This window comes from Lynx canadensis, chromosome C1 (genome assembly GCF_007474595.2).
Source record: "Lynx canadensis isolate LIC74 chromosome C1, mLynCan4.pri.v2, whole genome shotgun sequence".
Taxonomy (NCBI): Eukaryota; Metazoa; Chordata; class Mammalia; order Carnivora; family Felidae; genus Lynx; species Lynx canadensis.
The window spans coordinates 101,406,976-101,551,154 of NC_044310.1; the positions used below are offsets into that span (position 1 = coordinate 101,406,976).

Consider the following 144,179-nt stretch of genomic DNA (forward strand, 5'->3'; position numbering starts at 1 on the left):
TCTAAGGGTTATTCTACCATCCCCCCATCTCCTTCTTAATGTCTCCTGGTTCTGATGCGATCTACCAGTTAATGTAGTGGGAGAAAAAGGATGGTTTTGTGTGCACCAGCAGGTCCCATTAAAGTTCATGCTTCTATGGTACAACTCTTCGCAAAGCAGCATTTTCTAAGATAATGACCTGGAATGAATAAATCCCCTACTGCTGGTTCTTCTTTAATTATTTCCCTAAACAGAAAGGACTATGTCACTGAAAGTATAAAATGCACCTAAAAAAATATTCTTTGGTAAAATGCAACAGAATCAAGGTGTGACATCCCCAAGAACAGCCAAGTCACAAAAGAGCTAGTCATGCTAGAGGCCAAGTTAAATAACTCATAATTTTGGATCTCTGGGTCCTGCTAGCACTCTTGAGTGTAGGCTTATGAAATGCCTGAACAGGCAACACGGCCCCTGTTGAATCTTGCTTGACTTGGCCCTTGCATGGGTAACTCTTCTGTGATTTGGCTTTCCTCACACATCTCACACCTTCCCACAAGTGACCTTTTCACTCTGTGCTTGGCTTTTCTATGGTGGGTTAAGTGTCTGCACACATTTGCGTCATCATGTTCGTGGTGTGAAGATGACGTGGTCATGCATGGTATTGCTCTCCAGATATGCAAGAGGGGTTGAAGTTCTGCTTTGGTTCCTGCAATCTTTTCTGGGATAATTATGGATTAAGAGGATATGACAAGATGATGTATGCCTTACGTTTTCTCCATGACACTGCCTCTTGTAGCTCTTTGAGCTGCCCAGCACTTTATATCAAAATGAACTTCCACATATCCAGTAGTGCCCATTCCCTTGGACTCTAAATCTTAGACCATGTGTTATTATTTTCTACCATTCCAGAGCCATTTCCTTTGATACGAAATTTCCCAGAATTCCACAGGCCTACTGCATCATGTGGCACTGGGCACTGCATTTCCTTGGAACATTACTGTAGGCCAACCTGATGACAATCACGGGTCCTCCACTTATCCTATGTCTATGCTCAGCACAAGAACTCTTACTTTTAGCCACCCATCATCATCTCCAAGAAGTCTTCCTCCAACTCTGGACTGACCCAACTGCTTCTCTTTTGTGTTCCCATAGCATCCATGTTTATTTCTATCATAGCATTTCCTCACTACAACAACTGTTTCTGTTTATGGCCTGTCTCCATACTGGACTGTGAGCTCCTAAATTGTATGGGCTAGCTCTCATTTATCTATGCATTACTAACACCTGGCACCATGTCCTGCACAAAATAGTTGTTCATGCTGATGAGCCATTATTGAAGGTTTGGTTGAATGAGTTTGGGTTAATACTATTTCCAGGCCTGTGAATTACTTCTACTTCAGAAAGTCGTTTTGTTGTCAGTATTAGTTTCCCATGGTATATGTCAAGTATGGCTTGCGCTGACATTCAAATAGGAGAACACACATCCAACTGAAGTTGTCACTACAGAAAGACTAATTAGTTTAGCACTCAAAGGGTAATTTGATTTATTAGGTCTTGTGGATGGGCCATGTTGACAGAGATGACTGACTTTCCCCATACTTTCACCTTGTAAGAGACAAGGAATTTAGCAGCCACTTTGGGTTGTCCTTTACTTTGGTGTACAGCTCAATATTCTCTGACAGTATCTTCTTTAAATCCTCCCTAAAGGCTCTGCTGATCTTCACAGACATTATCAAACCAAAATGCCTGATAGGACTTATGAACCTCTAACCCTCTGTATCAACTTTCCAGCCACACTACTACCATAAAAGCATGCTTCAGTCTTAGATACAGATTGGGAGCTGCCAAGATCATCTTTGCCGATCTCAGCAACTTCAGTTTGCTTGAGGATAGCTCTGTTCAGCTACATAATAAAGGATGTCCTTGAGTGCTTAAGTCTCAAGGAGTCTCACATCCTAAAGCTTTGAGTAGAAAAATGAGTCTTTCCGATTCTGGACTTACTGACTTTTGCCCTGATTATTTTACTAGGGCCTCAATCTTTCTAATTCTGAATGGTTAAGGAAGTCTTTCCCTGGCCATGTTTCAGGAGAATGAGCCCAATTTAAGGTGGGGCCTGGAGACCTTAATGAGAAGATGTATGTAACCCATATCGCAAAGAAACAAAACCAACATTTAGGAAAAAGGCTCCATTGATGGAGCATTAAATCCTCCACAGACAAGCAGACTCTGGTAATGGGATATGGAACCTGTGGCAGGTTGCCTAGGTGTTTCTGGGAACCATTTCTGGATGATGGGATTGCTAATCAAGTTCCCTGAAAAGAAGACTGACTGGCAAGGGGACAAGATGGTTGTTGGCTTGTTGTCCTGGGGGCCTCACTCTGTGAGTGTTCTGAGGGGCATCACTGGCAGCATTCTGAGGCCAAAATCTGGTGCTGTCACAGGGTTAGACAAAGCCTACTTCCAGAAACCCAGTTTGGGAGTCACGTAGGAGGATTTTACTGGCTCCTTTGGGATTGCCCAGAACATTATATGACAAGGCTTTCCATGATCCTACTTTGGGGCAGAAATTGTCATCTGAAGACCTGCAAACCACAAGCTGAGTAGAAGATGATCCTGACACTCTAGAGATGGCTTACATATCCACGTTCATTTTGTGTTCGCCTCAGCCTATTGATAGTGATGCCTGGGGCATTCGCTTGAGTCCCTACTACTCTTGCTGAACCCCCACAGATATCTCCCTGATTGACTGGAGCCAATTTTGTGGATGGACCAGCCCTTGTGGTTCTTCTTATGATTGCATGGTGCACCTCAGCAACAACCATCAGGGCACACTGAATAAACCTCCAGGTTCTGGAAGGTACATGGCATGCCAGAGCCCCACAGTGAGGTCATGGGAGACATGGACCTGACCTGGGGCGCCGCCTTTGCTGGGGCTGCAGGTGGAGTGCGTAGGGTTTCACAGGTTCACTCTTTCTTGGTGAATTTAAAACATAAGAGCAGGAACTGGTACACCCGAAAAGAAAAGGGTCACTCGAGTGGGCTTTTCTAAAACGGGGAACTTTGTGGGCATGGGCGGGACGGCCTTTATTTTAGTCGTGTAGCTAGCAATACGTTTGGAGATGGATGTCTGGATGTCTTTGAAATGGATGCCTCACTAATCAAAAGCTTACCACCTGGGCACTTACATTACAATAATAAAAAAAGCTAATTCTAAGGCACCTAACACCACAGTGTCATGCTTGAGATCTTTCTGGATGAAACACAGTAAGAATGGATTCCTTCTATACTTTAAGTTTTCTTAGGGCGGGGAATATGACTTACCTATAGCATTCTCAGCATTGCCCAAGTAAATAAATATAAAAACAAAAATCCTGCTGTAAATTAGCTAACTTCTAGTAATTAATAGTGCAAACTCTAAATGGGACAGCCTGAGTATGACCTTGTGTAAGATTTTTAGCATCTGTAATTTTTCTCTCATCTATTATATTAGCATAATAATAATAATAATAATGCTGGCAGGTAATAATAAGCACTTGATAAATGTTTCTTGTTCTATAGTTATTACCACATGGGAGAAGCTCATTCTGCATTGCATAAATCCTCAAGATGTTTTAAGAGAATGGGAAAGAACGCCTACTGAAAGATACCTCTTACGGATAACTGACCTCTAGTGGGGTAAAGTCAACTGCTCCAAATAGTTTTGCCAAACATTCAAGAAGCTGGGACTAGAAGTTAGACTTACCTTTACCAGTCTGGGGTTACAGGAAGAGCAGATCTTCGAAAGTGAGTCCAGATCACTCAGGGGCTTACAGGCACTCCCTGATACCTACCAAATCCATTTCCTTTTCTTCCTAGATTCTCAACTAGACTGTATTTCCCACCTTCTCCTGCAGGTACGTGTGGCCAAACTACACGTGAGTTCAAACTACAAAATCAGGAGGAAGTCATGGAGTCAGTTCCAGGCCTGATTTATAAACATCTTCCATGTTCAAGTTTCCATTCTTTCTCCATCCGCTACTTGAATGGAGAGGAACCAAGCTTGTGTGTTGAAGATAGTGGAGCCTGGAAGGAGCCTGGTTCCTGGAATCACTGCTTGGAAGAGAGCCACCTAATCAGGAAGCCCAGGTAGGATTGCAAGGTGAAGGAGAAATAAACAATAATGTGTTGCTATTTGAGAGTTTGGCTGTTACATCATCCAGAGACAACTTAGGAGAGGCTTTCCCTGCCCATGGGTGGAGGAAGGATGGGCAGTGTGGCAAGAAGGGAAAAACTTCACAAATTCTCTTCACGGAGTCCAGAAATTTCTCCTAGAATGAGAACTGCTGGAGGGTTGACCTGGCAGTCCTCTGGCAGTCCCCTTTGTCCACTTCAGCTTCACTGGGTGAAAATACTAAAAAGGACTCAAAACCTCTTTGGTTTTTTGTGCCTCTGCAGGGCCTGCAGTAAAGTCTAATAAAAGCAGAAAGTGTGAGTAGGAAGCATCTGAAGTGGGAAATGCTGTTAGGCTGGCCCATAAAAGATGAGTGCTATGAGCAGTAAAATGAGCTAAGAAGGAAAACATGATGAATGTTTTCTCGGCCTTAAACAGCAAGATCCCCTTTCACAGTCCCACGTGGCGCTGCATGGCTGGCTGTGGGATCAAGGGGCTCTGTGCAGAGCTCGACGCCGGGACTGTGGCAGTAAGCTTGGCCTAGGGGCGCTGGCGGGTTTCGGGGGGGTTGTAGCCTGACTCCTCTGTGGCCTCCCAGCCCCCACTGGTTCTTTCCAGGATAAAGACTCCCACTGAGACCCTGGAGGAAATCCTGAATTGCCCACGTTACAGTCAGGACAGCTCACATACAAAAAGGAAATCCAGACTCATGGTACCAGGAGCAGGAGGGAGAACATTTGACTTAAGACATTTGAGAGTTGACTTAAGAAGGTGAACATCCTCTCCCCACTGCCAACCGCCATAACTCATTGTCCCATATAGAAAATACTTGTCGTTAATGTGCCGCTTCCCACCCTCTCCTCAGTTTACACGGTTGCCGGTTCTGCAAACAATTCAAATTCCGCCTTCTCCGTGAACACTCCTCTCTTTACTACAGTCCCTTTGAATCTCATTCTCAGAAAAACATAGTGGTGGAAAGACCTGGGCTGGAGCCCTGTCTTTGTTACTCACAAGCTCTTGTGATTTTGTGCACACTGCTAACCTCTATGAGTTTTTATTTCCCCATCTATAAAATAAGGATTGAAATACAAATTCTGTACAGTAGTTGCAAGGATTATAGGATAAACTTGCCCGATGCATAACATGTAATAAAAACTCAATAAAAATGTGTTTCCTTCTAAACTTCTCTAGAATACACGGTCTTTACAACAAATGCAATACTTTCACTGTTCACTGTTTCACATGCATATTATCTTGACTCCTCAACTAAGCTGAAATCTTTGTGAAGGTAGACATTTTCTACATCTCCATATTACATAGAACGGTTGTGAGAAAATTATAGAATGCCAAGCCATATTTAATACTTTTTAATTATCTGTTATTCACCATTTACCTGACTGTTATTAATTAATTGATCCTTTGTTTAGTCATGAAAATAGGACATTACTGGGGCCATGTGGAAGATAGATTTAGATTTGAGGAGTCTCTAAATGACCCCCATCCCAGAAGGCCAGCATCCAGGCTTCAGCAAATAAGGAATGATACTACAGAGCCCAGGGAAGAATGAAATACCCAGCCTCAGCTGACGGAAGACTAGCAGAGCACATCTTCCAGTAAGGATACGGCTGCCCTCGGTGTAAGTTGGAGAAGCAAATTCTGAGGCAACTTCCGCATTTGTACTTGCTCAAATGTCATCTCCTTAGAGCAGCCTTCGTAGAAAACCCTATTTAAAGGAGTCTCCATCCTCATTCTCCAATTACTCTCTAACATTCCTATTATTTGTAATTACCTCAAAATGATAGTTGGAGCCTGGAATTACATTGTTCGTTTGCTAGCGTATCCCATAGTAGTCTCTCACCAGACCACGAACTCCTCAATGGCAGGAACGTGTCCAATTATTCACCTCTACACCCTCATGTCCAGGGCAGTGCTTGACACAGAATAGGCATGAAATACATGCTTATTGAAATTGATCCAGATGAATGAATGAAGCTGTCACAGGCATAGCCTTCTCTGGAAATCAGATCTCCAATTGACAATCATAAACACAAAAGCTTTGTGAAAATTTATCTTTGTGGCTGGGTTTCCTTAGGAGGACAACTCTCCTTTAGTTTACTGAATGCACATTGGTACAGCAGAGCTTCTCCGAAATCCTCCAAGTACTAAGCAATAAATCAAACATTTAGCATCAGCCAAGAAACTGTGCCCTTTCATCTCAACCTTTATACCCCCACTAATGATAAAAGATTTCATAGAAGAGGGTATTAGTCTATAGGCTACAAGAAGGTTCTGAATGTCTTGTTTTATTAAATTACTAAATTTGAATTGAGATGCTATCATTTTTCCTCCAGAAGTTACTTATTTTATTGACTTTTAAGTTATTTGATTCTTTTTCTTATATATCTATTTATTTTTGACAGAGAGAGACAGAGCATGAGCGGGGGGGGGGGGGGGGCAGAGAGAGAGGGAGACACAGAATCCGAAGCAGACTCCAGGCTCTGAACTGTCAGCAGATACTGACAGAGCCCGATGCGGGGCTCGAAACCACAAACTGCGAGATCATGACCTGAGCCGAAGTCTGACGCTCAACCAACTGAGCCACCCAGGCACCCCAAAGTTATTTGATTCTTAACCCATCATTCCTTCCATAAAAATTCTGAGCATCGTTCAAAGCTCAACCCGTGAAAACAGTTCCAATGTCACCTTCTTACACTGAGCATCTCCTCTGAATTTTTGGTCTTTTATATCATTTGCCCCACAAGGTGCATGACTGCCTCAATAGTGAATGCTTTGAAGAAAGAAACTATGACATGCCTTTTTTTCTTTTCAGCACTCCATTATGTACAGGGGATCCTGGCAGGCTAGTATCAAAATTAAATTTACATTAATCTGCCATGGAATACGAGATGAAGAATAAATCTTTGTTAATATGGGCCCATTCATTTGGCGTCAATGCTAATTCAGCCATGCAACCATTTTGCACTGTCCTTGAAAAATGGGTTTGGTTGACCAATTCAGCAGTAAGAATGGCTATGTATTGAGATTCTATACTAGGTCACAAACTTTCCTGGGATGCAAAGAGGAACAAGACAGCCTTTCCTCCAGAAACATGAATGAGGGCAGAATAGCTTTCTACTACCTCTATGTATGTAATCAGTGTGCCAATTATAATGAATTCTCACCATTACCTAAAGAGAATGGGGTAAGGCATATTCTTGACAAATTCTTTATCCAGTTTGTTAAAATAAATGTTTTTATTACTTTCTCATTTATAGATAGAAACATATGCCATAATTGAGATGTAATTGATTTGGACCATTCTAATTAATACAAATTACAGGAATTTTTCTGTAATTAACACTCATAAGTGATTATTGAAATTATTATTCTGTTCAATGAAAGTATGGAAATTTCTATGTAAAGTTTGCTTCTTGGCATATTATGATTATCTGTTACCTAAAACCTCAAACACTATTAGGCCAGTGCATAATATTTGGTATGCTGTTAAATCAAAGAAATAACTGTAAGCTTTATATGTAGTTGTTTTCTATCTACCATCATGAAGCCAAGGATTGACTGCAAGATTTCCAAGTAAATAATGCCTATTTAAATCTTGAGATATGTCATACCCACAATCCATTGAGATTGGGGATCTAGCCCAATGGAGATCCAGCCATTATCTCAGCTATTTTGGCAACCACGTGATAGCTAATGGAATTAACTTGGCATGCCAGTCTTTGAAGTTATTTATAAAACTGACGCAATGATTGGAGAAGTTTTTACTCCCCCAAACCAAGCTCCATTTCCAGTGAATGGGTGTGCTCATGGACAACCTGACCCCCGAAATCGAGCCCCGATGAAATGGGTCAGTGGACTCCCAACGTCGCTGTCAACCGGAAATGATCCAGGATGGAGGGAGAGCAGGGGGCTCTGCTGTTTGGCTCTGCTGCTTCCCATCCATGTTGAATCACTGGCGGGTCACAACTTTAAGAATCCTCATCTCCCATTTGCAAAAACAATACTTCCCACCCTGTCCTTGGACACTGTGAGGCTCAAATGAGAGAATATGGGAGTGTTTATAAGTGAACAGCCTGAGGCACTTTATTAGTCTCTTATCAGTCATTTGGTGCATGAGAACTCAAAATCACGCCTCTGGTCTTGCGGTGGTGCGTTTAAGGGGGGGGGGGGTATAAACTTATGATTAAACAGCCTCAGAGTCACTCTCCCCTCACTCCCTTTGGATAGAATTTCTTTCCTGATTGCCCAAGTGCTTCATGGGACTGCTGGGGCCCTGCAGGACTCGGAGGTCAAATCGCCAGCTCAATCACTTGCTACCTGAGGGCCTTAATCAAGTACTGAAACTTTTTAAAGCTTGTTTCCAGATCTATGAAATGATGATAAACTAATATCTCACAGAACAGTGGGAGGATGAGAGGAGATAGTCATAGAATGGTATCACGCCGGGCACATAGCCAGGGTAAGGATCGCTGTTAGACTGGCACCTGCAGCTAATGTGAGAGGCGAACATCCCACAGAGTTAGACCTGGTTTCAAGTCCTGGCTCCCTCTCTGACACTCTGTGATCCTGGATAATCCGCTCAACCTCTCTGGAGCGCAGTTACTAATCATAAAATGAGCATGGTAATATCTACTTCATGAGGTCTACACAGAGATCACGTAAAGTGGTATAGATGACCGTGCTGTGCTTATTACAAAGCATAATGGAAACGCATAGACTTTTTACTTTTTCCATACAAACACACAGGAAACAATTGCAAAGATTTTATTTAGCGGCTTTCTGTGCTTGGCACTTAGAAACAGTTCCGTGCATAAGGGCAAATTTTTTATACACCTTTACTTCATACATATTTTACATACCCTTTTTATTGCCCCCTTTTTTAATATTCATAATATTGGATTCCCCACTAGGCACATAAATACATTTATCTACAACACCTCAAAACCAAAAATCTTAATAATATCTGTATTACTTGGTATTATTTGCATTTCCACACCACTTAAAAAGTCTAGCTTGCACCAAACTTTGTTTTCTTAACATTAAAGGATTTGAGGGGAAAGGGAAAGATGAAGGAAAAAAACCCAAACTTCAAAATGCAATAAACTATTTGATAAAAATGGAGACCTAAGGGCATGTGGAAGGATGCAGAAAGGCCCGTTTGTAATTCCCTGGAACGTGACTGGATTTCTCCTGCCCCGGGGGCTGCGGGGCAGACAATCCAGGTCAGGTGTCTGGATCTGGCATGCAGATGGCCAGGCCTCGATTTGTCGCCTCTGCTCTTGGTATCATCTGTCGGGATTATAACACCCTTCCTTCTTCACACTCCTGTTCCCCCTCCCCCGCCAGGCTTCACGCTCTGGAATGGGCACTTCCCAGGCAGCGCACCCCTCTTCTAGATCATGCTGGTCAGAGCTGTGGGATCCAAGTGCATTCCTTGCCCGGGTCCTCTCTCCAGTGCCCTGACTCTGCACAGTGTCCCAGAGAGACTTACTCCTCGGTAACGCCATGATTCTATCACCTGTAGGGGGGAGGGGGAGAAACGACCCCAAACCAATCTCCTCGGTGCATTGTCACTCTCACCATTGCTCACACTTCCTCTCTCAGTCTCGCTCTCCGCCTCTCTCTTGCCCACTACTCCTTCTCCTCTTTTCTTATTCGGCTACTCTTACTCCCTTTTCACAGGTACCACTGGGAACGTCAGCGATCGAACAGAGTGAGGAGAGCCAAAGTTCAAAAGCCATCTTTTTCAGGAAGCCAAGTCCAGTTGTAGTGGTGGTGTCTGTCCACCCTTGTGGATAGGAGGGGGTTCCAGGATACACGGTTCATTCCAGAAACAGGGTAAGCTGCAGGGGAGAAAGGTTGGCAGCTACTGCTGACCCAGTCCATCTAGCGTTGTACATAGACCGATTCTTGGTGAAAGCACCCACCTGGGCCCCCCTCCACAGAGTTCTCCCAGTTCCAAGTCTGTGTGTGTGTGTGTGTATCGCTGTAGGTAAGTTTGTGTGCGAATATGTATGTGTGTGTGTGCATGCATGCACGCATGTATGTATGTGTGTACGTATAGGTAGGTCTGTATTTGTGTGGGGGTAACTTTTTATGGCTGCTACATGCTAGCATCTCCCTTAACATTATTATAAAATGATAATTCAGTTTCTTCAAAGGCCACTCTAGAGTAGACAATGCTTTATAAAACTAAGGTTTGGGAAGGCAGGAGAATGGCCACTGAGTTGGAGATGATTCCACACGGTTAAGTATCCTTCAGTGGCTTAAAGGTCTCTTGTTCTTCTTCGGGATGTGCTTTCCTCCTCCAGAAAAAAAAAAAAAAAAAAAAGAAAAGAAAATACACAGTTCCCGTTTTTCAAAGGCGTTGGGCTCCCAAAGAGGAGGATCTGCCCGTGGAGACTCTGGGGCCCCGGCTCCCTTCTGTTCGGCCTGGCCATTAAACCATGTGCACGGACATCTGGGAGGAGGAGCCTGGGACCGCCCCGTACTGCCGGCCGTCACAGGTGTTAGTCGCCTGCTGGTTGTTGGGCGAAGGGCTAATCATGTGCATGCTGTGCTCCATCCCCGTGGGCAGGTACTGCCTCTCTCCAAAGGCCCCGTTGGAAGGAGAAGAACAGAGTAAAGTGCTTTGAGAGGCGCTCAGTTTTTCCGGGCTTGCGGCTAGCCTCGGAGAAGTGGGGAAATTGTATCCGTACAGATTGTAAGGGTTGTGGAGAGAGAAGGCGTTATAGGAGCTCTGCTGCATGTGGCTGCCCCCGAACATGTGTGGTGAGGAGGAGCTCGAGGCTGCATTGCCGGCCTGCATGACATACTGGAACTGGGAAGTGGGGAAGGACCCCAGCTGGCCACCGTAGGCTTCCATCTTGCTGTTGCTAGGCAACGAGGGAGGAGTCGGTATTCCTGAGATCAGGGATGGAGTCCTCTGAGGCATGAAGGTTTCGGAGGGCTGAGTGGCTGAAGCAGTGCCACTCTGGAGCCTGTTGTAGCCACTGTCACTCAGCCCCGGGTAGCTCTGCAAGGCAGCCATGTTGCTTCGGGCACATGGTGGATAATCAGAGAGGTTTAGATTGCACAGCTGGCTCTCTCGACAGCCCACGTTGAAAGTGTTGGGGGCCAGGTGAAATGTTGGAGGAGAACAGGATGGAGACAAAAGGTGAGAAGAAGCTGAAGGCGATGGTGTCCCAGTGCTGGAGGTGGTCGGGGAAGTGCCTGTGCTGCCCCCTGAAAAATAAAAGGTAAATACCATTGAGACAGAGGCCCGTCCAGGCCAGAGGCAAGCCATGCAGGAGGTACCCTCAAATGTCCCAGACGGGCTGATTTTTACAGAACCACAGCTTTCTCTTAACTCAGCAGACCTAAGTGATTCTATCTGTGCACACATACATAGGCATACACACACACACTCTCCAAAAAAGACAGAGATGACACAAAAGAACACTAAACTTTTGTTTGTGTGTAAATGCCTTCAAAGTCTTCTTTAAAAAAAAAAAAAAAAAACTCTTCCAATATTCACTTTGCCACTTCTCACTTGAGGCACGAAGAAGAAACAAATTCACTTTCCAGTAAGACCTCTGGTACTCAGCATTAAAATCCCCCCACAAAACTTCTTCCGTTCTCAGTGGAAAGGCATGAAATATATGTTTTCACCAGGGACTGTTGCAGACTTTGCCATATTTAGTCTTCCAGGTAAAAACACAGCATACCAAATCTCAGGACCATACCCACAGAGGAAATGGGGCACTGGGTCAAGGTTGAGGACTGAGAGGGGCCCAGGTAGTGGGAAGGGAGGCACTGGCCTGAAGTTCTGTCATATGAGAGGTATTATGAGTACAACCGGAAGAGCTAAGCAGAGCTAACCTGTAACTAAATCATCATAATCTAGAGGGTCTGCCAATCTCCCTCTGTAAGACCCTGTCCAGTCTCAGAGACTGGAACAAGGACTGTAAATGTAGTCTGTGGATTTGGGATATTTGTGAGGGCAGGGGTTCAGACAGTCACAAAGTCAGGAGACCTGCGCCCTCACAGCTCTGCCACACGAACCCCCCCCCACCCCCCCAGCTGACCCTGAGCACATCACTTATCTTCTCTGGGTTTGTTTCTTTATCCAGAAGATGAGAAATTGAATTGGATAAGTTAGGAGAAGCTACAAGCTTTAAGTGACAGGATCCCACCTCAGACCAACTAAACAGCAATCAAATGATTCTAATGTGCAGCCGGGGGTGAAAAGCAATGATAAAACCCAAATTCCTTATTTCAAAGTACCCAGAATAGCAATCCTTAAACTTTAAGGGCCATGAGAATCACCTGGAAGGCTTGTTAAAATAGATTGCTGACTGTCCCCAACCACCACCCCGAGTTTCTGATTCTACACGTCTGGGGCAGGGCCTGAGAACATGCATTTCTGAGATTGATGCTGTTTACTGGCATAGAGACCACACTTTGGGGTAGAGGAACTCCAGCTCCCTTTCATCTCCTAAAGTCCCCGTATCTGTGTTTGAAAGAGTTGCTTCTCTGACATGTGGATATTAGAACTGGATTGGCGGCTGATGCACCAACAGATGAAGGGCCAGTTCAACCCCACCTACTTCAAATGTGTTCTCAGAAGCCAAAAAAAAAATGGCCTTTCCAAGGAAGCCAAAAAAAAAAAAAAAAGGACTTTCCAAGCTTCTCCTTTCCCAGGGCTAGGAAGCAGCAGGGTAGCAACCGCTTTTTGCCTCGCCCACTGGCAAAGACAGTGGGGACTGCTGGGGCCGCTGGACCTGTCATCTGAATTCCAGAACGGGAGGCTGCTTTGTCCTCCACAGAGACCCTCCGATGATGGACTCCCTCCTTCAGGGCAAGGTTGGGAATTTCCCAGAGTTCTTTAAAAGCACAGCTTCCCCCCACCCCCACCCCATGAGCCTGGTTACCTTCAGGTCATCCACAACTCATGTGAGGAACCTGAGCTGCTATAAAAGGGTAAAGGACATTTTCAGTGGAAAGGAACAGGAATAAGGTTTCTATCCGTGAGAGAAATGTGAAGAAAACCAGCAGGATTCCAGGGATATTGAGATACAGAGGAACCATCCACAGTGTGCCAGGGAGGAGGATCCAGATGTGCACACCGAGACGCAGATATACCTCAAAGAGAAACCCGAAGTTAATTTTTAGCCTCAGCCTACGTGCACAGATATGGTAGTAGTATTGAAGTACAAACTTAGCTCCTGTCAACAGCTGTGTCAGAGTTAAATTTTTACAAAACCCAACTAGTATCACTTCTTCCTTGGTCACAAAAATTTCCCCCACGAAACTTCCAAGGTAGAACTACAAACAGGAGCTGATTTTAGTTAGAGTCATTTCAGGAAATTCTCCTTCTTTGTTTCTTCTTCATGCCTTAAATTCCTTTAAGAGGGTTCGCGGAAAGATTTTTATTCCACAAACTGAGAGAAGGCCAACATTGTCAACACCCCTGGGAGAAGGAAGCCAGCAGCTGACGGTCATAGGAACAGCACCCAGACAAATTCTAGGTCTGCCGGCCTCCACCCGGGTCATGACCACAGGCAACGTGTCCTGCCTCTTCGTTCTCCTCATCTCTGAAAGACGGTCTCAAACTGATGAGGCTTCACTTTCTATCCTTGCAGAATTATATTTGCGTCTGAGGATGAAACTTACACAAAAGTGTGCATGGCCAACAAGGACTTTTCAAGGAATCCTTTTAATATAAAGGAGTTTGGGGAGGGGACAGCTGAGAAGGAGGAGGAAGAACATCTCCCACTTCTTGTTTTTTGGACCACTGCGTGGCCTCGGCGACAAGGGCCGGCCGGGGAAGGTCAGAGATTCGTTTTCTGCAAGCGGCATTCTGCACACATCTTCCTCCTCTTCCACCCTAAACACTGTGAGCTTCGGTGAAAGCAGCGCTGTGGCACAAGTGGAGAAACTTGACTCCAGCTGTAAAGAGGTTTGTGTTTTATGGGATATGTATCTGGTCTCCTCTCTTTGAAGGTCCGTTCTTGCTCTCCCAGATCTGGTGTTTATGGGGTCCCCGAAGAGACCCCCTGTTCGGCACACTGTACCGTCCTGTTGTGGGTTCGCTCTGTCAGGCACTGGCCCTCGCCCTGCAGCAGGAAGCGCAAGATGCAACAGATGACTTTTTACAACTCTAAATGGTTTTCTCAGATGGCCCGAGATGGAACGAATGGTACTGATTTAAGGCCTCAATTGGTTTCACTACAAAAAAATAAGAAGGGAGCTATTAACAAGTCACAGGGATTTCTGCTGAGCAGATGAGAGGTACATGTTAAAAAGTTTGTAGTCAGCTTGCTTTGGCTTTTAGATGACACTCCCTGGAAATGAGACTTGGTGGCCTGCTGAGTTTCAGGGGGCGGGAGCCCCCACATGAACCAGTGTTTGAAGCTGGGGAGCAAGCCTGTCCAAGAGAAGGTCACATTGCTTCCATTCACTTTGAAGAAGTGCTCTTGTGCACTTAAAGTACTCAATACAAACGACAGCTAGTTTTCAAAGTCCACATAGAGAAGACTGTGGCACTCATTTTGCACAGAAGCAAACGAGATACCGAGAAATCTTTACTCTCGCATGATCTAACAGCTTGTCGGCTGTTAAACAAGATCGGAAGTGCCAGCCAAGCGCTAAATAAGCATAAGGAGGCAGGCTGCCCTCCCTGTGCATCTCAACACTCGGCTGCCTGAGGCCTCTCATCACAGAAGAGCTAGGGCAGAGTGGAAAGCCAGGCGACACTGATACAAAGGGGGCAGAGCTGCCTCTCAGAGAAAAGCACACCTCCCTTTCTTGTATAACATTCTCGCCTCACCCCTCTGCCACAGCCAGGTCCTGAATGCTCTCAGGGTCTTGATTGAAGCTTTATTAATAGAGGAGTGTGGGCTGTAGCATTTGGATTGCCCAGCTGTCTTACTGATTACGGGACCTTGCAAGTTAGCCTCTCTCTATACAAATGGAATTTCGGGTATCTACCTTTGTAGGGATGTTCTGAGAAACAGATGAAATAACATATAATACAAAGTGCACAAAGGCATTAAATATTTATTTCCATTTCTTTTCCCTTCTGTCAGTGAAGAAGGAGTGAAAGAAGGAGCAAGGAATCACAGGGCATTTGAGTTCTGATGGGGAGACTCTCAGGTGTTGGCTTCTGTCCACGGAGCTGAGCATGTCTGGCCTCCCTGCACTCTGGTGAGCATATGTCACAGCTAGATGCCCGGATGTAACAGGCTGGAGGAGCCTCCGTGGTTGCGAATGACAGAGCACTGGGCCCGTGACCACTATGGGCCCACTAAGCCTGTACTCCCAAAGGCTAAACCAGCTCTGTTTCCTCTCTGAACGATCTTTCCCTCTCGCCTCACCCCTGCCTAGAATGGAAATTCCATGCTCTGTGTCTCTATTCTCAGATCAAGCAAGCGGAATTGAACACAAATAGGTAGGTTGGTGTCTTTCCCACTGTCCCCAGAGGCCTTAATCCATGTCTGAGAGGTGATTAAAATGTAATGCCCTAAGTAGCTGAAAACTCTGGTATTCCAGGACCAATCCCCCACCCGCCCCACCTCCCTGCATCTTGTTTTACCCATGGACCCAAGTGAGGAGATACTCATTGAAATTCATATTCAACATTAACTTGTTCCAATATTCAAGGCTCAGAGCCAAAATAACCAAAAAGAATACATGTTTAGCAGTGATTCCATAACGAGGACAATAACCTAGAATATACTTGTGTACCATGAAGACAAGTACAATGTGACCATGAAAATCCTGAATACCAAACCTGCTGACTTTTGCATCTTTAGATTGATCACTTCCAGACTGTAATATGGAGGCGTTCACATACAGTTTCCTTTTGGGTTTATTTTGTTGTGCTTTCCCCCCACCCAAAAAATTGAAAAACAGTAAAAACAAGACCCCATCTGGGCTAGTAAAGAATAAATTTCCATGTAATTACTTGGTTGCGTAAGCCAGACTCTTCTCTCATATAACTTGGTGGCATGTGTCCCTTGGAGAATGTGGGATCACTGTGTCCCTGAGTAGCCGCCTTTGAGGCGTTCAAACAGGGAAAAGGTAAGATGTCAGCACCCTGTGGACTGATCCCAGGGAATAAACCCAAAAGCCATAAAGTTAAGGATAACAACTCCATTCCTCCCTACTATGGAATTACCCTTAGTTGAAATGATGGCCCTTCTTAGAATGCAAATGTGAAACATTATAGTGCTAATGAGAATTGTGTGGTTTCAATCTTAGAAAGACTCTTAACGCATCCTTCTCCATAAAGCTTAAAGATATACATAGATCCAGACCTCTTCCTTTTTTTTAAATGTTTATTTTTGAGAGAGAGAGAGAGAGAGAGAGAGAGTGAGACAGAGGATCAGAAGCAGGGTCTGCGCTGACAGCAGAGAGCCCCATGTCAGGCTCTAACCCACAAACCGTGAGATCATGACCTGAGCCAAAGTCAGATGCTTACCTGGTGCCCCTAATCTAGCTTGTAATATATTCACCCAATTCTCATTTTTCACATTGGTCTTTTGGGTTCTGAGTCTCTCTGTTTCCTGAATGGCCCTGTCTCACACCTACCACCGTGCCTAGCTGGGCTGGCCCTGTTTTTTCACATTCCATGAACTGGTCTGTTTTCTCTGCTCCTTGTTTGACTGCCTTCCCTGCGGCCATGTACACACCAATTGTGATTGCCATTGAGGGCCAATCTGCCTGTCTCCTGGCCACAGTACCCAGCTTCCCACTGAGAAAACCCCCATCCCCCGCTCTCAGCTCTCCACCCCTACCTCCAGGGAAGGCATGTGACTAAGAGCTGGATGGTCCACGCATCATATTCCCCACCCCTGACCACAGTAATTGGTTCGGGGGTGACGCAATTTGAGTCAATGAGACTCAGAGATTTTGCTAGAAACCTTCAGAGGGGCACATGACCCTTTCCCTCAAATTGAAACTTAAGATGTAGGTCTACTGCTGCTCACAGCTATGTTACCATCATGGGGGTCTGAGGATGAAGTCAGGTGGGAGCCTGGAGCAGGTGGTGGCAAGGGAGATTAGAGGTGTGGACGGATTCCAGAACTTGGAGATGGGGGCTACCTACGGTGGGGAAGAAGGCAGGGAAACACCCAGGATGATGCATATATATAGTGGTGTTCTTCCCCCAGGAGAGGGCGCCAAGTCTGTAAGGTAAATCGTGTGCTAGATTTCTGGACACGTTGAGCATCAGGGACTTTGGGACAAAACAAAATGTATGTCGCCACTGTTTTAGTGGACTGAGTTCAGACACCCTGTCAATCCCTGTCACGAGCTCCTCACAAGCTGTCCCTTGAACTGTCCCCTTTCCCTGTGTTTTACTGGTTTGAATTTCTCAGTTTCTGATCCCTTTCCAGGACCAACCTCTAATTGTTATAAATCAAGCTGATGAAAATCCCAGCACCAACAGAGATGCTCATATCCTTTTAACTGCCTGACAAACATTAAAAGACCCAATAGTGTTGAGGTCTTTTCTGGTGAGGTCTGCTACCATTTGAGGAAGAGGGAGTGTTCCATAAATGGCAGGTCTCCTTATTTCCACAGATGGAGATGGACTGCCAGCTCTGGTGTCACTGGTCCAAGATGGTTCCTTCCTGGTACAAGAGTTGTCAGCCCCTTGGACACGGATGGTGCTCACACAAGCTCTTTCAGTTTGGGCCGTACAAACAGCTCCACTGTATATATCATCAGAACAACAGGACTGCACTTGGCCATAACTGACCTGGGCTCTTCTTTTTTCTTCTCTACCTGTGTTGCCTCAGTCAACGTCCCCAAGCATCACCTACTTGGTTAGTTCATTTTGTCCCTGCCACTATCAGTGTTCATGCAGAAGCCCCTCCTGAAATAGAATCCTATCTCCAGACTCTCCAAACATGTGAACTCCCTTGCTGATTCTAAATGAAGACATCTGAAGGTAAGACCATACACTTGACTTCATAAAAATAGAATATCGACCTATTTAGAATTAATGCTCAAGGTGTTGGCAAGAAAACATCAATTGGAAGTGTAAACTAAAAAACAATGTTGTGGACAATCAAAGCTCTAGTAAGAATGAAGAAATCAAATGTGGTCTAATGGAAAGGGAACTGCCCTGTCAAGATGGAGACGCACTTCGGAATCCTCAGCTCACTTCTGCCACCATTTACCTGCAGATATGTGAGCAGACTTTGCTCGGTGCCTCGGTTTCTCTTTGTGTAAAAGGCAGAGGATAATGAATCCCATGCATGCTTCTCCATAGGAGAAAACAACTATATAGAATACCCATTCAATATATTTTTTTAAACAGAAGGATTTGGGTTTTTGCAAAACTGTGGCTAATTCAACTAAGGGCTTTCCTTGCAATGTTATCAACAAATGGGACTTCATGAAAGAGAAATAAAAATGACAGCAAGGACGGGATGAAAAAAGCATCTGTAACCTCATTCAGACAGAAGAGTCTAGCTTCCAGCAACAGCAGCAGAAGCAGCAGTAGAAAACAGTCTTAGGGCCATGTATTTGACATGCCAGATATTCATATGTCTGAAGCAGTAAGGTTATATGGACACTGGGTAAGTCAGTCATTATGTGGAGCTTAGGTTTTGTGTCAACACTGCCAATACTCTCTTCACCAAAAGGGAATTACTACAAGATCAGTCTGCCACCGAAGTTCCCTCTAGAAGGTCATCACTTTCTACTCCTTCTAAGACACGAGACAGTTCAACACAGGTGGCTATGTCTCTTTTCTTCGTTTCATGCGTGATACTGTCCAGAGCTACCGGAATTCTTAGTTCTTAAGGGAGGAGGGAGTGAATGTTGTTTCTTTTATGTCCTTTGTTAATGTGAAGAAACCAAGCCACATATTTTTTAATAATGAGAATCTGGATCAAGTTCAATGTATAGTTCAAAAATGGATTCCAATTAAACAATTGAATAGAATTTTGGCTCTCCCTCCAGCCCCATCCCACTACCATATGTATCTAGTAATTCCAAGTTCATCCCCCACCAATAAAAAATGGACTCCCTAATTAAATGTGACATTTTACTTCAAAAGTCCAGTTTCTCTTAAACCATTGTTTCCCAAGTGTCAACAATAAATTTATCATATGGATAAATTTTCGATAGAAACACCGTGAAACCGGCCATGTTACACACCTAAGCAACTCACGCCAGTTCCCTCTGCCTGTGCCTGCCTAACGGCCCCACGTGCTGCTGAAATACAGGTTGCCAACCCCAGTCATCACTCCACATCCACATCTACACACATATTAGGTAGTTGTGCTCCAAGCACATGTATCAGACAGTGACCCTGCCTACCTGAGCCACAGTGCCACCAAGTGACTTCACTTGGCATTGTTCATTAGGTACTTCCAGGGTGCCAGGCCCTGTGACAGTTCTTGAGAACACAGCAGTGAACACAATGTCCCCACCCATGCCTGCTTCTCAAGAACTGGAAATACCCCTGCCAACATTCTCACACCAGCCTCCATGATACAAACTCTTGCTTAGCTAGAGCTTGCAAAATCGACATAAAGCAAGGGCAAAGAAGCAAGGAGCCACCTCAGAAATAAACAGGATCAAGTAAGTATCTTTGCATGAGAATGACACATGTTCCTTTATGAAGCATGTTTACATAAATGATCTTGTAAAAAAATTACCCCTCTTTGGTGGGTGAGGAAAACAGATTCACTAGAAGTACCTTGCCCAAGGTTATAGAGAGGTAGTGGCCATCCAAGATGGAGACCCAGATTTCCCAACTGTCAGAATACCTCTGCCTCCTAAGGGCCACAAGAGCCTAGAAGCAATAGCAACACCCTGAAGATGTATTGACCCTTCTTTTCTCACAGGATTATGAGGAGAAGGCTGCTTCATGCAGAGGGCTTCCATTTCTCCTCCATTTATTAAAAAAAAAAAAAAAGAGAGAGAGAGAAATTCTGGATCACTTGCCTCACCAGATCCCTGTGAAGGTGAATGGTCTAATCATGTTTTAAATAACTAATCATCAGAAAGGCAGTATCTCTTGTCCCTGATGCATCTGCCTCTCAGGTATCCATGTACAGGGACAGAGAGGGACAGAGATGGTGGCAATGACGACCACTGCCACCACCACCACGAGAGCTAGCATGTCGTGAGCGCTTCCCCTGTTTCCATTGTCTCATTTAATCCTCACAAAAATTCTCCACTTTGCACATGAGAAAACTAAGTATCAGAAAGGATTAGGGACTTGGTCAAGGTCCCAAAGCTAGGAAGAGCCTAACCCAAGCGGTCTGACTCCAGACCCTATGTTTTCAATCGCTTTATCTTACAATCTGAGAGAGTGCAATAATATAGGTTACAAAACCTAATTTAGCGTGCAAACCACCAGAAGCTCCCCTGGGAGGGGAATGTAATATAATGTATCATCAAGTCCTAGAAGGGTCTCCCATATGGCAGAGCCACAATTTCAAAACTCAGGGCTCTATTAACGGCAGCCATGTGACAGAACAGAATAAGCTTTGTCTGTAATTTTGGCCCGTGCCACTCTGGGACGGGAGGAGGTTGGAGAGGGAGGCTTATAAAGCATCTGACACTCTGGAAGCTTCCCCAGGTGAACGGGGGCTGTGCTGGGAAGAGCCACCGATGGGACTGAAGAAAGGAGTTGAGGTCAGCCCACGAATCACCTGTGAGCAGGCCACAGGCTTCCCGACCTGAGCTGCCAGAGAGGGCAGACCCTGGAAGAAAGGACAAAGCAGTGCAAGGAAAAAGTCCACCCAGCCCACCAACCTGAGGCAGGTGTTGTTCCACGTAAGCAAGAACAGGAGGGAACACAAGTCGCGAGACTCCGACGGGCTTGTGGCAGCCCCCCACCCCCCTTGCTGTCAGACCTGAGCAATTCACTGCCATTGTGCGGGCCGAGTTTGTTCTCATCTACAAAACTAGATTAAGAAAACTGATAAGGCTGCCATGAGGAATAAATGATGTTATTACGAAGATCTCTTCGAGTACCAAGGGCTATGTGAACGTTCAGGGGTAGAAGTAATAATTTCACCACCATCATAATCGTGAACCTAACCCTGCTTTTAGGAAGAGTGAAAGCGTGCTGCCTCTGGAACTGGCTTGTTTGAGCAAGTGGTTATGCTTTGGTTATTTAGGGCGCTACCAAGTACTCTTCGTTCTAGAAGAACGGGTGTAACTCATGGCTTGGCTTGGGGCCAGATGTGCTATATTCAGTTCTGCTCCCACTCTCCTCGGCACTATCACCAGGCAGAGGCCGTGCCCCACGACTTTACCTTGTTGCTTTTGCATGGTGGTGAAATCCTCAAAGGTGAGTGTGCGCACAGGGGGTCTCCAGAACGCGTAAGTCTCCATGATGGCTTCCAGTCCGGTCCTGCCAAGGAGAAAAGTCAGCAAAGGGAGTTGTAAATAATGCCAAGAAATGCACTGACTTTTTAAAGATCTGTGGTGATTTGTCTGAGAAGTGGTATAGACATAGGCACTGAGAGATATCACCACTGGGGGCAATTCGTCTGGAAGAGCGCAAGGTATAGATGACACTGAAGTGCAAAAGGAAGAAGAAATTAGCCCAATTCAGATTATTTGCGAGTAAGTCGTAACTATGATGGACTTTTCCTCTGAGCTTTCTTCAAAGGATGTCTGGTCTGCATGGAAAAAAAAAACCCACCTTAATTGTTAAAGGTCAAGGTCACTAATATCACGAATGGAGTTGAACAGAGAGTAGCGCTGCCGGTTTCTCTAGCACAGGACGATGTCGTCATCATTACCACAGTGACACAGACACAGACTGCCCCAGCTCTATCAGTGAATATGTGGAGTCAATGAAATTGTCAAATACCTGTGGCTTTACAGGCTTCTTAAATCAACAGAGGCAAGCAGGGCAGATACACTTGAGTTTCCGTTGCCTTAAAAAACACCCACCTGAAGGCAAAGAAAGGGTTTGGTCCCAGAAACTATACCTCAAGCAAAAAGGCCAAGACCTTTCTGTAAATATTTACCTGTATTTTATCATCTAATAATCAAGCTGGTCGTTGAGGGTCACTTACTTGAGACAGTCAGACCACAGGAAACATCCAGGATTTTACGAATACATTAAGGCTTCTCTGTTTCATTGATACTGGAGGTTCCATTAATTGAAATATGCACACAGTGCCTACTTTACCCGTCAATAAATTCTCTCTCTGTCATATATATGAGGTGCTGATGGGCACAATTTCAACATAACTGTCCAAGTTATCTCAGACATATTCTTGCTGATACTCCAAGTCCTCGGAACAGAGTCCTGGCTGGGGCTTCGTTTAAAGCTTTGAACATAGCTTCTGATTATTCACTTTTCTTTAAAATTAACTGCTTCACTTCTAAGTGGAGGGAAGGGAAGTTCAGGGACTACAGGGAAGGCAGGACAAGGAGGGTAGAGAAAACGAGGTGACATAGTCCTTTCATTACAAAGTTACTGGAAGGTAACATGGCGTCCCTTCCCAGAAAAGACAAGCTTTCCCTCCTGAGATGAAAACACGCTGCCTGTCCTGCTCCCTAGGCAATACATTTCCAGAGTTGTCTTCAGTCCTGCAGACCAAGAACAAAGTGAGAAGTTTTAAGTGAGAACAAATATCCTTTCCTTATAAATGACTATAAGATCCCCTGAGGTTCTTCTCAGATGAGCTGCTGATACACTGATTGGCTCTTTATGTTGGAAAATCTCCTCTCTGAACAGCCCTTACTTGCACAGTTAACTTTCTAAAGTCTTCCCTGGAATCTTGGAGGCTTTAAATACACCAATGTTGGCAAATTGAACTCTGTATTTTTAGAAGAGGTTGAGAAGAGAGGGTGTTGCATGGTGTTTATTAGCTGTTAATCTGTTAAAAGTAGGAATAGAAGACGTGTCCACATACTCACCTACATCAATGCTGAATACAGTACATGAAACTATTTGTGGAGAGAAAGAGTCCAGGCAATTAGGGAGTTCACAATAATAAGGGGATAGGCAGATAAAGGCATGCCGAGCTTTGATGATTGTAAGAAAGAGATAGGCCGGGCCTAGATCTCACTGCCTTGCTCTGGAATGCTGGCCACCCACCAGAACATCTTAGGATTCCCTTTAATGGCACGGCAGGCTCCCTGCAAATGGCAAGGCCTTTGTTGCTCCACCTCCGATTCCATTCTTCCCAGGAACATGTACTAACGAGGGGCAAAATATTAGCTCAAGGACAAAGAACAGTCCCTTCTCATTTCCTAATAAAGTGACAGAAGACTGAAGTAACAATAATACACTGTTATACTTGCCAATATTGTATTTATTAAAGAAATATAAAAAGCTTTGATTTCATTTTCACAACAGGCAAAAAGAATGTGGCAAAGGTATTCATGATTTTATTTAAGCAGTCAACTCTCTATAGGATAGTGGCCATTTGCCCATCTGTCCAAGTCTAAAATCCAACTGAAAGACTGAGTCATGGAATCAATAGGTTTAAAAATTGGGAAAGTTGGGGTGCCTGGGTGACTCAGTCGGTTAAGCATCTGACTTCAGCTCAGCTCATGATCTCGCAGTTTGTGACTTCGAGCCCCACGTCGGGCTCTGTGCTGACAGCTCAGAGCCTGGAGCCTTCTTTGGATTCTCCGTCTCACTCTCTCTCTGCCCCGTCCATGCTCGTGCTCTGTCTCTCTTTCTCTCTCAGAAATAAATAAACATTAAAAAAAAATTTTTTTAATAAAAAAACAAAAGGGAAATTCCTGGGTATCACCTACTTCTACTTCCTGTGATGCCAGCTTGGATGGTTATTCAGCCTTTGTTGGAGTATTTCCCAAGGAAAATACTCAGTTTTCTAACAGACATTAGAAAGTTCTTTCTGACCTTGGGCTGAAATCTCTGATGTAACTTTTACCCTCTGGTTCCTTTACCAATGAGGAAATGGTGACAGTGCCAGACGGTTTCCACATCCCCTTCAGGAAGACTTTCCTTAGCCGTTAAGAATGTAATGTACGAGATTCCACATATGGACACAGCCATGGTCTATCCAGTCCAGGGGTCGGTCACAAGATTCATTTTGGTGGTGGGGTGGTGGGGGAGGGGTCACGACTACTGAAAAATAATGACTAAGACCACACATTCCTCACCACACTTGGCCGTGGCTCCATCCTTCACAGAATTATCCTGGATACTCCCTGAACCTATTTATATATGCAAAGCATGTCTCTTTTTAGAAAAATTAATCCTATTTGTTTACTATATGCCACATCTTATTTGTCCTCAAACTCCATTAAGCTTCACTGGATAGATCTAATTGTTGGAAAGTACTAGTTCTATGTATCAGGCTCGGGTGATGGGCCACGGCAAGATAAGTTCCAGGTAATCCAGCCCTCTCCATTACTAGCATGTCTGCTTTGGATCCCATGTTTCTCTGTGTCCCAGTGCTTAAGGTGATGCCTATTGCCTGGTTAGATCTCAATTTACATGCACTGAATTCATTAAAAAGGAGTGAATTTTCACCCTGTGTTTTATTACTGAGCCATCATTTCATGAACTGTAGCCAGTGTAAAACTTAGAAAAACAACTTGATGGAAAATCAGGACTCTGAAGACAAAAGGACTCCTTTGGTATTGGAGAAGTGGGACTTGTTTCCATAGCTGTTTGTGCCTTTCTTGACTCAGGTCCCAGAGGGGTTTCACTTTTCCTTTGGTTTCTTCTGTTCCAGTCACAGAATTTCTGACCTGCAAGTCTGAGTCCCCTATCAGAGGCCCGTCATTTCTACCCTCATCTTCTCTTACAAGAGTCTTTGCCAACTACCCATTAACATCTTCGGCCACTTGGACATCTATTCAAAGTTTATCGTGAGCAGCACATTGTTTACTTATTCATCACCATTGAACGCTGGGTTTGTAAAATTTTATCTTAAGGTTCTTAAAAGTGAATTCATTGTCTAACAGATTAAAAAAAAAAAAAGGCAGTCTTAGGTAACCTCACGTCATTAACATGTTCCACATGGTGGGCCTCTCTGGGTCCGTTGCACACCAGAGACCTGATGTCACGTCTGAGGTTTCCAATCAGAGATGATCATATTGGCAAGTGCCTCCTTCTTGCTTACTTTTCCTTGTTTGCTCCAGTGACAAGAGAGGCCATATCTAACCCTTTTTGTTCAGTGCTTTGGCTGGAATCATCTCTCTGATTTCCAGGCCTCTTCTCTTTAGACTTTTCAGTCTGCTCACTGGCCAAACCAACAGAATGTGCTCAAGAGGAGGGAGAAAAGGAAGGAAAGGAAGCAAGCCAAAGATCTCTTTTACAAATTGATGCTGCCTCAAGATCAACTGATTTGAAAAAAAAAAAAAAAAAAAGCCAGACTGCAAAGAATTATTCTTCCAAATTCTCATTAAAAATAAAATGTGGGATTGCCCCACTTTGGAGTTCAGCAAATATTTGATAATTATAACAACAATTATAACTACATTCATGAATCTATTAGGTAGCACGTTGATGTATACTTTGTTTTTTTATTTGTGTTGAGAGACAGGGTTGCTTTTTATGATTCTTCTATTTATTTTCTCTGTAGTTCTGACTTTTAACTCTTCCCCAAGTTATTTGCTGGTGATTCCGGCAACAAAGGGAACCTATACTAGGGATTGATAAGGCCATCGGCCATCTGTCAATAACAGACAGTCAAGAAATACAGAGATGGGGTTTTGAAGTCACAAAGAAGTTTTCCAACCAGTAAATGTGCCATGTTCAGGAGATTTAAAAACAAAAAAGAGCAGAGGGTCTTTACTGTAATTTGGGAGTGTCCTGTTTAACAAAAAGAGAAAAACGTGTAGGGGTGCCTGGGTGGCTCAGTTGGCTAAGCGTCCGACTCTTGATTTTGGCTCAGGTCATGAGCTCACGGTTCACGGTTCCAGCCCGACACTGGCAGCATGGAGCCTGTTTAGGATTCTCTCTCTCCCTCTCTCTGTCTGCCCCTTCCCTGCTTACACATACCATCTCAAAATAAATAAATAAACTTAGAAGAAAGAGAGAACAACATGTAAATGACTAATTCTGACCTGTGTGATCAGTGCTACACTGACGATACATAGAAGATGCCATGGAGCCCTGAACAAGAAGTACTTCCTACACCTGGGAAACTCCAGGATCACTCCATGATAGGCCAGTGACTTCAGCTTTATATTAAAGGTTACTCAGCAGTTTCCCACACAGACAAGAGGCAGAAAGACCTTTCCTAGGAGAGCTAACAGTGTGCGCAAAGCCTTGGAGGTATGGAAGGGAAGGCACGTTCTGGGAACTGAAAATAGTTCAGGGTGACTGGAGCTCCAGGTGCAAGATGAGATGATGGGGCAGATACTGTGGATATTTATGCCATGTTAGGTGCTTGGATTTTATCCCATGGGCGGTACTGCACCTCTGATCTTTCCTCTCTCTTCCCGTTCCAGCATTTGAAAAGACACAGAACCAGAATACACTGTTCTTTCAGATCTAATTACCATATCTCAACTTTCTAATCCTTTTTCTTAGACTGTCCTTCATCCACTGAGGTGAGGGCAAACCTTCCACACCTTCTTCTTTCCTGGATCTGGAATTGGCTCCTACGTATTTGTTGTCCAGGAATATTTTAAAAGGCCCCCCAACAGAGGTCTGCAAATTGGAAACAACACCAACAACAAGCCATCATTCAAAACTTGGCTTTAGATGGTACAACAAGTATATCTACACGCTGATTGGCTGTCACTGATGTGCCTTACAGTGGTTTGGAAGAACAGGTGTCCAATGGGCACATGCTTGGAGTTGAGTCAAAACTGTTCCTTCCCAAGGGATTCCCAGCTCGGGAACCCTGCCCCCCACCCCACATGGAGTCTGAATGGGTAGCAATGGGACTCTCGAAGGAGTTTTCATTGCCTCAGGAAGTACAGTAACAATCCCTGATGACACAAAGCAGGCTAACTAAAAGAGTAAGTTTCTTTGCATTTGCCTGGAATGGTCAAACTTTAATTTGGTAACACACGAGATGCAGATTAGCACAGTGGTTAAGAAGGACCAAAAGCGGGGCCCTTGGGGGACTCAGTTGGTTGAGCGGCCAACTTCGGCTCAGGTCATGATCTCACGGTCTGTGGGTTCGAGCCCCGCGTTGGGCTCTGTGCTGACAGCTCAGAGCCTGGAGCCTGCTTCAGATTCTGTGTCTCCCTCTCTCTCTGCTCCTCCCCGGCTTGCACTCTGTCTCTCTCTGTCTCTCAAAAATGAATAAACGTTAAAAACAATTTTTTTTTTAAAGAAGACCAAGAGCTTTGGAGCCAGACTGCCTGGGCCCAAACTGCAACCCGGCTGCTTATCAGTGCAATCTTGACCAGGCCATACAACCTTCTCATGCCTCAGCCTCACTCTCAATAAAACGGAAATAATGATACTACTCCCTCCTCATTGTTACTTAATAAATGTAGATTGATTAAAGACAAAATACATCCGAACAAGAGAAAAAAACATAATGAAAGCTTGAGGACCATCAGTCTAACTCAAGCAAACAAAATCCCACCGTCAGCTCAGGTTGTGACCTATAACAGGAGAAAACACTCTTATTTCCCTGGAATTCAAAACTGTGTCAGCCCTCTGGTTCTGGATTGAATGTGGAGGGACCTGCATGTTACCTAATTCCATCTCTCATTCTCTCCTCAAGGAACTGAAAACGTGTCCCTCAAGCCTCTGTAGGCCTCATTATCTTGCAGATATTTCAGACTCCAATATGTTAGCCATTAAAAAGACGTCACTCTGTTAGATGACACCATCCCTGGGCGAGAGCCATAGATAATAAAACAACTGCCAACTTTCCCTGGCAAACCAATGGAGCCAAGAGGACAATGGTGGAAAAGGTTCATGACAGAGGAGAGAGAACAAATAACAAGGCAGAGAAAAATGTTAAATACTGGCTGGAAGACCAAAAGCCAGGGGACGTGATAAACAGCCATGGCCTGGAAGAAGAGGGGGAGTCTGGCAGGACGCTGCCACCAGAGTCTAGTACAGGGCCAGCTACCTTGACCTGTAGATGCAGCAGTTCCCAAGAGGGAGTCTAGTGCCGATTACTTACTTTAGATCTGCTAAATGGCACCCGTGCCAGGGATAACAAAAGAGTCTGAAAAATCTACAGGGGCTAGTAAGAGTGCCAGGAATGAGCAGGATGAGACTGGCTGGAAAAACACAGTCAATGGCTTTAGGGAGAACAAATAAAAATATAGAAATTGAAAGTGAGGGAGACACTTGGAAGTCATGCTGGTTGAAAGAAGGCAAGTGGTCAGTGCATTGGCTCTAAGTTTGCTATGTGAGCCTTCATGAGTGACAGGGACCCGGAGAGGGACAAGAGCAAAGCTGTCTGCTGACTGGCAAGCTGTGCCTAATAGAGGACGGTGACATCACCCTCTGGATGCTGCCATTGGCTGGATTTGCAAATTCTGAAAGCTAGTACCTCACTCTACTCAGCTTTACCATCCGTCAAATGGGAAACACTCTAACAATACCAATCAACTTGGAGATAAAAAGGGAAAACCTGGACCACCGATACTACGTGAGATGATTATTACTAATGTTATCGTATACTTATGATTCAAATTCCTGGAAATGAATATACAAGGTTGAACGGTATGAAACTGCCGATATTTTACCTCTTTGACCCACAAATATAGTAATTTCATATGTTCAGCTTAAGAGGTAGGCCAGGGTGTGGACAAGACTGGAAACACTTGGTTGTAACAGAATTCTTCTAACAGACTTTGACGGAGACCCACCCTGCACACTTCTTCCCCAACTCACAAAGAAAAATGGTTTCTTTCAGACCTAAGCACTGATGACCTGGCCCTGGGGCTAGTGTCTGGCTGACTCTTCCTTTTCCTTCCTTTTCATTTCCATTCACTGGAGGCATTCTGATTCCACTCTGGGTTTTGTGAGAAAGGGCTGGGCCTTCACAAGGTTTCCTGTCTGTGCTCAAGAAGGTGATTCTTCACTCTATGAACATTGTCTTGGGACAGCAGCTGCTGAAGACGGGGGTCACAGGAAAATCTTTTACTCCCAAATATCCACCCCCGCCCCATCAATGGAGATTCCTTCCTTTGTGTTAAGTATTAGCCTCATTAAGCATCCTCCTCCTGCAAGCAAATATATCCATTCCCGTAATGCAGTTAATGGCTCCATTTTTAGATCACTCTCCCCTGAAATATTATGTAAAGGGACACTAGGCACCAAGAAGGACAGCCACCAGCCACGTTCCCAGCAAACAGCAGTGCTGGCTGAGAATCAGCCTAGACACACATTGCCTCATACACCTCATCCTGAAGTGCCTCTTGTTTTTTCAGCGAGGAACAACCTACAGTTACTTGTATGAACCAAGTGCCCCATGATATGAGGCCTGCCTCCAGCTCCTTTCTGATAGTTCCTAAGTGGGATTTGAGTGTCATGGTAGAAGCCTCCACAGGTGGCCTCCAGAGAAAAAGATACCCTTCTAAAAAGGTCCTGGTCCACCAGTTCCCTGGACCGCAGAAGGGCCACTCCACTGGGGACCTACAGCAGTGGAACCAACAGCAGTGGCTTCTGAGGCACCACATGAGCTGCGAGTATCTGGATGAAACCACATCACGTGGGATAGTCGCCCTTGCAGTTGTCTTAGATGCAACGGAGGCTGGGAGTAAGGTAAAACCCAAGGTCAAAGACAGGATGAAGGCTACTGAGAGAACCCAGAGTCATGCACTCCATGCTACTATTAAGACAAGTTCATAGAACCTTTCACTCTCCAGACAGATCATAATTTTAATCCTCTCCTTTTTATGTATGTGTTTGCTTTGGAGGAAGTCCCTGGGAATTGTATAAAATTTCCCAAGCTGACTTGGGCTTTCTGTAAAATCTTGGCAGCCACTCCTAGCAGAGACAAGGCCTTCACATTAGATGTGGACTGAGAGACCCAGAGACTCTTCGTTCCTTCTGTTCCTCTGCTATCCCTTTCAAGTGCAAGGTCTTTGCAGGTGTAATGCTCCCCCTAGCTGAGCACAGTGGGCTTGTCAGGCTTGTGGACAGATGTATCTCCCCAGGCTGCTTCTTGACCATGGGACACACTGCAAACACTTGGTTCTCTTCAGCTCCGTGACCTTTGTCTTCTCTTTGGAATACACTATCCACTGGAGTGCCCAACCATAAAGATGTAATGTTACCTCTCCGTTCGCTACTGAGCAACCTTTCTCAACTAAATTTCACTCTGCCTGGACTCAGTCTCTGGGACTCCTTCTTTCCTGCACTCACAGACTCTGAAACTAGCAAAAAGCATGTTCCCACTGTTCAGAGCCAGCTGTGACGGCCTGAAGGGTGTGTGTGTCTAATCTAGGATGAGGCTAAATCAGTGTCCACAGCATCAGTCCATCTCAGATGGACCTGATCTCAGATTTGAATCAACATTGCCCCCAGTCTTGAGACTAAGCCTATTTATAGATTCACTCTTCCTTCCCTTCTTAGTTCGTGTCCAAAACTAGTTCTCCACTATTGTTGCATTTGATTCACCCTTGGTTGGGCTAAGGTTTTCTCACTCCAGAGTTCCTGGTTTTTAATTTCTCTGCCACTCATCAAATCTTTTTGCTGTTTTGTAAGTAAATGAACAATTATCATTTTACTCTGTGTACCTGATGCTGTAGGAAATAGCTTAAGACTACCTGACATAGGTACAGTCTTCAAGAAACTCTTTTTCTTTTAATTTTTTTAATGTTTATTTATTTTTGAGAGAGAGAGAGAGAGAGAGAGAGAGAGAGAGAGACCACAACCAGTGGAGGGGCAGAGAGAGAGGGAGAGACACAGAATCTGAAGCAGGCTCCAGGCTCTGAGCTGTCAGCACAAAGCCTGACACGGGGCTCGAACCCACAAACTGTGAGATCATATCATGGGCCAAAGTTGGACACTTAACCTACTGAGCCATCCAGGCGCCCCATGGAACTCACATTCTAACACTGGGCAGAGCCCAGGAACACAGACCACAAGACATAAGCTAATCAAGCTGAGGGGATCTGTTTTCCCTAGGAACAGGAAGGTGTTACTATCTCCTCCTGGAAGGAGAAATCTCCCAGAGCTAACTCTGGATATCGTGCCTGGGACTAGGCCTGATTAAAAGCAAATATACATGGATCTCCTCCAACCTCCCTAAAGCCAGATTTGGGCCACATAATTTCTGAGAAATCTAGGAGGAACAATTTAGAAGTAAACACAATTGCCCTCCCATTGCAGAGACAATGCCTGGAAGCAAAATCTGTGAGTGTCTCCATCCAAAGGACCACCTGTCTACCACTCTTCTCAACATGAACACACACACACACACACACACACACACACACACTTCTGGTGGAGACTTCTAATCAGGGGCACAATCACATGGCAATGCAAAGTAGCAGCGCCATAAGTACAGCTTGAGGAGTGGTGACCTTGTCACACAGAAGCATGTGAATGGCACTTCCTAAGGAAGCAGGGAGGACTGTGACAGGCTCTGGTGATGATGACACCACAGGGATGACACCCTGCCTCACTGGGGCTTCTGGTGGGGTTCTGAAAGGCCCAATTAATGTCACCTCTTGTCCTCATTTGAACTCAGAATAAAGTCCAAGAAAGTCCTGGGAGCCTGAAGCAATGGAGACTGAAATACCAGCTTTATTACTGACAAAGGTGTCTGGATACTAAGGCGTAGGTGTGGAGGCTGAACGAGCGGGCTAGAACTGCCCTGAAGAGGGACCACTCCCCAGAATGGCAGGCTGCCTCTTCTGGACTTACCATCAATGGCAAGAGCCCAGAATGTACACTCGCTCTAGGGAAGCAGGTCCTAAAGAGTCCCCTCTCCCAGGCTCAGCAATCAGATGGGGCACTGCGGTGCCCAGTGAGGGGAAGGAAAGAGTGATAGGGCTGGGAGTCAGGAGTACTCTCCATGGATTTCTCTTTATATTAAAATATGAGGTGGGGCGCCTGGATGGCTCAGTCGGTTAAGCATCCGACCCTTGATCTCAGCCCAGGTCATGATCTCATGGTTTGTGGATTCAAGCCCCATGTCAGGCTCTGCACTGACAGCACGGAGCCTGCTTGGGATTCTCTCTCTCTCTCTCTCTCTCTCTCTCTCTCTCTCTGCTCCTACCCAGCTCAGGTTCTCTCTCTCTTTCTCTCTCTCAAAATACATAAACATTTAAAAACTATATATCAGTAATGGAAATAAGTGTCCTCACCCGAGCCTCCTCAGTTCTTCTCTGTGCTCAGGACACTGCGGTCGCCTGGCCGCACTCAGAGGGTGCTGCAGAGAGAGGCTGGCAGGGTGGGAGAGAGTCTGGAGAGGCATTTGAAGAGAGGGCAGCGGGTGGCTGTGTCTTCCCCATCTGCCCTCTACACCCCTCCCTTCCTGAGCCTTTGGATCGCGCTGGGATAGATTGAGATCGACAAACCTAAACGTGTTTTGGTTTGAGGTTTGGCAAATTCTGTAACTGCAAAGTATTCCACAAATGTTTTGTGTTCTGCAAAACCAAAAAACATTGGCCAAGCACTTTCCCCCCTTAATTTTTAAGCCCATGTGTTTTTAAAGGAAATGTAATCCGTATGTTTTGGGTACGTTTATATGCAACTCATCAAACCATGCTCCTCTGTATGAGTCATTTGATGTCTAAAAGGCATGAGGAAGATCATAGATTTATAAGAACTCTGTTAGCACAAGCAGGGCAGTAGGTGAGGCACTGGCTGGAAGGTGATGAACTGGATTCTGGTGTTGGCACAGAGCCCCCAGATCCCAGAGGATTTACAAATAATCCCCTCTATCCTCATCAGTCTTTCTCATCTGCAACTTGACATTAATAATTCTTGTCCTTATCAGATCCTGCAGGCAGGTAGTGAGATTTCAAGCCTGATTATCAGGTAATTTTGACCTTTTTAAAAGAGAAAATACAAGGGCCACTGTACTAGCCCCCAGAGGTCTATTTTAATCTAGCTTCCCAGAGCACTGGAGGATAAAAATGGCTTCTATATCTAATGATTCATCTTTGCCCTATTGTGAGACAGGGGACTTCAGGGTCATCATGTCATGGTTTCACTTGCTAGGGAAGATCAACCTGACTTCCTGTCCTCTACTAGGGAATTCCTTATTTACAGGGGGGCACAGCAAGCAAATGACAAAGCCACGGGGAAGTCTACAAAGACAGACAGAGAACACACATTATTGGCCATTAGAGGAAGAGTTCTAGTCTCTAAATCTGTCGAAGGTAACATAAGTTAAGTTTAAACTCTTAGCATGATAGAGCACAGAGTGCACAGGTGGACCTGGGAGTTAGTGCTCCAGCTTTCCTGTGTGACACTAGCTCCCTGAGCCTCAGTTTCCCACAATATACACAAAATATAGGTCATTTTAAAGATTAGAAAACATGTAAGTAAAAGATCTTGGACACAGTAAGTGTTCGATCTGAGATAATTTCTATAACTATTAACATTACTTAAAATAAAATAGCCTGCAGGTTTTAATGGGACAGAACGAAGAATCACACTACCAGAAAAATTATATATAAATAAGCCACTGAAATGGGCTAATAAGGATCCATAGTTCTGCCCTCCTGGAGTCCTTACAAAGAAGACTAGCCCACTAGGCAAGACAAATAACTGTCTGTCTGAACAGTAAGACATTCACCAGCCCTAAAGCAGACCCAGGCCAGGACCAAATGCCCTTCTAGCCCAGTGAGGGGATAGGAGAGTCTCAGGACCTGAACCAAGATGTCATCACAACTTCCTAACCAAGGCAAATGCTTCAAGACACGTAGACTTATTCCCAAGATTGAAGTGTGGCTCCAATTCCTAGAACATAGCTGCAACACTGGTCAATACAGCCTATCCCAATTTTCTGTCCTAGGTCAGGCCTCAGAAAAACAAGGACTCCAATGGGAGTAAAAGGCAAAGAAGAAATCAAAACAACCTTTAGAGCGCCAAGAAGAAAATAAACAAATAATTAAATGCCACTGGAGATACAGAAGGAAAGAAAGAGAAAGTGGTTGAATAACAAAAGTCATTAGGGTTGACCCCCAGCTGTGTCTAGGGCAGAAATTCTTAACTTTTGGTGACGGAACCTTCCAAAAATCTGGAGAAAGCTAGAGACCTCTCCTAAGAAAAATGCATACCTGTTCATCCACACACGATTTTCCTTATAGTATCTGGGAACTCACAGAACCCCCAAAATCCAGCCACGGGCTCTTAAGCTAAAGATCTTAAATACCCTAAAGACTTCTTTATCAAAGGCCAAATTCTATTCTGAGAACATCATCACTAGCAAGGTCCTCAGTAAGTCTAGAATGCAGAGCCCTGAAAAGGAAGCAACGGGAAACAGCTCACAGGCAAGTTCTGTAACCTGAACATGGGATATAAACTAACTGGCAGAGAGAGTACCCATTCCTCACTGGCTACATTTTGAGGACAAAGGTCTTTCCTGAAAGGGAAAGTATTTGGCCTGGAGTCCTTATGCCTGAGTTCTAGTGTGGCCACACCACTAACCAGTTGCTTGATCTAGAACACATTACTCAATTTTTGTCATCTTCAAACTAGAAGTTCAACTGAATTCTACCTTAATCAATAGGTGTAACCTCAAGAAATTCTGAGGTAAATAAAAATTTCTAGAAATCTAAATGGATTTTAAATATACAAAAAAAGAGTTTCATAAAGAAGTTCTTCCATAGGGGATGAAGAATATACTTATCACAATGAGCACTGAGTAATATATAGAATTGCTGAATCTCTATACTGTATACCTGAAACTAAGGTAACACTGTACATTAATTATCCTAGAATTTAAAAAAGCAAATAATGTTTTAAAAAAAGAAGTGCTTCCATTAATCATTTTGTGAAGGAAATGATCACTACAGATGACTTTTAGCATACATCTGGGTTCTAACAGAATGTGCTATAAAGTTCATGAAGTGATTCTAAATATAATAACAGTTTCTCTGAAAACTCTTGCAGGGAAAATAGCACAGATAACTCTTGACAATCTGTGTCATTTCGATGTAAAGAAATGCCCCCCGGATGAGGAAAATGTCTGAACACTAATGTAAATAGTTACTGCAAAGCCTGCACACTTTAAAAATTTTTTTAATGTTTATTATTTTTGACAGACACAGAGAGGGAGCAGGGAAGGGGCAGAGAGAGAGGGAGACACAGAATCAGAAGCAGCTCCAGGCTCCGAGCTGTCAGCACAGAGCTGAACACGGGGCTCAAACTCACAAACCGTAAGATCCTGACCTGAGCCGAAGTTGGACGCTTAACCGACTGAGCCACCCAGGCACCCCTTAACCTGCACACTTTATAAAACATGCGTGTCACATTTGTGGTTTCAGTACAGTTTATATAAAGTGAATTTTTCTGACTGCATAACTTTAGATAGATCTGTGTTTCCATTTCAGTTCTCACCTAGCTCTCTGGGATAACAGATTTTAATTTTACAGAGGAAGGGTGAGAAAGAAAGGATTTAGACAGAAGCAGAATTAACCAGAAAAATGCTATGTCGCTAAGTCCACTTACAATAAGAGCAAACAGTCCCTCAAACGTCAGCTGTTCCTCAGAATTTCCCTATATGACAACCTAATCCTAATGATGCTGGGCCATCAGGAAAGGTTGGGTTTTAGAAACTGTCTTTATCAAGGTAGGCAACATCTAATATATTTTGGGAACACGTCTTAGGAGAAAAATGGCTAATTTCTTACCAATGTTTTAGCTCTTAAAGGTAATAATTTCCTGGGTGCCTGGGTGGCTCAGTTGGTTAAACATTTGACGCTCGATTTCAGCTCAGGTCATGATCTCATGGTTTGTGAGTTCGAGCCCCGCATTGGGCTCCACGCTGACGGTGCAGAGCTTGCTTGGGGATTCTCTTTCTCTCTCACTCTCTCTGCCCCTCCCCTACTCATGCTCTCTTTCTCTGTCTCTCTCCCAAAATAAACTTAAAAAAAAATTTTAAAGGTAACAATTTTCTGATAATTTTTATTTGCCCACAATTCCTTGTTTCCTGATAATGCAAAATAAATGAGATGTCAGTGTAAGTGCTATAGCCACCCATGCACTTATCAGAAAAAGTGGCAAAATCTTCTGAGGATAATAAAGCACCATAAAATTTGTTTTAAGTGACTGGATTACCAAGTATTGATGTACAGGGTGTTAACAGAAAGTTGGAAAATTCAACTTTTGGGGGACAGCTCTTTGATCCTCGGATCAGCTGTCCATTTCTCTTTGCCTGAGTCAGCAGAGCGGCTAGCATGCAAGCAGTCTCCGACAAGTAGGAGCCAAAAGCCACGCATGGGGAGCCGGGGGAAAAATGTCACATAGAAGAGAAATGTCGGTGAGTCTCTTTCTCAATTATTCTTACCTGTTTCTTCCAGAATCTCTGAATCCTTTAGCAAAAGGGTTTCGATCGATTTTTAATCTGGTGATCTGGAAACAAGCAAAAAACATAAGTTGTGTTTGTATTAACGGATTTCTTTTTCGGTTGCTCCTAGAAAAATAACAAAAATTACTCTGTTAGTAATGGCTCTTGTTTTTATTTAGTTTCCATTAAGTTTGAGATTTAAATTGAAATGGAGATAGGACTCGGGCCTGGCACACAGATGTCTGACCCAGCTGACACACTGCTCCCTAAAAAACCCAGGTTTTCCCGGTATGTGACTGTAAACTCCTCTGCTCACCTTTCCTGCCCTCCCCCCCAAAAGAGGCTAACTCATTTGCCTAGACAAACAAAGGCATGGAAATGGAAAACTGGGCGATGGTCAAGTCCATGGAACATGACACACAGGGAGCACCTGAAAAGTGTTTGCTGAGCGAGTAAATAATGAATGAATGGATTCAATCCAATCCAGTGAAATGAGGGCACCAGACAACTGCCTCAGCCTGAAAGACCCAAATAATTGCACATCCCATCTCACTTAAGTTGCCCCTTCCCTGTCCCTAGAGATCATTCATTTAATGACCTAAAGTGGTCTTGTAAAAGACACAAAAAGCAGCTAGACCTTCATCAAGTTTGCACCCAAGGCAAAATCTGCAAACGGGGACTCAAGGGAGCTGGCTAACAGTGCATTTCTTCCAGTCTCCAAGGCTCACAAGCAAATCAGAAGACACAAACCACTGTGTGGCCCAGGTTGGGCAGGTCCTCTGGAGCATCTGGCTCAAACTCCACTTCAGTGCAGAAGTCCCTGCCTACTGCATCTGACCTCAGTCCCCTCGAACTCGGCGAGGTTTGGACACATCACCCTCATGCCTCCAGACTAGACCAAGCCTGACCAACAAATTCCACATGTGCTCTTTCGTTTCCGCTCTCAGCCTTGGTCATGGGAGGCCCTTTCAAGATCTTTGTGTCTAAACCAGATGTGAATGACTCACTACCTTCAAGCAACAGAGACTTAGGGGTGGGGGCGAGGGAGCTCAGGAAAGGATGAAAGGCACTCTCAACGGAAGGTAATTCTACACAGAGGGAATCTCATTATTTAAGACCACCTTCCCATTTCTGCTCATTGCAGACCTTATCAACTAGGATGGCTACAGTTATTTCTTATGGAGCAAGTCTTTCCAAGTCCCTCTTTGGCTCACTTTGTCAGAGTGGAATTTCCCAAAGCCGCAGTCTTTAAAGGTCTTTAAAACGCAACGTGAGATTCCAACCAACAGACTCTGACTTGAAAGTATCAAAGTTAATTTTTTTCCCCTAAAACAGTCCTTGCCTCTAGAATGGCACACTAATAATGTAGCACTAATAATGTAGCAAAAGCAATTTTACATCTATTTTATAGACCAGAGCAGGAGCCTGAAGCCTTTGGCTTTCTAAAGTCTAGTGTCTGCCCTGTGAATATTGTATTGCGTTTAAAGACTGTCACTGCTTTTCTGTTTTTGACTTAAAATCCGTTCTTTCTTCCTCCATAATCCGCAGCAATAAACCACACACCATATTTTCTTTTCAAGTTGGGGTTATAATATTTTATTTTCTCTTTCAAGTTGGCTTATCCTGTCCGGCTCATTTATGATAGGGGTTCCTGATATATGATTGTGCTGCCATGTTTGGGGGGCCTCCACAGGCCCCTGTAAATAAAATGACATTCTATTTCATGGGCCTGGGAGAAAAGGTTGAAAACCTGTTTGCCACAGCTCATTCTATCTCAGGCCAAGAGGTCTGCATGGCAATTTAATAGAAAAATGCCACCAAATGTTAGGAAAAACAGCACCTCTATACTTGTTTCAAAGCTTTTAATGTGAGATTTACAGAGCTTTATGTAGTGTATACTCATTATTTGTTGATTATCAAGTGCCTTTGTGTGCAAAGCAAGGTGACAGGATGCATAGGTGATAGTGATATATAGTCCGTATTTGGCTATGTATTGTCTGGCCTTCCCCCCCCCCCCAGACAGAAGCTTCTAATCTAGAAGTAAAAAGCAGATATACACACCAACACAAAACAGAAATTGATAAAGTTCACAACAAAGGCAAAGTGCCATAAGAACATAAGAGGAAGTAGCAATGGGTCCAAGTTGAAGGTCTCTGAGGCTATGTCTCAGATATATCACATGAGCCAGGCTGTGAAGGATGTGTAGGATTTTCATGAGACATGCAAAAAGGGGAGAAAGGAACAAGGGAAGTATTTACTAAGAAATGTCCTACATAAGCCAGTACACCGAGGTATAGAAGCATGAATGAATGAAGCATACTGGAAAAACACTGAGAAGTCCAATTTGGCCAGGGCATGGGGTAGGAGAAGAGGGGCAGCGAGAGACAGCTAGAGGCTGCCCTCAGGCCCTATCACAGAAAGCCCTCATTGCCCTGCTTAGGCATTTACACACCCTACAGGCAGAAGAGAGCCATTTAACAATATAAGCCAAACTATGACCCCAGTTAATGCTGGTGCTGACAACTTTGGCTGTGCCTACCAATACCAAGTGTAACAAGGACAATAATTTGGGGGAACAAACCAATGTATTCTCAACCTCAATAAATCCATAGGCCCACAGTTCCCATATGGAGAGCCAGCCTGGTAGCCTCAGATCTTGTGAATATCTCATATAGCATAGGAAGGGATGCGAATGACAGCTGGGCCATAAAGCCTGCTGTCCTGCGGAAGACAAGGATGGGACACAAGACGAATTCGTATCAAGTGGAAAGAGAAGTAAAAGGTCTTCCCCTCGCACCCCAGTGGAGTAGGGAAAAAGAGGAAGCCTGGCAGGGCCACCTCCATACATACATAGGGCTGGCTGCATCGAAGTGAAAATGCCGCCTGGTCTGATGAATCAGGAAGAGAGGCCCAAGCTAGCATCTGCAGGCCTCCTATTGCCCTCCCATGGGGGGTCAGGGACTCAGAGGTCCTCACCTGCCATGCCAGGGAAGGCAGGGTGGCCCTAACCCCAAGGTGCTACAGCCTAGGCAGGAGCCAAACAGAGGACCTAGACGAGCCCTGCGGGGAGGCGGGGCCAGCCAGGGAGGCCCAGGAGGTCCAACTGACGCAAAAACACAAAAGCACAAGCTGAGTAGTCTTCTATCAGTAAAGCATGTCCACACAAAGGACCCAAGGTCGAGAGCAGATAATGACAGCCACCAGCAGAGGCCAGTGAGGACCACAGCACAGGGACCCACAAGTAACCACTTGAGGACTCACGACCCCTGCCGCCTCTGCGCACACGCCACACATGTGGCCATCTGGGATAGTGCAGAAGGCTCACTGGAATAATTTTCAACTCTACTCCATAGTTCTGTTTATCAATTAGACCCAAATATGGCTGTCAGTCTCCACCTCCCCACCTTCCACCAATACATCGCCATCTTTTCACTAAACTACTCTACATAACCTTTAAACTGATCTCTCTTCTCTACACAGCCACCAAAGTGGTCTTTGTGAACATGTACATAGATCGTGTCATTCTCTTCAGTGGTTACCACCCCACTCAGAACCGAATCCAAACCGCTTGGCTGGACTTGCGGGCCCGGCGTGGCCCCTGCCTAGCTCTCCATCCCCACCCACACTCCTCTACGCCTGGGCCACAGGCTCCCGCCAAGCTCAAGCTGCTCTGAGTGCTGGAAAGTGCCAAGGCCCTTCCCTGCTCAGACCCCTCACACTCAATCAATCCCCAGACGAAAATGTTCTTTACTCTTTACCCAGCTGCTGCCTAGTCATGAGTCTCAGTCCAAATGTTATCTCCTGAGAGAGATGTTCCTTGATCATCCCTCCAAACAGGGTGCTTTCAAGGTAGGAACTGCATCCATTTCATATACCATTTTATCAAGAACCCAACATGACACGCTATTTGTGTTCAACGAATGAATGAGTGCGTGAGAGCATGAATGAATAATGTGGAAAACAGGAATCACCAGCGCCAGAGCAGTAACTGGCCCTAGAGAACACAGACCAAACAACTCCCTCGATCCTATCTGCTTTCACTGCAGCACTGCAGACGAGAGTCTTCAATGTCCCACCAGGCAGAACGAGAGGTCGATTAGTAACTCTCCGTATATCCAAAGCTATTCTACAGCGGTCATGTTCAAACTTGGTCCAATGATAACGAGGAGGCATGGAAAGTCCAGAGGTTGGGGAAGCGTTTTTCCTCACTGATTTGATTTCCACAACCTTCTACTGATTGGTAGAGTCTGTGTCACTGGGGGCTGTAGCACACGAAGAGGTGGCTGCTGGCCTGCCACCATTGGTTTGAATAATTTTCACTGACCTTTCACCAAGGCAATTACTAAATGAGGGACACCTCACGGTACACAGCGTAGACATAAATAGCACAACCCACAAAGACAAGGAAACTTTGATATCCTGAGTATGATTTTATAATACCAAGGCTGAAAAGGCCTTCCCTTATGAACACTCTCTTAGTTATTCTTATTATTTTTTTTTTTTTACTATATTGCTTGAAGGGTGTTCATCAGGGAAGAAAAAAAAAACTTAGCCCATATAAAAATAAAAAATAAAAAATCCTCTGCACTGACTCGATTGGAACGTGAGAACACAACTGGCTCGATAGTTCAGTACATAATGAGCGGCTCAGAACTCCTATTGGATTTGCTTACACAGACCTGGCTGTGGTTTCAGACTTCCGATCTGGTTCGTGTAGCCAATTCTCATCAAGAAATAAGACTGTGTTACCTGAGGAGAACAGGGCTGTGTCTTTTTGAAATCTAGTTTCCTGTTTGGGGGGAAAAAAAATCAAGGTTCAGCAGTCTTTTCCCCTTAGAGAAGACAAAGACTCTGCAATGGAAATTTCCTGCTAATTCCATGAGGACATGCTGGCGTCAGCTTCTTCCAAGAAAAAGCATAAAGCGTAGAGTCGCCTTTATTCCCACCTCTACCACTTTATTCTCCACGATGAGATTCTGGGCATGGCGTACCCTCCTCTCTGCCTTAGGCCTGCCAAGTTGGCACTCCAAGAGCAAATAATAGTAATAATAACTTCAGTATGCTAGCAGCCCTGGGAGTCTACGGGTCAGTCAGCAAGGGTGGGAGGAAGGAATGGGAGGAGGGAAAGAAAAGCATAAAATATTTTATGAAAATAGAAACTCTTTCTTCACATTTCACTACTACTTATATCCAAAGAAGCGAACCACAGATCTGTAAGGAAACTGGTAGTGAAGGTGTGTTGGCTAATTATTCATGCAGTCCTTTTCCAGGCACATATTCAGTGCTGTGCACTATGAGATAGACACGAATACCTTAGCATTTTGGAGATGGAAGTGTCCTTCTTCTTAATTAGTGGTTTCTGGGCTTCAGGCCAATTTTAATACCCCCCCAAACATTTGAGGGATCAACATTGATATTCCAGTTCTTTATTCTACCAAACGAAAAGAGTTACATCTATCTACTACCTCCTGCCATCATTATTTAATAAAATAAATGACATTTTAGTATCAAAAAAAGTGAAAAGGACAAATTAATATATGGTCTATTTAAATGAATGCATACAGGTATAAAACGGCCCTATACTGTCTTTATTGTTACATCTTGCAATGGACTATAAAAAATTTCTCCATAGACTGGTGGCTGAGAAGCACTGATTCAGAGCAAACCATCAACTCCCAAACGAGAATTCTGAGGTGGAGTGATTTGTCACAGGCAGTACAATCCTTCAGCTACAGAGCTGGGTCTAGAACCTGAGTCTTTTCACCCCTGACCTGGTGATGGGGTCATGAGAGAGGGACAGCACACTAACAGTTCGATGAAGGAGAGCTCATCTGCAGCTGAAAAATGTAAGGGATGTTGTAGGAGGGAATGTTAGGAGGGTTTGTATCTGTACCGAACTTGAAGAGTGGGAGGAATCTAGACAGATAAAGAGGAACGGAGAGGTCATTCCTGGAAAGACAACAGCACGAGCAAAAGCAGGGCGGCTACAAAGCGCAAACCACGGTAAAACTCAAACCAGACCGCTGAACTCTTATGGATGCATGACGAAGACGAGCGGAAAGTGAGCCTAGAAATGTAGCTGGTGACTAGCTGCAGAGGACCTTAATAGGAAGACTTGGGATCTCGGGCTTTACTCCCTTAGGCGCTGGGGAGTCATAGACAATTTGTGACAGAGAAAGGATGCAACCAGAGCTGTGCTCTAGGAAGATCCATCCCTCAGCGAATATACGTGATGGCTCATGAGACATTAAGCGTGTAGTCCAGGTGACTCAGTTGGAAGCTGTCACCACAGACTAAGCTGGAGGGAGGGCAGGTCCAGAACGAGGGCACAAGCAATGACAGTAGAAAGTAGAAGATATTCCACTAGTAGAAGCAACACAGTGTAATGGCAGATCGGACGTGTGGAGAGTCAGGTGTTCAGCTGGTCTGGCTGACGAGATAGAAGCCAAGAGGAGACAGACCTTAACAAAGGAGAGGGCTAGGAGGAGTGACAATGAACAGTATCGCTTGGAATATTTTGCTGACCAGCAACAAAACACCAAGTTCCTGCCTTTCAAGTGTGGACTTGCTACAACTCTGTTGGTCTAGACCGTTTGGAGGTTACTAAATAGTTGACAGACATGAACATTCTAATAATTTTTAATACTTGTGTGTGTTGACTGCCTCTGCTTGAAAACAAGAAATTGTTTCCAACCCTCATTAAAAATCATGCAGAAAAAAAGAGGAAGAAATTACGATTTCAGAGCTAACAGAGAACTTAGAAAACACAGGCCAATTGCTCGTTTTCCTGAAGAAGAAATCGAAGCCCAGAAAGAGAATACCTTGCTCAGAGTGACACAAGTAGCTAGTGGGACACTTAGGACAAAAACCCAAGTCTCTAAATGCCTAGCCCACTGCTGTCCTTCCCTATCCAGGAAAGGACACTGCCTGAATCTGACTGACTGAATAACATTTCACTTCAATTCCATTCCTTCCATTGTCCTTCCTTCATTGAGTTCCTGAGAACAGTGAGGACCCCCCACCCACCCCCTGCCCACTGACTTTTCCTCTTTCCTCTCTCACCGGCCTCCTAACCATTCCCTTAAAAAGAAATACATGAGGTAAATACTTTTGCCATAAAATATTAATCGTTCCCATTCAAGAAAGTTGAGGGAGATAAAAACAGTAGTAGGTGATATAGCTCACAAAAGAGAATAGTTTATACTACCCGGCATCTTCATGACAAGTCTGAAAATTATGGCTAGGTAACAGGATGCAGACCCCAAGATGCCTGGGGGAGAGACCTGAGGTTAGTTTGCTTTATTAGGAGACATTGTGTTATATGAAATCATATCTACACAGCCAAAGGGAATGTTAAATAATCGTGCCTGTTGATGTGAGACTTGTTAAACAGGCAAAAGCTGTTATCTTGATTTCAAACTGCACAGAATTGAGTATGTGTGACTCATCTATTTTGAATGTCAGCACATCATGAATTCACCAACGTGACTTGAGAACAGAAAGATCAAAGTAGTTGCCTATTGGTTATAATCCCTTCAAGAGCCAATGCACGTCCTCCAACTCCCAACGATCCACTTTCTCCTTAACGAGCAATCTATTCTGTAAAATTGCCTCTACTCGCCACTCCCCTTCATGCCTGTGCAGACCCAGCTGTTTACCAATTCAGGCTGACTGCTATGAATCAGATGCCAGGTTTGCGTCAGCGACTTGACGCGTGTTCCCTCATCGAGTCCTCGTCACTAACTCGATGAGGCCAGGACATTTTCAGACCAGGAAACACGAGTGAAAGGGGTTAAGAACCTTGTTCAAGGTCATACAGTTTGTCCGTGGAAAGGTCAGAAATCAAGCCAGGTATGTCTGCCACTGAATGCCATGAAGTTAATCATGGCGTCCTGCCCCCAGCAAACCACCACTGCCCCCCTCCCCGGTCCAGAAAAAGACAAAATATTTATACAAGTAGAATGTACTCAGACACGGGAACGCTGTCTATGAAAGAAGGTAGAAAAGTGCAAGGGATTTCAGGTTTCCCTGTTAGCTCTTCTTTTATTGTCACAGTGAGTTGTGGCTTTCTAATTTCAGGTTGGGTCACAGTACTGACCCTATTAGCCTCTACAACCGATCTCGGCGAGGCAGTAGAATGTTCATTCGCCAGTGTCCTAGTTTGCTGCACACACTAAATTCTGAAGTTGTAATATTTGTTGCCACAATCTCTGCCTTCATGAGAAACTAATGATTAAGATGGTGGGTGAGTGTTTTGGAAAAAAGTCCAATCAGTGACTCAAAGAACTTAGACTCGTGCTCCCCCTCTCCTGAACCACAGTTAATCCCAAGGTCCCAGTTGCTGCAACAGGCATATCTATATTGATGCTCTATCTTGTTTCAGAGTTTGCAAAAAATTTTCTGATTATGAAAGTTTCCTGTAAGGACCCTCGATGGCCTCTGCTCTTTTACTATCTAAGGCGTTTGAGAGGGTTCAATAGTTTTTAAGTAGCACCCAAAGCAAACTAAAACTCTTCCTCTACTTTAGATCAAATGTGGCATCCACCAGGAAAATCTGAAGTTGGGAATGCTTTACAGCTGCTGAGAAAGCCCAGCAAGCATACAGTACTTGTCTACCAGACTAAGGGGTTGTTGTATATCAAATGCCTCTGGAGGCAAAGAACATCTAAAAAGTCTTATCCAAATGCGCTATGAAAGATTAAAATATTCTTTCTTTATGAACCAAAGATTATATCACTGTCACTTCCCTGGCACACAGTAAGCACTCAATAATATTTAGTAAATGATTATTTTTCCTCTATTTCTTTCTTAGAGCACTAAGCATAGTATCCAAGTACGAAAGGTATTGAGTGTTGTGGTAGAAAGTTCATTTTGCTCCAAGCAGGCCCAAAATAAAAATATGCAGGCATATTAAAATAAACAAGCGAAAACTCTTATTTTCAGAAAGGGAGTCACTGCAGGATCCTATTGATGAGACAAATTGTCAAAAGATGAAATACACTCTAATTTACAAAAACAAAATTCACATGCAACTGTCGGGAATTGCATAAAGTGAGATCACTTGTAGATCCATCTAGCCACCCTCCTCAAAACAAGAACATTGTCTAGAATGCCGACAACAATTGCAGACTCACCGTCTCTCCCCCTCTCCCTATGCCCCGTCCCCACATACTTCCCCCATTAGTCTGGCCAATTTTTATGCACGTCTCAACATCAAAGAAAGCATCGACTCCTCCGGGAAAACATCCCTCATTCCCCAAACCCAAAAGCACCCTCTCCGCGTCTCTGTAATTCAATTAGTCCACTGTTTTATCCTTGTGTATTTACGTGTCTTTCACTCAACTCAAACTCTTCTTTCCTCGTGGAGAAATAAGTCTTCACCTGCTCGATCTCCCTACTAAACGTGCAATATTGTAAGTTCTAGAATATTTATGGAATGAAGGAACATATTGCTGACATCAAAACACAGATGTTAGGGTGTGGCTGGTGATCACACAGAGGTAAATTTAGTCTGATAGTGTAAATGAAAGCAGTTGGGTCTTCAGTGGAGCTGGAGAGGCTTGATGACTTTGATGTAGCTGATGCAGGGATACACAGAAAGTTGCAGAGAAGAGGGAAGGAATGAATCAAACCTTGGTACTTGCAAATGATGAAGAACATTTGCCAGAATGCAGGGGAGATCATGAACACAGGTCCAAGTACAGGTTGAAAATGACTGAGGAGATTCGGTCCTCCTGGTCAAAGATTTTGTCTTTGATCTAAATCTAGACTATACCAGCTGCTACCAGGCATCACGGCTTGTCATCACCAACATGGTGTTTGCAGAGCAAGCCTGGCATCGCTCATTCCAGCTCTTCAGTATCACGTAGAAGGACTATTTCTTACCAAGAGCATGAATAAGCTCCTTTAAAAGCTGATGCAGCAAGAGACTCTCAAAGGCAGCCTCTTACCTGCTGGTTCTGGTAGGCTGTGACTGTGGTGAACACGGTCTCAGGAAAGTTGAATGTTTTCACTCCATCCCCAACAGGGACAGGTTTGGTGGGCGACAGGTCACTGCTGAAATCCTTGCGGATCACGTGAACTCGAGGCTGGTATTTGTGCATAGAGTGCAGAATGATCTGAAATGAGAAGGGGCAGCATTATGCTAGACTCAAAGAGCGTTTTGAACTCACAGGCAAATACAATCGCAGGACAGAAGCATCACAGGAAGAACAGAGACTGGGACCGGGATGTACAGGAAACCGGAAGTCAGTGTTCTTGCCCGCGGCAGGAAGGACTAAGTGATTGGATAGCACTACACGGAACCATACAGCAGAGTACCCCAGTCACAGGTGGTGATGTAGTATGCTTGCTTTAACCGGACATACTGAACAACTGTCCCAATCCCAGAAGACAACACTCTGCTAAAAGATCTCAGACCCTCTGCTATGTGACAGCTGCTCCTTCCTGCTTCAAATGTTCATCATGGGCTCGTGCTGTCTTTAAATTCTATCAGCTATTATTTGTACCTTGTTACTAAATTTATGGACATTCCTTATGTCCTGTGAGAGTGAATGGTATTCCTCAGAATATCGTCATTTCCGTAAAGATGGGAGCCACGGTTTTCCTTCTTTGATCTTCCTGCAGCACTCAGTATGGATCTTGGCATCCAGTGAAAGTTATAAAGATAAATTAATAACATCAAGGGCTCTAATTATACCTGGAAAGTCTTAAGACTTATTCTTCTCTTAAAAATGCATAAATTACTTGGCAAATCCACCCAAACTGTCACCTTAACTGTTTCTCTGAGTTTATTGCCCTGTGAGTTATTCCACTGAATGGTGTGATTTCTTTCACCATTTTAAAACATGTCCTGTGCTTCTGTCTTTAACCTCTCCCTTGATTAGACTGTGGGTCCCTGGAGCATGAGAACGGGGTCTGGTAAACACAACCTGATGCACAGCAGACATTTGCTAAATGTTAGATTTGTAATAAATGAAATTTCGCAGGAGGAAAAAAGAACTTTTAGGATTACTCACTTAAAATGACTCAAAGTGGCATAGAGATTCTTATTTTACACATTTGGAAAAGCCTGGGGCTAGTCAGCTTTAGAGCCAAAAGGGAGGAAGAGGGAGATGGATGGGATTCTTTGACTCACATGTCCTTGATCATCCAATTCATTGTTGGTCAGCTTGAGTTTGTCGAAACTGACCACCTGTCTCATCCAAGTGTCTCCAGAAGCTAGAGAATCAGGGTGTATATAAACTCTTGGGGGCACAGGGGAGTCCGCATTGCCAGCCACCATCCACTTGGAGCTGTGGTACACATATCTGAGGCAGAGAGGGAGAGAGGAGAAATCAGAGACAGATACAGAGGGAAGAGAAGCCCAGGACGCCAGTAGAGACAGGAGAGGGGAGAGACAGAGAGATGACAAGATGGAAACAGTAGGGATTAAAGAGAGAATACAAGGAGAAAAAGAGAAGGGCAGATAAGCAGGACAATCAGACAGAGATGAAAATGGAGAATGAGGTGGGGTGGGGGAGGGCAGCAAAGTGTTGTGGTTAATGATCAAAGCTGCAGCCCTCACAAGGAAAACATTCTCACAGTCCTTTTTCTTTCTTCTCCTTCTCCTTGCCTTGCACCCCTGTGTGCACACAGGCATCCTGAACCCACGTGTCTAGCTATGGAAAAGGTATTTTACTGCAACCTTTCACCTTTCAAATGCAAACCATATAATCCGTTGGCCACTTGTTCAGGATTTGGTTCCTTATTAAAAACATCTTCCATATTGTCCTATAAAACACAGCCATGTGCAGAGACCTTCCAAGCCTCTCACTTGTTAACCATTTCTTTGCTGGTTAAATTTTGAGGCATTTCTATGAAAATAGAGGGTCTCTGTCTTAGTGCAACCATTCCCAGAAACACCACCAAGTCTTCCCAGTTAGTGTTTTAGGGTTTCTTTGATGAACCCAGTTTGGAATGTCATCATCCTCCATGTTATTTTCCCACAAAGCCACTGAAAGTAAGAGATGTTGTTGGTAGCAAAGGAGGTCAGTTTTCCAGAATTTGCCAATTGCCCTATATACAGTTCTGAAGAGAGTTCTCCGTGGATGTGACACTTCCCTGCTTTTCACTTATAAAGGACCATGCGGGACCTGGACCCTAGCAAACAGAGACACTCAGTCCAAATCACAACTCCCATGATCCTCTGAAACAGATCAGAAGCATCTCCTGTCCTGAGTCCTGTATCTAGATCACTTCTCTCTTAGCCAGCTCTCTCCCTCTACCACACTAGTTCTGGTCTTCCCCCTTCATTCATCTCTTGCCTCCTAATTCTTGGGGTTAAAGCCAAGTACTCAAATATTTTGAAAATGAGTCATGATTCACTGATTTGATTGAAATCTCAAGAGATTGATTATGCCACAAACTTGTTTTAAATAAGAACTACATAATAAACAAACAAACAAACAAATAAATAAATACGTGTAAGCCATCCAAGAGACATAGACATTGTATTGGCCTTTAATGACTCTGAAAGAAAGCTATTTAACAAACTCACTCACAACACAGTTTGATAAACAATAATTCACCTAACTAAAAGTTATTCTTGAAATCTTACCCAGTCCTCCTCTTGTTGCCCTCCCTCATCCACAGGGCAAGCCATCAGCTGTATGATTGAATATACTACACTGGTCCACTTCTCCTCCACCTCTCCAAAATAAATCATCTCAACTCATTTAGCATTCCATAAACCGAATCATTCAATATGTTAATCACTTTCAATGTTTAACTGACTTCATTTTAGACTTAACATCCATTTGATTTCTGCAACCCTTGCAGACACTATACAAGCTCACTCTTTCCAGAGACAAGGGAGGATTCCACTCTAACCCGTTACTAAGTCCTGATTTCTAAGCACTAGTGACTACTTCCCGCCTGGTGCTCTGCTATGGGTTATCGGCATATCTGCCATCTTCGTTCCCTGTTTAGTGCATAGTACAGTGCACTGTTAAAATGCTTCATGTAATGAGTTTAAAGAACTGTCTTGGAATGCTGGTGATGTCCACAGTTCCACACCCCAGAGTCATCATTACCTGTATCTTTTATTGTCCACAGGCACAATGTCCATTGCTATGTAGTATTGCTGGTGTGGGTCCAGGCCAGTGATTTTTACTCTCATGGCAGGAAACATCCTCCTATGAAGGGGAATAGACAGTAAGCTCAATAATCAGAGCAGGAGAAGTAGCAGGAATAAAAGCTTAGACAGTCTCTTCTTATTTCGAACTCTAAGCACACTAAAGTCCAATTCTTCTAATCCTCAAAGTTGGCTGCTTTTTCACACTTTGGAAATCATTGCTATAAAACATGCTGAGGATTCACTGCTGAAATAGTACGTCTTCTTAACTTAAATTGAACTATTTGATGATTCATACACTCCAAATGCTCATACCTACCTTGATTTATATTATTAGTTCATCTTTAAAGTGATTAGACAGAAAGATACATAGATAGATAGATAGATAGATAGATAGATAGATAGATAGATAGATAGACAATGTGTGTGCATCCACACATGTATTTCTTATTAGACTATAACATCCTTGAAAATACACTCTTACACTTAATGTACTTGAATAACTTATGCTCTTACTAGTCAAGTAGCTTATCACAGTTGATTGTAGGTGATCATGAAATAGTTTTTGATTGACTGAGTCTATTTAAAAGTAATCTTTTGAGAAAATAAGTAAAATAGAAGAGGCTACCAATCCCCAAACAAAGGGCCAACAAAGTTGGGGTTTTTTTTAAGGCATAAAACTGTAGAAAAATTTCTGCAAGTTCTCAGGCTGTCAACATGTGTGTCAGAGGGAGGACCCTGTGGAATAGGGAGCAAATACCAAATGAATTCTAGTGGCCTCTGGGCAATACCTTGTTTCTACCACAATGGCTTGTTAAACTTGCCAAAGCAAGCAAGGTCAGGATATGGCACTTTACAACTACTCTCATAATTGAAGAGGAGGAGAGGGAGCAACCCAGAAGAGTATTGAGTTTCAAGGGGTCTAGAATAAAATTCTCCATTCTTCTTTAACCATAAGAAAGAAGGAAAACATCAAGCTCTTTTGTATGTCATTCATTTAGGAGTCAGACATAAAAAGTGCTCAGTTCAAAACTTTGCATTGCCTGAATGTGCTCTAGGATACTTGTACACAAAATGCTGCACTAAGCTTAACCATCTGGGGCCAGTTAGTTTAGCTGGGCAGAGCACGGTGCTAATGAGGTCAAGGTCACAGGCTTGATCCACATACAGCCTAATTGGCTTTGCTCCATTTCACGGCCATAGACCATACCCTGACCCCAGACAGCCATCTTGCATATGTGCCCTAGTTGTTTACATGAGGGCCTTCTGTGCTAGTCACACACTGCACTGCCCACCAGAAGCAACTCAAAAAGCAAATGTTCTCTGGTAATAGGTCAGTGACATCATAACCATATTTGAGGACAAGGGGGACCATGGACCTTCAATAGGGATGCTGGCTAATTTGTAAATAGTTGCAAAGAATAATGTATAACCATTCCTTCTTTCCTACTTTATAACTTTTCAGAAGCTTCTATTGGTATATCATCCTAGATTTTCTCCCTCTAGCTCACAAGTTTAATTAGAAAGCCTTATATTTTAGTCTTACAGTCAGCTAATGAAACTCAATGGTGAACTTCTCATAATAACTAAATCCAGGATTCACTATAGGTTAGGCACTTTGATACACATTAATTCTTTTCCAAAATTTGGGAACCTTGATCTATACATTTAAGTTTATTTTTTTAACATTTATTTATTATTGAGAGACAGAGAGAGACAGAACATGAGCATGGGAGGGGCAGAGAAGGGGGGAGACACAGAATCTGAAGCAGGCTTCAGGCTCTGAGCTGTCAACACAGAGTCCCACGTGGGGCTCGAACCCAGGGACTGCAAGATCATGACCTGAACCGAAGTCGGACACCCAACCGACTGAGCCTCCTGGGTGCCCTGATACATTTCAATCTAAACCATTAATTCCCTTCTTAGTAACAATGACTTATGGCTGCCTTGTATTTATAAATGGTTGGAGAGTACCTTGCCAGGGATGGAAAGAAAAGTCCTCTCACTTGTTATCTGAGGTAAGAAAATGTGGTTCCTCTAAGTCATCTAGAGAGGCTTACATTGCAAAAGTGCAAAAGATGAATGTTTTTCTTCATGACTTCAAGAAAAGGGGTTAGATGGTCTTAAATTCAATACCTGTTTTGTCTGGAACATTTATATGACCTTGAATGGAGAAGTTACCCATCCTTTACCAATAAATAGTCAAGTTCTAAAATGAATGAATTTGGAGAAGTTATTTAACCTTATTACCTATAAAACAAAGAAAAGGGACTATCTAGTCTCTAAGGTATCCTCTTGGTTTAAAATTCTATGACAACATGTGAATTCTCTTCCTAAAAACTTACCAAAAGTTGCTTTTTCTTTTGCCGGTATTTTAGCACAGAATATCAAGTGAAGTCATAACACCCTAGGGAAAAATTAATCTTTCATGTTCAGAAAATGGGATGTGTTTGATTTTAATTTTATGGCTACGTTTAGGCCAATTCTTGTGTCTTCCAAACCCATTAATCCCTACAAGAACCTCTGTCCATGGTGCTGATTATACAGGTTCCATTGGTACATTCAAAGATTGAGGGCTCTGTAGACTGCAGTAGCTCTGAATCAACAGGATTACAGTTTAAGGTGTCAGAAGAAGTAGATGGTGACTAAGATCTTCTGAGCATGAAAAAGAACAGAGAGTCATACAAAACAAATGTAACTAAGAAAATGGAAACTGAGATTAACATTGAAAGGGACACTACAAAGGAAGGAAAATGGAGTGAAAAGGAAGAAACTGACTTGAGGAAAGGGGAGAAAGTGAAGAAAATTCACAGAGAGAAAGCTGGAGAGAAAGCTTTATTCGTCTGTTTCCGAGTTGTTCCAGAATTACTTGAGCAGAGTTACATGTAGCAATAGCAAAGGCTGAGGCAACCCACTACAGAAGCAATGAATAACATTTCTAAACCTAAACAAAGGATATGACTAAAGAACAAACTGTGTATGTACTGGGAATATCTGGGTGCATCCAGGTATCAAGTGAATTTGTGAAGGCAGAGATGTGGGAAAGAAAACACTGCAGTACAAATCATGAAATGAGGTCACAGGAGAGCTGTGAAAAAGGTGTCGGGGTAAACTGAATTCACTGAAGTGCAAAAAACAAGGGAATGATATCAGAGACAAAAATGACTGGAAGACACATACTCAACAGTAGTAAGTGAAAACCTCAAATAAAACTGGAAAATCTGATAAACAAACAAAAAAATGTAATATTTTCCCTTCTATCCAAACCAACCCCCTTGCCAAAAACTAAGAAGAATAAAGGGGCACCTGGGTGGTTCAGTTGGTTAAGGGTCGGAGTCTTGATTTCGGCTCAGGTCATGATCTCACAATTTGTGAGTCTGAGCCCCTCATCAGTGCAGAGCCTGCTTGGGATTCTCTCTCTCTCTCTCTCTCTCTCTCTCCCCCTCCCCCACTTGCACATTTTCTCTCTGTATCTCTCTCTCTCTCTCTATCTCCCTTTCAAAATAAACAAACTTTTTTTAAAAAAGAAGAATAAAAACTTTTTCCTTGAATTGCTCTGTTTCCTTCTAAGCCATAACATCTCAAAATGTAGAACAGAAGTAGACTGAAAGCCAACTGACAAGAGATGGTATTGAAAATAATTTCCCTTCATAGGTGTTCTCCTAAAGTGCTTTTTAATGGTTTTGTTCACTACTAAAACTTAGAGAAGGAAGAAGCTTCTTTTTAAAAATTTTTTTTAATGTTTATTCATTTTTGAGAGACAGAGAGAGACAGAGCATGGCGGGGACGGGGCAGAGAGGGGGAGACACAGAATCTGAAACAGGCTCCAGGCTCTGAGCTGTCAGCACAGAGCCTGATGCGGGGCTCGAACTCACAGACCGTGAGATCATGCATGACCTGAGCTGAAGTCGGACACTCAACCGACTGAGCCACCCAGGCGCCCCAAGAAGGAAGAAGCTTCTAAAGGAGAAACAAAATGAACAAGACTTAAGGTTCAGTTTGACTTCATGTTTTTGTGGTGTCTTGTTGAATTGGAAGGTTTCTCTATATGCATTCAAATATTCTTTTACTTTAAATGTCGATGTTTGCATGACAGCTTATGATCAGCTGGGTGGCTCTTTTTGGTCCCCAGGATGTGAGACTATGTAGACTGGCTTTGAAAATATGAAAGCAGCATAATTGTTTTAACTTTAATTAACTATTCCTATATACTCAAAAACTTAGTCTAAATTTATTTTTATTTAAATCATTTTGTTTTAATCCAAGGGGCAAAAATTACAACCATTTCTTAACAGTGCAGAATTATAAATAGTTAAGAACATTGTTTTTAGAACCAGACAGATTTATGTGGAATTCTGGAGCCGCCCTTTGCTACCCGTGTGACCTTAGTCAAGTTAATTAACTTCTTTAAGCCTTTTAATCCCCATCCATGTATGGGATTATAATGTGTCTAAATAATATAATATACATTGAGTATCCAGCACAAAACAGATACCTAACTATGAAAAACTGAAAGATGCCAATGAAGGAATAAGCTTAATAAAAAGTGCTTATTTTAAGAGAAACTGTATTTTAAAAACTTCTATCATTCGGGGCACCTGGGTGGCTCAGTTGGTTGAGCGTCTGACTTCAGCTCAGGTCACAATCTCATGGTTCGTGAGTTCAAGCCCCGCACTGGGCTATCTGCTCACGGCTCGGAGCCTGGAGCATGTTCTGGATTCTGTGTCCCTCTCTCTCTGCCCCTCCTCAGCTCATGCCATGTCTCTCTCTCTCTCAAAAAATAAACATTAAAAAAATAATAAAGAATTGTATAAAAACATCTATCATTCTACACAAATAGTTTTGCAAAAGTTTCCACGGGGTCACCATTAAAGTTCTGTAATAATTTCAAGCCAACAATAAAACACATGGATCAATAAGCAGGGCTCAGACGTGTACCAAGCCCAGTTCTTACCAAAAAAATCTTACAAAAACATCTGGCTGTTTTAAATGCCTTAGAAAATGCAAGCTGTTGCTTGGGGAGCAAACTTTTTCTCTTGAAAACATTGGATGGTGACATAATACTTGCTTTGGAAATCTACCGTTTGGCCCTTACGTACCACGGATCTCTGGTGCGAGCTGAAATACATTTGTAGGCAGAAAATGTTTGTGAGCATAGGAGTGATTCAGAGGTTGGAATGGCCCTCGGAGGAAAAGAGCAAAATCACAGTAAACACAAGATCACTTTACCAAGATGTCCACATGCAGAAAAGTGAGTACAAGTTGCTTTGGCTTCACCAATGCTACCTACCACAAATAACGGGAAAGAAAAATGTAATGGCTCCTAGTTTTTTTCTCCGTTCCTGGAAGCTGGTGGTGCAAAGGAACGTGTCCTTACCTGCCTGCTTTGGTGATGATCATCTCAGTTCCAATGTCATGGAAGCGCTTCCATAGGTCAGCACATTGCAGCTCCACCTGAATCTCTTCCATGGAAGACATGGCGGCAGGCACAGGGCCTGCAGCACCAGGGCCCAGGTCAGTGTGAGTGTCAAAGGAGCAGGAAGTCCGCTCAGTGAGCACCTCAGAGTCTGAACCGGTGCTCTGCTCGGAATCTGCAAAATAAACAAGCAAGTCTTAGGTGAGAAACTTCAGAGCTACTTCCCGCCCATCACCCTAAAAGATGGGAGGTTGGATGGGGGGCATGGAGTGGGGGGGGGGAGCTGAACAAAAGGAGACTTAAAGCTGGGAAGCTCCAGAGCACAGCACTCGGCGTATTTTATTATTTTTTTTTATGGTTTGTTTTTGTGATTTACGACCATCTTTTAGGTTTCGTGTTTCCAACATGACATCTGGCATTTTAGTAAGTTTTAGCAACAGCTGAAGAAAACTAGTCCACAACAGGCGATGTAAAGAGTACCAATGACAGCATGGTGAAGGCATTGAAGCCAAACTGGGGCAACGTAATACATAAATGCCAAATTAAAAAATAATAATAATAATAATAATAATAATAATAATTAGAGACCACACAGCTCCAAATCTAGACAATTTCACTTGGAGGGGGGTGTTAAATGCCAACAGTAACGTGTTCTTTAATTTCATACCACTCGGCATCATTGCCCACCAGTCAGCTATTTTCAAACACAGCATTTTCCCCTCTTATTTATATATCTTGGTCATCAAAAGTAAAAGTTTTTTGGGGCTTTTAGAAGCACTTGGTCATATATTTGAGCAAATGGTTTCTCCTAAGAGTCCAATCAGGCCATTTTGGATGAAAAATGAAAAAAAAAAAAAAGTCTGTTGTAAGGCAAGGATATAAGCATATGGAAAAAGTTACCCAAGAAGGCGGTGGAAACAAAGGGAATAAATGAGTTCAGGAGACACCTTGATTGGTTTCTGAAGTATGAGCAGAGGGGAGGGGTGATCCAAACAGGAAGGTAGGATTGAGAGCAACCAAATAAAAAGCTGGCATGCTGTGCCAGATGGTCCTTTCTTCCTGTGTCTTCTGTACTCAACGAAGGGGCTGGGGGCGGGCGGGAGGGGGTGGGGGGGCATGAAGACTGATGGAGAAGGCTGGAGTCAGATTTACCAGGGAATTTCCTACAATTTTTAAAGCTTTAAAGGCCCATTGCCAAGAAGCTTGTCTCCTAAGACTTTCCAAACTCAGATGGTGCAATCTCCTTAGGTCAAATACTGCAAGCTAAGCCTGGGAACCTCTTTCTCCAACCCACCCTTACCATCTAGGATTCTGACTGCTTCCCCTGTAAATAAATACATACATGAGTAGAGGCCGGAAACAGCAGTGTCTTAGGCTGACAACTGACTGTTCATTGATGTCAAAGGTCAAGGCCTCCTGGGCATCAGTCCTCAACGTGAGCAGGATGAAGAAAGACGGGACAGAAAGTCAGACCATCTTGTGGCCATCCTCACTTACCCGTAGCAGGTTTCTAGGCCTGTGAAAACCCCTCCCACGAGACCTTCCCTTTTCTTTCCTTCTACCCCTGGTGTGTTCCTCTCTCACACCCAGGCACCCCTCCTGGCAAGAGTCTCCCACAGCACTGCTGGCACCCACAGGGAGCAAAGTGCCATTTCTCTCCATCCTCCTCAGTTCATCACCCTTCACTTCTGAAGACATTCAGGGAACTGCAGAACTGAACCAAGCTCTGGCCACAAGAAAGTCTGCCCCAAAACTAGTTTACCTCTCATCACTCACTAGGTAAAGTCACCATCTTCATGAGAAGAGAAAAAAAAAAAGTTTTATATCTAGGTTTTGTGTGCCTAAGCACATAATGGTTATACTTGGAGCCACACAGGGGCTAATTTTGGTCCCCTTCAAGCACAGAAAAGTGGAGCTTCTCGTCTAAGATGAGAGCCGCTGCTGAGTGACAAATCTCTGTCCCAGCCTGCTTCTATATGCCTTTCCGCTGCAGAGCTGTGGCATGGTCTCACACACGTGGCCACACACAGTAATTCAGATCCCCTGAGTCAGGGATTCCCACATCCCACTGTTTCTGTGATAAGCCAAGAGCTCCTCACTTATCACAAGTCTTGTGAACTTTAAAAAAACTTCTCAAAGCAAGAATTAAAAAAAAAAAAAAAAAAAAGTCTTGTCCTACCTTTGGGAACAAAGTGGTATGAAATCCCCCTTACCACAATGTGCAAAAATTATGAAAAGGTGGGAGGTTTTGGATGTGTGATTTCTCTAATGAGTGTTTAGGAAGAGGGAGGGGAGGGAAAAAGATCACTGCATTAAACGATAACTTTTTAATGACGAAAATGGGGTCTGGGATTGGAATGGGGACTATGGCTGGAGAATTAGGAAACCAGAGATTCTGCTCTTATCTCCCTATGTCATCTGGAATAAAATGGGAGCTCAAAGTGTAACATTAAACAGACTAATGAGTCACCTTGAACAAGTCACTTAACTACAATGGACCTATTTCCTTATCATGTATTTAGAAGGACTGAGCTGAAAATTTCATAATCTCTTCAACCTCTAATGACTTAAAGAATGTCAGAATCTCTTCTAATGTAACTTTCAGTGATAACTCAGGCAACTTCAATTAGAAGCATAAAATGAAAACTGCTTGGGCAAGACAAGTGAAATGAGGAAAAAGGCTAGGGGCTCAGATTATCACAGAAGTTAGAAAATTCAGTGGGTACTCTGTTTATAGTTTCAATCAAATCAATCAATAAGCACCTATCAGCATGTGGCCCTATATGAGGTACCATGTAGATAATTTGAAACAGAATCCCAGACCTTGAGAAGTTTCCCGGTTAGTGTTGATTAATTATGTGTTTATTGGGTGCTTACTATGTGCCTGGCACTGTGCTAGATTCTGGAAAATACCAAAGTACGGAGTGGGGCTCCTCCTAAAGGTATTTACAGTACAAGTGGAAACTGAGCGCATTCACAAACAGAGACCAAGAGACCAAGAGACCAAGGTAGTATTTACTACCACGCAGTTTTCCACACCGTTACGTACTGCCTTGATGTCTCCTAGGAATCCAGAAAAGAGAGGGATTTGCTAGGGCTAGAACAGCCCTGGGAAACTCATGCTGACTAGAAAAGAAATGGACAAGATGTGGAGGCATAGGCAGTATATGCCCAAGGAGCATTTTCAGATACATTTATTTGTTTCCTGGAAATACTCTGTGTTCCTGAATTCTCACTCCCTCACAAAGTGACTTTTATATACAGAATGGAGGCACCAGCTCACATTTTCAATTACATAAATTAAGCTACCCTATAATACTCTTAAAATAGGAAACTCAGAGTCAAGATCAACACCTTACCTAAAAATAAAAGTTAATCCTTTGGAAAATACATTGCTAAATCATAGCTATATAAAATCTTTAGGCTAACCAGATCAGTTATTTCAGCTATTAATCAGAATGTATACTCAAGTTAACTAAATCATGATTATAAGAAATGCAGAACAGGTTATTTCAATCAAATAGGGTCATGTATTCAAAAATACAATCAGAAAACACCTCTGTGTTTTCAAGCTTTTTTTTTTTTTTTAATACTCGGCAATTTGTGACTTCCTGCCTTCAAAAAATAACCATTAGGAATGCGTTTGCATGACCTGGAAAGACTTCTTGGCCGTCAGATGTTTGTTGTGGATAGTATTTTAACAAGGGAAGTTTCAGCCAATCAGGAACATAAATGATAATGTTATACCTGACTAAGGAAGTTAAAACAGTCTTTGGGAAATTTCATTGGAGCCAGTTACAAGTCACTGGAGAACATCATCTGATTCATATAGTCAAACTAACATTATCTATTATCATCCAAAAAAATTCCCTGAAAAAGAGATTCTAACCATCAGCTCATAGTGTCACTCGCTTTCTCTCTCTGACCTGTTTCATGTTGATAAAATGGACATTGTAACACTAAGTTCTCATAGCAAGTTGAGTTTAGGGAAACAAATTGCAAGAGGCTCTTGATAGAGAACGAACTGTGGGTTGAAAGAAGAAGGTGGGTGGGAGATGGGCTAAATGGGTGATAGGTACTAAGGAGAGCACTTGTTAAATCACAGAATTCAACTCCTGAAACCAATACTGCACTGTATTTTAACTAACTAAAATTAAATTAAAAAAATAAATAAATAAAAATAAAAGTTTTCAGAAAAGAAAGAAAGAAAGAAAGAAAGAAAGAAAGAAAGAAAGAAAATTGAGTTTAGCTTACAGCAAGTTCAATTCTCAATTCATGCAAAATAATAGCAATAATAAAAGTATCTTAATTTACATTTTACACATTTAATACATCCTTCCATTTGATGAGGTAGAAATGGCTTATTCTTATGCCCATTATATAGATGGGGGGATTGAGACTAAGAAAAATTAAAATGAACATAGCGTAGAAAGGAGGTCTTCTGCCTTCTGATCCAATGACCAGGTCTCTCCCAAGATATTAGGTTCAACCCTGGCCAAAACAGCCAGCAATTCTGTAACAACCCTCAACTATTGTAACCATCCTTACAAATGAAATGGTTTAATATGTTTGATCCTAGCAAGTCACATGACTATTCTGACCCTCATATTCCTTAATCGTTTTAGCACAGCACATGCACATTTAATTTAGAGGTGCTACAAAGTCCCTTTTAAGTCTAATGAATCATGGATGGATTAGTAGTGCAGCTTAAAGACCACCAGGTCAAACAACAGCAACTCAACCATGATAAGTTGAGTTGATTGACATATGTAGAAAATGCCTCACTCATGTGCATTTTGACTTAATATCAAAACCAGACATTCTTAAAACATATTTCACAATCTTCCAGGTGATTTTCATCTCCACTTAACTAATAATTTGGGGGAACAATTCATTAGTACAATGAACAGAGCACATTTATTCCTGGGGCTCCACTACTTACCATGAGTGGGGTCTTGGAAAGTCACTTCATTTCAGGGAGGCTCCGTTTCCTTATCTTTACTATTCACTTACCTTTATCTGTTACTATTTCCTTATCTTTACTATTAGGAGCTGGTGGGAGATACCCTCCTGCTTATAAAATTATATTTATATCCTTATTATAAAACAGAAACTAATGATTCTATTGATAACAATGCCAGTGACTTTGGACAGTGAGATGAATATAAGCCCACAAGAACTATCCCACCAAAGAGTTAACGGTCAACATCTATTGCACATTACTATGCACCTGGTGCTCTGCTAAGACTTTATATAACAAATTTAATGAAACAAATCTAAAAGCTATTATTATTATCTCCATCTTATATATTATTGACACCAAAATCCAGATCACATCAGCTCTATTTTCTAAGGATTTCAGGCATATGAGTCTATATTTAATTCTGCTTTTATTTCACCAAACATTTCTGCTTTGCATAGATCAGGTTATATATTAATGGACCAAGACAGATAAGCTCCGAAGGAGCTCACAATCTGATGCGAAGGACACACAAACTGTTAAAGACTGACTGATAGGCAGCCCAACAAATATGGGAGTAAGGAATCCAGGAGCTTTGGAAAGCAAGCAAGTGGTTTATATACACAATGGAGTACTACGCGGCAATGAGAAAGAATGAAATATGGCCTTTTGTAGCAACGTGGATGGAACTGGAGAGTGTGATGCTAAATGAAATAAGCCATACAGAGAAAGACAGATACCGTATGTTTTCACTTTTATGTGGATCCTGAGAAACTTAACAGAAACCCATGGGGGAGGGGAAGGAAAAAAAAAAGAGGTTAGAGTGAGAGAGAGGCAAAGCATAAGAGACTCTTAAAAACTGAGAACAAACTGAGGGTTGACGGGGGGTGGGAGGGAGGGGAGGGTGGGTGATGGGTATTGGGGAGGGCACCTTTTGGGATGAGCACTGGGTGTTGTATGGAAACCAATTTAACAATAAACTTCATATATTGAAAAAAAAATAAAAAAAAAGAAAAAAGAAAACATACTTGTATCTCTAAAAAAAAAAAAGAAAAGCAAGCAAGTCAATAATTTAGGATCAAAAAGCCTTCACGAGGTGATATTTGAGAATAGACTTGAAATATAAGTTCAATATAAGCACACAAAGAAACCATGGAGATGGAATTTAAGGTAGGTAGAATAGCACAAGTAAGGACTTGTCATTTTTGGAGAATTACAAGCACACTGATATGGCCAGAGCTTAAAATACATACGAGAAGAAGGGAGGTGAGATAAGAGATAAAGGTGGAAAGTCAGGCTCAACTCAAACTCAAATAAATGGCTATTTATTTAACATTTACTATGTGCCAGTCACTCTTCTAGATTCTTGACACATCAGGGGAAAAAAATCTCTGGCCACATGGAGTTTATATTCCAGAAGAAACTTGGGTGTCATAATATGGAGCTTAGACTTTGTTTTCTTTATTCCAAACTCTTCTTTCAAATGAAAGTGATGATATCTGTCTACCCTTCCAGATTATGAATTCTACAAGCTGAGTTTAATGCTTTGCTACATCTTCTATATGAATGAGGTAGAATAGCCTGTTTTCATGGTGGAAGATGGGTCACAGAAGACTGCTATAAGTCAGATAAGAGATCCAGAATGTTCTGAGATTAGATGTACAGTGCCACTTCCATAAGCCTGGACTTCAGCTATCATATTTTACTCCAAAGAAGAAAATAGTTTGAAACAAAGGAGAAAGACACAACCCAGATGATAATCAAACAATCATTTTTTTTCTGCCAATAAGTGGGACACGACTACATTGAGTGGTAGATCCTATCTGATATTGGTGGGGCAGCCACTCCTTGGTCTATTTCCTAAATCCTGAAGTCTCCAAAACCAAGACTCCCACAGCCATCCAAGGGCTCTCATTCATTCATACCAGGACAGGCAGCACTCGCTGTACCATGCTCAAGTAAATTCTTATTTCTAGAGGACCTGTGCCGTTGAAGTTGGTTCTGCGATGTCAGATTTTATCAGGTAGCTTAGCAAAATCTGGTGACGAAATTTTTCACAGAGTAATTCTAAATATGGCAGAAGCAGAGCATTTGGCACTGACCCGAGTACGGACTGACCCCAAATTTGATACCCAGTCCAGAGCTTCAAGGGAATGAACTATAACCCAGGTTGGATTAAACTAAAATTATGATGATAGCAAACACTCAAACAAGCCTGTTAGATGACTTTAGTGATGGAATGAAGTCTCTGAGCTCTCCATGCCCTCCAAGTTCTATTTGGGAAAAGGAGGAGGTAACCTGAAGCCTGCGATTCCCATGCCAATAAGCCAATTAAGGAGACCAAAAACACATTATCTCTCAGCTGCCTAAAGCACTCTCCACCTGACAACCAGCATCTCACCCAGTGATACACAGAACCAGAGGCAAGGACCCAAAGTCATCCCTGAGAACTCAGTCTTTGAAAGAGGCTTTGCAAAGAAGTGGCAGCAGTAACTTTTATATTAATTTCTTTGATCAGACGAAGGCTCAACGTCATTAAAGGTTCAGCCTCTAATGCTCCAGCATACTTTGAAGGTGGACGCAAAAAGGGAAGAGGTTATAAGCACTACACTAGACACTTTGTATACATCATCCCATGCAATCTTCGTAGAAAACTCTATGAAGTAAGCAGTACTGTTGCCACTTTACAAATGAGGAAACTGAGGCTTGGCAAGATTGAGAGACACACATTATATAATAGGTGTCATCGTGGGATTTGAGTTAGACTGACACTAGAGTTGACATTCTCTCCACCGTATAAGATTTTCCCATTTTCAGAATGAGACCTACAGAGCTAGGTGCTTCTCACGCTGAACTTGGAAATGCGGAGCTAAATTCAGGCTGCTCAGTCAGAAGACAACTCTATGGAAACTAAGACATTGTCAGTTCTTTCGGGAAAGGAGAAAATTCAAGCCAAAGTCAGACAGGAATTTTCCTTTCTCAGTAGTGGGACAGTTGTATTCAGGAATATTTGAGGTGTCTGCCCCAACTTAACATTATTTAATAAGTTTAAGTACAAGCACACAAGGCCCCCTTTTGTTGTATTTCACTTCCTGTCCCCAGTACCCACCCTGGGGAAAACATCCAAAGGTGAAAGTTCACTGAAGATCACTGTCAATGTCAAGTCACTTTCATTCTGGCCTAGACCATAAGCAAAACAACATTAGGAGGTACTTGGAAAATGTTTGGACTTTGAGAAATATGTAATGACAGTATTGAAAGACAAGAAAAAAGCAGCTGAGGGAGTTCCTACTCGTGCAGAATTTGGTTAATTTAGGCTTAACTCAGGTCATAGTTCACAGCCCAAAAGTTTTGATAATCCTAAATGGATATCTGTATTTAAGGAGAATCCATCTGGTAGGTAACAATGTATGTGAAAGCATTTATAAACAAGAAAGTATCAAATTAACATATAAGATTAGATGCCAATGAGCAAGTTAATCAGGAAGACCAAGAAAAAATAAAGACAAATATGGGTCTTGGATTTTCCAGAAGAGTCCTAATTCCAAATATTTTATTTAATTCTTCCTACAGAATTAAAATTTTTCAGATTGACTTTTGGTTCACAAAATATTCCCAATGGAAAGCCCAGAAAACGCATGAGAGAAATAATAAAAAACTGGTTACAAGCCACATGGCAATATTCAGTCTAAATACCTCTTCTACCAGAGGTCCTCCAAAAGTTGATCCTAATTGACTGGGTGGTCTTCAAGATTTACCAGTCAATTTTGGGCCAGCAGCTGTCAACACAGGCCCCGCCTTGAGGCTCTTGGCATTTTTTTTTCTGAGTGAAGTAACACATCAGCTCATCCCCAAGCCAATGCTTGTTTGCTGTTTGCAACCACAACTACTTTGAACCTCCCACCACCACCCTGGCCACTGCCATAGCACCATCAGACATCTGTCATAGTGGTCTTTACATTTCCATGAAGTGCGAAGGAGGCCTTCCCCCAAAGGCCCTAGAAGAACTTGCCTTCTACCTTGTTAGGATATTCCCCCTGAGCACCAGTAAGTAAACAAATTCATGCTAATACACTAACAGGGAAGGAGTAAGAAGCCAATTTCCAAGCAGTAAGTATAATTTAACTCTGACTTCCATAAACAGTGCCCTTGGAGATGGCAATTTCAAACGCGTAAGTCGGTTAGACATTTGTGGACAGCCAGGAAGATGAAATTCCCTTCAAATTATACACAAGAGACCACCAGCTACACTAAGTTGAAAACCCAATGTATCATGCCAAACATACAGAACCATCCTGTTTAATGAATATAAGGGAGCTACATGGCCAGCAAGTATGTAACAATCTCCCCAATAATCTTCTAAATCCATCCATTCAATAAATCATTTATTTATTCAGTAAATAATTACTTATTAACTAGCTTGGACCTAGCAATGTGCTAGGTATTAAGAGGGGCACAAAATTGACTAAGATATGATCTATGTTTTCAGGAACTTACAAAATCACTTAGGAGACAGGACAGCGCAATAAACAATCCAATAAAAGTAGAACAGTCAAAATCCAATAGGGCAGAGCACATTGGGGATTGGAATGTGGAATCCAAAAGACTGAGTTCTAAAGTTCACCTCTTCCTTTCTAACGGTCTAATCTTCAACAAGTCACTTAACCTCTTGAAGCCTTAGTTTTATCATTTGTGATACAGTAGGTACTGTATCACAGTAGTAATACCTACTATGTGAAATTTTTATGAATCACTAACCAAGTATGTATGTATGTTTATGTAAATACCTTATCAATAGTAAAGGGGATAGATAAATGCTAACTTTCATGCAGTACATCGAAGGGTAGTTTCAACAAAATGCTCTGGAAGTTTAGAGGTGAGAAGAACCCCTTCTAGCCCAGTGGTCTTTTTTTTCCTGGCCTAATGAAAAGATGTCTGCAAGATAAGAAGAAAGGAGGAGAAGGATCTTCCAGGAAAAGGGAAGCATGGCAGTAACGTCTCCCAGACAGCTTAGAAAACGGCAAGTGATTCAGACAACATCTGCTTTAGAACTTGTATCCTCAGCACCTGGGACAGTGCCTGGCACCTACTAGGCACTCAAAAAATGTTGGTTTTTATTGAATAAAGGAATAGATGAAATGTTGTATGTTTAGCAAGGCAAGTGATGGTAAGACTGTTCTCCGAGACAGTAGACTGAAGGTGAGACGAAGAATCTCAAATGCTATTCATTTCCTCATCTTCTTCCGGAGACCAATATATCTCTGATAATGAGGTGTCCTCATTAAATGCCATGCTCCCAGTGAAATCCCAACAGGGTCACCTCTACATAACCTAAACTATTGGAACCCCACCCACTTTTCCTTCCATGACTGAGTTGTGTTGAACTGATTGACAAGGTCTGACCTGAAGCCCGTGAGAGCCTGTGCTGACAGCTCAGAGCCTGGAGCTTGCTTCAGATTCTGTGTCTCCTTCTCTCTGCTCCTCCCCTGCTCATGCTCTGTCTCTTGCTCTCTCAAATAAATAAACATTAAAAATTTTCAAAAAAAAAAAAAACCCAGAATCACATAGACCCAGATGTACGACTTTGAGCAAGCGACTTAACCTTTCTAGGCCAATTTCCTCATCTAAAATAGAGGTGCCAGGGGCGCTTGGGTGGCTCAGTCGGTTAAGCGTCCGACTTCGGCTCAGGTCATGATCTCACAGTTCGTGGGTTCGAGCCCCGTGTCTGGCTCTGTGCTGACAGCTCAGAGCCTGGAGCCTGTTTCAGATTCTGTGTCTCCCTCTTTCTGACCCTTCCCCGTTCATGCTCTGTCTCTCTCTGTCTCAAAAATAAATAAAAGTTAAAAAAATTAAAAAAAATAAAATAAAATAGAGGTGCCAATAACTCTCAGTAAAGCTTCTGGCACACAGCAGGAGTATATTAAATGTTAGTTCCTTCCATCGTTTGGGAAGGGGAGTGACCACAAGGGTTAGATCTTTCCCCAATCATTCCCTGTCCATATCTGAGAGAGAGAAAGAAGATTTGTATTCTCTCAAATGGAGAAAAGCAAATCCTAATAAAGAAAATGTAAAATGTGAAACAGGAAAAGATCACATGGTGAAGAAAGTAATTCAGGGCCTGGAGCAGAAACTACCAAAACTGAATAGTGTTAGAAGACATGATGGAAAAGCAGAAGGAAGGAAATATCAGCGAAGTGAAAATATCAGCGAAGAAAGCATGCTTTTGTGTGGGTCTGCTTGCGTGATGCCCTCCTGGTCCACAATGGCTGCCACGCTGTAGAAAAGGGAAATGACCAGAATCTGAAAGAAGAGACAACAGGGAATACCACGGGGCAAAGATGTATGCTGGACCCTCAGTAAGGAAATGAGGCTGGAGAAGCAAACTCTAGCCTTGAGCAGAGAAGCAGAAAGGTCAACCTTGGCTAGAGAAGCAGTCCAAGGGCACTGTTCCATGAGAAGGGGAAAACACAAGAAAGAGCAGGGAAGCTGCAGCGTACCTTGACTCCAAAGTTACACCCTTGTCAAGAGCACTCGCCCTCTGTCTCAGGATAAGGAAAATACACACGGAGGAGGCAGAAAAGATCTAGAGCCTGAGGGAGTCTCCCAAGGAGCATAAGGATGAGGTCTGAGAGCTGTGCCCTACAACCCTATCACTGAGACTCAGCCAAGGTAACCTGCACAGAAATACCAGAGAAAAGAAAAGGACCGGTGTCTTACTCCAAAGCTTGAACTCATCCACCGGGCCACACGATCTTCAGAAATCCTAAAGCCAAATGCCTTGACAAGAGAAAAGAATCCACTTTTGGGCTGCAGGGCAAGTGCTGAGGGGGAAAGGAGCACCCTGGATTAATCATGTTCACAACAGCGTCTTTATATTTACAACTCAGCAACCCCAGCTGGAGATGCTTACAACACTTGGAATCCCATCCTCCCATCCCAAGTCCCCAGAGCCCTCTAGGAAAAGCCCCCCTCTTGTCTTCTCTGGTCTTCTTTTTTCCCTCCAAAGCCCTCTCCAGAAGAGAATGAGTTGTCAAAGGATGCTCACCCCAGGCAGATTTCTGGTGAGGGCTGAGAAGAGGGTGGGGCAAGGTAAGAGATTGCCTAACACTGTCCTCTGCGTAACGGCTGGTTTGGGAATCCCAAAGTCAACATGTTATTCCTAACTCCATTACTGACTCCTTTAGTCACCTTGCCCAGATCACTGAACTCCACTCGTTCCTCAGCCAACACCTTGGCTACATACAGCATGCCTCTGCTTTCCCCCAGGCCTACCTACCTCGGTCAGAATGACTCTTGAAGAGACCGCGTCCTCCAAGTATGTCAGCAATTCAGAATCTGACAGCTTCTGAAATAGCTGGTGTGTCGCCGGGTGTCTGTTGCTTTCTGAAAGAGTGGTGGTGTCGTCGAGGCAGCGGGATTTCCTTGCCAAAGTTGCTCCTGTCCTCCTCCCCATAAGACTCTGCAGGGCCTCTCCCTGTCCCAGCCCAGGAGGGCCTGGAGCCCAGGGGCCGTGGCATTTAAGCCGTCAGAGCTCCCACTGCAAAGCCCGTGGGGGTGCCAGTTCAGCATCTGTCATGATGACCCAGCCTGAACTGTATTTAGAAGCTTCGGACATGGCACCGTGTCCCGGCCCATCTCAGAGTGACAGGAGATTTCCTGAGCACCTGGGTCTGTGATTCCCTCCAGGGAATGGGGGTCAAAATGACTTTCCTAATGGCCTGTTTCCTCCTCAGGAGGGTACCCTTCTGATGGAGGTCTGTCTCAGAGACCCAACCTCCATCAATGCTATTAAATCATGCTATTTTAAAAATCCAGACTTTTTACAAAGTTTGTAAGCCATGTTAGAGAAAAGAGAGAATGAAAAAATCTTTCAGAAAAGGGGTTTAGTGCTCTGTCCGTGGACTATTCTTACAAAGATAAATTTCCCTGGAATTACATCTTGGGAGTGCACAGAATCTACCAGATATTGTCAGGGAACAGGGAAAGCCTGACTAGCACCCTTGACTTCTTGGGGGACAGTACATAATAATTCATTTCAGCTTCTTGGCAGCCTCTATGTCTGTCTTGAAAGTAGCTTACTGGAGTCCAAAAAAAATTGTAAGTTATTCCCGTTCAGTGGTTAAAAGAAACAAACAAACAAAAAACAACTCTTTTATTTACACTTCAGTGTAATCCCCACCCACACAGGCAGACTGATAATTGTGTAACACTAACAGAGTGGGCTGTCCGTTCTGAGGGTTACTGCACACAGAGCGGGTCTAGTCCTCAACTCTGCTAGAGCACAGGAGAAAGAAAGGCTTCTTCCCTATTGACCCTCAACTCTCTGCACCAGTGTCCCTGACCAGAGTCCCATGGAGATACCCTGTCATTTAAAAGGCATCAGTGTTTGGCCTCTCCCATTTCTGGGCAAGTACCCAACACTCAGAGAATGTGGTTTTAGGATCATGGCATCTAATCCATTCAAGGATTATTTTCCCCCCTACTGCTCAGATGGGTGTGTTAATCATCACCTCCCTTTGTTCTGTAATAAATTCAGCCCCAGCTAATTCCAAGCCTCTATGCATCACTGAAGTTTAAAGACGGCGTTTTGACAGGTCAGATACTTAGAATCAATAGACCACCAACCAGTCAAAAATCCTAAGTAGTTTTAGAAACATGTGGAAGTAATTTTTTTCCCAGAATTCACAAGTCTGGAGGATGAGATCTTACTGATGGCGTGTGGGCCGTTGTATATATTAAAATATTACTTTATATACTATATTCTACATGTAATCAAAATTGATTTAACAGTGAAGGCAGATTTTCCTTGTTATACCAAATATTACATGTGTTATCAGATACAAATTACAATGGAGTAACACTACACAGCATCTTTATTTTTTAAATTTTTTTTTCAACGTTTATTTATTTTTGGGACAGAGAGAGACAGAGCATGAACGGGGGAGGGGCAGAGAGAGAGGGAGACACAGAATCGGAAACAGGCTCCAGGCTCTGAGCCATCAGCCCAGAGCCCGACGCGGGGCTCGAACTCCCGGACCTCGAGATCGTGACCTGGCTGAAGTCGGACGCTTAACCGACTGCGCCACCCAGGCGCCCCTACACAGCATCTTTAAAAGAATCAATAAAAAACTAAGATAAAATTATAAGTGAATGTGGTCGTGCCGGGCTAGCTCAGTTGGTAGAGCATGAAACTCTTGATCTTGGGGTTGTGAGTTCAAGGCCAATGTTGGGCATAGAGCTTCCTTGAATATGTGTGTGTGTGTGTGTGTGTGTGTGTGTGTACATACATATATGAACGTGCAATGACTACAGATGTAAAATACAAATGTTATCAGCTAGGGACCTTCATAGAAATCAGAATATTTTGTGTGTCACTGGATGTATACCTACGTTTTAATTATAACCGTCTCAGCTGCATGCAGTGAATCCTTCTGTAAAGAAAAAAACTATTTCGTAAAATATTAATTTCTAATCTTTCCAATGAAGAAGATATTAACCTAATGTCAGCGGATGGGCTTTCGTGGTTTATCTGAGCTAAAGTTGTGTCAAATTTGTAAGTGCTTGAGTTTGTCTAGGAAGGGAATGTAGGGTATTTATGGGATTCTCAAAGCAATCTATGACTTTAACAGGACAAGGGCCACTGGTTTGATAGGCTTTCTTCAAGTGGGGAAAAGATCCATTTTCTAAGCTCTTCTGCTACAATGTAAAGCATGTCCTCTTAACCAGATATTTCCAACAGGAAAAATATTCAAAAGAATATAACCCAGAATAGTAGTGATGCATCTTCACAAAAACACATTCTTTGTCCCCCTTATAAAGACAAAGTGGCCGTGTTTGTCTGTGAGTGTTACACTTTCTCTGTACGATTCCTTTTTTCTCGAATAACTGTATTTTAACCACATATACAGGTATGTATAACTTTTTTCAATTATAGCACAATCAAATCATTTGCCGGCATTAGGGGGATTAAAAATTATCTTTAAGAAGGGGCACCTGGGCGGCTAAGTCAGTTGAGCATCCAAGTCTTGATTTCGGCTCAGGTCACGATCCCAGGGCTGTGGGACTGAGCCCCAGTCGGGCTCCGGGCTCCGTGCTCCTTAGGATTCTCCCGCTCCCTCCCTCTGGCCCTCTCCTCCACTCTCTCTCTCTCTCTCTCTCTCTCTCTCTCAAATGAAAAAATGTATGTATATCTTTAAGTGCATGTTAATGGGGCTTTTTCTTCAGCCTTGCCACCTCTACTCATCCATCCTCCCTTGCTCCCCTTCCCCCTGCCCCTCAGAAAACCCTCAGTGACACAGAAGCCCAGGCTCACTGGGCTGTTTCTCCTCGCACGTGCTAAACCACAGGAAGGTTGCTACTGTGGGACACACAATCTGGCCCCCTGCCCGGGGATGGGCTCCAGGTCGGTGGTTCCCGCACCTCAGAAGAAACCCTCCTCCCAGCCCTCCCCTCCACCCCTCGCCCTGTGTCCCCCAGGGCAGGGCCTGCGTCTGGCCCTGGAGCCCAGAGGCAGCTCCTCCGGGAAGGCGAGTAGGTGACGCTGCCCGCCCGCCGCAGGACTGCCAAGGCTCCCGAAAGGCCACGGCAACCGAGCCTGCCCACGAGAACATTCTGGTGAGCTCAGTTTGTTTGCTCCTGAGAACCTCCTCGCCCTCACGGTCTATTTTTACCATGCCGTGACGCTGAAGTCTCCGCTGCCACAGAAGTGAATGATAAATAAACTCTCCATTATCTATCATTATGTGGTGAAAGGAGCCCTGGGTCCAGAACCAGAAGGCAGGAGTGCGAGCCCTAGGTCTGACCTTGATCTGACCTTGTGGAAGCCATTTCATCCCGCTGAGTCTCAGCTGAGGCATCTGGGCTGGGGAGAGTGGATAAGGAACCCTACCGCTTACCGCACGCGCGGAGTCCTCGGCAGGGTCAAATAATGTAGACGAAAGCACTTTATCAACTATAAAGTGCCTTCGAAATAGGAGTCATCAGCATGACACGTGATCATTTAACCCGCAGAGATTTCTCCCTATGCTCTAAACACCATGTTAAACCCGCACCTATTTTTCCACGCCCATGAAAGATAGGAAACTGAGGCTCAGAAGCAAAGAGGTGACGTGAGAAGGTCTGCTGGCTGGGAGCCTGCACTCTCTCCTCTCACTTCCCCACCCTCCCCTCCCCCAACCCCTGCACGTTGTGCACTTAACTTACTCTTGCTGAACAACTACTGCCTCGCTTTAAAACGGAGATGATAATCCTTGAGGCAAATGTCTAGACAAAATGCTCTCTCCAGCGTCTCATTCCATGCCCTGTGATTCTGCTAGATCTGAGCAAGGTCTCGGGGCACCTGCTGGTGGGGTGAGGACTAAGCACCCAGGTCTGCTGACCAATGGATCCCATCGTATCACGGCTGCCACGGCCTCTGAGCTACAACACCTGGCCAATGCCCCAGTGAGCACTCTGTGGCATGACAAGATCCCGAATAATCAATGAGAAATCACAGTACAGTCAGGGTCTCTCCCATGCTACGTGCATTTTACCATATTCCGACTCTCTGTTAATCCAAGTATGTTGCCTCTTTTCACTGATCAAGAAAAATAGCCCATTCCCTAATGGCAGCAGGCAGGTAAATATCTGTAAGTGATCAGATTATAGTATATTCCAGGAGATCTGTTCCATCACACACGCCTTTACATGGAGATCACTGGGCTATAGGATAGCCAAATTGTTTTATTTTTTTTTAATTTTTTCAAGTTTATTTATTTTGATAGAACACATGAGCAGGGGAGGGGCAGAGAGAGAGAGAGGGAGAGAGAGAGAATCCCAAGCAGGCTCCAGGCTCCCAGCACAGAGCCCGACGCAGGGCCTGAACCCACGAACCATGAGATCATGACCTGAGCCAAAACCAAGAACCAGACGTTTAACTGACTGAGCCACCCAGACGCCCCTTACAGCCAAACTGCTTTAGCCATTATCAGTGACAGGAGGCTTTGTTCACTCCAGTGGCAAAACGTTTTGTGGATTCCACGGGATTCCCAGACCTGCCACAGAACTGGTCTTCTGCTCCTTAGTGTGAAATGAAGGCCAGTCCCATGGAGACTTCAGGTTTTCCATAAAGCTACTCAGCTTCTCCAGCGTCCAAAATTCCTGTCTCTCTTCTCCCTGGGCTCCAGTGTAGCTCTGCTCGCAAAACCATACCTCACTGCTGTGCCCCACTGAGTCACTGTTGTGGCCGGACTCAACAACGATGACAACTCTGCAGGGAAATGCCTAATGAAGGAGGCTGCTGTTGCTTCTCATCCCTCAGAAGAACTTTCTGGAGCATGCTGCTTATTGCCACAGAGGAAGTGACTTCTCTTCCTTCAAAAAAGACCCTTCTGTGGTCTGAGTTGGGATTACACATCTGGATTCAGCTCTCGCAAAATTGGTTATCGCTGGGGATGGATGTTCTTCTAACTCAGTCTTTAGAAGAAAGAATGTGACATGTTTTTGTCAGGCTCTTAAACTAAACTATCTGTGAAAGACTTCCTTCTTGACATTATTTATAATTTAATTATGAGCCCTTGTGGTCCATGATAAAATATATCCTCTCAGGCAAAGAGGGAAAATGAGTTTTAACACATATGTCAACTCTGGTCATTTGATGGTGACAGTCAAGAGCACAGAACTAAGGAGGCCCAATCCAAGCTCAAAGAGAAAAGTACCAGATCGATTAGCAATGTCTGCCATGGGCACAGAATAGAGGATAGCAGCCTACATGTTACATAGTCACTATTATATTATTTCCAAGGTTTCTACTACAATGCTGTCATGCATGAATCAGCATACTGTCCCTCTCACCTGCTTTCAAGGAATAAAGGCTATTGTGTTATTGTTTGTACTTTGTGCCATTCTTTCCAAGTGGACCAGGTTTTCTGGAGGCAGCAGATAGGCCAGTAATCTCTCTTCTCCAGCAATAAGATCATCATGTTAGCAAACTTCCTCTGCTCTGACACAGTTGTGGCTTTAATGGAGAACTAATGTCTTCATCAGTATCTGTGCTATTTCACACTTCATTTCCTTCCCCAACTCTTGGATGAAAACCATCCGGTCCTGGTGATTTACTTTGTGGGAGTTTCTTTCAAGTTGGTTTCCTTCTCTAAGGATGCCATGCAAGCATTTTCAGGACTCCAGCTGGGGAGCACCCAGCCTTGAAACATCAGGGTGTGATCAAGCCATTTAAAAAAGCCAACGGCCTTGGCAGGGAGCTAGTGGTAAGGCCCTTAGCCGTGGCCTTGGAGTCTTAAGGTAACAGACTTTTTCTGCCTCTCAGGAAGCACTGGTACAGTGGTCTGAGGTGGTCCAGATTTCCAGGATCCTGAGAAATAGGAGCAGATCGAAGGAAAACACAGCTGCGTTCACACTGTGATCCACAATTCACGCGTCTCCATCTTCCTCAGGAAGGTTCACAAAATCTCCAAACAACCGCCAGGCAAGAATGGTCTTCAACTTCTTTTCTATGCCCTATGGTTGTACCAATCACCTAGCCCGGATTCTCTAAGAGAGTCCTAATTTTAAATACTCCATTCTGCGACCATTGCAATACATTTGCACTGGAAGCAGATAGATAGGAGGGAACATCCTAATACCTGGCTTGAAAAGCCATCCCTCAGCGTAAGTACACAATAAAATACTTCATGTTCAATTTGGTATATTCTGGCCAAATGGCACAATTGGCAGGAGTGGATGGGGAGGGTAAAGGAAAAAGTACAGCGCCCAGCCTGAGGCCTTCCCAGAGAAGCCTGTTTAAGTGGCACCGGCCTGAGCTGCGTGACTTGTGATGTGGTTTTGCTGTTACGGGTTTTTTTTTGTTTGTTTTTTTTTTTTTAATGAATATCCGATACTCATATCTTGAGAACTATGAGCCTGTCCTTCACTTTTAAAGTAAACAGGTAGGGGCGCCTGGGTGGCGCAGTTGGTTAAGCGTCCGACTTCAGCCAGGTCACGATCTCGCGGTCCGTGAGTTCGAGCCCCGTGTCGGGCTCTGGGCTGATGGCTCGGAGCCTGGAGCCTGGAGCCTGTTTCCGATTCTGTGTCTCCCTCTCTCTCTGCCCCTCCCCCGTTCATGCTCTGTCTCTCTCTGTCCCAAAAATAAATAAACGTTGAAAAAAAAATAAAAATAAAGTAAACAGGTAAACTTTAATCAGAATACCAGACAGAGTTCAAACACTATTGCCAAGAAGAGTAAGAAAGGACAGCTTCTATTCCCCAAAGCCCGTTGGTGTGAAGGCACCTTGTGCTCCATATTTCCCACTGGAGAACAGGGTTGGGGGGGGCGGATGGGGGGGTCATTCTCAACATCAGCATGTGTGACCTTAGGCCTTTGCCAAATGAGGCAGTCAAAACAGGAAAGCCCAGCGTGTCACTGTGGCACTCGGAATGAGTGCTAGTATTTATGCCACCAAAAAAACAGCACCCATGAGCAATTTTCATACCACAACACATGTAAACTTAAGAACAGGCAGGATCATGACACTGTTCAGGTGTCATCTAGCTATATACAATAGAGTATAGAATATTCCAGAACACAAATGACTAGGGGGAAAAAACACATTGGGAATATCATACAACATCTATATCTCCACCGTAAGAGATGCTGCCCCTAATTGGCTTGATATTCTAAGTTCTTAGTAGAGCCCTACATGGACGTCGGTAGAATTCCACACGCAGTCAGCTGCTGACATGCAATCCCCCAGAATATGACTCGGGGACGTCTCTCCGCTAAGGAACAGGAGTAGCCTGTGCCTTTCCCCCTTCTCCCAGCTGGAGAAAAGCCACCAGAGGGGTTTTGAGTAACAATAATAACAGCCATTGGCTTGCAGCCTGGGGCAGGAGATCTGCGGAATCCCAGGCCCTGGTCCTCCCCCTTTGGCTGGTAGGGTCTCCAAATGGCGCTTGAGCTCTCCTTGGCAGTCATTAAAGTTCACCTGCTGCAACCACAGGTGCCATTTTCTGCTCCGCTCATGGCCTTGGTTGCAACACCTCATTGTTCCTGATCCCAGAGGCGGGTACACCTGAAGGTCACCATTGGCCTGGGCCAAAACCGCTTCCTGCTCCCATCCCTGCCAATTTGCACCACACACCCCAAAAGGTCACCAGCTTGATGTCAGGGCTTCTTACCCCTACATAGGCCTCGCTGCTTCTCCAGACCCCTACAAGGCTCTCTCTTCAGTGCCATCCTTGCTGCACATGAGACAGGGCCCTGTCCCCAGCGGTGCTAGAAATCCGCATTGGACTCTCGAGCAGTGCCTTCAGCTCATAGGAATGTAGGGTTGTGGCGACAGATGATGTACAGTCTTTCTGTGCTTGAAACCAACCAGGTCTTCAGACCGTACCCAAGACTCTCAGTTCTCAAATGGGCCCTCACCGAGGGGCAACCCTGTTAGGCCCTCTCTTTTTATAAGCCTGGTTAAATCCTGGAGCCAACCAGCAGTGAGTGCTAGCTGTTTAACCCCTCTGTCTCCTTGGCAGCCTGCCCTAACACAGGCTTGAACACCCACAAATGCCCAGACTTGGTGCCCCCATGAAGTATGGCTGAACTTCCCAGGTGGGCTAGCAATAGGAGGCTCCATAGATAGAATCACAGTTACTCTTTGGCTCTGGGAAGGCTGACAAAGACTTTTTTCTTATCCAAGAACCCGCTCTAGAGCCCCCCACACATACAAAACAAAACAAAAAAACCTTTTACCTGAAATTCTGCTGTCTCAGAAAACCAAGCACAGGGCACTGGGGGGGGGGGGGGGGGGCTTGGCACATTAAGGAATGGTACATCCTTTTCTTATTTAGATTTACCCTCAGCTCAGCCATTTTAAAGCCTAGAAACAAGAGAAAGAGGGGCGCCTGGGTGGCCCAGTCGCTTAAGCCTCCGACTTCCGCTCAGGTCATGATCTCACAGCTCGCGAGTTTGAGCCCCACGTCCGGCTCTGTTCTGACAGCTCAGAGCCTGGAGCCTCCTTTGGATTCTGTGTCTCCCTCTCTCTCTGTACTTCCCCCACTCATGCCCCCACTCTCACCTCCCCCACTGTCTCTCTCAAAAGTAAAAAAAGAAACATTAAAAAAAAAAAAAAAAGAAACAGAGAAAGAAGCTCCAAAAGGATACTAGAAGAGAGGAGACATTTCTTTTTTTTTTTTTTTTAATATGTAGACCCAATCCAATCCTGACCTTTTTCCACATTGCTAGGGACTGGTTTCCAGCCTGTGGCCAGCTAAGAGTGTTCTCTTGAAGACTTAATTTTGTGACAAAATTCATCAAGGCCACTGCTTCTAATTATAAACTACATTTTAAAATGCAGTTTCATTATTTTACAGTTCACATAATAAGATTTCAGATGGGAATGAGAGATGTAACCTATGATGTTACACACAACTGTCTGAAACTTGTGTCCTCCTAACTCAGCACTAATATTTTACACAAAGCTGTTTCAATTTCCTCCCTCCCTCCCCCTTCCTTCCTTCCTTCCTTCCTTCCTTCCTTCCTTCCTTCCTTCCTTCCTTCCTTTCCAGTTTATTGGCCTTCACACTCAACAAAGTCAACAATTCTCTTCATGAAATTTTTTCAGTAAAAATTGGTGATTATTCTCTTACCCTTTACAAAGGCAGACATGATTTCAGCAAATCTGAATTCATTCTAAATAAGCATTCTAAAATTAGAAAGGCCAGGGAGTGGTCTGTATTTGGAGTGGGAGTGGCCCTAACGTGAATACTGTAAGCTGTCTATAGTGGCTTTGCTCACCTTTCCAAGTCTCATAACCAGGAAGCCCAAACAAAGCCCAATAGCCTGATGTCCTCTCCCTCAAGAATTGTCACATGACAGCCAGGTGACAACTGGGAGGAATACTAATCTTCATGTGGACACTTGGAAAAGCCTACTTTCCGGCAGACCCTCAAAGCCTTCTTTTTCTCCAACCTGCAATCAAATCAAACTGTAATTTGAAGACTAAATGTCACAAATGTACAAAGTCAGATGAACCTTTGGGGACCAAGGAGTTCCCCTACTTGGCTTGCCAAAGTCAGGATCAAAGAAACCTTGGAGTGGGTGCAATATCACAGCCCTGGAACAGAGGTCAGGTATGTGGCCTTTTCCCGGCTTCCAATGATATTGAATACAACAGATAAATTAAGATCAAGGCACACGGCAGTTCTAAAAGCACCAGCCTGTCCCCAGGAGATCCCAGGGGAGAGCCATCATCCACCACAGGCCAGATCTTGTCGTCACTTGGAGGAATGCCTGTTAACACGGGGCTGGACTGCATACAACAATGTCTAATCAGAAGCCGTACAACATGATCGCAGATGGGAGTGAACTCATCAAGAGCACTCGCTTGGCCAAGGAAGGGATCCTAATGCAGCACAGGACAAAGTCGACAACACTCCCTATGCTCCGGCTCCTGATTAAGCATATGTGTGTGGAGAGGTGATTACCCAAAATAGCAAGAGAGCTCAAGTGCTTACGGGAAAATCTGACCCTTTAACTTAAGGCAAGCATGGCCTACCAGCAAATCTCAAAGACAGGAAATATTTCTGGGCTTAATAACTCAAGCCGATATTCATTTCAGTTTGGAGAATTTCCTTAATCCAACTGCTGATTTCCAAAGTTGATGCACACGGGCATCCCAGCTGTGAGCACTGCATGATCTGATAGTTCCTTATTCAATACAGCCTTCAAGTTTTACCAGAGCTACTTCTACCATTAAGAGGGCAGAACCCTAGGGTGCCTGGGTGGCTCCATCGGTTAAGCGTCCAACTTCGGCTCAGGTCACAATCTCATGGCTCGTGAGTTCGAGCCCCATGTTGGGCTCTGCACTGACAGCTCAGAGCCTGGAGCCTGCTCCGGATTCTGTGTCTCCCTCTCTCTCTCTCTTGTGCTCTCTCTCTCTCTCTCTCAAAAGTAAATAAATGTTAAAAAAATTAATAAAAATAAATAAATAGGGCAGAATCCCAAGTGCCTCCTTGGCTGGAAGAATTACCAAGCTTCAGGCTTCGCTGGGCCCAAGAAAGGAGCATGAAGAATGTAAACCATCCAGGACCCATCTTCTGGGCAGCAGAGAAGTCACCTATATGCTTTCTTTTTTTTTTTTTTTTTTTAATTTTTATTATTTTTTTTTAATTTTTTTTTCAACGTTTATTTATTTTTGGGACAGAGAGAGACAGAGCATGAACGGGGGAGGGGCAGAGAGAGAGGGAGACACAGAATCGGAAACAGGCTCCAGGCTCCGAGCCATCAGCCCAGAGCCGGACGCGGGGCTCGAACTCCCGGACCTCGAGATCGTGACCTGGCTGAAGTCGGACGCTTAACCGACTGCGCCACCCAGGCGTCCTATATGCTTTCATTTTAGAGTTGCCAGGAGGGCCTCTCTTGCTTTTTAAGTTTGCCTATAGCTTAACACTGAAGATTGTCTAGGTCATAACTTTACCTTTACCCAAAAGAGACTTTTCAATATATAGAGTACCTTTTAAAAGGCCATCTGTTTTTTAAATAAGGAACAATGTGGTAAAAAAAAAAAAATGTTTAGGAAATGTGAGGTCTGGAACTACTATATTGATTTTGCTTCTACAAGGGAAAGTCTAGGTGCATCTGGATGGCTCAGTTGGTTGCGTGTCCAACTTCAGCTTGGATCATGATCTCACAGGTCATGGGTTCGAGCCCAGCACTGGGCTCTACGCTCTCAGTGTGGAGCCCACTTTGGATCCTCTGTCTCCGTCTCTCTCCCCCACCTTCTCTTTCAAAAATAAATAAACATTTAAAAAAATGGGGGGGGGGGAGTCTAGAGCCACTCTACGGCCACAAGTTTAAGCTAACACAGCAAAAGTTTTATATATACACAGTTCAACAAATCTCATCATTGTATCTCCCGTGTCACACATCCCAAAGCAGTTAGAGTTATTTCAGAAGAACAATCAATCAATGACTAACTCCTATGCACATACAATGGGAGATGCCAATAAGTAGAATGCAGGGCCCTTTCCCCAAGGCATTTACAACCTAGAGTGTAGACAGGATGGAGATATAAAATTATTGGGTCAGAAAAAAACCTCGTCATGCTTCTCTCCTAGGTAACATTCTTTCTGCAAGAGTCTGACAACATCGCTCCCAAGAGCAATTTTACAAAGCCCCAGAGCCTCCTGCTCTAGGACAATCGGGAGTCAATACAGGCAAAGAATCTCATAAGGTCATGCTCTCCTACCTCAACTTCATGACCCTGTTCTAGGCTCCAGGGAATGCTTACATATGGAAAGTTAGTGAGACCCGGCCCACTCTTCCCTATGTGTGTCCCATGGAGGTTTATAGCCCAGGTGTTAAAAGGTCATCTATGAAACAGTTCATCTTTCTAGGCAAAGCAAATATGCGGAGTTCCTCCTAGGTCTGGAAAGACTTCCTGTCCTGATGGTTATGAGCTGTGGGGTCTTGCTTGCCTTCTCCATCCTCATCCATAAGATCTGGCACAGACTAACTGTTGGCTCCCCAAAAAATGCAGTGACGGTTTATATACTTGCATGAGGCGTGTGCCACAGGTTAACGTAGAGTCTTCTCGCCTTCCCTACTAGACTATACACTTCTTGGGAGTAGGTACTGTACTTTATTGCCTAGAGAATCAACAAGGGCTAAGCACAGAACCAACCATCACCAGACATATTGAGTTAACTGAGGGCTTTCAATTGTAGTGCTTGGCAAACAGATCCAAATAAAGCAATTAACCTAAATCAAAACAATACATGAATGCAACCGTGCGAATCACACCCTGGCCTGAAATGCTAAATTAGAGCGGAACAATGAATTCAAAGAAGACTAACGGATGATACCTTTTCATAGGAAATGCTGATGACATCACACACAGAATTTGCTGCATGGCACAATGGACATAACAAATAACATGGAACCCAAGCTCTATCTTCAGCTAGAATAACCTCTCCAAAAAAAGAAAATAGCTCATGAACTCCAGTTGAATCACATTGTGCCAGGCCTGGAGCAGGAAAAGTACAAGACAAGCCTGGAACATCTTGTTGCATCAGAAAGTAAGAAAGTACTCAAAGAAAAATGGGAACACGTCAACGCATTCAAGAGTTAATTGGAAAAGACTTCCACTGGCCAAGTCAGGAGTGATCTGAGTATCAAAATAAGTAAGAACAGGTTATAATCCATTAAATAATACAGGAACTTGGGGCACCTGGGTGGCTCAGTCAGTTAAGTGTCCGACTTTAGCTCAGGTCATGATCTCGCGGTCTGTGAGTTCAAGCCCCGCATCGGGCTCGGTGCTGACAGCTCAGAGCCTGGAGCCTGTTTCGGATTCTGTGTCTCCCTCTCTCTCTGACCCTCCCCTGTTCATGCTCTCTCTCTGTCTCAAAAATAAATAAATGTTAAAAATTTTTTTTTTTTTTTATTTTTGGGACAGAGAAAGACAGAGCATGAACGGGGGAGGGGCAGAGAGAGAGGGAGACACAGAATCGGAAACAGGCTCCAGGCTCCGAGCCATCAGCCCAGAGCCTGACGCAGGGCTCGAACTCACAGACCATGAGATCGTGACCTGGCTGAAGTCGGACGCTTAACCGACTGCGCCACCCAGGCGCCCCAAAAATTTTTTTTAAATAATACAGGAACCTATGAGTCTATCAGTCTGTTTAAATAAATAAATACATAAATATTTTCTTTAATTAATAAAAAAGAAAAGCTCCTGCTTGCACTAGACAGCTAATAAATATAGAAGGAATGATAGAGATAAAAATATCATTTATCAATGGGTTTCTGGTTTCTGGCCCAGCATGTAAGGAGCTTAGAAGCCATCACTCCACCTGAACAACAACTAAAAACCTCACAAACTGAAAAGTCAACAACTCTCCTTAGATGTGTCAGAGAAATGAGGTCACAGGGCAACCGCTCCCCACCGCCCCCCACCCCGAATTGAAGAGACAGGCAGATACTGAGAATCAACTTACTGGAGCAGAAACCCACGAGCACAAACCGTGCAGGAACAGTGCCAGGGGCAGAAAACCTGACTATAACTGACAAATTGCTGGAGGCTCAATCTGGACAAGTGTGAGAGTTGGAAACTCCAGGGGGACCCAGTCGTAGGAGGCTCCCACATTTGTGTGAGCTCTTCATAACAAATCAGAGAAAAGTCCCCTCATATTTCCAGCCTTGGGAGAAAACAAGGAACCATTCTGAAATATCCCACAGCCTTCTCTTCTCAACAAGGCCCACCCTCAGAAGAAATGATTTACCAGAGCTTAACCTTACCTGGGGAAGGGAAATAGCCAACTCTTGTCCCCCTCTAGCCATCCTGTCCCACCCCCAGGGGCGGGAGGAGGAACCCTAGAAGTACTGGTGAAGTTCACCATCTAGGAGCACAGTCTCACCTGTGTCCCAATCACAGAACACTATAGAACACTCCCCTCCCGGCCCCACAGTGTCTGCTCACAGACTACAATGGAACCAAACTAAAATTCAGTAGCAGAAAGAGAGCTGGAAAACCCCCAAATCCTTGGAGATTAAACAATACACTTCTAAACGACACACAAATCAAAGAAGAAACCTCAAGATAAATTTTTCTAATACTTTGAAATGAAAACGGAAAACAATTATCAATGGATGCTAAAACAAGTGAGTGAAAGTTTGATTAGGAACAAAGATACACAGTCTCAAAATAGCTCTCTACACATTATTTATTAATTTCAAAGTAGAACAAACTAACTTTATGGTGGAGAAAACTGTCTGGCCCTACCTTAACAAAGTGCCCAAAGGGAACATCACCAAGATGGAAGCAACTAGGCTATTATGGTAATTATTTCTCAACATAGTCAGGTATCAACCTGTCGCATCATACACCCTAAACTTACACAATGTTATACGTCAATAAAATCTCAACACAATGGGAAGAAAAAAACTAGGGGGAAAAAAAAGCAGCTGGGTGATGTCTTCACAAAACACACACACACACACACACACACACACACACACACACAGCAAAAAAGAAGTTAATATCATCAAAATGGAGATAAACCAATAGACTTTTGATATGGTAAATAGAAAACACATCACTCCTGTGGTATTTCTGCCAAAGATGCAAAACCTCAATCTAAACATGAGAAAACATCAGACATCCAAATTTAGGAACAGTCTACAAAATGAGCACTTCAAAACTAAAAAGGTGAAGAAAGACGGGGTGCCTGGGTGGCTCAGTTGGTTAAGTGTCTGACTCTTGATTTCGGCTCAGGGCATGATCTCATGGTTCATGAGTTCAAGCCCTACATCAGGCTCTGTGCTGACAGTATGGAGCCTGCTTGGGATTCTCTCTCCCTCTCTCTGCCCCATCCCTGCTTGTGCTGTCTCTCTCAAAAATAAAAATAAATAAATAAACATTTCTTATAAATTAGAAAAAATAAAGTTGAATTATTAAAAAAGAAAAGACAGACAAGAAAAGGCTGAGGAACTGTTCCCAATGAAAGGAGATTAAAAGAATTTGACAACCAAATGTGATGCATGATCTTGTATTAGATATTGGATCCGGGAAAAAAGAACATCTATAATGAACATTACGACAAATGGTGAAAATTGAATATGGACTGTGGATTATATAACAGATTATATCAATTAATGGGGTCTCTAATCTACTAACAAATGGCTCAGAAAACAATTACATATTTATGTGTGTGTATATATATGTGTGTGTACATAGGTGTGTGCTGATATGTATACTCGTGTATTCATGCGTACATATGTGTATGTGTTCACGTATAAATGTGTGTGTGCTCATACATATACGTGTGTGGTCATACCTATATGTGGGTGTGTGCATGTATACATGCAGTGAGAAAGAGAGCAAATGAAGCAAAATATAAACAGTGAAACTGAGTAAAGGATATACAGACAGAAATTCTTTGTACAGCTCCAATAACTTTACTGTAAATTCAATATTATATCAAAATCAAAAGTTAAAAAAATGTTTAACTTGGGGAAACCATCAAAAGGATTTTGAAAAAGGTCACCGCATTACTGGAGAGCTGAAAAGACTTTCATAGTCTTTAAAATTAGATTAAATCTTCAGACACACCAAAATTACAGAAATTACGGCAAAAGTTCACCTGATAAAGCTGAAGATTCAGAACGGGTTCTCTGGTTCCTGACTACCTCCATTCATATGAGAACTGTTAAAAATCAGATTTGATTATGGAACATTACATTTAACTAACTATTGCAGTGTTGGATGAAATGCCAAGTCCTGTGGCACAGAAATAATTAAGTGTTGAAAATGCAACCATACGCTTGACAATGATTAAGGAAGAAAAAGGAAATGAAGAATTGGTCAGCATTGGATTGGTCCAACGAGTGGTTGACCTGGATCCTTTAGCTCAGGATGATGCCTGGGCCCAATGTCCCTTCCCCAGATCCAGGAGTTGGGGTTTCTCTACAGCAGAGCCACAACAAGGACAAGGTGAGCAAGGCAAAATTGAAGGTGGCAACGAAAACTTCAATAGTCCAAATAAACAATGTTTTAATGCAATATTTTTTAAAATAAAAATTAATACAAAAATCAGTGATGAACAAAATATCAAAATATTAAAGCCAGTATTGTGAACTGAATGTTTGTGTCCCCCTAAAATCTGTATGCTAAAGCTTTAACTCCCAGTGTGATGGTATTTGGAAATGGGGACTAGGAGAAATAATTAGGACTAGAGGAGGTCATGAGGATGGGGCCCTCATAATGGGATTAGTGCCATTTAAGGAAGAGATATCAGAAAGTGTGCTCTCTTACTTACACCCAATGCTCTTTTTCTGTCTCTTTCTCTTTCCCTCTCTGCCTCTGTCTCTCTGTCTCTCTTTCCCTCTCTCTCTCTGTCTCTCTTTCCCTATGTCTCTGTCTCTGTCCCTCTCTCTATCTCCCTACCTCTGTCTCTCTGTTATCTCTCCCTCTCTCGATCTTTGTCTCTCTCCTTCTCTCTGTGTCTCTATGTCTCTTTCCCTCTCCCTCTCTCTGTCTCTTTCCCACTCCATCTCTCTCCACAACCAAGTGCAGACACAGAGAGAAGGCAGCTGTCTGCAAGGCAGGAAGAGAGCTCTCACTGGAAAGACTCTGCTGGACCTTGATCGTGGACTTCCAGCCTCCAGAACCAAGGGAAATAAGTATTGTTTTAGGTCACCCAGTCCGCACTTCGTGGTTGCAGCCCGAGATGACTAAGACAGACAAGATCTGTATTACTATCACCCCAATATTTTGATACTTGGTTTATCATGGGTTCTTTTCACATTAAATTTGATTATTTTTTTACTTAAATTCAAGCTAGTTAACTATTATTTTTAATATTGCACTAAAACATTACTCACCTTGATAGCGAGGGAAGTGTTGCCTCACCCGTGTGCTGGCCCTGCCCTGAGAAACGCAGTCTAGGGCTGAACTCTGCTCCCACTAAAATATCCTCACGTACTGCCAGGAGCCCTCCCTCCCGCAGTCTAGTAGCCAAATCCCCATGGTTCCCGGCCTGTGTATTACCAACGTCTTGCCTCGTTAGGCAATGTTGAGGTGCTCACCAACTCCCTGCCAATTCCACCTGGCTGGCCCTGCCTCGTCTGCTTTCCAATGGCCTGGTTCCAAAGAAGGAAAATATTAAACAGATGTCTCACCCTAGGAGGGGCAAAGATAGATGCTGGAATAGTAAGTAAGATGGCAGATTGATGGGGGGGGGTGGGGGGGGGAGAAGACCGTGATCAGTGGTCCAGTGTGACTTGCACTCCTTAAGGAGGAGTCTCGCCCAGAGAAGAGGTGTCGTCCCACTCATCAAAGAGCACAACATCTTCTATTATACAGATACACACAAGGGGAAATTAAACCCATGTTCTGGTAGCTTCCCTCAAGGGAGAAGGTAGGAATAAAGAAGAAAGGGGAGGCAGAATGGAGGAAAGAAGGCTGGTGATCGAGTTCCTGCTCTGCACCAGGAGCTGTGCTAGGCGCTTCCCATATGAGCTCAGAGTCCTCCCGCCTCGGAAAGCTGGGCCGGGAAGGATACACTCTGCCCTCCTGCCAAAAGCTTTCAGGCGAATGAGAGCGTGTATTTATAGACATCTGCGCGCGTGAGAGAGAGAGAGAGAGAGAGAGGAGAGAGAGACCATCAGCTCTCCCTGCTGGAAGGCAGAAAGCTGCGGTCTGCCAGGTGTGCTTCTGCATCCTAACATGAAATGTACGAGGTGTCTCGGGCTGGTGCCTGAGAGATGATGGTCCTTGATATTTCCAGTACCTGACCTCTGTCAGCACTGCAGGGGATCCAGTCTCTGTAGCTGGAAAAAAGCACACCACCGCTGCCAAGCTGGGCTGAGCCCTCCCTGGAGTGACTGCTACGGCAGCACCTGTTTCGTTGCTGTTGTGTTTTACCCATCTCCTACAATCTCCCTACTAACTCAGAGCACTAGCACAATACAGAGCTTTGCTCGGTGGAACAGCTTCAGTCCTCCTCCAGGCTCCTAATTCATCATTTTCAAATAGAGGATGAGCTCAGTTCAGCGTGCTACAAGAGCTACCTACAGACCAAATGAGAAAGAGATGAAGTCTGACTTCAAAACCAGAAAAAGCACAAATATCGGCAACGAATTCGACATATCCAAAAGCACTCTGATGAAAACGTGAGTTAGGAGCCAATTCCTCCTCCTTGTAGGAGAAACACCTGGAAGATATTGCCTTGGGGTGGAACAGAGAGGCATGTTTCCTACGGCTTCCCAGAGAGGAGAAACCCTTGGAGAAGGCCAGCTTCTCTGCATCTCTCCTGCACTTGCAAAAAAAGACCCAGCAACTCCACGATTATCAAGCCAACTGCAGCCCTGCAGGCCAGCTGAGGAGTCCCTGGAGCAAAACAAAACTTGGAGAGAGAAAGAAAAACATGAGAAAGAGGGAAGGCAGAGCGAGGGAGAGGAATGTCTGGCGGGAGCTGGTGGGTTTGACTGAGGCGGGATGGGGGACCCCTCGGCTATTTCTGTCTCTGCTTTTGGCGGCCTCTCCATCTTGCTGTTTATGGGCCCGACGTGACTTTCCACCCAAGTACACTCCCTGGGCTCGCACTGGAGAACTTGCCACCTTCCCCACGGTTCAGGTTTCATCTGATTCACACCAGGAAGCTCTGGTTTAGGGAGCCCGGTGCACTTGTGCTCCCCCCCCCTCTGCCCCATGGAAACAACTATGCGAATCTGCAGCTCCTTACTGCACTCCCCGGTGGCCAGCTCCCCCATCTAACCCCCATCTAACCTTCGAGGTGACTGACTTGGGTGAGCAGATCCCATGATTGAGCTTCTCCAGGCTCCCGTGTCCACCGCTGCCAGTGCCCCACGCCCCCCCAAAGAGGGAGCCAGTCCCCAAAAGCACTGAAGTTTGCACAACAGCACAGGGTGACCAGAAGCCCAAACCGGAGAATGAACCTTAGGACTGCGGGAATGCAGGCCAGGGCAGGAAGCACGCGGTTGTAATTGACAGAACATGACACAGCGTCCCAAGCAGGCTGGTGTGTGAGCTGGTGGTTGCCCTCACGACCTGGCCCTCGTGTTCCAAAGCTGAGCGGGTGTGAGGAAACAGGGACGGGGACGGGTGGCCACTCTGACTCTATCAAATGTTTGCTACTTGTTGCTTTGAAGGGGGGAGGGGGGTGGCTGGAACAGAGGTCTGGTCAACACAGCAGTGGCTCGAAGTGCAATTTAATCATCCTGGGCTTGGTCCAACCCGTCCTCTCAGTGTGAGGGAGGAACAATTTGTTACCGCTGCTGTCATGGGCACTGGGCAGCCTCAGCCAGCGACCTGCGGCAGCCGTGCCAGCAGAGGCTGGGAGCAGAAGGGGGCTGGCAGCGGTTTGGACTGTGGCGACAGCAGGAGAGGGGTGGCCCCACAAGGACAGGGAATTCACGCAAGGTCTTCCTTCATCCAGGCCCTGCTTCTGGGAAACCTGGTGGGAATCAAGAGACTATAAATGAGCGCCAGGCTCCCTCCCAGCCCAGGCCGGGGTCAGGTGTCCTGCTCTGTCCACCCACAGACTCTGCACATACACCCTGGGAGTACTCGTCACCTGCGTCACATTTATCTGGTGACCCATCTGTCTTCTTGAAAACAGCCACTGTGTTTATCTGCCTTTCTGGCTCCCAGCACCTCGAGAGTCTGTCTGCCTAGGTTCCTGCTTGTTGAATGAGCGACTGAACTACGAGTGTGATTCGTTCCCTCTGCTGACACGGAGGGGGCGCTGCTGTGCCGCACAGCAGTCTGTTGGCACAGCAGCAGGGGGATACGGCAGCCATCTTTGCTAGGACAAAGGAGCATGACTCGGGGTTTGCTGGTCCCTGCCCTGCAGACTGACCTGTCCTGACGAAACTCTGATCTCCCCATTCTTAGCTTTCCCCATCCCACGCTTTATCATCTTATTTGCTACTGTCTCATGAATCTTCCTAAGGCACAGGCCTGATGGCCTAACATTAATTGATCACTAACCATGGACAACTTGATGTAACTCTGAAACCTTTATAGGTAAGGAAATTGACATAAGGAGAGTTAAGCGACCTCCCCAAGTTTTCAGAGCCAGTAAAGGACAAAGTCACAATTGAAACCCTGTCTAAGCTCATCACTATTCTCCTCAAAATCTTGCAGGGGCTCCAAATAACCCCGCCATTTATTCTTTGTGCCCACATTTTAAAGTCCTTAGAGCTGGGACCATTTCCTACTCATCTACATACTTTAAGTGTTCAACAAATACTTATTGAATTTAGTTCAATGGACTATTTGTCTTAGGGTTCTTGTAAAAACAACCTGAAGAGCTAACGCATGGCTCAAAGAAAGCATAGCACAGGGATGGAATATGCACTATGGATCACGACTGCTCATGGCCACTCTTTGGGAAAAGGGGATAGTCATGTAGGAATCTTACCCTGGATGCCCCTCCAGGCTTTTCCAGTGGTCCCAACTCTTTCCTACTACAGGAAGGGATAAACACCCTTCATATATTTCCTCTCACTCCCAACTGCAAGGAAAACAGTAACACTAATTAGTTGTAACAGGGTGTTCATTTCACACAGTTCCCAGCAGGTTGCCCTGCTGTTCTTTGAAATGGTCTGGAAACAGCCTTGATTTTAAACATCTGAAGATAATTGAACCAAAGTTGCCCCCAGAAACCCTGAGTGATATGCCTTTTATTCTCTCCCTCACTAACAAGAAATGTTTGCTGCCATTTCTTATTTACTCAACACCTTGAAAGCCTCCGGCACTGACAACTTGCACCCCAGGATCCTAAAAGAATAAGTTAAAGTAATGATTGGTAGTAAATGGAGGAGCAGGGAAGCCCAAGGGATTAAACAAAACCCTATGCCTGTTTAAAGGGAAGAAGGAATTGCCCTATAGACCTATAAACTTAAGCTCTGTACCTGGAAAAAATTGGAAAGTCGGTGGGGAGAGCTGAAGAGAATTTATGACAAGATCAATTTGCAAACATTTTTCAAAGACAAGGATATTAGTTAGCAAAGATGGAAACATTTTCTAATGTATTGTTGGCAGGTGGGTGGGAAAATAGGCTGTCATATACCTTGTGGGTGGAAGTGTAAATTGCACCTTTTGGGGAGGGCAATTTTGGAACACCTATCAAAATTTTAAATGCCTTAACTACAACTCCACTTCTAGAATTTATTCTATAAATGCTATCACAAGGGGGACCCAAAGTAACAAGGGAGCTATATTTATAGAAGCAAATGACTGAAAACAACCTGAAGGTCCATTAACATAGGTTCGATAAAAATTGTGATAGACCCACAAAATGGAATGCTACGTGTCCTTTAAAACAGCAGGAAAGGGAACTCCTAAGTATGTCTATTTAATGCTCTCTAGTATAACAGTTCAAAACTAAAGTCATAAAGTCCAAAATTGTGTGCATTATGCCACAATTAGTGTTTTACTTTTAAAGGTTTGCATATTTGCATGTTATGTACTTACAAATAATAATTCACACATATCATTCATATAACGACTCATATACATCCTATATATGTCTGAAATCATGCTAAAGAAACTGGTAATGTGACTGGTCCCGGGATGATAAACTAGGAGACCAGGGATGGGAGATTCCTTTTCACTTCATGCTTTTCAGTAATTACTTTTTGTGCTGTTGGAACTGTTTAATATGTGTACAAATTATCTGAGGTTTTTTTAACTTTACTTATTTAGAGAGAAAGAGAGAAAGCATGGGACAGGCAGAGAGAGAGGGAGAGAGAGAATCCCAAGCAGGCTCTGAGTTGTCAGCACAGAGCCCGACACAAGGCTCAGTCTCACAAGCCATGAGATCATGACCTGAGCCCAAATCCAGAGTTGGACTCTTTTTTTTTTTTAACGTTTATTTATTTTTGGGGGGGACAGAGAGAGACAGCATGAACGGGGGAGGGGCAGAGAGAGAGGGAGACACAGAATCGGAAACAGGCTCCAGGCTCTGAGCCATCAGCCCAGAGCCTGACGTGGGGCTCGAACTCACGGACCGCGAGATCGTGACCTGGCTGAAGTCGGACGCTTAACCGACTGCGCCACCCAGCCGCCCCTAGAGTTGGACTCTTAACAGACTGAGCCACCCAGGCACCCCTGAGGTTTTTTTTTCTTTTTAACTTATAAGTAAAAGAGGAGAGTAAGTAACAACCGTCACAGCCTATTAAGAAAATGGAATCTTAGAGGCCAGCATGAGCAGATACAGATACTGGTACTTTAAGGGGAAATGGAGACTAGAGCCTATCTTGTGATGTTGAGGCTTTGATTCAGTCTCTCAGGGAAAACCTACAAACACACTTGATGAGCAGAGAGAGATTCAACAGGCAGACAGGTAACCAGAGGCCCATCCTCGGAAGGAGGTACATGACGATGTCTGTCATTCAGTAGGGATATAACAAATAGCAGAGCTGATGCTCCTGGGCCCACTGGGCAGCAGCCGAAGAAACACACAGGTAAGTATTTGGGGGACTCTTGGGTGGCTCAGTCCGTTAAGTATCCGACTTGGGTTCAGGTCATGATCTCACGGCTCATGGGTTCGAGCCCCGTGTCGGGCTCTGTGCTGACAGCTCAGAGCCTGGAGCCTGCTTCAGATTCTATGTCTTCCTCTCTCTCTCTCTCTCTCTGGGCCTCCCCTGCTCGCAATCTGTCTCTCTCTCTCTCTCTCAAAAATAAACGAACATTAAGAAAAAAAGTATCTGGGGCCAAAAACACTGGCTCTTCAAAAAGAGTGAAGGAAACCTTCCACATCACTACCACCTGCCTGAGGCTCAGCTCAGCCAAACCCCTGTAGAACTAGAGGAAAACCCATTGCACAGACACCCTCACACAGTGTTCCACCTGCCTCCAGCACATTCTCTAACCCCTCACCGGACTGCCAGTGTAAGGAAAGTATAGTGTACTGAGGTGGGGCGGGGGAGGGGGGGGATAGGGCGGGGACAATGCTCATGGGAAAGCCACAGAAATCTCAGCGCTCTACTCATACTTGGCTATGATTTGAGGCAACTTGTCTTCCTTTGTTCTCCCACCTCTAACCTAAGATGTCCAGTGGCTCTGTTTTGGGTGGTTTTTGAGAAAATCAAATGAGATCCTCACGATTTTCCATCCTAGGCCAGACATTACTTTTGGAGAAAATAAAGCAACGTAGAATACACCAACGTAAAATATTAGCAGCATTACACAAGCGATGTTTTCGGTGAAAAGACAGCAACTGGACCCCATTGTGCGGTCAGCTGGTTCAGTCAAAACAGTCAATCACACACACAAAAATCAAGGTTACGATTCACTCACTAACTGCCACACATGCAAATTAAGCACTCGTGGCAAGCCAGGACTGGAGATACAGAGAGAGAAGCCAGACTCCTAACTTCTAGAAAATGCCATGTCTAGTCAAGGAAACACATGAGCAAATAATTGTAATCCAATATCTTCGCTACTAGTATATTTTATTAGAGGTACAAGCAGAGGGCCACAGGAGAAAAACAGAAGGATTGACCCTGTGATCCTCACAGACTCACCAAATACCATGCATGGTACACAGACTAATAACAGTTGTTCAGTAAAATGCACGTGTATTTGGTAAGCAATCTGTAAGTGATCAGTAATAATTTTTGTAACAATAGTAATCAACATATTTCTTCAGTATTGTTTTGATTTAATCAATGTTCTCATTGAACAACCTCAAAACTAAATGACTAAACATGACCCTCCCACGAGGGGTCATTGCAGATTTCACAATCACAGGAACCCTGGGTAAAAATTAAAGAAATGGCCTGCAAATAGCCGCATCATTAGGCAATATTTCAATCAAGATAACTTCAAATAATACATTCACCACCAAGCTCAGGTTTGATGTTCTCCATGTGCCTGAAGAATATAGCTGTATTCCTTCCTCCAACTCAGTGGATCCCATGCATCGGTTAAGAGGAGGAGACTAATAGGGGTGCCTGGGTGGCTCCACCGGTTAAGCATCTGACTTTGGCTCAGGTCATGATCTCACGGTTTGTGAGCTCGAGCCCTGAATCGGGCTCTGTGCTGACAGCTCAGAGCATGGAGCCTGCATCGGATTCTGTGTCTCCTTCTCTCTCTGCCCCTCCGCCACTTATGCTCTGTCTCTCTCTGTCTATCAAAAATAAATAAATGTAAAAAAAATTTTTAAAAAAGAGGAGGAGACGAATACATAAAAGATAAAGTCCCCCAAGCAGCTGTCTAGAGCCATGTGGACAAAAGGAAAGGTTAACCAAATGTTTCACTTTTAAACCTGTGTTTTATTCAACTTTGTATTTCATTCAGGTCTAAATATCAGTCAAAGAGTTGCAAATGTTGGGCTGAGCTCCTTGAATTAACCTGCATAAAATTAAATTTAATTCTAATTTAATTCACTTCCAGAATAGTATTCTGTTGCCAATACGAAAACCCTGAAGGAGTTTCGTTTTCCATGACCTCTATAAGACAAGTTGTATTTGCCACAACCAGAAAAACATCCTGAGTTTTATTTGCCTGGGGACTCTGTAATCAGATATTACTTACTGGCCCACATTATTTCAATGTCCACTAGTCATTCCTATTAAAACAAAAAGTAAATTTCTGATGTTGTTACAATAACAAATGTTCTCAGATATGACATTTATTTGGGTGCTGGTAGAACAACAGTTTTAAAACTACAGGTTCCAGAGCATTCTTGTCACATGCCAAACACGCACTGACCAGTCCTTTGTCTCCCGGGCATCCCTAAGGAGAACACAGTGGTAGAGAACAGTGCTTTCCAGACCTGGTTGCCCATCAAAATCATCTGAGGACTTTTCCAAAACACAGGCTTCACCACCTGTTCAGATCTCCTGAAAGAAGTCGGCCACTTTGGGGACCCCAGAATCTATCCCGGAAAGGCACCCTTCAGGTACAATGGGCAGTCAGCCTACTACAGGCCTTTGTTTGGTATGTGACATCCTTTAAAAAACAAACAAACAAACAAACAAAAAACAGGTAGGCAAATCAGAGGAGAAAAGTTGGCCCTGAGGGCTTGACTAAGATGATATGTAGGAATCCGTATTGACCATGGTATGTGTGATGTTGTCATTGTATCTAGGGCAGCAGATGATCCTCTTTGGAGGTCTACTCAAGTACTAAAGTACTTAGCGTAAAATGCCATAAAGCCGGAAGTTTGCTTCAAAATGCTCCGGCAAAAAGAAGATAGAAGACAAGTGCAGCAAACATCATGATGACTTTGAAGGTGAAGGAAGGGCTCATGGGGGCTTCTGGTACTTCCGTGATGAGAAATTTTCATAATAAAATGTTTAGTTGTCTGGAAGAGAACAATCATAATAAGCAGAGCCTGTTTCTGCCACACAAGGCTATTTTCCACTACCTCCGAAAGACAGCACGTGGCATTATCCCCCATTGACACGGACACATATGCATGCGGAGAGGGCACGTGATCTGCCTGGACAGCCAGGAGCCCGCTACTAGGAGGTGTTCGGCATTTTTCCCTTGGAAGAGGACTTTCCAGGCAATATTCTACCCCAAAAATAGGATGAGCGCCGTCTCCCTAACCGTAACCTGAGCCATGTTTTTGCCCTTGACCCTTGTAAAGTATTTTGAAATTCCCTGAAACAAGACACTTTCATTTTCAAGCAGTAATACACAGAATCAGTGAGTCTGGTAAATGCAGGAGGTGAAATCCAAGTCATCAAATGTACAGAATGGGTCCATTTTCTTTTTTTTTTTTTTTTTTTTAATTTTTTTTTCAACATTTATTTATTTTTGGGACAGAGAGAGACAGAGCATGAACGGGGGAGGGGCAGAGAGAGAGGGAGACACAGAATCGGAAACAGGCTCCAGGCTCTGAGCCATCAGCCCAGAGCCCGACACGGGGCTCGAACTCACAGACCGCGAGATCGTGACCTGGCTGAAGTCGGACGCTTAACCGACTGCGCCACCCAGGCGCCCCGTATGGGTCCATTTTCAAGCCCCAGCAAAAAAACACAGAGTCTGTTCCAGGAAGATAGGACTTACTTTTTGGCATATTTGATATGTGAAGATCTGGCATTACCGAAGTGATAGAAATCTGTACTCATTTTATCAATGAGTCCTTTTATCGTCCCACATATTATTTCACTCTAGAATACTTAAAAACAGCAAACAACTTTGTATGTTGAAAAGTGGGTTTATCATCCCAAACTTCTATGTGCCCATGTGGTGAAAATTCACATACTTCAAAGGGTAAGATACAGCAGCCCCTAACTGTTAAGTCCCACTGGTTAAAGTTAAGTGTAAGTTTATTTACAGGGTTTACTCAGACAGCAGAAGAGTTGGCACTGATAATATCTCGCACCTGTAGGTAATCAGGCTGCTTTGTTGATGCCGCCTCATGAGGAAGGAAGGACCCAGAAGCTCTTAACACACATAGTTTGAGGGGCTGGTGGCTCTGGCTTGGGCTTCTGAAAGAGGATGCTGGTGCCACTACTCCCATCTAAAGAGAAGCATGTGACGTGGCTGTTGAATTCCAGTTTGCAATGAACCCAGCCCCTGGACCACACTTGGGGAGCTTCTCTGTCCAGAGCACCTTCCAGGTAAAGATACAAGACCTCAAACTCAATCTTGAGTACCAGGTGCCTCAAGGTTTTGTGGGTTTTTTTTTTTAAGTAAAAACATGGGTGACATTAGAAAGTCAATCTGGGGGTTTTCCTAAGACAGAATAACCCAGGCATCATAATCACTGCATCACCTACCAGGGACTATTAACAAGAACTGGGTTAAAGAGGTTTGCAAGCCATGAAAGGAAACTGACACAATGGTCAGAGCATGTCTTTCCCCAGAGTATCTATGCCAAGTTCCTTAGCACCCTGGACGAATATACTTACTCCCTGTACCTAGTGCAGCTCAAAGGAAAGGCCCCTCCCCTCATCGATAGCTCACGGTCCTTCATATCACATCTTTGTGAAACAGAAAAGAAGGAGCTCCATCTGTGTGATTAGTACAAGGGCCAGAGGGCAGTGGCCTCCTGGGGTTACTATCTGTGGTTATTTGCTCCTGACCTTCAAGACCATGAGAGACCTTAAGGGAAGCCTGTCATACTATTAAGAATTAGGATGTCAATGAACAAACAATGGACTTTTAAACCTCTTGTGGACAATATATACTCCGTAGGCTGCACTACAGCATTGGAAGAGCCCTGTTGTCCTTCAGAGGTGTGCAAATAGGGCCCTTCGTGACCCGTAACTAGATCGTGGTTAGTTGCCATGTGCCCCATTCCCAAGTCTGAGTTTCTGAAGCACATTCTCTTTCTAAGAGGATCTAGAATAAGCACCTATGTTGGAATGGTGGACTCCCAAAAGACACGGGACACTGGACAATTGCTAAAATCCGCTGGCAGTGAACATTCAGAGGCCACTAGACTCATCTTGAAGAAGCATCCGCAGGATTCAGGATCAAGGATATTCAACCAGAGAAAGAGACTCAGAATCATCCTACTTGTTTACATATAAAGTGCAGAAAAGCTTTCTTTCCCATAACTTGGAGCTCCAGGTCTATTGACCGCCATGTAAGCTCGTCTCCACTTGGCTGCATTCACAATGTAACAATGGCTCAGAAGCCACGAGCCCTGAAAAATCCCTGAAAACTCCGTAACGACAGTGGGTTGGTCCCAACGATTGGCCGCCACTATGGGCACGGTGGCTGAGAGCCCAAACAAAGACAAGTTTGGGAAGCCTTTTCCTCTAAAGCAAGTTCCAGCTACTCCCAGCTGTAAGGCATGTAATGGTGAAGGCATGTAGGATGAGGGGAGATAGCAAAGTGAGGCTGTTTTTCCCCTTGATGATCTGAGTCAGACCCGGGACAGTACTAAGGATTTTATATGTAATTTGACAGGCACCAAAAAGTACTTGGCACTTTGTACGTCTCAGTTCCTGACTCTTCTTTGTGAACGTGCTGGTTCTGAAATGTGAAATACATTTTCACAGACCTGCCTTACATTCCTCGGGCCCCCACCCCGCTCAAAACTTACCTTATGTTTCAGAGGATGGTCTCCTTTCTCCTCCTGACACGCTGCCTTCTCCCGCATCATGGGGCTGAGCCCTGAGCTGGGACCTCCTGTCGGTTCACTCACATATCCCTACTGCTCATGGAAAACAACCACCAGAAGACTATCATTCTGCTCTAGCTCAGTCTAACTCTATGCTGCTTTCTCGGGCAAACTCATGCAATCTGTCTTTCATTTGGATATATTTTTGCACTTCTGTGTAGCACGGGGGATTTTCAGACTGCCTTTTATTCTATTTCTTTTTCTCCCATGCTGGGCAGAAAACAGAGGCTGCCATGGACATAAGGCCTGAAACAAATCGGGTGAGATGGGGCAAAGTTACTCCCACAGACTAACCGTGCTTCTGAATGTTAATGCTTCATCAGGAGAGAGCTTCCAAAATAGGCTCCGTGCAGAAAGCATTCAGCAAGTAGCTACAAAATGCCTTGTTAATAGTACAGTTAGACACAGTCTCCTTACTAAAGTCCCTTAGAGATAGAGAAACTCCAGAGTATAGAGACATCAGTTGACACGTCCAGGATCACATCTACGGGCAACTGGCAGACACGTCATGCTGGGTGTCCAGGACCATCTTGAAGCCAAATCATCTGCAAAGTGGCTACAGTGGTTACAAAACCCATCACTAAAGTTTGACAAGTACCAGTTCTATTTTACAAGCGTTCATGGAGAGCTAACAGGGATTCAGAGATGAGTAAGCCACAGTGCTTCCCCTGGGGTTTCCACTGCAGTGCACTTATCAAACAAATAGGTCCTCCAAAACGTTATCAGTCAAGACAGAATGTGTTCAGTGTCATAAGAAAGGCACCAAGCATTAATTTTTAGAGACTTCTACTTTACCCCTTCTTCGGTGCCCAGTTTTAAAATGCAGAGAAGAGGGGCGCCTGGGTGGCGCAGTCGGTTAAGCGTCCGACTTCAGCCAGGTCACTATCTCGCGGTCCGTGAGTTCGAGCCCCGCGTCAGGCTCTGGGCTGATGGCTCGGAGCCTGGAGCCTGTTTCTGATTCTGTGTCTCCCTCTCTCTCTGCCCCTCCCCCGTTCATGCTCTGTCTCTCTCTGTCCCAAAAATAAAAAAAATAAAAAATAAAAAAAAAATAAAAAAATAAAAAAATAAAATGCAGAGAAGAACAATCACAAGCAGTGCGTCAGTGTGTGTGTGTGTGTGTGTGTGTGTGTGTGTGTGTGTGTGTACATGTGAGCAAAGATAACCACAGAACAAAGAGACATTCAGGCACGGTCTCCTTGACTGTGGTCATTGGTTACTCAAGAGTCCAAAGGTACAGGCCAATCTAATAGGACAATAAGAAGGTAGCAGGCATATATCCTGCCAAGGAAAGAAAGACTAAAGTCAAATTACTGGCCTGTTGGTAACACGAAGTCAAAAGTAGGACAGAAGCCTTGCTCAGAAATGGTCTAATCAGATCCTCGGTGAAGACTTCCTCTCCAGGGGAGCGCACTGATGATGGCAGCCAATGGAGCCAATGGGGGTCCCCTGTATTTTTACCACCTTGGCTGCTCAGCTGAAGATCACCTAACTGAGACTCCTTTGTGACTATAAAATGACAGAAGTGCATAGCACCATTTTGAGAGGAAACCACAATGAGTCCCCTGAAAGAGGAGCTCTAAAACAGACTCCAAGTGAAGGTAAATCTCGTGGCATTCAAGAACTTTCTTCCATTACCATAATGCCCAAAATGTATGTGAGCTCCGCACGGACACATGTAGTTTCCTATGGAGCTCATCACGTTTGAATCTGTACATCATGCCAATTCACATTTGTATCAAATCGCCCTTGTACATCTTAAAATGTTTCTGTCCTACTAGGTGCTTACAATGGGTCTCGAAAGCAGGATAAACTTTCTTCAGGAGGAATTTTAGGAGAAGAGAAGGAAAAAAGTGTTCCAAACAGAAGCAGGAGGAGCAAGTGCATGAAGGATGATAAGAAGCCTGTGAGCAAAGGAAATGAAAACAGGAGCTCAAAAAAGATGTCAGCACTCACATGTCCACTGAAGCATTCTTCACAATAGCTAAGATATGGAAACAACCTAAGTGTCCATCAATGGATAAAGACGACAGATAGATACATGATAGACAGAGAGAGAGAGAGAGAGATAGGCAGACATTTGCCACAGTATGAATGGACTTTGAGGGCATTATACTGAGTGAAGTAAGTCAGAGGAAGACAAATCCTGTATGATCTCACTTCTACATGGAATCTTAAAAAGCTGACTAGAACGGTGGTTACCAGGGGCTACGGGTGGGGGAATCAGGGTAATGTTAGTCAAAGAGTACAAAACTCGCAGTGAGAAGATAAACACACTCTAGAGATCGAAGGCAAAGCACTGTGATTAGAGTTGACAGCACTGTGTTACATACTTTAAAGTTGCTAAGAGACTAGATCTGAAATTTTCTCACCACAAAAGGTGGCAATCATATTGCAAATATATAAACATATCGAACCAACACACTATACATTTTAAACTTACACGATGTATGTGTCAAATATGCATCCATTTAAAAACAACAGCTTGGGGCGCCTGGGTGGCTCAGTCGGTTAGGCGTCCGACTTCGGCTCAGGTCACGATCTCACTGCCCGTGAGTTCGAGCCCCGCGTCGGCCTCTGTGCTTACTGCTCAGAACCTGGAGCCTGTTTCAGATTCTGTGTCTCCCTCTCTCTCTGACCCTCCCCCATTCATGCTCTGTCTCTCCCTGTCTCAAAAATAAATAAAACGTTAAAAAAAATTAAAAAATAAATAAATAAAAACAACAGCTTATGGGAAGGGAAGTGCTATGAATGGGGCAGCAGTGGAGACAAGCTAAGAAGGGTAGCTTGGGGTGGTCCTGTGTCTGACCCTCACCAAAACGTTCCTCATAAGAACCCCGAAGAGCTTCTGAGCTTTTGCAATTGACTAGAAGTCTAATTATGAGCAAGGGAGGCAGAGGCTAATGCTGAGCACGGTCCATGAGCCTGGCACTGTGCCAAGTGCTTTGCATTTGCTATCCCACTGAATTCTCACACCAGCCCTGCAGCAGGTGATATTACCCTCTGCTTACATGTATTCAACTGAGGCAGAGTTAAGGCACTTGCCCAAAACCAGAACTATGTGCCCTGACCCACACCCCATGCTCTTCACTATGTTCTGCTGATTCCTTGGCTTCCATCTATTTGGATGGAGTTTCTTCTGCTTCTAGGATATGAAGGACCCTCTGCTTTCCAAAGCATTTCATACTCATTCCCCAATGCACTACAGGTTGGTACTCAGCCGACAAGATGATGGCCAAAAAAGCAAACCCTCAAAATTTATGAAAGAGGCTGGATGAAAACCTCTCAAAAGTTTACCTGTATGCATGCCCCCAAATTGCCCTTGCAATAAAGCCAGATCTGTCATTCCCAACACTCACCAGCAATGAGCCACACAGCTGTGGAGGCCCAACAGTTTGGGCAGGAAAACAGACAGGCAAAGAAAAAGAAGAATGTAGTCAAGCCCCAAGGAAAAAATGTTAACATCCGGAACCAATTCACCCACGCAGGCTGGGGGAACCGTTACTCCCAGCTCTCCATAACACCCCCTCAGCACCCCTGTCAGCCCTCCCCGACACACACACACACACACACACACACACACGTACACACACATGCACGCACACACACACACACACACACACACATGCACGCACACACTCGCCAGGGATTTGTTCAGTATTTGCTCATTCCTACAGCACTCACATCATCCTGTGTCCGCAGGAAGCGTCTCCTGCAGTACCTACCACCCAGTCAGAATATCACAAAGATGCCTTAAATCTCTGTGATGTCACAGTCTAATCTGGGTAATGCACAGTTGCACCAGATGGAATCTAACATTCCCAGGATGAGTGCTGGCCATGCAACCAGTGCTCTGAATGCTGGAGGAAAAAGGAGGTGGCCAAGGCTGGCCGGTTTCCTGCCTTGCAGAATCTACCTTTCTAATTGGACAGACCTCTTGAGTGAGGCCCAGCAAACCATCCAAGACTGCAGCCCTCACCTCACCTTCTGCCACACTCTGTATTTCAAGAGTCTGGCTCCACATGGGTTCCTTGGTAAAGGAAATGGGCCCGGAGATTCATATGCTTCTGTTGATGCGAGAGCATATTGAAACCCATCAATTTCTGCCTACACAGAGTGGGGCTGGCAGTAGGAAAAAACAAAGCTTTAAAACAGAGACAGACTTTACATCCCTCTCATTTTACTGTCTAAGAGCCACTTTTCTGTCACTGGGCACAACAAGCAGGAATCTGATAGACCTTACAGTTACACAGCCAAGAACCACATGAATGCTACAGTCTGCACCCTGAAATGAGGGGAGTAGTTTTTTCTCCAAATCCCTGTTAGAGACATCAGACTTCCAAGAGGAAGGTTACTTGGAGTGGGAGGGAAAGTGATGGAAAGACAGGGAACAGGTGGACCAGAAATCCTGAGGCCCATTGTTAAGTTCACTGCTGGGGGTGCGTCCACGTAGAGCATGCTAGAAGAGTGAAGGAGCACGGGGTAGAAGTGTGTACAGGGCTGAGAGATCTCTACAAATAACTGATCCCATACCAAACGAGGCTGCTCTAAATAGAGCTGTTATAAAATAAATGAATCAGAGCAGTCACTCAGAGGTTAAAGTTAAAGCTGTGGCTCTGAGAGCAGGCGTACTTGCTGTGGGTCCTCAAGGCAGTTACCAAATCCTTGGGCATTAAAAAGAAGCCACTGTGGAAATCAGAATCTCTTCCTTTGTAAATTCAATCCATGGCAAAGGGATTTCAGCTGTGATTGCTGAGTTTGAAAAAATCAACAGTACTTAGAAATGCACAAATTGCTCGTCACTGCAACTGATATGTGTCTAAGCTGTTCCATTTTGAATCAATTACCAATAAGATTCCATCCAACCCATTGTGAATGGAGAAGGATATGGGTAAAACAGGGCAGTTAAAGTTTCCCCTGAATTTCACTGCATGAGGGGATTTAGGTTGAGGAGGGTCTAGATCAAGTTCAATATGTAGCCACATTTCAGACCCTGAGATTTCTGGGCATGAAAGTCAAAGAAAAGCAAGTCAGGTTGGGGTAGCAGCACATGCCGTATTCCATAGACCATGGTTCAGAAACTCCGCCCCGTATCACTGTGACACAGAGGCTTCCTCCAGCCTGTATGGAGAAGGCAGCTTTAGACAGAGACCCAGAAACTGTAAATGAGCTCTTTCTCATTTATGATTTAATAATTTCTGTTGGGGGGGGGGGTGCGGAGCACAGGCAGCAAGCATAAATTTCCATCTCCCCAGAGCACTGAAGAGTCATCTACAGGAGAAGTCAATGTTGTCTGGTGGCTAAGGGCACTGCAAGTTACTTAATCTCATTGGGCCTCAATTTCTGCATCTATAAAATGGGGAAACATGTACCGCCCTCTGAGGACCATTGGGTGAATGCAATGAGAAAATGCGAATAAAACCATAAGCACAGTGCCTGGTACAAAGTGTGCCCTTGATCCATAAAAGTGCTTCTTGGTTAGCACTGGGGGCACTCTGAGATAAGAGGATGTTTGTAAGATTGGGGAAGTACAGAAACAGCTGTCTTGGAGATGAAATGTGGTGCGCAGATCCGTTTGGAAGACTGAGACCTGAATTCCAGCCGGGACAGAGCAACTCCCTCCTCCTATGTATGGCCAGGCAGTGCCCAAAGGGGACTGGGCTCCTTGAAGGAGGCCTTGGGAGGGATCTTCCCTCTGTTCCTCTTCCCCTGGGAATGCACTTTCCCCCTCTGCTACCAGGAATCAATATAAACAAAGTCTGGGGTGTAACTAGTTAAAAAAAAAAAAAAAAAGTAAACGATCAAACCCAGGCTTCTGTTTTCTGGAAGGAAGAAAACTGCGAAACCGTGCCGCCAGATGTAAGTTCTAACACAACGGCTGGGGCTTCTGCTGTTTTTCTAAAAAAAGACTCCTCAGTCTCCTCTTCCTGACAGTCAGCTTAGTTATTACAGATTTTCCTTAAGTTTAGTCCCTTTACTCTTTTGGTTTGTAACTCAACCAAGCAACACCTACAAAGCCTTTACTGCAGTCTCAATTAATTGATACAACTAGCTCATTTAACCCAAAAAAACCTTGAGGAACACAGGCTTTACAAACAAAAGCCTTATGAAAATGAATCTTCCTTATTTCCCATCTGATAAAACCTGACCACTTGGGGATTTCTGGGCTCCAGGTAGAAATATCAGAAACTAACCAGAGAAACATGCTTGTGTTTTTTCACTTCCCCACATCCAGAAAGGCCCCTCTGTCCTCTGCCAGAGCCCAATTCCTGGGGAGCTGGTAAAGCTGAGGTTCCCCGGCCCCCCCCCCCTTCCACCTACCCTCTCTTCCTACCGCATGCCAGACAGCTGGTCCTCACCCTTGAGGCCCTTTCTCCCTCCCTCAAATATTCACTCGGATGCTGGCTTTCTGCCCCAGCGGAACCCTAAACAGCAACAGCCCTCAAAGTTCTATTTGACTTCATTAGCCAGCCATTCGTACTCAGATTCTCCACTGTTTCTAACCATAGGCTATGCACCAAGTGCTGATCCCCTCCAAGTCCCAAACATCCCATTTAAAGCCAAAGACTGGGGGAGAGAGGTGGTGCCTGCTAGATTCACAATTTGCAACAATTTATTATCCAAGCTGGTCACTGAGGTAATTACTATCAATTCACTTGATAGGAATATAGACACTGCTAAACCCTGTGTTCCTCTATGTGCACTAATTTAATCCTCACAACCACCTTTTGATGAATATGTTTATCATTACAACTTCATAGGTGCAGAAACTGGGGTTGGGAGAGATTAGGAAACTTGTCCAAGGTCATACAACTAGCAAGTGTCGGAATCAGGGCTCAGAAACGAGAGCTCAAAATCTGTATGGAATAACACACACACACACACACACACACACACACACACACACACACATTCCATATATATAGTTGTATTTATCTGGAATATATGACTGTTACATACTGTGATTTGGAATACATATATCATATAATAACATACAGCCATACTGTATGAATTATTATATGTATTATATATAGGTATACATTATATTTTACTACTTTATATATAACAAATAACATAGGAAGCCAGACGGTACATAGTGTTCAACAAATAATGCTATTCATTATCATTATATATATATATTAAGTGTTGCTCTGTGCCAGCCACTTGTGCTAGGCTCTAGACATACAAAAGCAAAGAAAACAAGGTTCCTGCCCTTCAGCAGTATATTACAGGGTGGCAGTGAGACAGGATGACCAGTAAATCCATAAGCTCCTTGATGACTCCAGTCTACCTAAGGGCTGGGGCTGCAGAGAATGGGGACAGCAAATAAAAGTGGGGAGCTGTTGGGGCGCCTGGGTGGCTCCGTCGGTTGGGCGTCCGACTTTGGCTCAGGTCATGATCTCATAGTTCGTGGGTTCGAGCCCCACGTCTGGCTCTGTGCTGGCAGCTCAGAGCCTGGAGGCTGTTTCAGATTCTGTGTCTCCCTCTCTCTGCCTCTCCCCTGCTCACGCTCTGTGTCTCAAAAATAAATAAACATTAAAAAAAATTTTTTTAAGTGGGGAGCTGTCACTAGCCCAGCCATATAAGTCTAGGGGGAGAGACAGTCCCACAGAGAGAAATACAAGAAACCCTCCTAGGTGTGTGCTGGGCCCAGTTTTTTGTCTGACCCTGCCCTCAAGTTCAGCAGCTATGAATAGAGGTCTCCAACGCTAAGCTGTCTTCTGATCCATCTCGTTGACAAGCGTTTTGCCCGTTACTAAGTCATCCTTTTAGCATTCTCACATCTCTGCCAGATCAAGACCTCGGCTTAGCAGGCTAGACATGGAAAATAGTTACTAGTGCTTTCCATCAGGCTCAGAGAGTAATGAGGGGCAACTGATTTCCTTGGGGGGAGTGGAGGTCCCACTAACTCAATTTACTAGTGAAAAGTTGCTCTTCTCAGTCTGCATTTTTCAAATCCAGAGTTTTTCCAGCTATTTCTGGGAATGGCACAAAAAAAATGTCCAAAGCATAAATAACTTATATTTCCTTTAAATACACTAATGCCATAGAACTCTCCCAGCAGGAGGGTCCTGGGCAGTCACACAAGCAACAATAGGTTACATCAAACAGAAAGGACTAGATCCAGAACTTCTGAACATGTGATATTAATCTAAAAACTTTTCAAGAGCCTTATGGAAGCTCTCAATTCTAGCTGTAAAAATCCTTTTCTGGTTGGGATGGGGGTCCTTGTGTTGCTATTACTATTACTTTCTACAATTGCAGTAATACTCCCCTTGTTCCAACAAAGGGATGAGTCCAGTGATAGCCAACGTACATTAGGAGAAAATGTTAGTATTTTTTTTTTAAAAGTTAACAGGATCACAGAATCTTCTAGCTAAAGGGGCCTTAGGGGGCCTTTGAGCCTCATTTCACAAACCAGGAACCGAGTCCTCATCAGTGGCTATCAAACAACTTTGAAACGCTTTTTGCCACATCTGTATGTCTGCCTTTAGAACAAATATTCCTGGTTCCAAAAAAATAATGATAAAGCTAGCACTAGACTCTAGGTCTAATGTAAGCTAGTCGAGCCCTCTTCCTACCATAATGCATGGATATAATCTAGATTATGAGAGCCTGTGTTGAAAGCTTTGTAGTATAGTGAAGACTCATGGATAGCCACATAAGCAATTAAGGTTTCTGAAAAGTTTTGCAAGTCAGTATTTTTCTGCAAACTTGCTCATATGATTAATTTTCTCATAAATCCTTTTAATTCTAAATAGTGCACAGGTATATAAACCCTCCCTCAGCTTTCCTGCAAATAAATAAACAAACAAACAAATAAATAAATAAATAAATGTGTGTGTGTGTGTGTGTGTGTGTGTGTGTGTATGTGTAAGGCTTCTAAATGGAGGAAGCTTTGTCAAATCCAGAGAAAGAAAGTATTGCTATGCTCACAATCACTTATTGGCACAAATGCTTGCCCCTCCCTATGGTAAAAACCAATTCTGTATTTTTCAGGAGTAAGAACACAATCCCCGAACCACCCAAGTCCCCTAGCCCCTAGGTTACAATTCTGGGCCTTGGGACCTGGTGTGACTGACACTTTGGCGCCTCAAGGGAAGACTTCCCTCTCAGCTCACAGGGAGCTGTAGCAGGGAAGCTATTCCTGCGAACATAGTCCCCCAGTGACTAATAGGCATTTCTCAATCCACTTTGGAGAGATGGGCGGGGGTTTGTCGTTATTGTTGTTTTTTGTTGTTTCTTGTTTTGTTTTGTTTTTTTAGAAAAATAATTACCTCACTGTTTTTAATCTCCAAGAATAGCGTAAAGGACAATTGTTTGCTGTCATTTTGTCTCGGCTGGGCAATGCCCGCTCTCCAGAGAGCAGGGGGCATCTCTACCCTCATGACCCTCTGAGGCACCCGGGGACCCTGCGCTCCTCGAACCGACAGAATGCCTTTCCTTTTTAACAGACTAGCTATGATATTTACTGACCCTATTATTACCCATTTGGAAATGGTTAGGGATTAAAAGTTCTTCGGGCCGAAGGATTCTTGGTTTCTAATTGCTGATGTTTGAAGTCAGTTTGATTCCTTGGAAATTTGCTGAGCCTGATGAAAGCCAAGGCTCAAACTCCCCTCGGGGCGCGAGGTGGAAGATTCTTGGGTTCCGTTTGGGGTTTTTGTTTAGGGTTTTTTCCCCCTTGATTTTTTGCGGGGAGAAGGGGGCCTTCCCGATTGCCCCAGAGACCCGCATTTCTCCAGGATGTAGCGGGAGCTAAGAAGGGTAGGGACACCCCTCGGGACTGCCAGCGGCGGCGCGCACCCGCCCGCGGGTACGGAGCCCCGAGCGCCGGGGCCCGAACCGGGGCGCGCGCACCGAGGCCCGGCCCGGACGCTCTTGACCCGGCCGCCGCTCCCGCCCCAGGGCGCCGCCGCGGCCCCGCTCTCTGAGTCGGGAAGGTCCCCCGAGCCGCCCCAATTTCCCCGGGATGGTTTCGCGGGAAGAGCTGGCCATCCCCAGTCAGTCCTCGCTGGAACTTCATCTGAATTTTTTTTTTTTTTTTTTCGAGAAAGAGAGAGGGAAAATATGGGCGTTTCAGCATACGTATAGGAAGTGGGGGGAGGGGGACAGGATGTGGGGGGAGGAGTGCGGGGGGACTACGGGGGTTTACTGGGGCTTCGATCATATCTTCGGGGCTGTGGGACAGCCGAGAAGGCAGCGGGTGGGTGTTGGAAGCAAGAATTTCGGGTCACCCTGTTGAGAACCACGCGCTGCAACACCAAGGCACCGGCTAGGTAATGACCCCTAATGATACCTTTCAAGGGAACTCTGCTCTCATCTGCAGTATTCCGGTTTTTAAAAGAAGGCTATATTAGGATATTACGGGTGCAGTTCAGACTTAGGGGCTGTGTGGCAATTTGGAACCGGCTCATTTAGCCTCGGCAACTATTCTGAATAAAATACAAGAGGACAGACACATAGGGAGAAGATTTTTGCACGTATCTCCTATGTTCTTAAGTGATTTCCCCCAAATCACAGTTTCTCTCGTTATTTCTATTAACCAGATTTCTCTTAGTGATTCCGTTAGCTCTCTGCATGGAAGAACATGAAATTATTCAATAGAAGTCAGCATTCTGCCCGTCTGAAATGAAGGTAGCATTCTTCACAAAATTAAATGCCAAAGTGAGTTAGAAAAAAACTTCCACTCTTCCCGATCTTTTAAAAATTGCATCTGTACAGCCTCATTTTCTGCTGTTTTCTCTTAGACTTTGGTCAAAATGTTCACTTAATCTGGCAGTTAAGTGAAAATGCCAGTGCCCAGGAGCTTCCAGTCTGGGATTCTCTTGAACTGGCAAGTGAGTGATACGTACAGATGACAAAATTTCTGGCCTCCCCAAATTTTAGGTATTCCCGATTTTTTAACTGGCTCCACAAAAAAGCAAGAGCAGTTTATTTTCTCTAATGTTTTTCTAATATTTCCTGAGATGTTATCTATGTGCCATTCCGAGCTGTCAAGTTCACACATAAACTTGTGTATAATCACATACAGTTGTTTATATACTCTTTAATACATTTTATACACTTCTGTATGAAGGGCATAGCTAAACATCGGCTGGTAAAAAGAGTATAGAATAGAGTATCAATTGCAAGGTCTATTTTCATTTCTGGTATCAAAAGCTCATCATCAGTTTGTAGTCAGCAAAATGTCCTGCCTCAAAGTGAAGCCATTAATGGCACTGCATAAATGTTGATTTGTCGTCACCAGTTGCTTAATTCCCCACCTCTTCCCATTTCACCTCCTGTCCTCCCTACTGAGTCTCATTTTCCATCCTGACACTTAGAGCAAGGGCCTCACTTAAATTAAGTAATGATTATCCTTGCCCAAAGACGTGTAAACAGACTCTAATTTATAAATTTGCTAATTGCCCTTCCCAGAGCAGACCCCTGAGTATCTCAGTCACACACGTATAAAATTCAAAGCTCACTAGAAACCAGAAAAGGCAAGGCAAAAATAAACCACATGGATGAGAGAAAGAAGGGGGGAAGATTTCACATTCCACCAGTTCCCTAGTTTTTTTTTTCCCCCTGTGGAAAAATATCCCATAAGGTCAAAACTAGAAAACCACTTAAATATTCTCTCCTGCTGAACTACTTTGTCTTTGTCTTTGGGGAGTAAAAAAGCAATAACCAGCTACCCACCCCCAGAACAATCATTAGATGGATTTCTGCATTTCCAGAAAGGAAAGTGGAATGCCAATCTGCTCTCTGCTCTTTATCCCTGTGGAATCTGCTCAGTTCAGTCTTGTTTTTGTTTTTAACTCTACAGTCACCTAGAGAAGGAACTTACAGATTTAAGAAGCAATGATTTTACTCCTGGGTGTGGGAAATAAACTTCTAACAGAGTCCATAATCGGGATCTCAAAAAAGTTCTCTCGTCTTATTAATATTACATTTTTTTGGCAATAGAGAGAACGATTGTGACAGACCTGGAATATTTCACTCTTTAATACTAGCGTTGCCCTTGGAGAGGCTTGGATGAACAAAACGTCTCAGGTCTTCTGAACCAAAACATATTTGTGTCTCTCTCCTTGTGGTCCAACATGAAGGATTAACGATGAGGGACTTGTTCCCATTAAACTCATGTCTGCACACACAAAGGAAATTATACAAATAAATGGGGGAACACAAACCGATCGCTTTAGTTTGGGCCCCTGGGTTAGGCATTTCACACCATTCTTCAATCGCTCCTCACGTGCTGGGCGTATTAATTAGATTTTAAACTAATTTTTCTTTAATATTTAAAAGATGGTCGTGAGACCATTTGAAGTGATAGTGGGGGGGGCCAGAAAAACCGTAGCGGCTATGTGTCAATATAATTGCAATACGAATTCCATTATTAGAAATTTAATTCCCCCTTCCCCCTGCATGAACGTCACCCCGCGAACTTTCCTTTCCGGGAGTTTAACCTATAAAATCAGGAAACCTAAAAGTGTCCAGCTCTGAACCCAAAGAAAAATGTTCGATAAGAAACAGCGTTGGGTGGGGCGTGGAAGGAAGACACGAATTCAGAAGCGCTGCGCCCCTAGGCTGTGAGCTGATCTGTCACGTCCAGAAAAGCCTGCTCCCGGCGTTACGCTTGCGGCGTACCAGTCTCCGAGCGGCAGAGGTGGGCGGCGGGGCCGGGCGAGGGGTCCCGCACCGCCCGTCCGCGAGAGACCGTTCCCCCGCACTTGCCTGTTACCCTCATCACAAGGACCGGTGAAGCGCTCGGGGGACACCGGTCGACCTGGTGGGGAGTGCAAAGCACAGCACACTCCGTCTGCCCCCCTTCCATCACATTCCAAACGCTGGGCATTAGGGTGTTTCCACCATTCCTCGTCCTCCCCACTGCCCTCCAGCAGTTTGTTCCATCCACGGAATGCTGGGGGTTAGAACTGTTTCCTTCTTCCCGGGGGTGGGGGTGAGGGTGGGGGGCTTCTGTTGTGCCACTGCACCAGGGCTGGTGTTTTACACAGAACGCTTCAGAACCCTGCCCACCTCCCGCGAGCCCGTGCAGCGCGCTCTCCCAGCCCCGCGACCTAGCCAGCGTCCGACCAGCTCGACCAAAGGGCGTCGGCGGCCCTCCTAGAACACACCCGTCCTCACCAGCCTGGGACGAATTCAGATCTCGCCTACCCCCTCACTCCCGTTCACGCAAGGTCACTCACCAAAGGCGCGGCCACCGCGGAAGGCCGTTTTGACTTGGCAGGAGAGAGCGTTGCGCATGTCCAGCAGGCACCACGCTTGGCTCATCCTCCGGGCCCAGGCCTGGCATCTTTGAGGCCTGCACCGGCGATGGGGCGAACGCACCGCTGAGGAACCAGTGTTCCTCGCCCCGGACTCTACCTCAGGCATACGCTTTGGCGTCCGGCCCGGCGCACCCCACACCCTTGCCCTGCGGTCCAAGCCCCGGCGTGCGCCCTGTCTGGTTCTTGCCCAGCACAAGCATACTCTCCCCACTGGCTTCAAACGCATCGCGTTTTCTCCATTACTTAAACGTCAGTGAAGAGTCACTTCCTCCGTTTTGACCCTGTGTTTCCCTATTGGGGATTGGGGGTGGGTGGAGGGGTGATGTCAGGATTAAAATCTTGGGAGTTTTACTCTGAGCAAACAAGCCATAAACTGGCAGCTTAATTCGCGTGAACAGCTGATCTCGGTAATTCGGCAGAAGAAAGGGCCCTGGGGCACCGCCCGGGCTGTTCCCGTCTCATTCCTCTAGGGATTGCGTAGATGGGTGCAGGGACCCCGCGAGCCTGATGCATGCGCACGTGCGCGCGGAGTGCGGCTCTGCACGCACGTTCTTGAGTGTGCCTGCTCTGTGTGCCCACCCGCGTACGCCGCCACCTTCTTAGGCCTCTGGAGCGCCACGGCTGCAAGGCATAGGGCCGCAGGCCCTGAAGGGGGAAATCCTTTCGCAGAAGGTTTGAATTATTTCGCTCCGCGGGAGACCGGACCTCGGCAGCACTCGGCTGTGGATTTGGGCGGGAAAAGGCCCAAACTCGAGCTGGGGAAGCCGGGTGGAGCCGGGGCTGGGGTCCGAGCGCAGATGGCGCCGCCGCGTGCCTGAAATATACTTCTAAGGCCGCAGCCGGAGCAGCTGTTCCGGGCGATCCTGGCTCAAAAGTTTTCCCTGTTGCTGCTCGGTGAGAGGCGGAGGCAAGCAGGCCGGAGAGTCAGGCTCCTGGGAGACCCTCCCGAGCCCGCGGCGGCTGCGTCCTGGCGGCTTCTCCAAAGACGCGGAGTTCTGGCAATAATGAGGGCATCTCACAGGCCCTTCTCCAAGGCCCTTAGGGCCTCAGGGTCTTTCAGGACCAGCAGACTCGGTGGAAACGTTTGAAATACATACTGTGTGTCCTCTGATGTGTGAGCGCCCACGGCGCGCAGGCCGGGCTGGTCCCCCGCTGCTGCAGGTTGGCGCCCCAGGCTGCGGGGCGCTCGGCGCCAACTAAAGCCAGCTCTGTCCGGACGCGAAAAGAAAAACGGGCTGTGAAAAAGCAAAAGGCCACGTCTTTGAATAAAAGTTAAACATTAAAATCTGACCCTTGGGTTGTCTGAGGATCCTCGGATTTAAAGGCACGGACAGAGAAGGCTGGAAACGGAGGTCCCAGTCAGGGGGGCGGGGGGAGGGGGAGGGGGAAAATGATAAATAGAGTTGCTCTAGGCGGGTGTCCTGTGTATGTTTGCCTGTTTGTTTAATCCTTCCCCAAGCTCCGTGGCAATTTTGGTTTTGTTGTTGTCGTTTTTATCCCGGTTCCTGACTTATCACCGGCCTAGCGCGGTTGAGCCACGCAGCGGGTCCAGCCTGCTCTCTGTCCTAATCCGGGAAGAGAGTTTAAACAATTGGAGGCTAAGACCGGCATAGACACGGCCCTGGGCACAAACGGAGTCGCCTGTGCCCCCTCCCACCTCCACCACCATACACACACCTTAACGGTGGCCCAGTCTGTATGTGTTCGTTAGGGCGCTCTATTAGAGAAAAAAGAAAGGCCTACAGGGGACCCCAAGCCCTGGCCTTGCCTTCCACCACCATCCGGGCCCAGAGCCTGCAGCTCCGCCTCCTCCACTCCGGGGGCTGCCTAGGCTCCACGATACCGCGCAGTTTTTCTGAAAGATCTTTTTTCTCTTCGTACGTCCGGTTCGTCAGAAAGCTTTGGCCACTAAAGGGGCTCCAACTTGGAGATCCCCTCGGCGCACCTCGCAGCGAGGCCCGGTTGGTAGCCGGCCCCGCATAAGGCCCGGGAGTGCTCTCCGCTTTCAGCTTCTTCCTTCCTCCCAGACCGTAGCCCCAGAAACATATTTCGTTTTCTCTAATACAAAAGCACATTTTTTTTTCTTTTAAAAAAGAATGATACAGAAAAGGAAAACGGTCAACTGAGCTCTCTGTGTGCCACAAAGTTCTAGATTAGGTCCTCACCCTCTGGCCCCCATACTGTGGGAGCGAGGGAACCGCATTCTGGACAACAGGCTCTCGCGTTTATGTCTCCGGACTGGTCTCACCTTGCTCCAACCTTTTCTCTCCTCACTATGGCTGAAAAGAACGGCGATAAGAGAAAACTGCGAGTTGAGCCTCTGATTATGACCCCACGTGCTGGTCCTTTTGAACGTGCGACCCAAGATCAGCTCCAGCCGACCTGGCCCCCCTCCTTAAAGAAAAGTCCCGTGGACAAGGCGTCTGCCACACGCAGTTAAGTAACTTCTGCCTTCCCACCGTCGGGAAAGTAAAACAAACTAACCTCCCAAATCGTGAATTGTCATGAAGCCTGAAAGAACTTCCACCAAACTGTGCGAAGGCCCGAGTGAGATTTTGACAACATATAAATGCGGTGAGGAAGTAGGGTCTGGCCAGAGATGGGAAACACACATTAGCCACGCGTTCTTTTCTGGATTGCCCACACAGGGGTCCGCGTGGGCAAGCACCCGCATCCAAATACAGGGAAAGACTTGAGCGGACGAAATAAATCTCCCTTTTAATTTTCTTTTCATCGACTAATAAAAATAATTCCCCAGCACTAAACTCAAATACCGTAACGGGCCACAAGAACACGGAGAATTCATAAAACCCTGTCTCTGCAAGTCACACGCTAATCGCGTTATTATTAGCCTCAGGAGCATGGAAATTGAACTGTCACTGCCGAAAGAGAAAATGTAAGCGACAGCTGTCCCTCCTTGGGTCGGCCAGCTTTCCAGCCCCCAAGCCCCTGGGCCCCAAGCTCCGTCCCAGAGCTCTTCGACCCGTAGCCACCCCCATCCCTTTGCGGGCCGCCGCCCCCACCCTGGCTTTCCGCTTTCCGGCGCGCTGACCCAGGTTTACTCCCCAGCCCTAGCTGGTCAGCAGGAGCACCTCCAGAATGGCTACATAAGTCCTGGCTGGAAAGTTTCTGAAACCGCTAAACCCAAGCTGCGAGCGGGTGTGTGTGTGTGTGCGTGTGTGTGTGTGTGTGTGTGTGTGCGCGCGCGCGCGCGCGCAAGATTCTTCCGACAACAGCTGTTCCCCGGGGCTGTTTTGCACAGTTGAAATCTTGGCACTTAATACAGAACTTTAAGTTGTCTCCCCCCTCAACCACCCGCCCAGGTTTCTGCTAAAATACAGACACCGACATCCGCTCTGAGTTTTACGTGTTGTGTACATATAATGTGCACAGAAATTAATCGCACCGCTCCCCCCGCAATACACAGAGGTGTGGGCCCTGAAGAGTGGCCCAGGGCGCAGGGTGAGAGGTCTAACATACATTCTCTTTCCATAAACGCCAACGAAGTAGAAATATAATTATGCTCCGTTGTCGCCGGCGTAGGGGAAACACAACAACTTGAGTCCCAGGAAAGTTGGTGGGGGAAGGGCGAGGACCGAGGTCGAAAGCTAAATGGGGCAAACCGGGCATTTCCCGAGACTGGGTATGGAGCCCGACAGCTCCGCGCCAGTCCTCTGGGGCTCTCAAAAGACAGTCCTAGCCCCTGGGGCTCCCGCCGTCGCCTTCGATCTGCGCCCCTCCTTAACCCCAAGGGCCTGCGGCCGCTCAGCCGCGCACACCAGAACACTGCGCTCCGCTCCCAGAAGAGAAAGGGATGCGAGTGAGGCCTCCTTGCTTGAGGTTGGCGACGAAAATGCAAGGCTCAGTTCCCTCAAATTGCTTGCGGCGAATTTGGGGAAGGCTCAAGGCGTTTGCGCGAAGAAAAGGAAACCCGCGTTGGAGCAAGGCAGGGCGTCAGCGAGCAGGGCCTCCCTCCACACCGCTCCGCCCGCCCGCCGGCCGCCCGGCGTCCGCTCTCCGCCCGCCTCCCTCGGTCCGGTCCTGCGCACTCACCCGGGTGAGGCTCCAGGCCGTGCGCGGCCGCGTCCTCCGCGTCTCCGAGTGGGCCCGCGGGGCTCAGCGCCTCCATGGACAGGTCCAACCCCTTCTCCTCCCAGTCTCGCAGTTTCCGCTTTTTATTTGAGCCGATCAAGGCTTCAACGGAGAAGGCATGTGCTCGCGAGCTCAGGGCGACTGCAGATCTTCTCCTTTCACTCATCTTAGCCGCCCGCACCCCGGCCTCCGCTCGCCCCCGCTACTGAGGGAGCAGCCCGCGCCCTCACGCTCCGAGCGCCCGCCGGGCCGGGCCCGGGAGAGGCGGCGGCGCGGCGGCCGAGACTGAGGCGGCGGCCCCGCGGGTCCCCGGCACCCTCCCCCTGCGTCCTCCCCCGCCCTCCGCCGCCGCGGGTCGGACCTGCGCCCCTAGCTGCCCCAGCCGCTAGGAACGAGCGCCCGGAGCGCCGCCCGCTCGCAGCATGAGCGCCCGAGTCCTGCTTCCCACCCTACCCGGGCAGGCGCTCACAGGCTGTGCAGACTGGACTTCATCTTTTTTTTATTCTCTCTCTCTCTCTCTCTCTCTCTCTCTCTCTCTCTCCTCCCTCTCCCTCTCTCTCCTCCCTCTCCCTCTTCCTCTCTTGGTCTTCCCGTCCTCCCTCTGATCCAAACTTCTGGGAAACTTTTTTTCTAAATTCCTCCCTTCCCGAGGAGCTGGGGGCAGGCGGTGCGCTCCTGTCCGAGGGGCGAGGGAGAGGGAGGGGGAGGAAGAGAAAGACTGAGGGGAAAAAAAGCCAGCCCCCGACCAATGGCGAGGAGGGAACAGGAGAAACCCTGAGAGCGCGGGCCAATGAGAGGAGGGGAGAGACTGAGGCTCGGGCCAAGGCTCCGCGCCGGTAGTCCCGGGGATGCTCCAGGGCCCACTTTAACCCCTGGCTTCCCGGTCCCCCACGGGTTCTTCGTGGGGGAGGGAGGAGAGCTGGAAGTCGAGGTCTGATCTGTGCCGGTCCAAACTCCTGCAAGTCCCAAATCCGTATCTTTTCCTTCCAAATCTGATAGGTCTCATAGATGCTGCAAGCTCAGAGTCATTTAAATTACCAATCTGGATTTCGGGGGCTCTCAACCTGTCCAAAAACACCAGAAAACGCCTCTGATAATCTCGCTCCTGCTCCCAGATGCTATTAGCTTTCCTGGTTCTGCCCGGATTTCTCCACACAGGTTATTTTCCTGTCGTACGATTTCCAATCAACTCTGGCTAAGGCAAAACGAAAGAAACAAACAAAGACGCCCCGTTACTATCCAGGGTCTTGTAATTGGAAATCTAGAGATCGCTTCCTCCTTCCAGTGCTACCTGGCGGAGAAGAAGACGTATGCTCGCTCAAAGCAAAAGGCCAGCCGTGGGGCGCCCGGCTTACCGCGCGCTGCGAAGACTTATCCCGACTGGGCCCGCACGCAGCAAATGCTCGCCTTCGCTTCGGCGTGGATGCTGATCTGAGCTTCGCCGGCTCGGGGCGCTTGTTCTGGAGAACCCACGGAGAGGGGCTGGGCGAGGGCAGCCAGTAACTTTGACAGCGGAGGAGCTTTTTCAGAATACCCTTCAAATCTGATCATCTCGGGAACCAGGCTCTCCCCGCCAGCTGATCCTCCCTCCACCCTTTAAAAAAAAAAAAATCTTTCAGGATAGTGCGGTCGTCAGGGATTTCTACGGAACTTACAATCCAGCACTGAGGCCGTTCTCATTTCCCACACCCACCCTCCTGGGTTACGCTGCTGGTCGCGGGCCACCGGAGACCCCAAGCGGATCCCAACGCACAGCCGTTTCAGAGGGCCGAGAAGTTGATCCTGCCAAGCAGAAAAAAAAGGTCTCGGATTTCGCGGGCGATGGCCTAGCCACAGCCCGATCTTCCCGTCCCAATGCCCTGGTGGAGACGCTTCTGTCCCAGGGCGAAGAGGCAGGAAAGAGCCAGCTCTCGGGTTCGAGCGACAGACGGAAGAGAGAGGCTCAGCAGATAGGTCTCGAGGACAGCCAGGCCCTGAGTACAGTCAGCAAGCCTAGGGCAGGGGGGCCCATTGCGTGCCACCGGCCCCCCAAGAACAAGCGCCCATCTGTCTTTCCACCTTGGGGCGAGAAGGGAGGGCCTGTGGGCCTCTGAAATGCCACATTCCCCCTCCTGACCGAAGGGTGAATCTAGTCCTTGATATTACACTTAGAAGCGCTCCGGTGCTGGAGGCATCGGCAGTGTCATGAATGTACCTTGGGCCTCTTCAGAGGAAAACAGAAAAGAACACTTTTGGAGCCCCCTCAAATTGGGCTCCAGCCAGACTAGAGGAAGCTAGTGGCGCAGCAAATCCAGGAAGAAAAATGGAAAAGCCATGGGATGTGTGCGATTCAGCCACGCTTGGCCTCCGGTGACAACACAATCACCACTACCGGGCCTCAGCAACAGAGCTGGAGACAAGGGCAGGCCCCAAGCGCGCAGTTACCTTCTCCTGGCAGCTCAGACCTCTCTTAAGGCTCCCGATTCTGGTGTGACTGCCCCTGGCTGGGGTCTGATGGGACCAGGCCCTGTGGGGTCGACGGGGCCAAACTCTATTCCTTCCCAGCGTTTTCCTCTTCTCCATCCCTCTGGCAGCCTCTTGCCTTGACCTTCTCTCACAGACCTAGTTTGGATTGAGAAGTAGCTGCACCCTAGGCCATACACTCTCCCCGAGGCTGTGAAAGTTTCTCAAAAAAAGAACTTTTGGTTTACTCACGTACTGACGTGCAGGCCCAGAAAGCCTGCACAACGTAGGTGCCCATACACACACGTGGGAGAGACATGCATGGAGAAGAGAGCAATGGCTTCAATGGCATGCATCTACACCTCACCCCAAAGCCTTCGCTCCGCATAGAGTTCTTAGAGGACCCCCCACATGTAGGTGGCCACACCTCTATTATATATTCATATATCCTAGAATTGTGGGTTAGGCCATTAAAATAAATCAGATGGTAATGAAGCCAGGTTGTTTTGGATCTGTCAGGAAAACAGGAATTTTCCTCTAGGTAAAAGGGAGGGGCAGGAATATTTCCTTTTTGTGACAGTAGGGGTCAATCTAAGGTGCTTTGTGGTTTCCTCCACGCCCCCCACCCCACCCCCAGGGGCATGCAGTCTTTGGTTCTCGACCCGTACTGATGGGGAAGAAGGCCTGGGACAATCTTAAGCAGGATGGTTTAATGTCTATGACTGAAGTGTATAAATTTATGTGATTGGGGAGAAGAAGAAAAAGAGGTTTGGGGGCATTGAATGCAAAAATCTGGGAGTGTGCATTTTCTTCCCCTCATTATATCAGTGTTTTCAAAATCTCATTACCCAGTTTCTCTCTTCTTCAACCTTTAGGAATAGAAATGGGGCACCCAGCCTCTGAGGCTAACTCCTGAGGCAGTCCCCAGATTTCCCAGCCAACAACCTTGGGTCTTGGGTGGAGTCTACGGGTAGATTTCAGGCCTGAAGCTGACCGCAAAGGAACCAGCTGGAGCTCGCCACCCCCCTCCCCTGCAGGGTCCCCAAGAGGCAGAGGTTATTCAGCACTGGAGGAGTCAGAGGGGATCGAGGGGGAATGGGGAAGAGAAGCTCACTGACTACCGGTAGGGACAGATGGGAAATGGGTGCCTGGTCCTAGCCTTGACAGGAGGAAAGCCAAGAAGGAAAAGGCAGCGTGATGACTGCTCACCTATAATCGACCATGTCCGGATATTTTGATTTTTCAAAGGAACACCAGAGTTCTGCAGTGTAAAAACAGGAGTCCTGGAAACACAGCTCCTGCACCCCCCCCCCACGAATCAGTCTTCCTGGGGTTTCTCCCCACTAAATACCACCCTAAGTCCCACCCCTGCTAATGCCTCAATATAAGGTGATCTGTGTGATGTTGCAGTCTTGAGTAATTGAAAACAATGTTAAAAACGGTTGCCAGCAGGACATGTTAGTGTGCCCTTAAACACGTGGGCAGGACACTCTGTTGGGGGGAGGCAATTACAGTGAATTGAGCCTGTCTAGGCACTAGATATAAAACATTATGAGGCGACTATGGGGTGGGAGGTGACCCTCCGGACTCCAAGGCAGGTGAAGCCTAGCTGAAAGTCCCCTTCAGCTCTAAACTGTGACCTCAGGCAAGCTGATGAATGACCGGTGCCTCAGTTTCCCTGTGAGCAGAGTGAAGGAGTCCTAAATACTTTACAATTAGGCAAAGCAGGCAAGATAATCGGTGGGAGGCGGAACAGACCTGAGGTCTTATGGTTGCTGTGACCGCCTCTTCGGGGAACATGAGGCCAACGTACCCACTTTTCACTTCTTCTTCCAAATTGGCGCCCAGTTACAGGGTGGCAAAACTGGCCTGGAGCCCTCGGGGAGGGCGTGGGAGGGGGTCGATTTCTGGAAACGCCTGCCCGCTGGCAGGCCTGCTCCGGTAGACCGCATCTCGAGTCTCTGGGTTGGTTCAGGTTGCCAGGAGCTTCGGGACCGGCGTGCGTCGTTGACTGCTCAACAACCCCCTCACACTTTTTAAAATAAATGTCCGTGGGGGCGAAAGGGTCTTTAATGATGTTTTTTTGTTTTCGCGAAATAAAATCTTTTGTTTTTATTTTAAACCAGCAGCGTGCCCACCTCTTGGTCCTTCCAGATGTTTGCAATAAAATCGCAGGTTTTGCCTTTGGGACTGGAAATAAAATTTAACGGCCTTCACCCTGTAATTATTCTCTTAGCTCGCCCTTCATAAATTTATCTGCTTTCTATCGGCGTTGGGGTAGGGGGCGAGCGAAAGGGGAGAAAGCCCCGATTTTATACTCGTGACTATAAAAAAGCGCCACCCGGTTTCCTCGCCTTCGGCGGCCGTGGTGTAACCGGGAGAGCCTGGCCCGGCGAGCGGCAACATTGCGCTATTGTTCGCCGCCTTCGGTCTGCGCAGGAGCTGGGCCCCTCCACAAAGGGGGCCTTGTGTGGCCTTGCCCGGAGCGGCCGCGCCCAGGAGGCGAGGAAATCCTGTTCCCCCAGGCCCAGCGCCTCTTTTCCCCGGGCGAGTCGCGCAACCCGGCCGCCGGACCTTCGCCTTGAGCTTGCCCCCGCCGTGGGGGCAGCCGGCTCCTGCCCTGCCAGCCTTCGCAGGAAGCGAAACCTGGAGCCTGCGCTGAGCCCACGGAGGGTGAGGGAGGAGCCAGCCTCCGGGTACCTAGGCGCTAGGAAAGGCAAGCCCGGGGCGTGAGGCTAGGGGGCTTCCCGGAAGGCCCTCCTGCCCCTTGCCTTCGCCCTGCTCGGCCTGGGCTGCAAGGCAACATCCCAGCACCTTCCTGAGCTCAGGGCGGCTTGGCTACCTGAGGCAACCAACCCAAGGTTAGCAGATTTTGAGGGCACCGGCGCGCACCCCCAAGTAAACGTGGGTACATCAGTAACTGCTATGTACTTGTATAGGAAGTTTGTAAGCACAAGGTTCGTGCATCTGGTTTGCACCATCATGACTGTACGGAGCCATGGTTATATCTGTCACGGAGTGCCGCTGCATGCATGTACGCACATGCCTTTCTAGAATCCAACACGCACGTAGAAACGCAGCATCACGCACAGCCATATGGGGAAGCATTTGGGCCACACACTCAGCTAGCCCCAAAGTCTGCAGAAATCTACCGGGATTCCGCCTCTCCTTCCCAACTCCACAGCTCCCTTGAGCTCTCCCCGGCCTCCAGAAGCTTAACCCACGCGGCTGTCCCCACAACCTCCTCCTTCATCTGCGTGGAGTTTCATCTGTGGTGAAGATCACTTAGGGGCCAAAAGAAGGGGAAAATGATGAGCACCCAGCCTCGAGGCCTCAACCCTTGGGAAAGTTACCCAGTGCCCGGGAGAGACCAGGGGGTCCCCAAAGCCCAGGAGACCCAACAGGGACTGAAAGATGGGTCAGTGAGAAATGGCACCTAGCAGGGAAAGCAGTGTTTTGTCAAGTTTTGTTTTTAATCGCATGCAGCCCCTTTGACCCTTCAGCCAGCTTGCCTCGACCAGAACGCCAAACCCCAGGAGCCAGACGCTTCCCAGGCAGAAGATTCTTTTGAGTTCTTTCTGATCCATGGTCTCCCTGCTCTTCCAGGTTTGCCCCTAAATGTGACCCCATCTCTCTCTTCCTGCTGGTTTTTGCAGGTGCATGGCTGAGCAAGGTTAAGACTTCACTTTGGTTTTTCCACTGAGAGGAAGGATTATCTAAAGCTTATGGGGGCGAAGGGGGGAGAAGCCCCAGGCCCTACAGTGGAACACAGTGGGCCAGAGCCCTGAAACCTAAAGAGGATACCAGGGGTTCCTGGTCCTGGGCTCCGGGTTGGGGACTGAGCGAGGAGGGCACCGAAATGGGGCCCGCCCATGACAACCACCAGCTAAAGGCTTTTTTTTTTTTTTTTTTTTTTTTGCCAGAAGTGTGTTTGGATTTCACTTGTCACTAATAAAAATTGGCCACCCAGGAGCAAAACGTCCTTGGTAGAATTAGGCAAGCCGGCTGGGCCTGAGCCGGCACCAGCTAAGCTGACAAGTAGATTTTTACAGCCTCCTTACGGATCAATCTCTCCCTCTTCAGGAGTGAGGAACGAATTGTCCATTACACAAAGAGTGGAAAAACAGCTCTCTGACCGCACAGCTCCAAGGAGCGGTTGGGGAATTAAATCCTGCAGAGGTAGGGCCAGATCTACGCTTGCTTCTGCCCCCAGGCTGGGGAAGCAGGAGCTGGGGAGAGGCATGTGAGCTAGGTCACGGGAGGCTTTTTATTCGTGTTGGTCCATAATTCATAAGCCGCCTCCTTCCACCCTTCTTGAGTGAAACCAAATCAAAAGGGGTGGAAAAATATCCAGAACTCATGAGTGATGTGCATCACATCCCTGGTGACTTGGAAACGAGCTGGCATAGAGAGATTACCAACACGGGGAGCCCCATTGTCCCAGCAAAGGAACCTTGAAAAGATATGTGTATGTATGTGTATATATGTATACACATATATACACACATATGTATTATTATATTATATGTTATGATTATATATAAAACATATACCATAGCATATAAGACTAATTACAAATACATGCATATATATAGTTCTCTCTCTCTCTCTCTCTATATATATATATACATATATACTATATGCTCTACTATATGTTCTACTATATATATAGTTGTCTATTCCAGTGGTCTTTCAGAGCAAAGACACACGATGGGTGTCTGTGGAGAGGCCAACACTGCCCGTTACAGGGCCTACCGCTGGGGATGGGGGAGGCGGTCCCACGCTGGAGGCATTCAAACAGCAGCAGGAGGCATTGCACTCTGGCTCACAGCCAAGTACCCCAAAAAGCCAGGGGCAAGGAAAGCTATCTATCCCTAATCAGGAAAAATATTTGCTTAACTTTACATACTTTCCAAACACTTCACAGGACAGCCCACAGATCCAGGCAAATGAAGGCGCTGCCGGGGCAGAACAAACGGGTGCGTCCATAGTCTCCTAGAGCTCAGTTGTGTCTGCAGCACCAAAGGCCCAAGAGGTTTGGGGATTCGGCAGGGCAGCAGCAGAGAGCAGTGGCACCAGGGTGGGCCATGGGACCACTGACACCTGCCCCCAGTGTTGCTGTTCTCGAGATTGCTTTCGCAGGAAATGAGAACCTCTGACCCAACTCGAAAAACAGCAGAGGCATTGCCATCCAGAGGCCCCTGCTTCCAGGAAAATCAGAGAGAAAAGATAAGAAGCATGTATTTCCATAGTCTTCCTCTCACGCCATCAGGTCTCATTTTTGTATCTCCTCTCTTTCTATTCTGCACCACGTACGAAGGACTAATATTAACTGAGCCTTTTTTACTTTGTGGCAGGCCCTGTGCTAAGCGTGTTACATAAACTAACCCATTCCACCCACTTCAAGTTCTGTGAACCAAGAACCAGTGTTACCAGGCCCATTTTACAGGGGAAAAAACTGAGGCACAAAGGGGTTAAATAACTTGGCTTGGGTCTCACAGCTTTCAGTGCAGGTATTATAGCTCTAGAGCCAGAATGCTTAATCCCTATACCCACAGCCTCTCTGGGTGCAATTCACACACCCAGTTTGTCTCTGCGGTGAAGTGACCCCGGCTAAGGGGGCAGGGGTGGGGAAGACGGCACCGATGGAGTTGGCTTACAGAGGTAGAAAAAAGCCCACCCCATCTGAAATGCACACAGAAGGCCTTCCCAGCCTGAGCGCAGCAACCCTGTGAGCAAGGAGATTAAAGGAGCTCCATCTGGTCTTTCCCGGGGGTGAAACGCAACGGGTGCTGAACAGAGAAGATAAAACACCACCAGCCACGCGGGATGGGAATCGGGGGCTGCCGTCTCTGGCGGGGCTCAGTCAACTAAGATCAAGCTGCCAAGCTCCGGTGGGCGCCCGTGGCTTCGCCGCAGGACCGGCCTCAAGCGGATGTCTCCTTCCGACTTGCCAGCCCCCGACCTTCCCTCCTGGCGCGGCCCAGGCGGCCAGGGCGGCTTCGCTTTAGCACCATAGGCTTTTAAAGCTCCGATCCTTTATTGGTCCAACCCCCTCAAACCACCTATTCCTTGAAGGCTTCCTGCCTGCACACCGCCTGCCCCTCCCCCAGGCGCACATCTCCCATAAGACACTTCGGGGGGGCGGGGGATGGTAACTGCTCAATTAGGAGGCAGCAGAGCCCCCCACCCCTCACCCCGGCTCAGTTCCAACACCTGTCCTTCCCCAGTGGACTTTGTCCACCCAGTGGTGGATGGCAGCCAGTGCCTTGCCGACCACCTCTGCCCTCAGACTGGAAGTTTCCCCGAGAACAGAGTGTGTTGATCTGGCAGGGAAGCCATTTCTGCAACTGGAAGGCCACCAGGGACAGGCTGTTTCCTATGGTGGACCCTCAAAGGTATTCAAAGTGAGTTTTCCTCCCACCTCCCCCCCCCCCTTCAAAACACTTATTCACAGGGTTCAACTCTGAGGTCCATAGTATATTTTAGTCCCCATTTCTATAGCTCAGGTCTGTTTGAAATGCAAATAAGGAACAGGTCTTGTGGCCCCAGCATTGGCTGGTATCAGCAGTTTATTCCTCAAAATAGCTGAGGCCCCAGATATCAGATCTGTTGCATAAAAGGGTTCAGAGAGGGAAAACTCCTAGGGCCTTGGGGCCCAGCATAAGAGAGAACTTTGGAGTTTGGAAGCAAAAGCTCGGCTTGGGAGAAACAGCTTTTTGGTTTAATCTGGTGGGAGAGGGAAGTAAAATAGAGGACCCTGGTGCCCAAGAAGGGCTCCCTGTGAAGCCACCGACCAGTGGGCTTGGGCAGGAGACAGATTCATCATCGAAGTCCCCACCTCTCAAAGGATGCACCTTGGCAGTGATGTGTCAAAGTCCCCGGGAACCTTCAGACTCTGTGGGACTCAGAGTCACTGAGTCTGATTGTGTTTCTGTGCCCAGGGACTGCAGCCTCCTCCCTTCACCCAGGTTGCAGGTCTGACTCCTTCCTCCCACACCCAGGCCTGGGGAGTTGGGGCGGAGGGTGCGTAGGAAGCAGCCTTTTGGAGAACAGTCCCAAGGATGGCCCTGGGGCACTGGCCCCAGCCAGCCACTTCCTGTGGGATCCAGAAAGAAGGAAGAGGATGAAACTCAGGCCGAACATCCCTCTCCTTTTCCCCTTTTCCCAACGTTGGTTTCTTGGTGGAATGTTGGCAGCCTCTTTTCTTGGGCTATTTTTTTCTCTCCCACTGATGGCAAATCCAGCCTCCCTAGCAGACTTGCTTTGAGCAAACACCGAATGAAAACTCCTGTCGAGGCAACGTGGTGTTGTGTGCCCAGGTCCTTGGTGTGGCTGTTCCCCCAGATAACAGGCTCCGTGCTGCTCTCCAGCCTGCCTTGCACTCTCACTGGTTACGTCCGCCCGTGTCCCTCTTGCCGGGGAGTTTCCCTCAGCACCACAGATGTACTTTTCCACTCAACCAGCTGACTGAGCCCACTCTTCTACCTACTGGGGACTCCCACTTGTCTCCTTTCCATCTATTTTTTCCTGAATTTTTACATTGTAACTGGAAGCAGAGCTCACACGTGTCCTGTGGGCTGGAGAGAGAGGTGAGTGAGTGGGGGTGGGGGTGTTAGAGCAACGGAGAGGAAAGGAATGTGCGGTGGGAGCCAGTCCCTCTCCTGGGCCTTTGCCTCAGGCCCTTGGGAGGCCCTTGACCACTCTCAGATGGCCGGCTTCTGTTTTATTCCCAGCTCCCCATGCGGCCCACAGGCTCTGTCGGGGTCTACCAGTGCGGGTGGGCAGGTTGACAGTGGCCTCCTTACAGCCTGAGAAACTTGACTGAAACTTTTAGGACTGGGAGTCTACAGAAAACAAGAGCCAGAGAAACATGAGAGGGGAAGGAAGGCTAGAAGGAGGAAACTAAACTGAAGGAAGAGAGAAAGAGAGAAAGAAAAGAAATGGAAAATAACAAAAGGAAAGAAGAGGAAAACAAGAAAAAGAAAAAGAAAAATCAAAGGAAAGAGGACAGGACTACCTCATCTCCTGAAACCCTAACCCTGGCATGGGCATGAAATCAGGGTCCCCCCACTCTGATCCACCTTCCCAAAGTGGGATTTAGGGTGACGCAGGACAGGATTAGCCAGGGGGCCTGGAATGGGTTTTCCAAGTAAGTAACTCTTGCAGAGCAGAGCCCCACCCCCCACCCAGGACAACCGCCTAACTTAGGGTCCTTAGCACAAACCAGACTCCCACAGAGACCCCATTGGCCTAGTGGGACCAGCCTGCAGACTGAAGATGGGTGGCCTCCTGCACTCCTTCCTCAAGCTCTGACGTGAGCGATAGGCAGTCCCCAGGTCTCGGAGGAAAGAGAAGAGATTCCACTTGGAGAACAGAAAGAGAATCCAGTTATGGGGAGAAAGATCTGGTGGGCTGAGGACCCCAGGGAACCAGAGTCTCCAAGCGGGCCCAGGAGCGGTGGGAGTTTGCCTGGTCGACCTGGGCAGAAAAGGGAGGACCTGTCTGCCGGGTGTGCGGGTGGGAGGAGCCGGTGGGAAGCCCGCCGTGTTTGGCGCTGTACCGACTTTAGTATTCTCGAGAATTTAATCCAATTTGAGGTTATTAGGCAAAGTGCCAGACAAAGTTGCACGTCGGTTTTATTTCAGTAAATCCCTGTGGCGGGAAAGACCGACGGTACGGGTTGATGTTGGCCCTGCACCCACAGAGTCTGCAGCTGCCCTCACCTCTTTCCTGGCAAGGAAGAGGGTAGAGGGTACCTAGTTCTTCGCTGGAAGGCAGGAGGCGCTTTTACTCTCTGAGCTCCTCCCCTCTCTTCCAATTCAAATCAAGGAAAGCCTCAGAGCTTTTCCGACGGCAATTCCCCACCCCCGCCCCGGCCAACCTCTCCACACCTCTCCTAGCATCTCCAGGTCAAAGACAAATAAAGCCCAGCTTCCTGCCTGGGGTGAATCACGCGGACCGGTCCACCGAGGGAGAGGAAGAAAAAAGCCTGGAATGCGGCAAACCCGGGCGAACAGATGTGCCGGCATCCCGGGCCCAGCCCTGGCCCGGCCCAGAAAACCGCTCCTCAACCGCGCGCCCGTGGAATTGTATTATGTTCACCCCGGTCCCATCATCTTTTTTACAGAAAAAAAAATTTTTTTTAAAAAAGAAATGTGAATTACTGCTTTGCAAGATCAAAGTGCCGCTTTCTGGTGCATCTGGCTGCGCAGGGAGTTGGGGGAGGGAGCGGGGCAGAGTAGCGCAGTCCGAGTTACCCAACTTCAAAGTGTTCTCAAGAATGAATTTTGGCCAATGTATTTAAAATTTTCTTCCTCCTCCAACTTCGCGGGGTGCGCAGCGGGGAAGCGCGTAACGGCGCTCGTTCTGGGCGCGTGGAGAAACCTTGCCTTCGCCAACTCCGCTCGCTCGCAAGACGTTCAGAGCCCCCAAGGCTCCTGCCAAAACATTGACTCCCGGGCCGCACGGGGCGTGGTGAGCGGGAGGGCCTGGGTGGCTAATCACCGACCATAGGGTCAACCAAATACGCGGATAAAACGCGGAGACGCCAGCAAAACGCCAAGTTCCTACCAAGTAGCCGCCAGAGAGAGGCTCCTTGTCAGCCCCCTCTGCGCTCAGGCTGGCAGGTCTCTTCTGCTCTGCGGGAAAAACTGGGGACAACTAGGTTAGGATTCGGATTATTCGGGGACTCGGGTCAGTCCCGGGCTTTCCAGGCAGAAGGTAGCGAGGATCTTGATTGTGGGCTTGTTTCTAAGGTCCACTGGGAGACTATGCGGTCCTGGTCGATTAGGCCGGAGGTCCCTTGGGCCCCCTCGCGCCTTCCTTAAAGGAAGCCAGGGGCTGCCACGCCAGAAGCTCGGAAGTGTGCGGGGCCCCAGCGCTGGAAGCCGCGAGAGGTGCAGGGCGAGGCTGCGGGGCTTGGGAGTTTTTGCGGCCGAAGAGGCTGAATCCAGGTTGGGTTGAATCCCAGGGAGGGGCCGGCCGCCTCTGGGCGTTCGCCGCCAGGTTCTCGTGGAGCCGGGAGGCAGAGGTGAGGGCTTTTTCTCGCGCGTCTGCTGAACCCACCTCCCGAGCAAAGGCGCGTAGCAGGACCGCCACGTCCCCACTGGGCTCCCTGCGCCCTTTGGGGCCGGCCCGCGGGAAGCCGGAAGACTCGGCTGCCCCCACGCCGCGGCGGTCTCTCCTTTCCTGGAAAGACCAAGCGCGCAATAGCACCTCGACTGTACTTGACCGCCGTTGCCCCTGCGTGGCCATTTCTGAGGTTTTAAATGACAGCTTTTCCTGCCACAGCAGGATGGGAGAGCGCCTGCTTTCTCCGGCCCTGGGTTCCGCCTCTCCCCAGCCGCCCTCGGGACTGCACCTCCGATCAGAGAGCTGTCACTCCCATGGGGCGTGGGGACAGCGTGATGTTATTCTCAATCCTAGATAAGAAAACCACGGTCCCTAAAACTTCGTTCACTGGTCCTGAGTTTTCGAGAAGCAAAATGACATGGGACCTTTTACCCAGGTCACCTAAAAATTCTTATTCTTCCCACTCCCTGAGGGGTGATTCCCTCCCTACCCCCCCCCCCACCGCCTCGCACTCCCTTCTCCCGCCCATCACTAGAGGTTGTCGCCCCGGTAGGTCCGGCAACTGAGCGCGGGCCTGTGCGCACCGCCCTCACCGCGCGCGCCGGGCATCTCACCTCAGCCTGGCAGGTGCAGAGGTGGCGGGCGCGGCAGCCGTAGGTCCTCCAGCTGAAGGGCAGGAGAAGGCTGGCCGCCTCTTTCTGCTGCCCGGTGGCTGAGGGGGGCAGAGAGGGGGGGAACGGGGCTGGGGAAACCGCCTTCAGCGGGTCCCGGCCCCGCCTCCCGAACACAACATCCAGGAAACCTCGTAACTTTCCATTGTCTGAGGAGCTTCACTAAACAAATTGTCTGTATAGCTTTGGAGCTACTGAGAAGCGCGGCTAACTGGGGGACCGAGTGGAAGAGCGGGCCTGGGCAGGCCGCGGAGGCGCCCAGACCCCAGAGCCTGCCTGCCGGAGACGGTGACCAGAAGCCCTGCACCTCCAGGGCGCCGGGAGGAGGGAAGAGCGCAGCGCCCGCGCTTGCCCGCGCCGCGCTCAGGGAGCTGCGCGACCGGCGTCGAGGCCCCGGGAGAAGGGGGTGTCCAGGCCTGGACTCTTGGTTCCCGGACGGGCGAGGGGCTGGTCAGGCAGCGGCCGCCTCCTGGGAGAGCGCTAGTTGCTTGGAAGACCTGGTGCCAGACTACCGACCCGAAGCGCCAGGCTTCCTGGATATTGAATTTTGTAGGGATGCCCACCCTGGATAGTGGTGGGTGGGGAAGCTTCCCCTTCCTTGTCCGCACAGAAGTGAGACTCCTCCACCCCGCAGATACTTGCTTTCCTGTCTCTGCAAGGCTCCAGGGTGCCACTTTCCCAGGCACGCGCCTTCTTGCTACTTGCACTACCCTTAACCCCGCCTTGCCCTCAGAGGTGGATTCCGGAGAGGCCCAGGGACACTGAACGCGAATCTCCTGTTCTTCTCACCACATTGGGTAAAACAAACAAACAAACAAACAAACAGCTGCCTTTTCTTGGGAAATAGATACGTGCGGGAGTGGACCCGACTCACTGGGCCATCAAGTCGCGAACTAACCTTGCACAAATCTCTTGATTATCAAGTCCACATTTATTTGCAAAATTAAGGCTATTAGAGCAGCCCAAAAGAGCTTAACGGTTTCTGGGGACCATCACCCGTGGCGCTCATTCGGAGCACATCGGACACCTGAGCACAACTGCACTGAAATCTCTCCACCTGAGCCCCTCGAATACCAGCGCTCAGACCTGCACTGTCTCTCTGTCCCTCTAGCCACTTTTCCTGCTTGCTGGGCTGGTTTCTGCTGGGTGATTAACGACTCCAGATAGTGTAAGGAATTCGGCTTCTCAAGCTCAGCATTTTCAATTCTTTAATTTGTCCCTAGGTGACCATTAGCGATCGTGGCTGTAGATCACATCGGGGGCGGGTCAGGTAGAATGAACAGCTGATTCAACACTGTTGCCTTGGGTTTGATTTCGTTTTATTTATTTATTTATTTTTTATTTTTTTATTTTAAAGGCGGTTCAGAAAGCAGCCCTGGGAGAACTTCAAGAAGGCAGCAGGCGGCAGGCTGCCCAGATCCCTGAGCTAGACTGGCCTTTGGGTTGTCACCACTTTCATTCTTTACAAACCGTAAAGCGCTAGCAGATCGCAAGGCCCCTCTGGGCCTTAGCCTCTGATGTGGGTGGGGCAGACAGGTGAGGAAACGCAGGATCACAAGTGTCCTGACCCAAATTCAAGGCCTCACTTGGGAGAGCCATGCTCTGGGTCAGGCCTGTTCCTGGAGACTGCTCACCATGGAGCAACTCCAGAGGCAAGCACAGTTAGACATTTTTCTAGCAGTGCAGGCAAGAAACAAGTTAGACTCCCCTCCACCATGAGTTTGCAGGTCCCTTTCTCCCGACCCCACTGAGTCCTGATCACTGTTCATCTCATTAAAAGAGGAGGTATTATCCTTCCTGTGGGGCAGAGGTGGGGGCTGAAACATTCCAGGTTGTCCCCAATGAGCTGCCATTTCAGTTTGGCTTTAGTGGAGTTTTAAATACTCCTTTCTTGGGGTGCCTGGGTGGCTGTCGGTTAAGCTTCTGACCCCTGAGTTCAGCTTAAGTCCTGATCTCCTAGTTTGTGGGTTTGAGCCCTGCACTATCAGTGCAGAACCTACTTGGGGTTCTGTCTCTCCTTCTCTCTCTGCCCATTCCAATCTCTCTCTCTCTCTCTCAAAAAAAAAAAATACTCCTTTTTGGGGGCGTCTGGGTGGCTCAGTTGGTTGAGCATCCAATTTCCGCTCTGGTCATTGTCTCACAGTTCATGAGTTCGAGGCCCACATTGGGCTCTGTGCTAGCAAACAGCTCAGAGCCTGGAGCCTGCTTCCGATTCTGTATTCCCCCTCTCCCTTCTCCCTCCCCTGCTCATGCTCTGTCTCTTTCTGTCTCTCAAAAATAAATAAATGTTAACAAATTTTTTAAAAAATACTCCTTTCTTGTCCCCGACCCCACTACCCCACTCTCCTTCCTGATGAAGCAGGCAGCAGCCCTGGAGGCAAAGCCTTTAGAGACAGCTCCCCTCCAGGACCTCCAGGACTTCCACAGGCTGGAGGAAGGGGGGACAGTGAGGGAAGGGGTAGGGGATGAGGAAGGGGAGAGCAGAGGAGAAAGGAGAGAGTCTTTGTCCTTGTTGTCTTGGGTCTTTTAGGCTCAGGCAGAGTCTGTTCAGAGTCAGGGCAGAAATTAGCTGGGTTCGTGTCCTACTTCTCCCAGCTTGCTACCTCTCAAAAAGGGTGTGGGGGAAACAAGAGGAAGAGGGAACCCTCATCCTCCGGGTGGCAGCAGGCTGGCCGGGGCGCAGAAAAGGGTCCTCCAGCTCCCTCAGAGGGATGATGAATTGGGGTCCACTGGAGAGCGAGAGTGAGACCCACTGGGCTCAAAAGGTCCTGGCACTGGACTCTTTTCTCTGAGGCACCAGGCTTGTAATTTCTGAAGTCACACAGAATTGCGATTAAATACATGTTTTTGTAGTACAAACCTAGAGCGTGAGGCGAGTCTTAGCCAGACAGGGAACAGTGGCTTCTCTCCTTCCGGGGAACTGGCAATCCTTTCCCATATTAAGATCCAAGCTTTCCTGGGAACTTGGGCCACTCTCTGAAAATGCTGACTGAGGCTGGGTCTGTTAACAGAGGCAACCTGCCTGTTTGCAGGCCTGTGAAACCCAAGCACTATACCACCTATAGAGAGTATAAAGGAATGTGGGGGTGTGCAGCATGAAATTAGCCGAAAAACCTTTATAGAAACATGAGTGTGATCTGTGAGGGAAGTAAGGACGTGACCAAAGCAATGCATTTGCTTTTACTGGCTGACTGACAGGCTTTGGTGGGAGACGGATAAGTTTACCAACTAGTTGCAGAGACCTGTGCCTCAGGCAGGGACTTGGGGGAGGGGTTTGCTTGCGAAAACTGGAAAGCAAGAAGGGACAGATACAAAAATCCCCCTATATTCGGGGCACACGATTCTTTGTTACATATATATTACATATGCATATACAAGCCTATTTAGTTAAAAATTGCCTTGGAAACAATAAATATACACATGAGTTCCTTCGTTCACTCAACAAATAATCACTGCATGTCTACCATGTGCGGGACATTTTACTAAGTTCTCCTTGGTAAAAATGTGTGTGTGTGTGTGTGTGTGTGTGTGTGTGTGTGTATGTGTACAAATTCATCCAGCAAACTGTGATTTGGCTTCATGGCAGGTTTGTGAACTTTCAGCTCTGAACAATCAGAGTGATGGGGGCTCAGACTTCAAGATACACACACACTTTGGGTCATTGCCAGAGGTGGTAACGAGTCTGCTGGCGCCCTAGGAGTTCACACTTTTCCTCCAGTGCCCTTGTGGAAGTGGGGGAGGGGCAGCCTTGAGCTCCAACTTCCAGTCCTACTACCTTTGGGGGAAATGCTGAGAAGCAGAATGTGCTAAATCCCTTTTAAATAACGCTTGCCATTCCTAAAGCCTATTCCCCTTCCAGGAGCAGTCTAAGGAGGCTGTGAATCATAAACCCTGCAACCAAAGAATTTCTTTTCAGTTCATACGCCAGAGAGGAGAGACTGATTTAGGGCAATCTCCATAGGTACACACTTCAATATCGCCCTCACACACACAGACGTATGTACACACAAAAACACACATTATTACATTACTATACCAAGTCATTTGCACATAGTGCAATCACACCTACAACAAAAGCAGAATGGGAGGAGAGTGTATTTAGTTTTCCCTACTTCCCAAATTCAGAAATTCTGCAAGTAGGCTCAAAATATCACTTAGTTTTTTAGCAGTCATTTTCATGTGTCCTTGCTAACGTATCTGCTTTATCAGTGTGTGACCTATCCTGGACGGGAAGCAGCAAGTGAGCCAGTGGCCTGTGGTTTCATGGCATATTCGGTTAAAATCCGGTCTATACTACCCGGTGTTGAATGCTCCGACTCTCTGAGGCATGCGGGAACAAGGCTTAGCAGGCTTGGCGTAGGCATTCCCACGTACAAGCATATTCCTGGGTAGTGACTTCGAATCCTACCATCTAAGCCAAGCAAAGAGGTACTAATATGGGGATTCCGTCTGGAAGCGACCCCTCCTTTGTGTTTGGTCAACTAGGGTCGAGTGTGACAAAGGAGTAGGGAGGAAGGTAAAATGCCCCAAAAGACAAAAAAGCCGGCCACTAGATGCCACGGATAATAATGCCGCTGGAGGGATTGGGGGCAAAGGCAGGGGTGGGGGTTGAACGTCACCCAAACTCGTCCAGATGTGGCTGCGCTCCAGCACACCCGACTCCAACGGCCGAGGCGGGTACAATTCTTTCAACGCGAAGGCAGTGATGAGAGGGCACTGCGAACGAGAGCCTTTCCTCGTACGGATTCCGAGGAAGGGTAAACTGCACGCGACCTCCCCAACTGCCCATCCGCCTTAGCTCTATCTAGTGAACCACACGGCAGAGAAAATCCTCCAGCTCTGTCAAGCTGCAAACATTTTCACTTTCACCTTAAACAAGTGAAGCAAACGGCTTTTCCTTTCCTGAACATCGCTCTTGTTTCTGTCACTAGTTTTTGGAAATGTAGCCTCGGACTTAAACGCGCGCAATGATTTTCACTGCACCTGTACAGGTGAGACACGCTCACACCCCTTCCGGGCTGGATCGCTAAATTGCAAAGCCAGGCGGCTACCAGCCGGCGTGGCCGCGAGCTTCCCTCCCGGCCCGGGTTCTGCAGCAGGACCCGAAGTGGTGCGGGCCGGTGGGAGAGGCAGCGAGGCTGTCTGACTACCCCGGCCGCCCGCCGGCGCTGCAGTTAGGCGGGCAAAGGGAGTCCGGCCGGCCGCCGCTCTAGCGCAGGAAGCGGGCGGTGCCCAACGCACCCTTCGCAGCCCCTTGCTTGCCTCTCGTCGCGGAGGAGAGTAGAGGCTTCTAGGTGAGGTTCGGTCCCCACCCAGCGAAGCGCAGGAGCTCCTTGTGCGATTCGGACACGTCCGTGGTGTTCCGACGGGAGCCCAGGCTGCTACGTCTGCCTTTGTCCCAGGCGGGAAGGGCCGCGCGGAACTCGGGTGGGGCCGCAAGAGGGGAAGAAGGGAAAGGTTGGTGGGACGGGGAGCGGCGGGGCCGAGCCCCTGGCCGGGGCCCTCTAGGAAGCCAGCCCCGCGTCGCAGCGCGCCTCTCGGACTGAGGCTTCCGCGGATTGCACGCTCTCCGGGACCCCGAGGAGGCTTCGGCAGGAGACCTCCGGCGCCCCGTGCCCCCCTCGAGAAGTTTCAGCGTGGGGGCTCGTCCCGGCGCCACGCGCCGCGCCGATTCCCCACGTGGGCGGGCCGCGAGGGCGGCTACGGCAGCCCGCGAGGGGGCAAAAAGGCGCCCTCGCCTTATTTGTGGGGCTCGAGATGCAGGACTGAGGCCCCTCGTCCACCCTAACCCAGATACTCCTCTTCCCTGTCTTCGGGAGCAGGGGGAGGGAGGGAAGACGTCTTGAGTTTTAACTGTGTTTTTGTTTTTTTAAAAGATTTTGAAAAGCGACGGGCTCTCCCTCCTTTCCACTAAGGGCCTGTCCCTCGGGGCACAACTCCGGAGAAATGGGTCCGCGCCGCAAGTTCCGTGGAGCCTGCGGGCGCTGCCCCGGCGCTCGGATCGCCCACCTCGCGCCGCGCCGAACGGCGTGTGGTCCTGGGCCGGAGGAGGCCTCCGGAGCAGGCTCCCGGTGCAGCCGAGGCCAAGTCCTCCAGCAGGCTTCCCCTCTTCCCGACTTTTGCGGGTGCCCCCTTGTTCTGCGTGCACGGTGGGCCTGTGGGGGGAGGTAAAGTCTTGAGGAAGTCCTCCCTCGTAAACCCGGGCTCCCCGCCGCTGGTTTGTGGAGCGAGGCTCTGGCTTTGTTTCGGGCTCGGGGCTCTCAGGTTTTGCTTTACACTCTCACGGCTCGCACGCCCGCCTCCCCTGGCGCTCAGCCGCTTCCCGGGCCGCTCCAGCACACGCACGCGGAGGGACAGAACCCTCTAGGCGCCGCGCTGGGGCCCGCGGCCCGGGGGGAGGCTGCGCTCGGCTTCCCTTACACCGACTGGAGCCCCTAGCCCAGGTCTTCGGTGCTCTTAATGCTACGACACGAAGCCCGTCGGAAACGGCACGCGGGGTTCAGACAGCCTCGCGTCCTGACTGTCAAGGGCGCGGCCTGTGAGCCCGGGGCCCGCCTCGCTGCGACGCGCATCCCCGGCCGGCCGTGGGCGGAGGCGGGCGGCCTTGGGCCAGCTCTGCCCCCTGGGGGTCGGCTGTGGATGCCCAGGTTCGGGCCGGGAGGCTCCCCCGGCGCGGGCCAAGGAGCGCGTTGGCTGGTAAGCTAGGGCCTGTACGCCGTGGCCGCAGCCAGAGAGGGGCAGGCCTGGCTGCCGCAGCTGGAGTGACCACGTTGGTCAGTGAGCGCCCCGCACGGTCCACGTCCCCCACCCCTGAGCTAAGTAGTCCCCGTGCGGTCGTGGGCCGGAGCCAGGGCGTCTCGGCCCCCGCGGGGAAGGCCTGGCGCGGTGGGGCAGGGAGGCGGGGACGCGTGTGTGCAGGGGTCGGGGTTGGGGTTGGGGGGAGTCTCCGTAAATTCCCGGAATCTCGGGAATCCCGGGCCACTCGCCCTTGCGGTCCGCGCGGGGGTCGTTAGTATCCCAGGACCCGCCGTCTGCGGCCCCCACCCCGCCGCCTCCTCGGCTTCTGAGGCTTTCCATTTCAAAGACCCAAAGGAAGATCTTTGTGACTGTTCTCAACCTCCTGCACGTTCTCGGGGTGTCGCCTCCCGCCTGACTCGGGAGGGTGTGAGGCTTAGTTCCCGAGCCTCCTTCCCCTTTGCTCTTTTTTCTCTCTTCAATCTCAGATAAAGAAACTGAGCACTTGGAGGAAAAAAGTGAAATCCCTACTAGAATGGGGCCGAGGAAACTTAACAGTCACAAGACTGCCCCCAGGTGATAGTTTACAGCAATGACTTTTTTTTTTTTTTTTTCTTGGGCAACTTGAGGTCGCTTTATCTCTCTTTTGAGCTAATGTCATCTGCGGTAGAAAAGTTATTGAATCCAAACGTTTACATTAATCCCCCAAGAAAAGGAGAAAGGGCCCTGAGAAACTTCCTTTCCACAGACGCTGAGAAATTGTTCAATTTGTCTTTCTGGCCTCACAACCACTAACATTGATAACTGCACCTTCAAAATCAAACTCTCCCCTCCCTAAGGACGGACCTACTCCCACCCATCCCCTTTTCTCCCTCCCCTTCTTCGTTGTTTCCTCCTTCTGAAACAATAGCACGGGCTGCTGGAGTCAGTCTGATGATATAATCCTTAAGGCATTCACAGGCCGACCAAGGGCCAAGCTATCAAAGGGTTCAACTTCTTCTTTTTTTAAAGCTGTTTACTATTCAGGAAATTTGGTAATTATTTTTTTTTCTCCATGTAGTGGTATTACCCTCTTCCTTTTGATATTAGATCCTCTATGGGCCCCTAGCTTCATGCTGTAGAGAAAGGAGAAAGATGAAGGGGCTGAATTCTGCATCAGAATGTAATTTTCCTTTATGTCATCATTGCCGCTAAAGACCAGCTGAGGGCTCCCAAAAGAACAGGAACCCCCAGAGCAGGCAGAGTCCTCATGTTTCTAAGAAGAGAAGAGAGTGCCAATTTCATTTATCCTTTTACACCACAAACTTGTTTTGTTTTTGTTTTGTTTTTTTTCATATTTCACTCCACCAAAATACTTTCAGTACTTTCATAGTAGGATTAAAAAGGCATATCGGGAGGGGAAAGGGAAGATAATAACCAAAGTTTAAAAACCATTTGTTTGGAATGCTTCACGAGGAATCATTTTTAGGGGGCTTTATTGATCAGTATTAATATCCTTGATACGTTACCATGTTTACCATGGCTTTCTCTGTGCCTAGCATAGTGCCTTGCTCAGAACATTCAAGAAATATTTGTTGCGTGAATGGACAAATTGAAAAGCATAAAACAAAGCTGCACAAAGGGGATCAAATATTTAACTCCATTCAGTTGAACACTCCTCCAAGATACATTTCTTGACTGAGTGTGTGATACAAAGCAAAACAAGTTTTGCTGGATTGTGAGGGACTGACCTTGGTTAATGGGTTTACTTTTTGGGGAGGGGGTTCCTGACAGATGGTAGCATACTGAGATGAGGCTCAAAATTAATACTTTCTTTATGTACACACACACACACACACACACACACACACACACACACACTTTCAGTACATCCTGCTGGGTATATTGATCCATTATCTTAGAGTAAAGGGAAGGAGAAGACTGAATTTAAGTTAGGAAATGTTAAGAGAAATTTAACATTTAGACATTCCTTTGGGCAGTGCCAGGTATCCTGAGGGACCATATATAGTGGTCCAGGGGTAGGGAAGTTTCTGTTCAGATTTCTCCTTCAATTGGGTCAGATCTCCTCCCGCCCAGATTCTGTCCAGAACCAACATCCTCTCCCCCCTTATCTTCCCCTATGAAGATATGGGAAACACATATGAAACACAGAGAAGGGGATGAGTTAAGCTGAAGATGACTCTTCCATATGAGCTCCCCCACTCCCCCCACCCACAGCTTTCCTTAGCTGTGTCATTGTAAACTGTGAAGACGGGTTAACTCAGTGGGGTTGTGTGGGTCCTAATGAGATCATCCCAAAAGTTCCATCCACTTGGGCATTAGTTGATTTGGCCTTATTCCAAGTACATCCTTGATAGCCTCTACTATAAATGTGTGCTGTTTGGCAAAAGAGAACTGGGAAAGAGCCACCCTTAATATGTCCTCAAGGGAAGCTATATTTTTGGAAGAGCTGTGTGCCAATCAATTGGATTTTCCCAAGGAAGTCAAAGTATCACATAGGCTTCTGTGCCTGTGTCAGACTATGTAATGAGAAGAGACATAAAACCCACTTTCAAGGAGCTTTCTGTTTTCCACCCCTTTTTGTATTTTGTCATTTAAAATTTCCCCATGGCCGGGATAGAAGGAACATACTTAAAGATCATAAAAGCCATTTATGAAAAGCCCACAGCTAACATCATCCTCAACGGGGAAAAACTGAGAGCTTTTTCCCTGAGATCAGGAACACGACAGGGATGCCCACTCTCACCGCTGTTGTTTAACATAGTGCTGGAAGTTCTAGCATCAGCAATCAGACAACAAAAGGAAATCAAAGGCATCCAAATTGGCAAAGATGAAGTCAAGCTTTCGCTTTTTGCAGATGACATGATATTATACATGGAAAATCCGATAGACTCCACCAAAAGTCTGCTAGAACTGATACATGAATTCAGCAAAGTTGCAGGATACAAAATCAATGTCCAGAAATCAGTTGCATTCTTATACACTAACAATGAAGCAACAGAAAGACAAATAAAGAAAATGATCCCATTCACAATTGCACCAAGAAGCATAAAATACCTAGGAATAAATCTAACCAAAGATGTAAAGGATCTGTATGCTGAAAACTATAGAAAGCTTATGAAGGTAATTGAAGAAGACTTAAAGAAATGGAAAGACATTCCCTGCTCATGGATTGGAAAAATAAATATTGTCAAAATGTCAATACTACCCAAAGCTATCTACACATTCAATGCAATCCCAATCAAAATTGCACCAGCATTCTTCTCGAAATTAGAACAAGCAATCCTAAAATTCATATGGAACCACAAAAGGCCCCGAATAGCCAAAGGAATTTTGAAGAAGAAGACCAAAGCAGGAGGCATCACAATCCCAGACTTTAGCCTCTACTACAAAGCTGTAATCATCAAGACAGCATGGTATTGGCACAAAAACAGACACACAGACCAATGGAATAGAATAGAAACCCCAGAACTAGACCCACAAACGTATGGCCAACTCATCTTTGACAAAGCAGGAAAGAACATCCAATGGAAAAAAGACAGCCTCTTTAACAAATGGTGCTGGGAGAACTGGACAGCAACATGCAGAAGGTTGAAACTAGACCACTTTCTCACACCATTTACAAAAATAAACTCAAAATGGATAAAGGACCTAAATGTGAGACAGGAAACCATCAAAACCTTAGAGGAGAAAGCAGGAAAAGATCTCTCTGACCTCAGCCGTAGCAATCTCTTACTCGACACATCCCCAAAGGCAAGGGAATTAAAAGCAAAAGTGAATTACTGGGACCTTATGAAGATAAAAAGCTTCTGCACAGCAAAGGAAACAACCAACAAAACTAAAAGGCAACCAACGGAATGGGAAAAGATATTTGCAAATGACATATCGGACAAAGGGCTAGTATCTAAAATCTATAAAGAGCTCACCAAACTCCACACCCGAAAAACAAATAACCCAGTGAAGAAATGGGCAGAAAACATGAATAGACACTTCTCTAAAGAAGACATCCAGATGGCCAACAGGCACATGAAAAGATGTTCAGCGTCGCTCCTTATCAGGGAAATACAAATCAAAACCACACTCAGGTATCACCTCATGCCAGTCAGAGTGGCCAAAATGAACAAATTAGGAGACTATAGATGCTGGAGAGGATGTGGAGAAACGGGAACCCTCTTGCACTGTTGGTGGGAATGCAAATTGGTGCAGCCGCTCTGGAAAGCAGTGTGGAGGTTCCTCAGAAAATTAAAAATAGACCTACCCTATGACCCAGCAATAGCACTGCTAGGAATTTATCCAAGGGATACAGGAGTACTGATGCATAGGGGCACTTGTACCCCAATGTTCATCATTGTGCCCCAATGTTGGCACTCTCAACAATAGCCAAATTATGGAAAGAGCCTAAATGTCCATCAACTGATGAATGGATAAAGAAATTGTGGTATATATACACAATGGAGTACTATGTGGCAATGAGAAAAAATGAAATATGGCCCTTTGTAGCAACGTGGATGGAACTGGAGAGTGTAATGCTAAGTGAAATAAGCCATACAGAGAAAGACAGATACCATATGGTTTCACTCTTATGTGGATCCTGAGAAACTTAACAGGAACCCATGGGGGAGGGGAAGGAAAAAAAAAAAAAAAAGAGGTTAGAGTGGGAGAGAGCCAAAGCATAAGAGACTGTTAAAAACTGAGAACAAACTGAGGGTTGATGGGGGGTGGGAGGGAGGGGAGGGTGGGTGATGGGTATTGAGGAGGGCACCTTTTGGGATGAGCACTGGGTGTTGTATGGAAACCAATTTGTCAATAAATTTCATAAAAAAAAAATAAAAAATAAACTAGAAGAGAAAAAAAAATAAAATTTCCCCATGGCAAACATAGGCACTCAAGGTCAAGTTGTTTGTCATTCCTTGTGACTTTCCAAATAGAAAGACTTTCTGCTTTCTTAAGGAGCCCTCTCACTAACGCCCTGTACCTAGATGTAAAGCACAATACACAGACATTTAAAATGCTGGCCTTCTCAATAATGAGTACCTCCTCCTTTGATTCCTCACTGTGTTTCTCCATTAACGTGTTCAGAAGTCTCAAGTATTTGAATTGGATGTTGGCTAAATTAGAAAGCGAGCAACAGTGTTGGGGCGCCTGGGCGGCTCAGTCAGTTGAGCGTTCCACTCTTGATTTTGGCTCAGGTCGTGCTCTCACGGTTTGGGGGATTGAGCCCCACATCAGGTTCTGCGCTGAGTGTGGATTAGGACTGTCAGGTGCAAAGCAACGTTTTTGCCTAGAGAAAATATGTCACTTTAATGGTGTCCCTGGGAGGGAACACACAGAGGGATTCTCGGTCTCCCTCTCTTTCTGCCCTTCCCCTGCTTATGCTCTCTCTCTCTCAAAATAAATAAATAAACTTAAAAAAAAAGTGAACAGTGTGGAGTTTGGTCCCAACTCCACCAAATCAGAAGTATTTTCTACCTCAGCCACACATCCTGCCTGTTACAATGGTGAATGGCAACTGTCACTAAGGCAGGACTTCCTTCCCTTTGATCAGTTAAATTTTCTTTAAAGGATTAAAGGGTAGAAAGCTGACTGGGGAGCAATGGGGCGGATATATATATTTAAATACCAGAATTTATTCAAATTAGATTGTCCTTCAGAGAAGAAATTCTGGGATTCTCTCTTATACAAATGATTGCTCAAAACATTTTTGGAATGCCTTTTTGGAAATGTCTTTAGGAATAGCTTATGAGCCAATAAAAGACCACATCACCACGTATTCCAGTACCCTTTTCCTCTTAGCTGGCTAATATGGGTACCCTTCTGGAAATCAAAGCTGCCCAAACTAAGGAACCAATTCTAAAAATTAGGACTGTCAGGTGCAAAGCAACATCTTTGCCTAGAGAAAAGATGTCACTTTAAGGGTGTCCCTGGGATGGAACACACAGCAAGCAGAAGCCTGCAGCATCTGTCATCAGTCCCACCCCCATCCAGGGGCTTCAGAGCTCCAGAACGAGGCAGCCCCGGGAAATCAGAGCAGATTCCTAGAAAGGGTGCCTGCCTGGAGAATCCCAGATATTCTGGGTCCCTTTATTTGAGAGAGAATTTGTTCCAAGGAAGCCTCCCTATTCGGAAGTGTCTGAGATATTCTGAAATGGTCTCAGAGGACTCAGACTTAATTTAGCTGTCAGGCCCCTCACTTTCCCAACCCCTCTAAACAAAATAAACAAGACAAAACAACAACAACAAAAAAGAAACGCTTTAGATTAAGAATCAGACCAGCAGGGCCACACCGAAACTACAAGTCTGTTGAGGGCTCAAACGATGATGGATCATCTATAGGTTAAGAAATAACAACCCAATGGCCAACCACCTGTCTCTCAATGCCCTCCCGACCTTGTCATCTTCCGAAATGCAGACCAAGGAAAAACTACCTTGCTCACTACCCGTGGTCTCTACCCAGCCCAGGCCTGCTGCCAGAAGGTGCTGGAAATGTGGGGGAGGGAGGGGGGTCTCATGCTCCAGCTGAGATGCAACACTGGCAGCTACAGGTGGAGGAAGTGTCCCTTTTGTTCCTCATTGCCACTTCTAGATCATTATCCCTCATTCCTCCCTAAAACCCCTCGATGGGAACTGGGGCCATCAGGCTACAGACTCCCAAGGCCACTCCCTTCCATTTCTTGGAGATTTCATTCCTGGCCCCCTCTCCAGTACCTCTCTGGGCACAGTCTCAGTGGTTGCACATTGAAGTAAATAATCTTTATAATACCCTAGCTTCTTTGACTTTCTCTTCTCCAGAGGTCATCTTTTCCACCTTATATATACAACCATTCCTTAGGCCATCCCTCACGTTTTACCAATACCAAGAATTACATGCCCAAAAGCTTGAAATCAAGCTTAGACCATCACCTCCTGTCTTTTCAGCTCACTCCTTCCATTCTTGGGACACCACTGGGACCTTTCATCAACTGATCTTGCTATCTTTTCACTGTTTCCACGCCCCTCACATCCTCACTTTCCCCCTTGCCCGGTTTGGATGCTATGGCCATTGTTATACACACTTAGATCCTTCGCCACTTCGACCTTTGTTGCAGTTACCTTGCTGAGCGAAGCCCAGCTCAAGGTGAAATGCAACTTTCCCTACACTCTGCCTACCCCCACACAGTGCAATATGGCTGGAGCAAAATAATCAACTGCATTGACTGCTCTCATAAATTCACGAGCCTCAAGTGAGCCCATAAATGCTGCCTGCCAGTTCCATTACACCTGCCTGGCACATTCTCTTTCCTTTTCCCTATGACTGCCCCTACTCCTCAAACTTCCAACGTGGCCTTCCGTGTCCTAATTCTCTGCTGTGGACCTTGATCCCTATCTCACTAAGAAAACTGAGGCAACAAAGAGACTTTCTACTACTTGCTTTACTAGCACTTGCAAAAATCCATCTGTACCCGTTTCCATCTATTCTTCCTCCTCTTCCGTGCCCCCCTTCCCTCCCACCATGTAGCTCCAGCCTGTGCACACGTGCTCTGGATCCCATCCCTTCTCACTCGCTCCCTCAAGGATGTTCCTTCAGCAATTGTCCTCTGAGTGCTGTGTCACCAAATTTCCATTCTCCGCTGGATCATTCTCGTCAGCGTACAAACATGCAATTGTTTTTCCTCCCCTGATTCCATATCGCCCTCCTCCTGTTCCATTTCTCCGCTTCCCTTTACAGCATTACTTCTGCGAGTGCTGTCCAGGTCACTCCCTCCCATCTCCCTCTTCCCATTTCTCCTTAAAATATTCAACTTTTGACCCCTCCCTCCACCCCCCACTGGTCTGATCAAGGTCACCAGTCCCCCCCACCCCAATGCCAAATCCAGTGGTCCTTTCCAGCCCTCATTTGACTCGACGTAGATCAGTCCGTTTTTTGGAAAACAGCCTTTTTGCTTGTCTTCCACTCTCATGGCAACACTCCCGTCTGGTTTTTCTTCTGTCATGTTGGCTTTTCTTTCTCAGTCTCCTTGGTTCATATTTTCTCATTTCCCTCCACACCGAAACAGGATCTGTCCTTGGACCTCCTCTTTTCTCTGTCCCCACTCACACATGCAGAAATTCCTTCAAGACTCCTGGCTTGAAATGCTGTCCCCATCTTGATGACTCCCAAATTAATATCTCTAGCCCGGCCCTCTGCCTGACCTCTAATTTTAAATATCCAACTGCCTGCTAAATATGTCCACATGTCAAAACCAAACTCCTGATCTTTCCAAATTTGCTTTTCCTGCAGCCTTTCCCCTTTCAGTAAACAGCTACGCCATGCTGCTAACTTCTCAGGTCAAAAGCATGAAGCCATCCTTGACTTCCTTTTTCTTCTCAAATATCACAACCAATCTGTCGGCAAACCCCGTTAGCCCTGCTTTCACACATGTATCCCAAATTGGATGGAGTCCTACCACCTCATCACTATTCTCCTATTCCAAGTCTCCCCTCTGATATGGATGATTAAACTCATCTTCCCTTGTCCATCTCTGACCCCTGTAGTCTCTTTCCCAACATAATAGCCAGCGTGAAACTTTTATAACTTAAGCCTACAATGGCTTTCCAATTCCAGTGCCCTAAAGGAAAAGCCCAAATCTTACAATGGCTCGTAAGGCCCTGGCTGAACTCCAGTTCCGTCCTCATCTACTGCTGTCCTTCTCATTCACCTGACTCTACCCGCAATGTTCTTGCTACTCTAAACATGTCAAGCACGCGCCTGCTTTTGTGTTTGACATTCTCTGTCCAGATGGGTCTTACCCCAGAGGTGACATCACTGCCTTCCTCCTTTCAGTCAGTTTTCTGCTTAAAAATTAACCTCAGTGAAACCATCCTTGATAACCCCATTTAAAACAAGTGCACTGGGGGCGCCTGGGTGGCACAGTCGGTTAAGTGTCCGACTTCAGCTCAGGTCATGATCTTGCGGTCCATGAGTTCGAGCCCCACGTCGGGCTCTGTGCTGACAGCTCAGAGCCTGGAGCCTGCTTCGGATTCTGTGTGTCTCTCTCTCTGCCCCTTCCCCGCTCATGCTCGGTGTCTCTCACTCCCATAAAAAAAATAAAATAAAACAAGCACACTGTATGAGTTTAGTAGGGCTGCCATAACAAGGTACCGCCAACTGTTGAACAACAGAAAATGTGCGAAGGCTGCAAGTTCTAGATTGAGGTGTCAGCCTGTTTGGTTTCTTCTGAGGCCTCTCTCCTTGGCCTGCAGGTGGCCACCTTCTCTCTGTGTCCTCACACGGTCCTTTCGCTGCGCCAGAGCACCTCTGATGTCCTTCTGTGTGTCCTAATCTCTTCTTATAAAGACGCCAGCCAGATTGTACTCTAGCAGCCTCATTTTAAACTTAATTACCCTTTTAAAGGCCCTATCTCCCAGTAAGTCACATTCCCAGGTGCTGGAGGCTAGGGTTTTAACATAGGAATTTTAGGGAGTGGCAGGGGGAGCCACATTTCAGTCCATAACACACTCCACCCCCATTTTCTGTATATTTCCACATCATTCATCACCTTATGACTTAATTCGCTTTCCTTGTTGGTTTGTTGTCTCTCTCTCCCCACGACAACGTCAATTCGAAGACATTGATTTCTGTCTATTTGTTCACCACTGTATCCCTGGTGCCTAGAGCAGCGCCTGGCACATAATAAGCACTGAATAAACATTTGTTAAGTTATTTAATGAATTTACACAGTTCTCTGTCTTGTGAAGCCATATGACTTTGCAGTGCCCTCAGAGGCACTTACAAACAAGGACACATACGATGAATGAATAGAAATTTATGGTGCAAATGTCCAGTGCGATAAGTAGGTTAGTCAGTGCCGAAGTACACAGGGAAAACTTCACTGTACAATGGGGATAAGATTTCTTATGCTTTATACAAGCTTATGAAGATGAAATATTGTTACAGTTTGCCAAATATATCTCCACATGTTAAATTAGTAAAAGATTTGAAAGCTACAAGAAGAAAGACAGTGACTTCTGGAGGCCACATGAGCTCTCTTCTGGAAGGTTCCTGAGGATTGACAGGAGTGAACCTGCCTGCAACACCCAGGAGTCTGTTTGGCCTGGTCAGCCAACAGAAGCAGATCACAACGATGTAATTCTTGTAACATGAATCCTCGCGAGGGTGCAATGGTGGGGCTGCTAGAGCCTCACAGAGGGGTCCCTTTCTGGTCTGCCCACACAGCTCAATTTGCTCTCAATAAAAATGCAATTAAGAGCTCGCTCACCTATAGACTGTTGAATGCTTTTGCCTCCATGTTATTTGGAACAGAACGTCTGACTGACAGTATTTTGGGGGAAGAAGACGAAATATCCTTAAGGGGAAAAGGAGGGAAAGAAGGAAGTAGAGTGATTGTCTCCTACCAAACTGGATGGTAGTTTAAAGACACTGCAAGATTTTGAAAACGTGTAAGCCAGGGCTAGAATAACTTCTGTTTGTTCCTAACAGTTGGTGGGGAAATCAAACCCTTTCTTCTTTTTTTTTTTTTTTTTTTTTTTTAAATTAAAAAAAATTTTTTTTTCAACGTTTATTTATTTTTGGGACAGAGAGAGACAGAGCATGAACGGGCGAGGGGCAGAGAGAGAGGGAGACACAGAATCAGAAACAGGCTCCAGGCTCTGAGCCATCAGCCCAGAGCCCGACGCGGGGCTCGAACTCACGGACCGCGAGATCGTGACCTGGCTGAAGTCGGACGCTTAACCGACTGCGCCACCCAGGCGCCCCTCAAACCCTTTCTTCTAAAGACTCACAGAGCTTTCGGCAATGCTAACTGCTGCCTCTTCCTTATCTCAAAGAGTCTAGCATGCCTAAGTTTGGCAGTTTGGGGACATACAACACTTATTTTACATGTTAGCACTATCTAAAGTGTGTAGCTCCTATGCCAAAGACATAAGATCAGTTTGCTGTGTTTAGTAATAATAATATTTCATGTTGTTTTTGGATTATCTACAGATTTCGATGATCTGGATTGTCTCTTCTCTTGTTAATAAGAGTAATGGCAAACTGACCTTACTCTGGAATGACAAATTCTTTTATGAATTGCATCCATTGTCTCCTTTATTTCCTCTACCTTTATCACCTGTTAAATCTGAAGTGTGTACAGGTTTTATACAAAACACACTAAACACAGGAGTCTTTATTCCTGGGTATTCTCCTTTCGAGCCCATCACCGATGCCACCTTGGCCTAGTCCGGTCTAGCCTAGAATTCTGAACACTGAAGATTATGATGAGAAGTAGAGTAAAGATGGTACTTTCCTTTTAGGATACCGTCGTCAGAGACTTTGAGAATAATTTGAACCTTCCTAACTTGTGCTGAATGC

General features: G+C 46.1%; 1 protein-coding gene across 1 annotated transcript; it reads right to left on the bottom strand.

Annotated features, from left to right (window-relative positions):
• Positions 1 to 8,895: 8,895 nt before the first annotated feature.
• On the bottom strand, positions 8,896 to 113,148 carry TBX15 (T-box transcription factor 15). Its single transcript, XM_030327536.1, has 8 exons — positions 112,890 to 113,148; positions 54,987 to 55,200; positions 49,569 to 49,670; positions 47,633 to 47,804; positions 46,446 to 46,613; positions 36,496 to 36,560; positions 21,415 to 21,512; positions 8,896 to 11,371 (listed from the first exon to the last, which is right to left on the bottom strand). The coding sequence occupies exons 1-8, from the start codon at positions 113,092 to 113,094 to the stop codon at positions 10,587 to 10,589; spliced, it is 1,809 nt and encodes a 602-aa protein (XP_030183396.1). The 5' UTR covers positions 113,095 to 113,148; the 3' UTR covers positions 8,896 to 10,586.
• Positions 113,149 to 144,179: the final 31,031 nt, after the last annotated feature.

Coding starts and splice junctions, on each gene's coding strand:
- TBX15 (XM_030327536.1), bottom strand. CDS start 113,094: ATGAGTGAAAGGAGAAGATCTGCAGTCGCCCTGAGCTCGCGAGCACAT. Junction 55,201..112,889: donor CGGCCTGGAGCCTCACCCGG/GTGAGTGCGCAG, acceptor TTTATTTTGCAG/ATTCCGAGCAGAGCACCGGT. Junction 49,671..54,986: donor ATCATCACCAAAGCAGGCAG/GTAAGGACACGT, acceptor TCCCCTTCATAG/GAGGATGTTTCCTGCCATGA.